This window comes from Peromyscus eremicus, chromosome X (genome assembly GCF_949786415.1).
Source record: "Peromyscus eremicus chromosome X, PerEre_H2_v1, whole genome shotgun sequence".
NCBI classification, from domain to species: domain Eukaryota; kingdom Metazoa; phylum Chordata; class Mammalia; order Rodentia; family Cricetidae; genus Peromyscus; species Peromyscus eremicus.
This window is the reverse complement of record NC_081439.1, coordinates 56,150,893-56,295,071: the sequence shown is the minus strand read 5'-3', so window position 1 is coordinate 56,295,071 and position 144,179 is coordinate 56,150,893. Positions and strand designations below refer to the sequence as shown.

At 43.1% G+C, this 144,179-nt stretch overlaps 1 protein-coding gene, 2 non-coding genes and 1 pseudogene across 6 annotated transcripts; 2 read left to right on the top strand and 2 right to left on the bottom strand.

Annotated features, from left to right (window-relative positions):
- Positions 1–13,032: 13,032 nt before the first annotated feature.
- Trnaa-agc (transfer RNA alanine (anticodon AGC)) lies at positions 13,033–13,106 on the top strand. The gene has a single exon. It is a non-coding gene; the product is annotated as a tRNA-Ala (tRNA).
- Positions 13,107–36,695: 23,589 nt separating this feature from the next.
- Taf1 (TATA-box binding protein associated factor 1) lies at positions 36,696–112,146 on the bottom strand. 4 transcript variants are annotated; one of them, XM_059250300.1, is made up of 39 exons: positions 111,951–112,146; positions 111,234–111,348; positions 110,980–111,096; positions 106,701–106,823; positions 104,850–105,091; positions 103,122–103,340; positions 102,340–102,558; positions 101,599–101,806; positions 98,586–98,762; positions 97,533–97,660; positions 97,332–97,439; positions 97,063–97,236; positions 96,004–96,177; positions 95,404–95,508; positions 89,075–89,275; positions 88,801–88,942; positions 88,318–88,448; positions 86,343–86,423; positions 84,470–84,619; positions 84,189–84,308; positions 83,767–83,942; positions 82,150–82,328; positions 80,390–80,603; positions 79,704–79,869; positions 78,336–78,547; positions 73,348–73,456; positions 71,955–72,053; positions 69,864–70,041; positions 64,849–64,916; positions 62,522–62,644; positions 60,682–60,774; positions 60,514–60,598; positions 48,259–48,326; positions 47,868–47,984; positions 44,481–44,606; positions 43,257–43,413; positions 42,513–42,690; positions 38,468–38,532; positions 36,696–37,311 (listed from the first exon to the last, which is right to left on the bottom strand). In XM_059250300.1, exons 1-39 carry the CDS (start codon positions 112,068–112,070, stop codon positions 37,295–37,297), a joined length of 5,484 nt encoding a protein of 1,827 aa, XP_059106283.1. In that variant the 5' UTR covers positions 112,071–112,146; the 3' UTR covers positions 36,696–37,294. The 4 variants fall into 4 exon arrangements, with proteins under 4 accessions (XP_059106283.1, XP_059106280.1, XP_059106281.1 ...); XM_059250297.1 differs by lacking the exon at positions 36,696–37,311 and having other exon boundaries at positions 37,648–38,532; XM_059250298.1 differs by lacking the exon at positions 36,696–37,311 and having other exon boundaries at positions 37,648–38,532; positions 80,390–80,600.
- On the top strand, positions 112,072–125,427 carry LOC131900043 (ATP synthase subunit ATP5MPL, mitochondrial-like; annotated as a pseudogene).
- Positions 125,428–128,596: 3,169 nt separating this feature from the next.
- On the bottom strand, positions 128,597–128,760 carry LOC131900319 (U1 spliceosomal RNA). Its single transcript, XR_009376217.1, has one exon. It is a non-coding gene; the product is annotated as a U1 spliceosomal RNA (small nuclear RNA).
- Between the last annotated feature and the right edge of the window lie 15,419 nt (positions 128,761–144,179).

The following is a 144,179-nucleotide window of genomic DNA, read 5'->3' as shown; positions in this document are numbered from 1 at the left end:
TCTTTTTTTTTTTTACATTTTATATCTTTATAGAATTTCTTTTTTCTTTTTTTTTTTTTTTGGTTTTTTCGAGACAGGGTTTCTCTGTGTAGCTTTGCGCCTCTCCTGGAACTCACTTGGTAGCCCAGGCTGGCCTCGAACTCACAGAGATCCGCCTGGCTCTGCCTCCCGAGTGCTGGGATTAAAGGCGTGCGCCACCACCGCCCGGCTCTTTTTTCTTTTAAATGCCGTTTATTGAAGGAGGGAGGAGGTCTTAAATACAGGCTTACAGCGCAATGGGAGAACCCCAGAGGGCAGAAGTTCACTACAGATGTTTTACAATCTTGCATCTAAGCTGTTAACACCCATTATGCAGGATACACAGACAAGGAACTTCCCTTAAGCATTCAGGAGGGTGGAACCCGGCAGGGAATTAGCATAGGGAGGATATCAAGGTCAAGGTCAGCAAGCAAGGCAACAGTTATCCAAAACGAGGGCCAGGGCCCTACAGGTCCCCCTTTTACTAGAAAATGAGCTTCTGAGTTAGGTTGCGTGGGATGTCAGCAGGTCACCTTACCCGTCATGGAGACGCCTGCCCAGGCCACACAGGCGCTCTGTCTTAGATTTGTGAGCGCCCCCCAGGCATTACCAGTCTTTGAATACTCATTATCATACAGGCTCAATCGTGTGTGAGCTGCAGAGTTAACTGCTGCCAAAGATCTCAAAGGGGCACTGGGCTTGCAATCTGTGTGTTCGACACAGAAAAGACCAACAGAAGTCCTAACCCACTCACAGCCAGTAGGCCAAAGGCAACTGAGCCATTCCCTTCCTTAACGAGCCTTACTGCAAATTTGAGTCCTTATAAGATGGTATCCCAAAAGCTAGCCAGCTTTTCTTAACTTTAAATTATCCCATCTACCTTTTGCCTCTCAGCTTTCATTTGTTTGTTTTGTGACAGGGTTTCTCTGTGTAGCTTTGGAGCCTTTGCTAGAACTCACTCTGTAGCTCAGGCTAGCCTCAAACTCAGAGATATGCCTGCCTCTGCCTCCCGAGTGCTGGGATTAAAGGTGTGTGCTACCAATGCCCAGCTTCAGTCTGTTTTCTTCCATCAATCGTCCTCTGGCTGCTAGATCTCCTTCTCCCAGATTTCTCCTATTTATTCTCTCTGCCTGCCAGCCCCGCCTATCCTTTCTCCTGCCTTGCCATTGGCCATTTAGTTCTTTATTAGACCATCAGGTGTTTTAGACAGGCACAGTAACACAGCTTCACAAAAGTTAAACAAATGCAACCTAAACAAAAAATAACACACCTTAAAATAATATTCTACTACAAGTTCAGGCTGATCAGCCTTTTTATTCCTCTTGCCTGGAAATTTGGGAATATACCCAAATAGAAACTGCCTAAATTTCATCCAAGCCTTTAGTCCCAGCACTTGGGAAGCAGAGGAAGCAGATCTCTAAATTTGAAGGCAGCCTGATCTACAGAGCGAGTTCCAGGCCAGCCAGGGTTACACAGAGAAACCCTGTCTCAGAAAGAAGGAAAGGAAGGAAAGAAGGAAGGAAGGAACTGCTTAAATGTCATTGCTAATAGGGCCAGGGAAATTTACTCACTCTGTTTAGAGATATGGAGTACTAATGGCCTGATGGAGGTCAGGGTTCCAAGAGTTCTGAGGTTGCTAAGTGCATTGTTTGGAAGGGTGTGCACATAATATGCACAGGTGAAGGAGCCAGACTGCCAAGTGCATTAGAAAAAAGCAGGCATGCAAAACAAAAACCAAACTGAGTTCCAAGATAAACTATCTCACTTGCTTGCCTGCCTCACCATCAACACACATACAGACACAACACAGTAATAAATAACAATTTTAAAAGTGTGTTAAATATGTTCATAATGTCATGCAACAGATCTCTAACCCGTTTAAAACCAGCTCCAAGGGATGAGACTGGAGCTCAGTTGGTAGAGAGCTTGCTGCATGCATGGAGTCCTGGTTCCCATTCACACACTTCATGAAACCAAGGCAGTGCCTGTAATTCCAGAACTCAGGAGATGGACAATGGAGCATCAGAATTTCAAGGTAGATCTGAAATTCAAGGTCATCTACTCTGCTTTTGGCTTTGTATCAGGTTCAAGGCCAGTCTGGGCTGTCAAAACAAAAAAACAAAACAAACAAACAAAAAAACCACCACCTTTCACCCTCCAAGCAGAGAAGGAGATTCTTTGGAAACCAGTTCAATGGCTTTTGCTGCTTATTCTTTTGTTTCAAACTCCACAAAGGCAAATCCCTTAGGATCCCCAGTAGACTTGTAATGTGGACTATTTATGTAAACCACATTGCTACATTTTCCAAATATTCTCTTTTGGTTTTTGGTTTTTCGAGGCAGAGTTTCTCTGTGTAACTTTGGAGCCTGTCCTGGAACTCTCTCTGTAGACCAGGCTGGCCTGGAACTCAGAGATCCTCCTGCCTCTGCCTCCCAAGTGCTGGGATTAAAGGCGTGCGCCGCCGCCGCCGCCGCCGCCGCCGCCGCCGCCGCCACCACCACCACCACCACCACCACCAGGTTTAGACATACACTCTTAACAACTGAGCTATCCCCAGCCACAGTATTTATACATTTATATTTTTACAGCCTCATCCTATGACTGATCCAAGTTGGAGCTGAGGAGATGACTTAACAGTTAAGAGCTCTGGCTGCTCTTCCAGAGGACCTAGGTTCAATCCCCAGCATCCACATGGCAGCTCACACCTGTCTGTAATTCTGCTTCCAGGAGATCTGACACCTTCTTCTGGCTTCAGCAGGTACCAGGCATGAAAGTAGTGCACAAATACATGCAGGCAAGATATCCCATATCAGATCCCTTGAAACTAGAGTTAGAGATGGTTGGGAGCCACCACGTGGGTGCTGGGAATTGAAGTAAAAAGCTTGTGCTTTTTAACCATTGAGCAGTCTCTCCAGCCCCCACATACGGAACTTTAGGTAATATAGCACTGAAAAAGATAAGAACCACCTGACTCCACAATGTTCAAGGCATCAAGTTCTTAACTCAAGGATTTAAAACAGGGAAACAAAAGCAAGTTCAGAAAACTAAATGACCTGACACCTGAAGATCTTTGATTACTTGTCCTTACACGAGTAGATCGGAGATATTTGTGCTAGAGACCCCATTCCCTAAGATCCTAACAGCTACTCCTGGGTGAAGAGCTGGACCATAAAATAGCATCAGTGGAAAAAACCCATAGCAGGCCTCATATTGCATGCTGAAAATAGGTGAAAGGGCGTGGAGCCAGAAGAACACATGTTAGGTATCAAAATAGCTCTGGAATTCAGCCTGCACCTCCATCTCAGCTTTCCCCCTTTGGTCTTTAACCAATTACAACTGCTCCGTCTCTGGGCACTAGTCCTGCCTGACTGGTCTTCCACATTTGACCTTAGGCTACCTAAAATGCAGGCCAGAGTGAAGTCAATACCCTGCATAAAAGCCCTCGGTGGTTGTCTATCATCCAGTTTCATGTGCAAGGCCCTCCATATGTCAGCTCCTCCTACTAATCCAGCCGCATCTGCTACCACATCTTGTACTCAAAGTACAATGCAGATTGCATTTCCCTAAAAAGATCTGGCTACTTCACATATCCAGCCATGCCTTTTCCCTGTGTTCCTCAAGCCAGAATGCCAATCCCCTCCATCCTAGACAAATCATTTTATTTCACTTTTTTTTTTTTTTTTTTTTTTTTGGTTTGTCGAGACAGGGTTTCTCTGTGTAGCTTTGCGCCTTTCCTGGAACTCACTTGGTAGCCCAGGCTGGCCTCGAACTCACAGAGATCCGCCTGGCTCTGCCTCCCGAGTGCTGGGATTAAAGGCGTGCGCCACCACCGCCCGGCCCACTTTTTTTTTTTTTTATAGTTTTTGAGACATAGTTTCATACACCCCAAACTAGCTTCAAATTTCATCGCTTTGAACTTCTGATTCCTCTGCCTCTACCTCCCTAGGTCTTGGATTATAGGTGTGGGCCACCACATCTAGTCTTTTTGTTGTTGTTTTCTTTCTATTAAGTTTTATTATCTTGTGTGTATGGGTGCATTGCCTGCATGTATATCTGTATACATGTGCATGCAATGCCCCTGGATGCCTGAAAAGGGACATTAGGTCCCCTGGAACTGGAGTTACAGACAGTTGTGAGCTGCCGTGTGGGTGCTGGGAATTGAACTCGTGTCCTCTGCAAGAGAAATAAGTGTTCTTTTGTTGTTGTCCTTGTTTTTGTTTTGTTTTTCGAGACAGGGTTTCTCTGTAGCTTTGGTGCCTGTCCTGGATCTCGCTCTGTAGCCCAGGCTGGCCTCAAACTCACAGTGATCCACCTGGCTCTGCCTCTGGAGTGCTGGGATTAAAGGCGTGTGCCACTGCCGCCACCACTGGGTACCACATCCTTGTCTTAACCGCTATCTGAACGCTAAGAACTTCAAATATCTTACTACCTGCTAGATATCTGCCTTAGTCCTCCAGACCCTGGAAAGAGTACACGCTTCAAATGGAACTACACACACACACACACACACACACACACACACACACACACACACACGCACGCACACTCACATACACCCACATACACACACCCACATACACACATATACACACACATCCTCCTCATCCTCCCCTTCCTTTTCTCTTCTTTTCAGACAGAGAATTTCCAATGTTCTCAAGGCTGACTCCGTGAAGCAACTGGAACATTTTCCTGCTGTCCTTTGTGTGGGTGAATGTGCGTCATTCATTCTGCCACTTCGGCAAAGCTTGGGGGCATTCTTCCTGGAAGCTGAGCCTCCAACATGGTTCTCCACATCTCCCTGCATTCCGGGAGCCCACTCACACTTTTGAAAAATGTCTTTTCTGCTTAGTCAGCCTTTATCTTTGTTGCTGTCAACAAATAGCTATGACAAATACAGATTTCATCACAAAACAGGAATCTGGACTCATTCTCGACTCTCCAGTGACACATGTAACCAGTCAGTCCTGGAACCCTGTTTTTTGTATCCTTCCTGTTTCTGCCAGTTGCTGCTTCCTGCCAGAGTTTTTGTTTTGTTTTGTTTTTGTTTTGTTTTTTGTTTTTTTTTTTTTAGTACTGGGGATGCAATGTAGGTCCTTGTACATGCTAAGAAAGCCCACTACCACTAAGATCTTTCCTTTTGTTATTTTATTATGTTTATTTGTGCTGTGTGTATGTGTGTGCTCGAATGTGCTTAGGTGTGAGTGTGCACATGCCATGATGCACATGTGTAAGTCAAAGGACAACTTGTAAGGGTTGGTTCTCTCCATCTTCCACGTGAGTCATCTTGGGGGAATGAAACTCAAATCATCAAGTATATTGATAACTTTTCTATAGCTTTGATAAAACAGCATGACTGAGGCCATTTAGAGAAGGAAGGGTTTATTTGGGGCTTACAGTTTCAGAAGGCTGGGGGCCATTACCATCACGGCAGGCAGCACGCAGCAGGCAAGGAGCACGCAGCAGGCAGGGATGGTACTAAAGCAGGCAGGGAGCATGCAGCAGGCAAGCAGAACACAGCAGGCAGGCAGGGAGCATGCAGCAGGCATGGCGCTGAAGCAGGCAGGGAGCACGCAGCAGGCAGGCAGGGAGCATGCAGCAGGCATGGCGCTGAAGCAGGCAGGGAGCATGCAGCAGGCAGGCAGGGAGCACGCAGCAGGCATGGCACTGAAGCAGGCAGGGAGCACACAGCAGGCAGGGAGCACACAGCAGGCAGGGAGCACACAGCAGGCAGGGAGCACACAGCAGGCAGGCATAGCACTGAAGCAGCAGCTGGGAGCTCGCATCCTGATTCAGAAGCAGGAATCAGAGAGCACACTGAAAATAGCTCATATCTTTTGAAATCTCAAATCCCCCTCCCAGAACTGCAATTACAAATGATTGTGAGCTATCATGTGGGTGCTAGGAATCCAAACCAGTTCCTCTGGAAAAGCAACCAGTGTTCTTAACTCCTGAGCCATCTCTCCAGCCCCTAGGCTTACAGATTCCTTTGCTACTGTCTGTGTCTGGCTTTCACATGCATTCTTTGAATTCTAACTCAGGTCATCAAACCCACGTGCCATTCACTCACTGACTTATCTCTCCAGTCCAGTGATTTGTTTCTTACCGTTTTTGCCCCCAAGGAACCTCCATACTGTTTTTTCTACAGCGGCCACATCAGCGTACATTCTCCGCAGTAAAGCATGAGGGCCTCCATTGCTCCACATCCTCCCCCGTAGCTTTGGTTGCTATGTAACCCAAGCCAGATTTGAACTCTTGCCTATTCTACTATCTCAGCCTCCTGAATGTTTCTTTTTTAAATTACATTTTAAAATTTACTTTGTGGTGGGAAAGCGGTGGCACACGCCTTTAATTCGGACACTCCGGGAGGCAGAGGCAGGTGGATCTCTGAGTTAGAGGCCAGCCGAGTTCCAGGACAGCCAGGACAAAGAAACCCTGTCTCTAAAAATAAACAAGTTTACTTTCTTCTCTCTCTCTCTCTCTCTCTCTCTCTCTCTCTCTCTCTCTCTCTCTCTCTCTCTCTCTCTGCATATGTAGGTCAGAGGACAGCAATCTAGGATCTGTTCTCTCTTTCCTTCTGAATTCTCTGCGAGAATAGCAAGTGCTCTTAACCCCTGAGCCATCTCTCCAGCTCCTTTGGATTTTTGTGGGGTTTGTTTGTTTGTTTGTTTTTTGGTGTTTTGTTTTACTGCTTTGGGGCCTAAATCATGATCCATGTGCTTGCTAAACATCTGCTCTACTACTGAGCTACACCAGCAGCCCTTGTTTCTGATTTTTGTTGTTTGTTTTGAGATTGGCATCTCACCGTGGTGCTCAATTGGCCTCAAATTCCTAGGCTCAAGTGGTCCTCCTGCCGTGTGCCCAGGTGTATTTTTTTCAGCCATTGTTTACTCCCATCAACCAAGCAGGAATACAGTGGTTCCAGGTGACAGAGCTGGCACACTGTTCTTGACACTGGGAAACCCTTCCCGGGACCTCCACAGAGCTTCCCCCTTGTCAGAGGCAATGACAGCTTAAGTGTCCCTAAGTACTCACTCAAACTGAGAGCAGATAAACTGAGCAGGTGCTGCCTATCAGGAGAATGAGCTGAGCTCCCAGGTTAGATGGAGCAAAGACTTTGAAAGATGTGTCAGGGCTCATTCAGAGAAAGAGAAGTAGCAGAAAACACACACACACACACACACACACACACACACACACGATCCATCCCCAAGAAATGGGTTCTTGGCTCACACAGCTACGGGCTAGCAGGGCAAGTAGAAAGTACACAGGGCAGAGTGTGAGAAGGGCAGGTGAGGAGGCTAGCCATTACAGGGAGACTCTCTCTTATAATGGAAGCCTCAGCTGGGGATAGTGGCTCAAATTTGTAATACCAGTATTTGGGAGGCTAAGGCAGGAGGATTGCCAGGAGTTTGAGGCTAGCCTGAGCTACAATGTTGATACCCTTGTCTCAAAAAGGAAGGGAGGGAAGGAAAGAAGGAAGGAGGGAGGGAGGACTGACTCTACTTTCCAAGTCTTTAACAGATTGAGTCAAACCCACCCATAGTCCCAGGTAATCTTATAATTAACTAGTTTAGACACTTCAATAACACCCGAAAAGCTACCTTCAGGTTTGGAGGTCTAGCTCAGTGACAGAGGACAGTACTGAATCGATAACAACCAACAATTTCAGTGATAGATAGTGAGACCCTGAATTAAAAACCCCAAACAAGCAAAGGACCATCATAGCAACACCTACATTCACTTGATTAAGTAGCCGCAACAAGCTGAAACCAAAAAGTATGGGGGGGTGGTGGTAAAGAGAAAGTGTGTAGTTGGAAGAAAAAAGGTAAAAAAAAAGAAAGCAAAGAGGAAGGTACCTGGTTGGTGGAGAATCAAGGTGAGGACTAGTACAAGAACAGCTGAACTTGAACATTACGCAATACGCACAAAGCATTCTCTGGTAAAGGATTCATACAGCCCCACTAGACAAACGACACTGCTGAGAAACAGAGCATGTTCTGCAAGTGGAAACGCTCGCCTTCTGCCGCCGCCGCCGCCGCCGCCGCCGCCGCCGCCGCCGCCGCCGCCGCCGCCGCCGCCGCCGCCGCCGCCGCCGCCGGGGAAGTGCAAGCTGCAAGCGGATGGCTTGTGACAATGTCTAAGAAATTACTGGAGGGGCTCAAGTGATGGCTCATCCTGTAAGAGCACTTGCTGCTCTTGTAGAGGAAACAGGCTAGGTTTCTAACACCCACGTATTGGCTCACATCTACCCAGAACTGCAGTTCCGGAAGATCCCATGCCTCCTTTTTACCTCTGCCAGCACCCAGCACAAACATGATACATAGATGATATATAAGCAGGCAAAACCACTCATTCATACAAAATTAAATTCAAAAAATTGAAAGGGGTGAGATTACTGGATACAGCTACCACGTGACCAATCAAAAGCGAATAGTGTGAGGGCTGGAGAAATGGCTCAGCAGTTATGATCTTTTTTTCTGCTCCTGCAGAGGACCCAAGTTTGGACCCTAGCATCCACAGTAGGCAATTTTCAACTAGCTGTAACTCCAGCTCCAGAGGATCTAATACCCTCTTCTGGATTCTATGGGCACCCGTACTTACATGTGCACACACTACACCCAAATAAAAGTAATGGTGTTATATTCTTGAATCTAGAAATTCTACATTAAGAAATGGATTTCCACTGGGCAAGCTTCAGTGAAACATTTCATTATTAGGATAAGAATTTGTACTATATCAAGCTGATAATAGAAAAAATAAAAATATAAAAAAAATTAGTTTTCTCCAAGGGAATCTCACTGGGAAACAAACTACTTTTTTTGGGAGGGGGTGGGTTTCGAGACAGGGTTTCTATGTGTAGTTTTGCGCCTGTCCTGGAACTCCCTTTGGAGACCAGGCTGGCCTTGAACAGAGATCCGCCTGCCTCTGCCTCCCGAGTGCTGGGACTAAAGGCGTGCGCCACCACCGCCCGGCCACCAACTACTCTTAAGGCTAGGCTGCATGCCCAGCAGTAGATGGTCAACAGAAAACAAATTCAACAGCATCATTGGCAGTTCCTTGTCTCATAACGTCATCTCAGGGCTTAATATTTTTTGCCTTTTTCTTTTTAATATATATATACATATATGGATATAAATATATATTTCTAAATGTATACTTATTTAAATGTGTTTCATTATATGTTATGCATATGTGTGTGTATATTTGTGTGTATATATATACATTTCTCTATTTTTACACCCCCCCCAAAAAAGAAATGGATTTCAGCTAGGCAGTGGTGATGCACCCCTTTAATCCCAGCACTCGGGAGGCAGAAGCAGGTGGACCTCTGTGTGTTTGAGGCCAGCGTGGTATACAGAGGAAGTTTCTGGGCAGCCAGGACTGTTATATAGAGAAACCCTGTCTCAGAAAACCAAAAAGGAAAAAAAAAATGGATTTTATGGGACTGGAGAGATGGCTTAGTGATTAAAAGCATTGGCTGCTCTTCCAAGAGGTCTTGGGTTCAATTCTCAGCACCCACATGGCAGTTCACAACTGTCTGTAACTCCAGTCCCAGGGGGCTCTGATGCCCTCTTTGGCCTCTGAGGGTCCTTCATGAACATGATGTACATGTAGGTAAAACATCCATACATATAAAATGAAATATTAAAAAATCATTAGTAATAAAGAAAACTCATAACCACAAGGAGGACTTTTGAAAGAGAGTAGTTTCTATGCCATATTTGAAAACAAAACACTGCCACCCTGGCATGGTGCCTCATGCCTGCACTCTTAGCACCAGAGAAACAGAGGCAGGAGGAGCTTCTGCAAGTTCGAGGCCAGCCCTGCTCTACATACTGAATTCCAGGTCAGTCAGAGCCACATAGTGAGACTTTGTCTCAAAAATCTCCTTCCCCCAAAAAACCAAATGTGTTTTACATCCATTCTATGTAGTCTATTCATCATTCTCTATACAGTTTGTAAATAAGTGCTTGGAATGGCACATATACAGAAGCATTCAGTGAACTACTGTCTTTGAGAGCAAAATGCGACATAATCTTAAAGTCCAGAGATGAAGAATTTGCTTGAATAAAAGCTGTTCAGCTAGCAGGACAATACTATGCAGTCACAAAACAATGAGTGACTGTCCCCAGAGACTGATCTTCAGGTGTGATGGTTGGTTTTAATCTTGGCCTGACACCTGAGCAGGGAGCCCCACCACCTGTGGAAGTGTCCTTGACTGGCTAATGTACGAAGACTCACCCTGATTGTGGGCAGCATCTTCCGGTAATGGCTCAGACTTTTAAAGAGGGGGAGGGGCTTGCAAGGAGAGAAGCCATTGTCCCTCTGCTCTCTTGACTTTCCTTCTCACCTTCAGAACAGACCCGAACACTCTGTCTGAGGCCAACCCAGGGCCCAGCTGCCGATCCTATGAAACCCAACAACTTGGAGGTGTTGGCGAGATTACCCTACTAAACAACCTGCTCAGCTGAGATCCATTCGGGAGAGGATTCAGAATCCTACAGTCTGCAGTCTGAGGAAACAAGATCAGCTGAGGAGTTGACGGATGAGCAAAACGTGACCTGAGAACACAAAAGAAGGCACCGCCCAGCCACCGAACCAGATCACCAGAATCATAAGCCTACTCTACACCGACTGGGAACAGGTAAGCTCCCATCTCCACACTGGCAGACCAGGTCTCTAGCCCCTAGGCCCTACCCATCGGAGTCCCAGGGACCAGACAGCTACCTTTCCCTGCTCCCCCACCAAACCACACCCCCACCCCCCCACCCCCAACCCCCCCAACCCTCGCCCACCTTCAAGTTGATTTGCCCTGTTGCTGCTGCTGCTGATCTGTCACCTAAGTCATTGACTAAGGACAAGGGGACTATCCAGGAACCTTCCAGGTTTTGGGCTCCAGGTTGGAACTGTTGAGGCAGCTAGCCTGGTGGACTGAGAAACTGTCAGTGTCTGTCTCTAGAGCAGTGGTTCTCAACCTTCCTAATGCTGTGACCCTTTAATACAGTTCCTCATGGTGTGGTGACCATAACCATAAAATTAATTTCGTTGCTACTTCATAACTGTAATTTTGCTACTGTTATGAATTGTAATATAAATATCTGTGTTTTCTGATGATTTAAGCCTACCCCATAAAAGGGTCATTTAACCAGAAAAAAAAAAAAAGGTCATGATCCATATGTTGAGAACCACTGATCTATGGTGAGAGCTAGCCACTGTGGCCTCCCATTGCTGAGGCACCCAGCCTCAAGGACCAAAACAACTACCATGTTCTCAGCCTGTCAGGTGTGATAAAAATGCTGAATCTACCAATTCTTTTAATACGTATTTTCATCTTATGAGTTCTGTTCCTCTAGCGAACCCTGCCTCATTATCAGGATATATGTATAGTGGAAAGAGCAAGGCACAATGCAGTGGACATTGTACCCTGCAGCTTACGTTCTGTGAAAGCATCTGTCAACATATAGAATCTTTCTAGAGGATATATTAGAAGGCCGCAACTGCAGCTGACTCTAGAGAGGAAAATGAGTTGAAGAATAGAGAAGGAAGGGGATTTTACTTATCCTTTGCAATGCACCTTCCTGCAGACTTTAATTTTTTGTGTGTGGTGTTAGGAATTAAATCTAGGCCTTGGATATACTGCACCACTGAGCTACATTCCTAGGCCCAGATTTTTTCTTTTTTAAGAAAATATTTACTATTTGGTGCTAGTAAAGTCCTGGTTATTGGCGGAGACCCTACAACCACTAATTTACTAAACCAGCATAATCCCTAGCAACAACCTATAAACATTTGTCCATATACCCGAAGATAAGTGTAGTCCTCATCCTTCATCAAGGAAACGTCTCTTTGCAATAGATGGAGACCACTACAGAAACCTACAACCAATCAGACTGCAGAGTTGTGGAGCCCAGTCCCAATGCACACATCTATCAAACAGTCCTGCACCTAAGGCCCAGGGAACATTGTGGAAGAGGGGGAGGAAAGACTGTAAGAGCCAGAGGATCTTGGAGTTTGCTGTGAGTCTATGTCTCACCAATGTAACTGCCCAAACACGCGCTGAACAAGGATGACACCAATGAACTTACCAAAGCAGATGGGCGAAAAAGCCCACGAGGCTGCAAGCTCCCCAGAGAACTGCGGGCAGCCAAGGCCAGCTGAGAGAGAGAGAGGCAGTCTTCCCCAGGGAAGAGCACACCACCTGATTGTCCAGTGCCAAACCATCAGCCCTGAAAACATACACACAAGTGACCTTATATGGACTGAACAGGTTATATTTAGGAATACACATGTATTCAATAATAATTAGTGGAAAAGGTGGCCACAAATGTGAAGGAGAGAAGAGGGGGTATGTGAAAAGTTTAGAGTAGTGGTTTTCAACTTTCTTTTTTTTTTTTTCTCCCGGAGCTGAGGACCGAACCCAGGGCCTTGCGCTTGCTAGGCAAGCACTCTACCACCGAGCTAAATCCCCAACCCCAGTTTTCAACTTTCAAATGCTGTGACCCTTCAATACAGTTCCTCATCTTGTGGTGACCCCCAACCATACAATTATTTTCAAGCTGCTTCACAACTGGCATTTTGCTAGTTATGAATCATAATGTATATATCTAATATGAAGATGTTCTTAGGCGACCTATGTGAAAAGGTTGTTCGACAACCCCCAAAGCAGTCACAACCCACCAGTTGAGAACCACTGTTTTTGGGGGAGAAGGGAAAAATATTGTAATTATAATCTCAAAAATAAAATGAAGCTGGGGGGCAGGAGAAGGGGAGGGAGGGGGAACTAGGGTTGGTGTGTAAAATGAAAAAAATTTAATAAAATTTAAATAAATTTCTCTCCGGGCGGTGGTGGCGCACACCTTTAATCCCAGCACTCGGGAGGCAGAGGCAGGTGGATCTCTGTGAGTTCGAGGCCATCCTGGTCTACAAAGAAAGTTCCAGGACACAGAGAAACCCTGTCTCAAAACAAAACAAAAACCAAAACAACAACAATAACAAAAAAGTAAGATCTTGGGGTTTGGGATTTAGCTCAGTGGTAGAGTGCTTGCCTAGCAAGCGCGAGGCCCTGGGTTCGATCCTCAGCTCCAAAAAAAAAATCTTGATTTAAAAAATGTTTATGACTTATCATCAGTAAACATTTGATCTATGTATGTATTTTATAGTTTTAAAAATTGTCTAGGGGTTGGGGATTTAGCTCAGTGGTAGAGTGCTTGCCTAGCAAGCACAAGGCCCTGGGTTCAGTCCTCAGCTCCGGGAAAAAAAAACAAACAACAACAAAAAACTGAATGAAAAATTGTCTAGCAGTGGTGGCACACTCTCTTTTTTTTAAGCTTCTTTTTTTTTTCATTTTACATACCAATCACAGTTCCTCCTCCCACCTCTCTCCCTACCCCACTGCCCATCCACTCCTCAGAGAGGGTAAGGCCTCCCTTGGGGAGTCAACAAAACCTGGTACATTCAGTTGAGGCAGGACCAAGCTCTCCCCCTGCACCCCCCTCCGCCCCCATGTCAAAGGTGAGCAAGGTGTCCCACCATAGGGAATGGGCTCCAAAAACCCAGTTGATGCACCAGGGATAGGTCCTGATTGTTAGTTATTTAGCGGCTCTTACTCTGTGAGGAAATGTCACGAAACACGACAGAATCCACTAACGAGAGTTTTATTAAGATAGGAAGAAAGGACAGACAAGTGCTCAGGCCTGCGGAAGAGACACGTGTGTGAAGAAGAAGGAAGCCGGGAATATGGCACCGGTTTATAAAGGCTGGGTGGCGCAGGCATACACAGGTCGATGTGGCTACTCCATGCATGCGTAGATCACATGGTTGCGTTGCATGCTCTTACGCAACCATGCAAAGCCACGGGGTCCTGGTCACTCGAGACGTCTTGACCCGGAAATGGCTATTTTGACCTGGAACTGGCTAAGCGGATGGTGTCTAGGTCTGCTGGGCATATATAAACATGCCCAACTGTGGGGGTGTATTGTGGGTCTATCATCCCTGACTCTTCTTTTTTAAAAAAGAAAAAAATTGTGGTTGAGTGGGTATGGGGTAACGTTTCTCTCAAAGACTGCTTCCGGCTGAATAGTGGGTGGTTGGTTCTTGGGGGAAATGGGGAGGGTAGCTTGCGAAGTCCTGGGATGATGGTGGGGGGGTCCTGGAATTAAGTTCTGCCATCCCCTTGTTCTGCAGCTGTCCATCCTTCGTGCTGTGGCTAGGAACCTTCTGTTTGACAAGATACTGTTGACATAGAAAAAGCTTAGAGAAAAAAGAATTATTATTATTTTATTTTTGGAGTTGGCATTTATCTGAGGTAGATCTGGCCTGCCCAGATGGAGACATGTGACATTTATCTGAGGTAGATCTGGCCTTAGTACTCTGCTTAATTTTTATCTGAGACAAGCCTTATTAGAGGTAGTTTATTTAAGGCACCTGTTTCCTTCATTAGTTTAGCATTTAGGAAACGCAGGTGATCAGTTGCTGAGTATTGAACAATGATAGACTGTTGTATTACATTTTTCCTTACTGCCTGGATATTGATGGTCCTTTTTGCCTCTGGCTCTGTGTGGCCCTGGTTGGGAAATGAAGGGGTGATGCCTTATTCCTCTGGAATTGGTGACAAGGCAGTGGATCCTGGTGTCCTCTGGAGCTTGAGAGTACAAGGCCCTGTTTGTTTCACTGTATATGAAGAGAGATTTTTCTGGGATGGAGCTGAGATAAAAGGTTTTAGATGAGACAGGTGGACCCAGTGAGGAAAGCCCTCGAGTTTAGCAGCTGTAGGAGTCACAAGAATTACCTTGAAGGGTCCCTGCCACTTAGGGGAAAGGGGTGAAGGGCGCTGGCCTGGAGGGAAGAGAAGAAGCTGATCCCCAATGTGTAATGGAGGTGGATAATTATTGTCACACGGCTGAGGTAATGAACAGTCTGCGAAGCTCCATAGGATAGACCTTAGGTGACATAAGAGGGGAGTTAACAGGCTATCTGGAACAGTTGGAGGGTTGGATAAAAGACCTGGTGTTATAACTGGTTTTCCAGGCTGGAGAGATGGCTCAGAGGTTAAGAGCACTGACTGCTCTTCCAGAGGACCTGAGTTCAATTCCCAGCAACCACATGGCGGCTCACAACCATCTGTAATGTGATCTGGCGCCATCTTCTGTATACATAATAAATAAATAAATCTTTAAAAAAAAAAGCCTTCCATACATTAGTTCAAACGGAGAGATTGAAAGAGGCTTTTTAGGGAGAGCCCTGAGCCTGAGAAGATCTAGAGGCAATAATCTTACCCAGTCGAGATGAAGTTCCTGTGACATCTTAGTAAGAATAGTTTTTAAAGACCGGTTGGTATGATCCACCTTTCCTGAGGATTGAGGACGGTATGGGATATAAAAATGCCAAGGAATGTTAAGAGCCTTAGCTAGTGTCTGGGAAATCTGAGAGGTGAACTCTGGGCCATTGTGAGACTGAAGAGAAGCAAGAACCCCAAACCGAGGAATAATTTCTCGGAGAAGGAGGTCTGCAACTGTCTGAGCCCGCTTATTAGAAACCGGATATGCCTCCACTACATTTGAAAATGAGTCTACCATCACAAGGAGATATTTAACTTTCCTGACAGTGGGCATATGGGTAAAATAGAGCTGCCAGTCAGTCCCTGGAAGGGAACCTCTAGCCTGGTCAGTGGGAAAAAAGGCTGACTCCTGTACTTGGTATTGGGATCTGTTTTTTGGCAGTAATAGTTCTTAAGAACTGTAAGTCCTTAGAGGTGAGCTGTAGGTGAGCTTTTACGAATTGAGACAGAGCAAGATTATTAGGATGAAAGAGCTGGTGTAGATAGGAAAGAATTTGTCTAGTGTCTGGAGTTCCCTGTGAGGGTGTAGGCTGTACTGAATGGATTCCCTGTGGTGGGTGAGGTGAGACTTGGCCCTGGAGGGCCGCTGTCCTGGCTGCCTGGTCAGCCCGGTTGTTTCCCCTAGAGATGATGGAGCTATCGGTCTGATGAGACCGGCAGTGGACAATTCCTATAGCCCTGGGGAGGTGGGAAGCCTCCAGCATGGCCATTATTTGGCCTGAGTTAGATATGGATCCCCATTTTGCTGTGAGAAGGCCACGCTCCCTCCACATAGCAGTGTGGGACAGGAGGATATGAAAAGCATATTTGGAGTCTGTGTAAACATTTAGGGATTGTCCCTATGCCAATTGGAAGGCACGGGTGAGAGCTATCAGCTCAGCCTGTTGGTTAGTGGTGTGTGTGGGTAATGCCTGTGCTTCTATTATCTCAGTATCTGACACTGTGACATAACCTGCTTACAGGTCCCCTCATGTAAATAGGAGCTAGCATCTGTGTACCAGGTATAAGTGACCTGAGGCAATGTGCCCTCTTGTATGTGTGAAGGGTGAGGTAACAGTTCCTCTAAGGTTTCAGTGCAGGGATGAGAAGGAGAATAGTCAGCATTAGGTTGAGGGAGGAGGCTTGAAATATTAAGAGGTGGACAAGTCCGGAAAGTAAGTGTGGCATCCTCTAGTAATGCCTGGAGAGAAAGAACTCGGGAAGGAGGTAAAGTTTGTAAGTCTTTATTTTATTTTATTTTTTGGTTTTTCAAGACAGGGTTTCTCTGTGTAGCGTTGCGCCTTTCCTGGAACTCGCTTTGGAGACCAGGCTGGCCTTAAACTCACAGAGATCCGCCTGCCTCTGCCTCCCGAGTGCTGGGATTAAAGGCGTGCGCCACCACCGCCCGGCAAAGTTTGTAAGCCTTTATAAGGTAAAAGATGGGACAGATTATGATGAGAAAACACAATAATGGGTGACCCAAAGCTTAGCTTTTTTGATTCCCGAGTAAGGAGCTCTGTAGCTGTTAAGGCACGGATGCAAGGTGCCCAGCCCTGACTGGTAAGGTCTAACTTCTTTGACAGATAGGCTACAGGTACAAAGGAGTGTCCCAGCTGATGCCCTTGAGTTCCCAGGGCAAATCCCTCCTTTTCTGCTACATAGAGGGGGAAGGGACGGGTTAAGTCTGGGAGATGAAGTGCTGGGGCCTAAAGAAGGGCCTGTTGGAGCTTTTGGAAAGGTTTAGTGACAGGATGGAAGAGGGGCTCACGTGGCGAGCCCTGAGCTGCCTCGTATAAGGGGCGAGCAAGGAGAGAAAATGATGGAACCCAAGACCGTAGGAAGCCAGCTATTCCTAGGAAAGACAGAATCTCCTGTTTAGTAGAAGTGACTGTAAGAGAATGGATCAGATGCTTTCTGTCTACAGTAATAGCTTTGTGAGTTGGAGTAATGGATAGACCCAAATAGGTGACCTGGGGAGTTGACAGCTAAACTTTAGAAGGAGATACCCTGTAACCACGGCTGGATAAGAAATTTAGGAGAGCAGAGGTGTTAGTTTGGCTAACCTGTAAGAATGGGCTACAGAGTAAAATATCATCTACATACTATATTAGTTTAGAGCCAGGGAGAGGTAGAGAAAGCAGGTCAGAGGCCAGAGCCTGACCAAATAGTTGTGGACTGTCTCTGAATCCCTATGGCAGAACAGTCCAGGTCAACTGTGTGGACCGGTGAATGTCAGGGTCAGTCCATGTGAAAGCAAAGATATCTTGAGACTGAGGACTGAGAGGAATAGAAAAGAAGGCATCTTTGAGATCTAGAACTGAGAAGTGAGAGGTTCCCGAAGGGATAGTGGACAGGAGAGTATAAGGGTTAGGCACTACAGGATGGAGAGGGACCACTGCAGAATTAATGAGCCGGAGGTCTTGAACCAGGTGGTAGGTTCCATTAGACTTTTTAACTGCAAGTATGGGGGTGTTAAAAGGTGAAGAGGTTAGGCGGAGCAGCTTTTTCCTGAGAAGGTCAGAAATGATAGGCTTAAGTCCTCTTAGGCTCTGGAGTGAGAGAGCTTGGGTGATATATCTGGCAGGATTTTGTGGCTGGATAATAATAGTCTGATGGTGTCTAGCAATAGAAAGATTCTGGGCATCCCAGACTTTTGGGTCTACCTGAGAGGCTGGCAAAGGAAAAGAATTGTTAGAGTCAGTAGAGTGAGTGGCTAGGAGGAGGAGGAGGGGAGCTGCTGGTGCGTCTGGGATGAGGCGAATGTGTGGAGCGAAAGAAATGGACGCTCCTACCTTAGCTAGAAGATCCCTCCCCATTAAAGGTACAGGGCAGCTTGGCACCACTAAGAATGTGTGTGTGAGAGGGATGCCTCTAAAAATGCAATTAAGTGGTGGTGTCTGGTGAGGTAGATAAGGCTGTCCCCCAACCCCGACAATAGGGAGACGAGCAGGAGAGGTGGGCCCCCAAAACTCTCTCAGGACAGAGTAGGTAGCTCCGGTGTCCAAAAGGAACGAGATGGGGCTCCCATTTACTTTTATTATTACCCTTGGTTCCCTGTGTGAGATGGGAGTGGCCGGGGCGGAAACCGGGCAGCATCAGTCCTCGCTGTAGGCCAAGCCTAGAAAGTCAGCTGGAGGGTAGCCTTCGTCTGGCGTTCCTATGTCCCTTGGGACATTAGGACAGTCAGCTGACCAGTGACCCTTTTGGCAACATTTTGGACAAGGCCTTGTCAGTGCTCTTTGTGGGCCGGTGGTGCAAGCCCGGGCCCAATGGCCTTCTCTCCCACACTTGAAACAGGGACCAGACGGCTTTCGGGGAGCTGGTCGGATGGTGTTTGCCAGCATCTGGCAGCTCCTTTTCTGGGCCCTCTCATCTCTCCCATGGTACACCTCAAATGCTATCACCAGCACATCTGCCTGTGGAGTCAGAGGGCCGTTCTCCAAAGGTTTAAGTTTATCCCTAATGTCGGGGAAGCTCTGTGAGACAAAGTGGGTCATTAGGAGTTGCCTGCCCTCAGGGCTCTCTGAGTCTAAGCTAGTGACCTGAAGTAGAGCCTTGGTGAACCGCTATAAGAAGTGAGACAGATTTTCGTCCTTATCCTGAATTACCATTTTTAGTTTTTCATAGTTTACTGGTTTCAGGGCAGCCTTACATGGGCCTGTCAGGAGACAGGTAATAAACCTATCTCTGGCTAGACAGTCACCCTGGGTGTTATAGTCCCGGTGTGGTTCTTGGTCAGGAACTGCCTCAGCTCCTGGGGGGTGTGAAAGGTTAGTCTGGTGAATTTCGTCTGCATGGGTCCTAGCCTGCTCCCATACCCGCCTGCGCTCCTTAATCCGTCCATCCACACCAGCCACCTCTCACAAAGGGAGAACAGTGGAAGAGTTTGGATGGCTAGAATCAGGCATTTTAGCAGTTTGGGAACGGGTGGTAGGGGGAGAAAAATAAAAAAAACCAAACATGATCCGGAGCCAAGGCCCCAGGCGTCCCCAAGGCCAAGGACAGATACTGGGCACAGGCCGCTAATCAGCTCGTCAGCCAAGAAGTGGGGCCCCGCCACGTGAGGAAAGGATTCCCCAGGAATCTGGACAGCATCTACCGCTTCCTCAAGCCGGAAGAACATGTCACCCTCACACAGCTCCCAGGACGCACCAATGGCGGTGGTCCTGCTGCGAGGAATATCTCAGGCTGCAGACATGGGAGATAGCTAGAAATTTAGGCCTGCGATAGGGGCCGACCGTAGCCAATAAAGACCGTGGCCGGGGGTTCCCCCAGTCTCAAGAATACTTGATGAGGCGCCGGATGCTCAACGGTCATTCTCACAGATTCAGGAAACTGTTTACGCTGGCCGAAAAGTGGGGGACTCACCAATTGGAGAAGCAGTGTTAGATATAGTTTGGTGCGGCGAATGGAGAGTGGTCTGTTGCGTATGGAGCAGAGTCCCCGGTTTGTGTGCAGCAGTCCCCGGTTTATGGGTTTCCAGGCACAGGGCACCCAGAAGCGCCCGCTTGGTCTCGGCACCAGATGTTAGTTATTTAGCGGCGCTCTTACTCTGCAAGGAAATGTCACGAAACACGAGAGAATCCACTAACGAGAGTTTTATTAAGATAGGAAGAAAGGACAGACAAGTGCTCAGGCCTGCGGAAGACACGTGTGTGGAGAAGAAGAAGAAGAAGAAGAAGAAGAAGAAGAAGAAGAAGAAGAAGAAGAAGAAGAAGAAGAAGAAGAAGAAGGAGAAGAAGAAGGAGAAGAAGAAGGAGAAGAAGAAGGAGAAGAAGAAGGAGAAGAAGAAGGAGAAGAAGAAGGAGAAGAAGAAGAAGGAAGCCGGGAATATGGTATGGTACCGGCTTATAAAGGCTGGGTGGCACATGGGTACACAGGTCGATGTGGCTATTCCATGCATGTGCAGATCACATGGTTGCATTGCATGCTCTTACGCAACCATGCAAACCCACGGGGTCCTGGTCACTCGAGACATCTTGACCCGGAAATGGCTATTTTGACCTGGAACTGGCTAGGCGGAAGTGTCTAGGTCCGCTGGGCATGCGCAAACATGCCCAACCGTGGGGGCATGTTCTGGGTCTATCACTGATCCTACTGCTAGAGGCCCCACAAACAGATCAAGCCACACAACTGTCACCCACATTCAGAGGGCCTAGTTTGTCCCATGCAGGCTCCCAGCTGTCAGTCCAGAGTCCTCGAGCTCCCACTAGCTCCTATCGGTTGTCTCTGTAGATTTCCTCATCATGATCTTGACCCCCCCCCCTTGCTCATATAATCCCACTTCTCTCTCTTCGACTGGACTCCTGGAGCTCAGCCTGGTGCTTGGTTGTGGATCTCTGCATCTGCTTCCATCAGTTACTGGATGAAGGCTCTATGATGACAAGGTATTCACCAATCTGATTACCAGGGTAGGCCAGTTCAGGCACCTTCTCCACTATTGCTAGGAATCTAAGTTGGGGTCATCCTTGTGGATTCCTGGGATTTTCCCTAGCATCATGTCTCCCTCTGACAAAATATCTCTTTCATTGCTCTCCCTCTCCATCCCTCCCCCAACTCGACCATTTGGTTCCCTCATGTTCTCATTCCCCCATCCCCTTCCCTCTCCTCCTCCAGTTTACCCGGGAGATCTTATCTATTTCCCCTTCCTAGGGCAAACCTTGCATCCCTCTTAGGATCCTCCTTATTACCTAGCTTCTCTGGAGCTGTGGGTTGTAGTCTGGTTATCCTTTGCTTTATATCTAGTATCCACTTATGAGTGAGTACATACTGTGTTTGTGTTTCTGGGTCTGGGTTACACTCAGGTTGATATTTTCTAGCTCCATCCATTTGGGTGACACACTCCTTTAATCCCAGCACTGGGGAGGCAAAGGCAGGTATATCTCCAGGTTCCAGGCCAGCCTGGTTTACAGAGTGAGTTCCAGGACAGCTAGGGCTACACAGAGAAACCCTGCTTGAAAAAAAAAAAAAAAAAAAGGACTGCACAACAATGGAACTTTTAGCTTCGAGGTGAAGGCACACGCCTTTGATCTCAGCACTCAGGAGACAGAGGCAGGTGGATCTCTGAGTTTGAGGCCAGCCTGGTCTACAGAGTGGGTTCCAGGACAGCTCAGACTATACTAAGAAAGCCTGTCTCAAAAACAACAACAAAAAGTTGTTTATTTAAAATTTTCAATTTGCTTTATTTTTATGCTGCATGAGTGTTTTTCGTGCACATATGTGTGTGCACTACATGGATTCTTGGTGTCCATGGAGGTCAGAAGAGGGTACTGAAAAAAAAAAAGAAGAGGGTACTGGATCCCCTGGAACTGAAGTTATAAATGTTTGTGAGCCACCATGTGGGTACTGGGAATTGAACCTGGGTCATTTGCAAAAGCAACAGGTGTTCTTAACCACTGAGCAATCTTTCTAGCACTACCTCATTATTTCTTGTGTCTCAATAACAATTAGTCATCGAATGTGTGCAAATCTACCTCCTAAAATCTCCTAAAGCCATCCCATCCCCTGCACCCCAGTGCGATCACTTCGGTGACGTCCATCTTCATCCGGACTAACCCAACAGGCCTAGGGACACATTTTCTTCCCTCAAGGCTGATTTCTTTTCTGTATCACCAATTCAACATATACTCTAAAGCCAGAGTTAATCTCTCTAAACCTGACTAAGCCTAATGGCAGCCTACATCTGTTTACAATTCTGCATAATCCAGCAAGATCAAGATAAATTCCAGACTCCTCACCATGGCCTCTGGGGCTTTGTGGCATGCTGTGCCTCTGCATTCCTTCCCAGCCCTCTCTGCCCTTCCTTATTCAAGTGTTCAACACTCTAGCTACACTGGGGCACTTGCACTGTGCACACGCTCCATGCTGGGTCCTGGCTCTGAGTTTTGTACGTGCGTTATCTGTCTGGCTTTAGACATGTGTGCTGGGGTTAAACCCATTGCTTCTGACTTGCTAAATACAAGCTTAACCACTGAAAGTATGTGCTCAGGCCTGTACAGTCAACCTGACAGAAATAAAAACTACAGGACTAAGACAGCTACATTCTTGGAAGTCATTACTGTATTATCTAAAATTGAAAGCTCAGTATGATGGCTCATAACCCGTAATGCTAATCCCTTTTAAAGGAGGATGAGGCAGAATTCCCATGATTTTGAGGCTAGCTGGAGTTACATAGTGAGTTTCATATTTACACGGTGAGTTTTGTATTTATTATGGTGTGTGCATGGCGTGAACATGTGGCAGTTAGAGGACAAGGTTATGGTGTTAGTTCCAAGGATTGGATTCAGGTCATCAGGCTTGCATGGCAAGTGCCCTTACCCACTGAGCCATCCCGTCTCACCAGCCTTTAAGCAACTGTGAAAAGTGACCATTTGGAGACAGGAGAGATGGTTCAGCAGTTAAGAGAATGGCTTCTCGTGCACAGGATCAGGGTTTTATTCCTACCACAAACATGGCGGCTCACAACCATCTGTAACTCCAGTTCTAGGGGATCAGAAGCCCTTTTCTGGCCTCCTTGGGCACTGCACTCATGTGGTACATTCAGGAGTAACACTCATGTGTAACTTTTGAGCTGGGGCAGGTGAGGGTGACAGGGGTGTCACTGTGTAGCCTTGGTTAGCCTGGAGCTTGCAATATGGAACAGGCTGGACTTGAAGGCACAGAGATCCATCTGCCTCTGCTCCTCAAGTAAGTGCCTGGTGCCTGGTTGGAGGAGGTTGTTTGTTTGCTTGTTTTAAGAGCAGGTATGTAGTGCAGGCTGTCTGTGAACTCAAAGTAGTCCTCCTGCCTTAGCCTTAAGAGTGTTGGGGCCAGGCAGTGGTGGCTCACGACTTTAATCCCAGCACTCGGGAGGCAGAGGCAGGTGGATATTGGTGAGTTTGAGGCCAGCCTGGTCTATAGAGTGAGATCCAGGACAGCTAGGGCTACATAGCGAAACCCTGTCTCAAAAAACAAACAAAAAAGACTGTTGGGGTTACACATGTGCACCGTAACATCTGGGTCACTTGGGAAGCTTTTAATACTAGTTTCTGGGCAGGTGAGATGTCTCACCAGGTAAAGGTGCTTGCTGCCAAAGCCTGATGACCTGAGTCCAATCCCCAGAACTGACTTTGCAGAAGGAGGGAACCAATTCCCCAAATCCTTCCTTTGACCTCCACGAGTGTGCCACTGAATGCATGTACGCACACCCACATGCAAGTCAGTAATTGTGAAAAGTTCCCAAGATCACATGCCAGACACACTAAACAACCATGGCGGTTTGTTTTCTTAAGATTTACTTTTATGTGTATTGGCGTTTTGCCTGCATGTATGTGTATTGCATGCATACAGTGCCAGCAGAGACCAGAAGAGGGCATTGGATCTCCTGGAGCTTGAGTCACAGATGGTTGTAAGCTGCCATGTGGGTGCTAGGAACCAAACCTGGGTCCTTTCAGCCACTGCTCTTAACTATTGTACCATTTCTCCAGCCCTACCATGTTTGGTTTAACATATGTCTAACACTTCTTCTCCTTTTAGGAGGCAGAAGTTAATTTTGCTTCTTAAATGTGACCTGGACTTAGTCAAGAGCTTCTAAAGAACTGAGGATTCTGGGCTGGGCATGTAGCTTAGTCAGTGGCAGGGCACTAAAGCTAGCACATGCAAGCTCTTAGTTTAATCATCAGCATTGCTTTCATGTGCGCATGTGTGAAGCAATGGGAACCAGCCTTCAGTTCTGATAGTCTCTAAAAGGGATAACTCCAGTCTAAGAATGAGGACAATCTACAAAACACTTGAAACAGACTCTTCGAAAATAAACTAGTTATGAAGGACACAATATCTAAATGTAACTGAATGTCATGTGGGATCTCAGATTGGATCCTGCAGCAGCAAAGAAGACATTAGTAGAACAAAGAGAAACCGCTCACGGGACTGGAGCCCTGCTCACTTCCTAGTACATGTATCACATGGATGCTCCTGTGACAGGAAGGCAAGAAAGGGGCTACACAGCAACTCTCTACTGTGCACACCTATGATCCTGGCACTTGGGAGGTAGAGGTAGGAAGATCAGGATTTTAAACCTACCCTGAGCTAGATAGGAGTTTGAAGCCAGCCTTGACTACCTGAAATCCTCTATCAAATGAACAAGAAAAGAAAAATTTCCTTGTGAATCTGAAATTCATTAAAAGTAAAATTACTTTTTTTTTCTTTTTTTGGATTTTTCTGAGACAGGGTTTCTCTATGTAGCCCTGGCTGTCCTGGAACTTGCTTTGCAGACCAGGCTGGCCTTGAACTCACAAAGATCCACCTGCCTCTGCTTCCGGAGCTGGGATTAAAGGTATTTGACACTAGCTGGGGTGGTGGTGCATGCCTTTAATACCAGCACTTAGGAGGCAGAGGCAGGTAGATCTCTGGAGTTTGAGGCCAGCCTGGGCTACAGAGTGAGTTCCAGGACAGGCTCCAAAGCTACACAGAGAAACCCTGTCTCAAAAAACCAAAAAAAAAGTATTTGACACCACACCCAGTTTAAAATTACTTTTCTTTCAATAAAACTATCGAAGAAAAAGAATTTCTAAAAACTAGGTGGTAAGTACGCATCCATTTGTGGTGGTACATGCCTTTAATCCCAGGGCAGCTAGGGCTATTACACAGAGAAACCCTGTCTTGAAAAACCAAAAAAAAAAAAAAAAGGCCCTAGGCTCAATCTCCAGACAAAAGTCAGAACTACATGAAAGGTCTGTCCATACTGGGGATAGGTCAGAGGTAGAGCACATACTTAGTGTGCAGGAGGTCCTGGGCTCTGTATCCAAGCATGCATATGTTCAAGCATGCACACACACAAATCTTTACTGTGAACCAAACATTATTCTAAGCACTATACAACGCACTTTTTCTTACTTTCCTTTTTTTGAGATCAGGTCTCCCTTGCTGCCTAGGCTGACCTCAACACCACCGCCACCGCCTAAGTCAATCATTCATGACTCAGCCTTCCAAGAAGCTAGAACTACAGATACTCATCAAAGTGCCTTGGATGTTCATGTTTACAATGATCTTATCATCTTACGTTTACAAATGATAAACTAAAGCCCTGGGGAATTTACCAGAAGGTCAGAGTGTGAGCAGAGGAGCTTCCTTCCAGGGACATAGCCTCCAGCACAGCAAGGTCCAGGGCTTTTAAAAGGTGGTTTGTTTTTTTATTTTAAAAGACAGGCTCACTCCTGCCTGTCCCGGGACTCGATTTTAGACAAGGCTGGCCTGGAACTCATAGAGATCGGCCAGCCTCTGCCTCCCCCAAAACTCCTATTAAAATAAGGAATGCGGCAGGAGTGCTAAGATTATCGGCATGCACCACTACACCAGGCTGTATTTTCTATGCGTAAGTGTTTTGCTTGCATGCATGTATATGCACTGTATTCCTATCTGATGCATGTGGAGGCAAGAGGGTGTCAGGTCCCCTGGAACTAGAATTAGAGACAGCTGGAAGCTGCCATGTGGGTGCTGGGAACCAAACCTAAGTCCTCTAACAGGAGCAGCAAGTGCTCCTAACCTCCTTAGCTTCCTTCCTTCCTTCCTTTTTTTCTATTTTGTTTTTGAGACAAGGTCTCTACATAGCCCTGGCTGTCCTGAAACTCACTGTGCAGACCAGGCTGGCCTTGAACTCAGAGTCCACCTGCCTCTGCTTCTGAGTGCTGGGTGTGCCACCACACTGGACTTAAAATAAATAAACCTTAAAGATTTCATGGCCACACAGTGGTGGCACAAATCCCAGCACTCGGGAGGCAGAGGCAGGATTTCATGTTGAGACTAGACTAACTCCAAGGCAGATATTGTGGTATTCAGCTGTCATCACAGTACTTGGAAGGTGAAAGCAGGAGTTAGGAGGTCAAGGCCAGCTTCAGCTACATGAACTCCTCTCTCCAAGAAAACAAAACATGGAAAAACAAGAACAGAATAACTCCAACTGCTCTAAGTGTATGAACTTCTGCTCATTCTGAAGAGATGGAACAGTTGACAATTACTAGGCACTTACTATGGGTTAGTGTATTCATCAATTGGCTATCGCTCAAAATGTACAAAGCTCAAGGAGTTCTCAAGGAGAACCAGTTTATGTAGCTGATAATTTTGGAAGAAAGCTCAAGCTTGGGTAACCATATCAACTCAGCCTCTGGTGAGGATCTCCTAGGCTGTGTCGCATTGTAGAGGATGGCATCATGGTGACAGCTCATGCGAGAGGTGGAAATCATATGGTAAGACAGGAAATCTGAGGGTGGGGAGGGGTTAGTCTTAGGCTTCTATAAAATTCACCTTCTCAAGAACTGCCTGGAGTTCCAGGTACTATTTGAATCTCCTTTCAGGGCAGTGCCCTAATGAACTGGTAAGCCTCAGTCAAGATACCACCACTTCCAATCATGCCACCCTTGAGAAGCAAGCTTACAACATGTGACCCTATTAGGGACACGTTGAAGTCACATGCAATCACAGAAGCCGTATACACTTTACTGACAAACCCACCTATGAAACTCTAACCGTGTCAGATAGCTGAGGAAATGGAACCTGAGCAAACTGCTCAAGGTCACCAACAGTCTACTCAGTATGACAAAGACTGCAATCTCACAAAGGCGCACATTACAATTCCAAGGCCCTTGGATCTGAAATGTGGATTCTTGCTAAAATGTTTTCTTCCTTCCGGTCCAGGAAGCACTTCAGCTGGAATCTGGAGTCCCAGCTGGCATTTCACTTAGAAGGTTGGAGTGGGTGGAAAGAATAGAAAGTTTACTTCAAGCAAGGAAAATGTGTTGGCCTAAATCGTCTATTATAAATTGGCAAACCCAGTTTGCAAATCGTTTATGATTCTTTTTTTTGTTTTTTGTTTTTTGTTTTTTGTTTTTGGAGGCAGGGTTTCTCTGTGTAGTTTTGGTGCCTGTCCTGGAACTCACTCTGTAGACCAGGCTGGCCTCAAACTCACAGAGATCCACCTGCCTCTGCCTCCCAAGTGCTGAGATTAAAGGCGTGCGCCACCACTGCCTGGCCGTTTATGATTCTTAATCTTAAAATATAGGACTATTTAACTATAGATGTGTGTTTCTGTTACCATGGTCACCTAGTGCTTCTGTTTTCATAGTCGCCTAGAACATTTGTTCTTTTTGTTTTGTTTTCTAAGACAGGATTTCTCTGTGTATCCCTGGCTGTCCTGGAACTCGCTCTATAGACCAGGCTGGCCTCAAACTCACAGAGATCCACCTGCCTCTGCCTCCCAAATGTCACCACTGCCTGGCCTTGTTTTGTTTTTTGAGATAGGGTTTCTCTGTGTGGTCCTGGCTGTTCTGGAACTCGCTCTGTAGGCCAGGCTGACCTCAGACTCACAGAGATCCACTTACCTCTGCCTCCTGAATGCTGGGATTAAAAGCATGCAACACTACGTCTAGCAATTTCTCTACTTTTGACCATGTATTTGCTTCTACTTTCCCAACATAGCCATTTCCTTCTCTTAGGTAGTCCTTATTTCATAAGAAAACAATAAAGCAAGCCATTTTGCCATCATCTATGAGACATCTCTCTATCTACTAAAATGTAAATAAATTCCACTTTGCTATTTGACTGCTTCTGACATGTTACAGAATTACTGTAAGTAATTACATGTGAGTCAAGTTGGGCTATGTTGTTTTTTTCTTTTTTGAGACAAGATCTAACTATAGCCTTGGCTGGCCACACACGCACGCACATAGAGCATACATTCATACAGACACACAAATAAAAGTACTAAATCTATTTAAGAAATCTTGACTATTGCTGGGCAGTGGTGGCACACACCTTTACAGGAGGCAGAGGCAAGCAGATCTCTGTGAGTTCGAGGCCAGCCTGGTCTAGTTTCAGGGCTACACAAAGAAACCCTGTCTTAGCGGGGCAGTGGTGGTGCATGCCTTTAATCCCAGCACTCGGGAGGCAGAGGCAGGCGGATCTCTGTGAGTTCCAGGCCAGCCTGGTCTACAGAGTGAGATCCAGGACAGGCTCCAAAGCTACACAGAGAAACCCTGTGGGGGGGGGGAGAAAAAAAGAAAAGAAACCCTGTATCAGAAACAAACAACAACAAATACTTTGACTATTATGAACAAGGCACAAAGGCTCAATCTGCAATAAAATGCATCTTACAATTTCAAAGTATGATTCTCTGGTACTAGAGAAACGGCTCAGTGGTTAAATGTGCACCCTGCTCTTCTGAAGATCTCAATTCAATTTCTTACACCCTCATCAGGCAGCTTACAGCTTATACCTCTAACTCCAGTTCCAGGTACATCCAACACCCCCGTCCACACACACACAGACACATACATGTAATTAAAAATAAACTAAAAAGTAAGTAACATTATGATCATATATTTTGTTTATTTACCACAGGAACATCTGTCAGGATGTTACTACCATGCTCTAGGGGCTATCTGCGTCAGAGTAACAGGTATGCATATACCAAGCCCAAGAACCGAATTTTACAAAGACCAAACTTGGCCCGTTGGGATACCTACTAGTGCAAGAGCAGCTTCTCTGGAATTTCTAGATGGTGCTCATTTGGGAATACTGCTAAGTCAATTCTCCAAAGCTCTCCAATCACAATCACCTGGAAGCACAGAGGTAGTATGCTTGCCTAGCACATGGAAGCTTCTGGGCCTGGAACACAGTCACCATGGTTCTCCCACAGATTTTCTGACTCAGGGGCTCCACTGGTGCCTAGCAGTCTGTGTGTGTGTGTGTGTGTGTGTTTCTTGAGACAGGGTCTTGTGTAGTCCAGGCTAGACTCAAACTCATTGTTCTGCCTCAGCCTCCCCAGTGCTGGGATTCCAGGCAGAATCAGTGCTTTTTAAAGCACAAAGAAGATGAGGGCCTTAAAAAACAAAAACCACGTACAAGTCTTTCACTTGCTGGGTTAGTTACCCTAAGGTATTTTATATTATTTGAGGCTATTCTGAAGGGTGTGGTTTCCCTGATTTCTTTCTCAGTCTGCTTGTCATTTGTATATAAGAGGGCTACTGATTTTGTGAGTTAATTTTTTATCTGACTACTTTGTGAAAGTGTTTATCAGTTGTAGAGTTCCCTAGTGGAATTTTCAGGGTTACTTGTGTATACTATAGTATCATCTGCAAATAACAATACTTTGACTTCTTCCTTTATTTTATTTATTTATTTTTTTTGAGACAGGGTTTCTCTGTGTAGTTTTGGTGCCTGTCATGGATCTCACTCTGTAGACCAGGCTGGCCTCGAGTTCACGGAGATCCACCTGCTTCTGCCTCCTGAGTGCTGGGATCAAAGGCGTGCACCACAGCCTTCCGGCCAACTTCTTCCCTTCCTATTTGTATCCCCTTGATCTCCTGCAGTTGTCTTACTGCTCTAGCTAAGACTTCAAGTACTATATTGAATAGGTATGGAGAGAGTGGACAGCCTTGTCTTGTTCCCGATGTTAGTGGTGTTGCAGCAGGTGGGAACAAATACAGAGATCCACAGCCAGAATCACACACAGAGAGACCTTGGAACATAGAGAGACCCTGGGACACACAGCTCTAAATGGGATGTCTCCATCAAATCCCTCCCCTCAGAACTCAGGGAACCCAGAGAAAAAGGAGGCAGAAGGAGAGGGGAAGACAGAGGGGATGGAAGACATCAAGAAAACAAGGCCCTCTAAAACAACATGAGCAAAGCCCATATGAACTCAGAGACTGAAGCAGCATGCAATGCACAGGGCCTACATGAGTCTGCACCAGGTCCTCTGTGTACATATACTATAGCTTTCAGCTTAGTACTTTTATGGGACTCCTAAACGTGTGAACAAGTATGTCTCTGATTTTGTTTGGTTTTGTTTTGTTTTTTGAGACAGGTTTTCCCTGTGTAGTTTTGGTGCCTGTCCTGGATCTCAATCTGTAGACCAGGCTGGCCTCGAACTCACAGAGATCTGTCTGCCTCTGCCTCCCGAGTGCTGGGGATAAAGGCGTGTGCCACCTGGCCAGGTCTCTGATTCTTGTGCCTTCTCTTGGGGCTCTTTTACTTTTATGTTGGCTTGGCTTATCCAACTCTGATATAATGATTTTTGTTTTATCTTGTTATACTTAAAAAAATAAAGTTAAAAAAATAAAAAAAAAATAAAGTTTACTGAACACCTAGTCATGGAAAAAAAAGCTATTTTCATTAAAGCGTTCAGGATAAGCTGGGTGTGGTAGCATATGCTTTTAATCCCCTCTGTATCCACCCTTCACCCTTGTTGTATCCTCCAAAAGGAAAACTTAAAAAGAAATAAGAATAAAATACAAATAAGAAATAAAGAAAATATAAATAAGAATATTAATTTTAAGAGCTTTTGGTTTTGGTTTTGGTTTTTCAAAAAAGGTTCTTATGTAACTCGGATTGCCCTAGAACTCAATCTGTCGACCAGGCTGGGTTCAAACTCAGAGATCCGCCTGCCTCTGACTCCCAAGTGCTGGGATTAAAGACGTGCACCACCACCGCCCGGCTCTGGCCAATTTTAAAAGTTGTTTTTGTTTTTTGTTGTTGTTGTTGAGTCAGGGCTACACAGAGAAACCCTGTCTTAAAAAAAAAAAAACACAACCAGTTTCATGGCTAAAATTTTTATAAAAAGCCTCAAGGTAGACAGCAAGGACATACACCATTGGCTATCCATAGACTGTCACACTCAGAAGAAGTTTTGAACACAGGAACTAAGAACTAATGTTTTAGTTAGCATACAAAATAGTGGGTTTTGGGCGGCAGCAGAGGCCGGCTGAGCAGCAGCAGAGGCAGGCAGGCAGGCAGAGCAGAGCGGCGGCAGAGGCAGGCAGGCAGAGCAGAGCGGCGGCAGAGGCAGGCAGGCAGAGCAGAGCGGCGGCAGAGGCAGGCAGGCAGAGCAGAGCGGCGGCAGAGGCAGGCAGGCAGAGCAGAGCGGCGGCAGAGGCAGGCAGGCAGGCAGAGCAGAGCGGCGGCAGAGGCAGGCAGGCAGGCGGAGCGGCGGCAGAGGCAGGCAGGCAGGCAGAGCAGAGCGGCGGCAGAGGCAGGCAGGCAGGCAGGCGGAGCGGCGGCAGAGGCAGGCAGGCAGGCAGGCGGAGCGGCGGCAGAGGCAGGCAGGCAGAGCAGAGCGGCGGCAGAGGCAGGCAGGCAGGCAGAGCACAGCCAGGCAGGCAGGCAGGCGGAGCGGCGGCAGAGGCAGGCAGAGCGGCGGCAGAGGCAGGCAGGCAGGCAGAGCAGAGCGGCGGCAGAGGCAGGCAGGCAGGCAGGCGGAGTGGCGGCAGAGGCAGGCAGGCAGGCAGGCGGAGCGGCGGCAGAGGCAGGCAGGCAGGCAGAGCACAGAGGCAGGCAGGCAGGCAGAGCAGAGCGGCGGCAGAGGCAGGCAGGCAGGCAGGCGGAGCGGCGGCAGAGGCAGGCAGGCAGGCAGGCGGAGCGGCGGCAGAGGCAGGCAGGCAGGCAGGCGGAGCGGCGGCAGAGGCAGGCGGAGCGGCGGCAGAGGCAGGCAGGCAGGCAGGCAGAGCACAGCGGCGGCAGAGGCAGGCAGGCAGGCAGGCGGAGCGGCGGCAGAGGCAGGCGGAGCGGCGGCAGAGGCAGGCAGGCAGAGCAGAGCAGCGGCAGAGGCAGGCAGGCAGGCAGAGTGGCGGCAGAGGCAGGCAGGCAGGCAGGCAGGCGGAGCGGCGGCAGCAGAGGCCGGCTGAGCGGCGGCAGAGGCAGGCAGGCAGGCGGAGCGGCGGCAGAGGCAGGCAGGCAGGCAGGCGGAGTGGCGGCAGAGGCAGGCAGGCAGGCAGGCGGAGCGGCGGCAGAGGCAGGCAGGCAGGCAGAGCACAGAGGCAGGCAGGCAGGCAGAGCAGAGCGGCGGCAGAGGCAGGCAGGCAGGCAGGCGGAGCGGCGGCAGAGGCAGGCAGGCAGGCAGGCGGAGCGGCGGCAGAGGCAGGCAGGCAGGCAGGCGGAGCGGCGGCAGAGGCAGGCGGAGCGGCGGCAGAGGCAGGCAGGCAGGCAGGCAGAGCACAGCGGCGGCAGAGGCAGGCAGGCAGGCAGGCGGAGCGGCGGCAGAGGCAGGCGGAGCGGCGGCAGAGGCAGGCAGGCAGAGCAGAGCAGCGGCAGAGGCAGGCAGGCAGGCAGAGTGGCGGCAGAGGCAGGCAGGCAGGCAGGCAGGCGGAGCGGCGGCAGCAGAGGCCGGCTGAGCGGCGGCAGAGGCAGGCAGGCAGGCGGAGCGGCGGCAGAGGCAGGCAGGCAGGCAGAGCAGAGCAGCGGCAGAGGCAGGCAGGCAGGCAGAGTGGCGGCAGAGGCAGGCAGGCAGAGCAGAGCGGCGGCAGAGGCAGGCAGGCAGGCAGAGCGGCAGCCGAGACGTGGTTGTAATAAAGACCAGAAACTAAGCTATTACCCGCTGAGGAGTTAGTGAAAACAAGGAGATTAAGAGCTTGGAACAGGGACGCCTTTAATCCCAGCACCCCGGGAGGGAGCCATCTCCGTGGGACGCAACCATAACAGACCTGAACACTCTGTCTGAGGCCAACCCAGGGCCCAGCTGCCGATTCTACGAAACCCAACAACTTGGAGGTGTTGGCGAGATTACCCTACTAAACAACCTGCTCAGCTGAGATCCATTCGGGAGAGGATTCAGAATCCTACAGTCTGCAGTCTGAGGAAACAAGATCAGCTGAGGAGTTGACAGATGAGCAAAACGTGACCGGAGAACACAAAAGAAGGCGCCACCCAGCCACCAAACCAGATCACCAGAATCATAAGCCTACTCTACACCGACTGGGAACAGGTAAGCCCCCATCTCTGGACCGGCAGATCAGGTCGCTAGCCCCTAGGCCCTACCCATCGGAGTCCCAGGGACTAGACAGCTATCTTTTCCTGCTCCCCCACCAAAAAAAAAAAACCACCAAAAAAACAAAAACTCCTATGAACTTAACAACCACTAAAACCATAACCACACTCTGCACCAACTGGGAACAACTGCTCCCTGAGACAGAGTGGACCAAGACTAACAATTAGAACAAGAGAGGCACCTTCAGACACAGACAACGCCTACACCGAGCAGAGGAAGAGATGAGTGGACACCAGTGCAAAAATACAGGCAACAACATAAAGACCTATGACATCAGAACCTAGTGATTCTACACTTGCAAGACCTGAACATACCAAGGCAGATGAAGTAGAAGAAATCAATCCTAAAAATGACTTTAAGAAGATGATAGAGGCCCTTAAAGAAGAAATGAAAAACTCCATTAAAAGAGGAAATAAAAGTTTTTTTTTTTTTCATTGCTTATCATAGTTTCAAAAGTTGTTTTCTCAGTGCTGGAGATGGGATGCAGGGCTTCACATGTACTAGGGCAAGTACTCTACGGCTGACCACTGTGCTACCACAGCCATACATCTTCTCATTGTAAAAAGTGTTTTAATCTTGTCCAAGTTAATGCATACAGGCCAATGACAGCTGTACAGCAAAGCTTTCTCTGACCATTAACTAGCTCCTTCATCCCCCACTTTTTCACAAGCTACATAGCGAAACCCTGTCTCAAAAAACAAACAAACCAAAATTGTTAGAGCCCTGCCAGGGAACCAAATCAATGCATTTTTATTTTTTTGGTTTTTCAAGACCGGGTTTCTTTGTGTAACAATCCTGGCTGTCCTAGAACTCACTCTGTAGACCAGGCTGGTGTCGAACTCCCTGAGCTCCACTTGCCTCTGCCTCCCAAGCACTGAGATTAAATGCATGCACCACCACCACCTGGTTCGGTGCCTTTTTCAGCCATCATCAGAGAAACTTCCTCCTACAGTGGATGGGAACAGAGACCCACAGCCAGACATTTCTCTCTCTCTCTCTCTCTCTCTCTCTCTCTCTCTCTCTCTCTCTCTCTCTCTCTCTCTCTCTCTCTCTCACACACACACACACACACACACACACACACAAGAGAGAGAGAGAGAGAGAGAGAGAGAGAGAGAGAGAGAGAGAGAGAGAGAGAGATCGGAACACACAGCTCTAAATGGGATGTCTCCATCAAATTCCTCCCCTCAGAGCTCAGGGAACCCCAAGAAAGAGGAGGTGGAAAGAGTGTAAGAGCCAGAGGGTATGGAGGACCCCAGGAGAACAAGGCCCTCTGAAACAACTGAGCGAAGTTCATATGAACTCCCAGAGACTGAAGCAGCATGCACAGGGCATATAACAGGTCAGCACCAGGTCCTCTCTGTATACTGTAGCTTTCACTTCAGTATTTTTGTGGGACTCCAGAGTGTGAATGAGTGGGTTTGATTCTTGTGCCTTCTCCTGGGGCTCTTTTCCTTCTGTTGTTTTGCCTTGCCCAACGTTGATGTGATGGTTTTTGTTTTATATCTTATTTTTAGGTTTTGTTATTACCTCTTAGAAGTCTGTTCTTTTCTAGTGAAAGACACAAAGGGAGTGGATCCAGATGGGAGGGGAGGTAGGAAGGAACTGAGAGGAGTAGAGGGAGGGAGGGGAAACTGTAATCAGGATATATTGTTTGAGAAAACAATCTATTTTTAATAAAATGGGGACATTTTTCTAAAAATAAAAAAGAAATAAAGAAGCCATTTTTCTTTAAAAATTTATTTTTAGGGCTGGAGAGATGGCTCAGAGGTTAAGAGCACTGCCTGCTCTTCCAGAGGACCTGGGTTCTGGCGCCCTCTTCTGGCTTGCAGGCACACATGAAGGCAGAACACTGTATACATAATAAATACATTTAAAAAATTTATTTTTAATTATGTGTAAGTCTGTGTATATGGGTGTGCACATGAGTGCAGGTGCTCAAAGCTTCAGCTGGGAGCCAGGAATCAAACCTGGGTCCTTTTCAAGAGCAGCGCACACTCTTCACTGATTCTATCTATGCTTCCTAGGCAATGTTGTCTATCATCTAGGTTGCACAAATCCTAAGCCTTATACAAGCATATGTGAAATTCACATACTTCTAACTGAAGTGACTAAAAATTCCTAAGTCAGAAACACAGGTTCCACTCTCTTTATTTCCCATTATCTAGTCATTAAGACAGAAGTCTCATTTCATCCCTGCTACCAGTGATTCAGTTATGGTTTATGTCTCAATCATCTACCATCTGGCACCCTTCCTTTCTATCCAAAATCATACTGCTACCAGAATGATTGTTCTAAAATAACCATCTGATCCTGAAGCTGGAAATCTTATCATCTACAGCTATGTTCTCTGTATCCCAACTCAAGTGGAACTACCTATAGTTGGAACATGTTGTTTCATGTCTCCAAGCATTCCTTCTGCCTACAGTGTTCTCCCACTCATGGCCCCTACAGCTAATGGCTAAACTCTGTTCATCAACTGTTGTTTTTTCGTAAGTTAGGGTCTTGTAACCCAGGATGACCTAACTCCAAAGCATTCTTTGCCTCAGCCTCCCAAGCGCTGGGATTACAGGTATAACCACCATACCTGCCTTCATGATCTAGCTTTTTAAGTTTTCTCTGTGGAGTATCCCTATGCTTTCTTGGCAGAGTTCAGTCTTCTCATTGTAAATATTCTTTTTTTGTTGTTGTTATTTTTTTTTGTTTGTTTGTTTTTTGAGACAGGGTTTCTCTGTGTAACATTTCTGGCTGTCCTGGAATTCATTTTGTAGACCAGGCTGGCCTAGAACTCACAGAGAACCACCTGCCTCAAGGATCACTTTTTAATACACTGGTATTTTACAAGTCTCTCATTCTAGATCTTAAGATCCTTGCAGGGCTGGAGAAATGGCTCAGAGGTTAAAAGCACTGACTGTTCTTCCAGAGGTCCTGAATTCAATTCCCAGCAACCACATAGTGGCTAATAACCATCTGGTAATGAGATCTGGTGCCCTCTTCTGGTGTGCAAACATACATGTAGGCAGAACACTGTTTACATAGTAAATCTTAAAAAAAATTTGAGAGAGTGGGGGGCTATGGGAAGGGTTGGTGGGAGGAGGTGGAGAGAAATTATGTAACTATATTTTAATAAAAGTAAAAATAAATTTAAGCCCAGCAGTGGTGGTACATGCCTTTGATCCTAGCACTACGGAGGCAGAGGCAGGCAGATCTGAGTTCAAGGACAGACTGGTCTACAGAGCGAGTTATAGGACAGCCAGAGTTGTTACATAGAGAAATCCTGTCTTGAACCTCCTTCCAATAAATAAATTTAAAAATGGGCAATATAAATTGAATACCATGTACCTGTCTAATCTCCCAAGTCAAAATTCTAGAAACCTTTTCCAGTCTTCCTTTTTCATCCCAAGTGCCAATATGTTATGAAGTCCTGTTGATCACACCTCTTTCTGAAGAGGTCTCAATGTCACTCTTTTCCCCATTCCAGTGCCACCACCACCCTACTTTAGGCTCCACTCCTCTTAGCCTGAACTACATTTTCTCTCCCCTCCAAACCACTCTCCACACTGCCAGTAAATTAAAAAAAATTTATTACAAAAATAATACACACTAAAAACTCAAATGATACAGAAATAAAAGCAGAATACTCATTCAGTATACATAAACCAAGTGAACCACCTCCTCTCCATTCCCATCCCCAGAGGTTCACTGTGAACAATTTAACAGTTTCACATCTTTCCCTTTGCACATACAAGTATATACAAACATATCATATACACCTGGTTTTTTACTCTTACACAAATGGGATCATACATGTCTATTATTTGACTCAAATTCTGTCTTCATTCAATATCCAGAAAATTTCTGAAACAAATCTAATGCACTTCTCTAGACTTTATTTCCTTAAATAAAAAATTCACTCACTGGTATCAAATGCAAATATCTCTCTCTCTCTCTCTCTTTCTTTTTTTGGTTTTTCAAGACAGGGTTTCTCTGTGTAGCTCTGGCTGTCCTGGAACTCACTTTGTAGACCAGGATGGCTTTGAACTCACAGAGATCCACCTGCCTCTGCCTCCCAAGTGCTGGGATTAAAGGCGTGCGCCACCATCGCCCGGCTCAAATGCAAAGCTCTTGAAGATATGCTTCCTGTTGTCTTTCAGTGTCATGTCTAGTCATTCCAGCATCCTTTCTGAAACAAGGCAGGTATAAACACATTCTGTCATATCTAGACTTTCAACTTTTCCCTTCATGTTAACACCCTGCCTGGACTTTTTGAGCTGCTACACTCCTACCAATGACTTCTTCAACACTCAGTTTTCAGCTGGCCTCTGGAAGACTTCTTTGCTTTTTCACACATGATCTCTTCTCAATTTTTCTTTGTACTTTACAGCTAAGCTTCTTGATTGTATTTGTCTTACAGTTCTAATGATTTATAAACATGGTTTGACCTCTACTCTCCCTCCCCCAACTTGATGCCAAGCTCTTATTTAACCTTTGCACTCCAAGGATCTGATAAAGTGCTTAGCATGGAACAGATACACCATAACATATCTGTTGGGATTTAATGATTTTAAGAACATTTACTGAGTACCTACTTTGCATAGAACCATGCCCTAAGCATAAAAAGCAACAAAAGATAGTCTTGGCCATAAGAAACTTACCATTTTTCCTATAATTTTTCCTATGGCGAGGGAGAGCACATTTACATGGCCATCTATTATTTTGGATACACAGCCTGTTTCAAAGATTTATAGCTATGTTCCTGTAATCTATTTAGGAACAAGGCACTGTATATCCTCGAAACTAATACATGAACAAACAGTTTGTCCAATATGTTTGTATCTTAAGCGTGGCACAGAGCCAGCCCATCAGTACCTAATTCTCTATTCCAGCAGATGGGTTTTCATCTATTCCAGCCTGCAAATTATAAGTGAAATGGTGCCATGTTTCTACACCAAGAACAATAAATGCCATTAAAGGCGTGTAATGGGGAAGAGTGAGTCTGCTCTCTCTTCTTGGTAGTGGTTAGGGGAAAGAACTTGCTACTCCAGGATCTGGAGACATGATTACTATTTACTTATTACTAAACCTAGGGTGGTAATCTGGTGATATCACTATCAGCCACTATACACATATAAATAAGCTGGGGGAAAGGTAATCGACCAGGCTGATTGAAGAGGCTTAAAGGAAGCCTCATTCATCAGAGTCCAAGTCACTGTCTCCAGCAATGGAGTGGAAATCCTCACTGTCCTCCTCGTCCTCAGACAGGTGGACCTGGCTTAGTACGCTGGGCCCAGAGCGCTGCTCTTCCTCATCTTCTTCCTCCTCTGATACCTCATACCCACCGATGCTGCTGAAGCTTGTATCCTGGGTGTTCGACTTGGGGTCGGGTTCCTCATAGCTCCCATAACTGAGAAGAGAAACAAAATCTCTCAAGCTTGGGAACCACCCACTGGCTGACCATTCCCATGCTTTGTACTGCCAAGGGATCAACTCATCTCAACCTCCCCTGGACACTAAATAATGGGTTCTTGACTGTTCCACCTCCCCTAAGAAGAAAATGACCCTGTTAAAAACATTAACTTGTTAACGTTATACATGTGAGAACCTGAAATAAACTTCCTGACACTGACCAACCATCACACACTACCAGCTAACATGACCACAAATGCTGAGGAGCCCCACTGTTTCTCCTGCTACTTAGTTTCACTCATCTTTATATCCAAAATTGGGCAGCGGTCCTGAATAATCTAACACCTTGTCTCTATTACCTCCTCTCTATTCCTGCCCTGTCTGCTGTCGCTTAGTCCTGTGTTAACTTCCCTGGCCTGCACTACTGAAATAAGTCTTCATGGCCCTAGTATTGAGCTCCTTCAACTAATTCTTCACGCTTCTGCCACAGTGTTCTATTTTCTGTTTGTTTATTCTAATTTTAGTCTGAAAAAAATCACAAATGCACATTTACTGTTTAAAAAAAATTAGAACAGGGCTGGAGAGACGGCTCAGAGGTTAAGAGCACTGACTGCTCTTCCAGAGGTCCTGAGTTCAATTCCCAGCAACCACATGGTGGCTTGCCACCATCTGTAATGAAATTTGGTGCCCTCTTTTGGCCTGTAGGCATACATGTAGGTATACATGCAGGTAGAACACTGCATACATAATAAATAAACAAATAAATAAACAAATAAATAAATCTTTAAAAATAAAATGCTTGCCAGGAGTAGTGGTGCATACTTTAATCCCAGCCCTTGGGAGGCAGAGGCAGGCAGATCTCTGAATTGAGACTAGCCTGGTCTACACAGTGAATTCTAGGACAGCCAGGGTTATACAGAAACCTTGTCTTGGAATAAATAAATAGCTAACTGATTAAAAATAAGATGCTCATCCCTCGGAAATTTGTTTTTCAATGATAATAATGAACATCCTTCTGTGTCAATAAATTCAGCTCTACTGTTGTGGAATATTAGTTTAAGATGTGTTACATTCGTTTATGCTGTGGAATATTTGTTTAATGATGCAAAGATGTGTTGCATTCTTTTATGTTGCATTTGTTTAACTCTGCAAAGTGGTGTTACTGTGCCTGTTTAAGACACTTGATGGGTCTAATAAAGAGCTGAATGGCCAACAGCTAGGCAGGAGAGAGAAATGGGTGGGGCTGCCAGGCAGAAAGAATAAATAGAAGAGAGAAGAGCAAGGAGCGAAAAAAGGAGGAGAGGAGGACACCAGAGGCCACCCAGCCATATAACCAGCCATGGAGTAAGAAGGAAAGAAAAATAGAATAGAGAAAGGTAAAAAGCCCAGAGGCAAAATGTAGAAGAAGAAAGATGGGATAATTTAAGAAAAGCTGGTTAGAAATAAGCCAAGCTAAGGCCAGGCATTCACAAGGAAGAATAAGTCTCCATATATTTATTTGGGAGCTGGGTGGCAGGCCCCCAAGGAGTTAAAAAAAAAAAACAAAAACCCAAAACCAACTACACTCTACAGCATAATTTTTTGGGTGGATTTTTGAGACTGAGTCTTACTATTCAGTTCTATCTAGCCTCAAATTTGTGATTCTCCTGTCTCAACCTTCTAAGCATAGGGATTAGAGTGTGCCAGACTTAACAGCTGCATGGTATTCTGCTATATGGCTATAACATGATTTATTTAACAGTCTTTCAGTGGTAACATTTAGCTGTTCCCGATTTATTTCACCATTAGACACAATGGGCTCTAATAAAATCTTTGCACATCTTTTTTGTTTGTTTGAGACAGGATCTCACAATGTAGCCTTAACTGTCCTGGAACTGGCTATGTAGACCAGGCTGCCCTAGAACCCATAGTGCTCTGACTCCTAGAGTGTTGGGATAAAGAGTGCGTATCATCATGTCTGGCTATAAACACCTCAATGAAAGTGTTCTCATAGGACAATTTCCTAGAACTTTAGAATTTTAGAACCAAAGGGGGTATACATTTAAATATTTTTATTTAAAGTAATAAAATTGTCATAGTTCTCTCCCACTCACCCTATCTATTTACATATTATTGCCAGCCATTTGGGAATGTCTTTTTCTTCACACCCTTTCCAAAAAATCATCACCAATCTGACAGGTAAGAAGCTACATTACATTGTTATCATACTTATTTGATTATTAGAGAAGCTATAAAATATAGTTATTGGTCATTTGAATTTGTGAATTTCTTAGCTCACGTCTTTTATCCTTTGTTCTTTAGAGCATAGAGCAAGCTTTCTAAAACACAAAGCAGATCATACACTGTTCTCACTCAATGCCTGCCCACATTTGGGTCCTTCACAATTTGGTTCTTACCTATCTCTTTTAAAAAATAATTTTTATTTATTCTTAACTACCTCTTTGAATCATTTCTATTACATGGATCAATTAAAAGCTCTGGCCTACTTGTATTCTTTCAAAATGCCTCATGACTCTGGGTTTTCACATTGCCATTCCAAGTCTCTGGGATATCTTATGCGTCTTACCCTATAAACTACTACTCATATTTGGCTCAGTTTCCTTCTCTAATCAGCTTCGCTCCCCATCCTTCTCCATGCCCCAGAAAAACCCTGTGGTTGCCTTTTATGTTACACTGCCATTGCCTGTTAACCTGTTTCATAATTCCTAATAGGCAGAACTCCTTAAAGGAGGGAATCCCAAAGCTTATTTTTGTTTTTACTTATAGTCAATAAAATGTTTTATCTACTTGCTGGCAAGATGGATCACATATGCAGTAAATCCAACATGTTTGAAGCAAAAATCATTTTCACATCCTCTCTGTTTTTCTTTCCTCAATGAAATTTTCATTATTTATCAGACTCAACTCCCAAATTCAACTGAATACTGCTATTTTCTATCCCATACTACCCTTAAAAGTTACTTAACATACAAATTTGATGTTACTTTCTCTTCCTCCTTTTTCGTTTTTTGAGACAGTGTCTCATGTAACCCTGCCTAGCTTTGAACTCATCCTGTAGCTGAGGATTACCTTTAACACCTGACCTTCCCACCTTGAAAGTGTGCATAGGTCAGCATCACCACACAGAGCTGTTTTGTTTGTTTTTAGACAGAGCCTCAATACACAGCCCAGGTTTGTGGAGTTTCTGTTGTTTTGGTTTTTTGTTTGTTTGTTTTTTGTTTTTGTTTGTGTTTTTGGATACAGGGTTTTACTGGCCTGGACCTCACTATACAGATCAGACTGGTCTTGAATTCAGAGATCCACCTGCCTCTTCTTAGGCATGCACCACCACACTTGGCTAGCCTTGAATTTAGGATCTTCCTGTCTCATACCCTAAGTATTGAGATTACAGAAGTATGCTAGCATAGCTGACAACTTCCTTTCCCTGAAAGTATGTACTCCTAACAGAACAAAATCCAAATGCCTTAGGATTCTACTTATGATCCTCTACAATATAGGCTCTTGCTATTTCAAAAGTCTTAATTTCCCAACCACCTCCATTTACTCTTGAACACACTTCGTGTTGGATTTCTATGCCTCTGACATACTATTTCATCTGTAAAGATCTATCCCCCTTTGCTGCCATTGTATATGCTTAGCAGACTCCGATCCATCCTTTAAGACATAGTTCAAATGCTTCTACGTGAAATTTACCGATTACTTAAAAGCACAATAAGACACTCCCTTTTTAGGGATACGTCAGCACTCTGCACTTATTTGTGCTTAAGTACTTATAACATTATGTCAGATGATTCCACTAGACGAGCTCCTCAAGGACAGGCTATGTCTTATTTATGTATTCCCAGGGTCTAGACAATGCTTGGCGCAAGCAGAGGTGCTCAGGGAATGTGTGACAGATGGAAGCCATCTGATGCTAGGCCCTTGTCACCATAGGTGGGAAATGATGCCAGAGCCCAGTAGCATCTTACTGCCCATTACCTGATGTTGCTATCCTCCAAACCACGGGAAGCTTCCCCACCATCTCCCTCATAGGACATCATGCTTTCTTCATTTTCCATGCCCATCCTCGTATTCTCTTGAAGCACACGAGGATGTTTGGGTCTTATACTGCCAGATCCCACATCAGAGTCACTCCCACTTTCACTTAGCTGAATAGCTGTAAAAAGACAGATTGTGGTTCATTAACAGACAAGCTTGATGGACTAGGGGTATGGCTCAGTGCTAGAGTGTTTGCCTCGCATGTATGAGATAGACTTTCTGCCTAAAGTCCTTACCTCTCAGGCCTCTCTTGAACTACCAAATGTCAATAGTAGCAAGATCTATAGTTTAGAAACTGAATCCAAGTAACTCATTTCTTCTATCTCAGTCTAATCTACCCGTTTTCTATCATCTCCAATACCTTTACCTTACCATTGCGATTATTTTTCTTAATTTTCCTTTCCTGTTCCCAAACACAACCCTTCAAAGCTGCTACTTGGGCACTACCTTTTCCACTGTTCCCTTTATGTCTCCTGTGTCTGCTCATCTTCACTTCCCCTCAGGCTAATGGACATGATCATCCTCTGAGTGTGTGTTCAGTACTCTCAGGTCTACTAATGGGACTTCAATAAAAAGACAGGTTTTTTTATACTAGCACATAGCAAGTAGCAAAATGGTTTCTATTCAGTCCTGAGGGCACAACAGTGAGCTACACAGAAACAGAAGCGAAAGAGTAAGACTCACCAGAAAAAGGGTTATCTCCTTCTTCATCACTCCCAGCATCTTCCTCATCATCTTCTCCTTCAGACATAAGCAAGTCCTCATACAAAACACTGGCTTGAGTCTGTTGTACAGTTCCTTCCTCTTCATCTGCAAGATCACCATCTCCATCTTCACCTTCCTAAAAAAGTCCAGGTGGCGCCCCACCAGTGACTAAGAGACCAGAATACCTTCCTTCCCCTGCATCCCATTTGCTGCCTCACAAGAAGTTAAGTAACTGTAGTGGATGGATTTGTCTAATTTATTCTAAGGATTAAAGTCAGACTGAGGCTCGCTATGGAGAAAATCTATGATTCTCATCTTGGGATTTGGCCTGCCCTATACTATATACAGGGGTTCCTGTCATATAAGTGTATAACGTAACCATAAGCTTTCTGTAAGCATACTCACTGGGGCTGGAGTCTTAGGCTTCTCCTCCTCCTCCTCCTCCTCCTCCCCTTCAATATCTACAGAGTCTTCCTGGCCCAGCCTACCTTGGCCCTGGCAAATGTGAGTAAGGAACACAAATAGCACATCATTGAGGGATGTGCCTGTGGGAGTTAACCAAGGGTTCTTTACCTAGGCCAGATGCTCTTTCCTGATATCCCAGCCAACACCACGGCTAGTGGAGGCTGTTTACACAGCTCAAGGCATGTGCACTTCCTCCCAGTCATTCTTTGGAAATAATAGACAGGGCAAGAAAAACACAAAGAACAGGAAAGTTTTTGGTCCACTCCTAACTGTCATCAGAAGGGAATGTTTCCTTTCTAAGGCAAGCTTTTGAGATAGAAAATCCTTCTGGGTTTTGTATTCTTTCGTGGAACCTTGAGAATAGGTATAGCTTCAGATGCAAAGTATGTTTTGATACCTCTGGTAAAAGCCAGTTTAAAAAAATTATATATAATTTTAATTTGGTTTATAACTTATAAGATGCACAAAATAGTATGCCAATTGTTGTGAACACTATCTCTGAATGCAGCTGGTCTTTCTAGTTAGCCACCTATTAGGCTGCTCTGATGCTTCAACTACTTTCTCTGAAGTTCTGTTGTGCTTAATTCTGCCAACCATGCCCCAGAAATCAAATTTCAAAGCCTTGTTTTCAGGGCCAAAGGATCTAGTCACCCTTCATGTATGCATGGTATCAGTCCATCCCTCCATGTTCACCCACCGGGCAGACCACCAACCTCACAAAAAGAAATAGTCTCCTACCTGTGTTAGCTGCTTTTCTGAAGTAGCACTGGGAATATCCAAGACAGACATATTGCTCTCATCTTGATATACAGAGGCATCTCGAGAAACACTGAGGGATGTGCTGTTATCATACAAATCAGGAGGCTGTGACATAAAATATACAATTTACCTTCTACCAAGGGAACAGCTAGAAGAAATACAAAGAATCCTCCTTTATAACATTCACTAAAGAAAAAGGACATGCAAGACGACCCAGTTAAAGAGGAAACACAGCCTGGTACAGCTTTGTAGACAAATTTTTAGAATCCTATGAATAACATCCACTCTAGCAGACTGGCATCTAATGTACGTGTTCAGAAACTAAAGCAGAAATGCATAAAGCTTAGGGACAAGTTTATGTATTAACGGCCTCTCTGGTCAGTAACCTACTTTCTTCTTCTAAGCCTTGCCTTACTGTTTTTAAGCTCAGAGATTCATATTAGTTATAGTTTTATTGACTTAGAGGCATATAAGAAGAAATTGGATAAAGGAATTTAAGTTTCAACAAGAGTATGGGATGGTTTGACAGTTCACGAGCTTGCGGACGATGCTTCAAAGCAAAATGATATGTTAAAAACAAAACAAAACATGGGCTTTGGAGTAAACAGCCCTGGGATTGAGTCTTGGCTCTACCACTGTTAATCATCCTGTTTTCTTCAACTGTAAAGCATGGATGATAATATCTACCTCACAGGGTTGTCATGTGTACCAATTAAGAGGTATGTACCAACACTTGGTACTTAATAAATGATAGATCTCTTCCTTATTGTCCCTGAAAGGAACAGGGATTTAGCAAATAGATTCTAGTCAATGATAAGAGGGACTAGATAAAATATTCATGAAGTGCATAGAATAAGAAAAATAATATTCATCAATTTTAAAGTATGTTTATAGACATAAACACATATACCACAGATATGAAGAAACTCAAAATATTCAGTGATTGGTGTTATGAAAGATGGAATTGTTAAGTAACACCTCTTTGTATCTTCCAATTTTCTTTTTAAAAAAAACTTCATTCATTTTTTAAAATTATGTATATACCTGTATGTTTGAGTGTGGGTTTGTGCATGTGAGTACAGTGTCTATGAAGGCCAGAAGAGGTGTCAAAACTTCTGGAGGTGGAGTTAAAACAGCAAGCCACATAACATGGGTGCTAGGAACAAAACTCAGGTCCTCTGAAAGAGCAGCAAGCACTCTTAACTGCCAAGCCATCTCTCCAGCCCCATCTTCTAATTTTCCCCAATCATCATGTTACTTTGAGCAATACAAAAACTGCTTATGAGCAAGGAATAAAGCCTATAGTTCCAGCACAAATTGGAGGCCAGTCTGGATTATACAGCCAGACCCTGTCTCAAAGAAACAAATGCACACCTACAAGTGTTGCTCTGTAAACAAGTAAGCAAACAACATTGACTGAGAAGATCTGAGTTTCCAAAATAGAGGCAAAACAGGTTTCAAAACGTTAGTGCACAAATAAACTGGTATGCAACGGAAGGGAAAAAAATCAGGAAATTTCTGCAAAATTTGAAAGTGTAGTATGAAAATAAAGAGAATTATGGGAAACTGTAAAATGAGTAATTCCAAGGTATTGAGCTCAATGCAAGCTCAGTATAAATATCCAGATGCAAATACATTATTAACCGCCACCATTTGGAAGTTGAAAATAACATGATTACTGCCATGCTTCTATACAATCACAACTGTATTATGACAGTTACATAGACATAGACACTTTGTAATAATCTTTTGATTTTATATAGTAATGAGTAAGGGTGGTCACACATGAGGCTCTTCCTTGAGTTAACAGGCAATGACTGGGCTATCTTACAATGTATACACATAAATGAAGGGAATGATGAGAGCATGAACAGATAAGAATGAAGCAGTACTATCCATACCATACTCTCCATAGGAAACTCACTAAGAATACCAAAACAGCTATTGCTCAGGAAGGACAAGGCTTTGATTCACCAATGGTCTAGGCTTATGACTGTCCAAGACTTGAGAAAAGCACATGCCACTTGGTGGTTAGATTCTTCTGGAGAATAATGGCTAGTACTCAAGCTTTAACTTACCAGAAAGTACCTTGTGGAAACTGTGAGCCTATTAGCAAACAAGGCCTTCCTGGGCAACATCACTCACCCAAGCCCCCTTGACCCAATCTGCCCATACAACTCCAAGAGCCTTTCCTTGTTCTGGACCTTGAAGAAGTATCTGAGGGTTCTTTATACCTGGCCCCTCAGTAACCTAAGTTTTGGGATGAAAGAGAGAGTAAAAGAAAGATAGAGAAAGTGTACGAATGAGACACAGAGACAGCAAAAATCCAATAGAGATCATGTATGCTGCATTTAAACTCAGAGTGAAACCTGGGTAGAATGAAAAATAATCCTATGGGAATAGGAAGAAATTCTGCATTTAAAGTATTTGGTTAAATTTGAAAGAGCCTCTGGGAACTTTACAAAAAACGAAACAAAATAAAAACCCTTCACACAAAGAAGGAAAGAAATATTTACCAAATGCCTATCATGTGCCATACAAACTAATCACTTAACGTTAGAAAGCACATCTTAGAGAAATGGGAATAGAAATGTTAATTTCCCAGTATCACAAAACTAGACAGTAGCAGAGTTAAGACTCATACCGAGGCCTGTTTTACACCAAACCTCATGTCCTTTCCACTCTACCACTGTATCTCCAATAAAGAAACTAAGGACCTGTTAATATTCCATTTAAAGTCTATTCTTCAAATATGCCAACTTTCTCAGAATGTAATATAGAGGAAATATTCAAAAGGTTCCTTCAGACCAGAAAAACTAAAAAATTTCTTATTTACCCTGCTTTCTAGTCTTCTAATATATAAACTTAAAATACAAATATAAACAGTCTTCATTTAGTAGGAAAGGGAATTAACCCTGGAAATTGAGTGATGTGAGTTACAATGACATACCTCTAAGGTAATGGGTAATCAGACACCTAGAAGGTACAAGAACAATATGGCCCACATCCGTAACTGAGCAACCTACATTCTAAGGACATTCTAGAACCCCAGAATTTGCTGACAAGAGAACTGGACCTAGAGGATAGCTCTGGCTATAGTAGTCAGGAATCTGGTATTCTCACACACTGTCTATAAACAACCACCCCACTCATTCATCCCATAGTTGCCTCTTCTGGATTTAACAAGGCCACAAAGATACACGGCCCTCACTCACCTTAGCCTTTGAGAAGACAAGAAAGCACACGAAAGGCATATGAAGAGGAAGGACAGAGAAGAACGGTATCTCAGTAAACACATCCGTTAACATGCTCCCAATTTCCCAAACCATAAGAAAACTGTAAGAAATTCCTAATCCTTTGGCTCACCTGAGGTGTGTAAGGTCCTGGAGTCATTGGGTCCAAGCTTTCTAATTCTGCTTCCTCCAAAGCCGCTTCTTTAGCTGTACAAATATCTTTCTCAAGTTGAGTCAAATGTTCATCATACTGAGAAACAAAGAAAATTAATGAATTCATTCAACATTAAGGTACTGGGCAGGCAAAAATAAACAACACACACACACAGAAAAACACTGTCTTCATAGTGCTTCTATTCTAACAGCAGAACACAGCTGATAACCTAAACAAAGCAGAGAAAGAAATGACAGAATGAGGGTAGAAGATGGAATATTACATTTGAAAGAAAACAGGGTAGTCAGGAAAGCTTCAAACTCAAGGACACAACAGAAAGGCTTCATGGAGCTAGAGCTTAACCACCTACCTCAGTTAATGTCTGGTAACAAACATTCACAATCTCCTGAGCAGTCTTAGTATACTGACTCTCAGGCCCTAGGAAAGAAGTAAAATGCCATTACCTTTGTAACTTCAAGAATTTTATATTTCTTCAACACAGATTTAATATATATTGCTATTTATTCATTTATTTAAATAACCACTAAAATTTGTTTTTTTTTTTATTTTTCAAGGCAGAATTTCTTTGTGTAACACTGGCTGTCCTAGAACTCGCTCTGTACACCAGGCTGGCCTTGAATTCAGAGATCCTCCTGCCTCTGCCTCCTGAGTACTGGGACTAAAGGCATGCACTACTACCACCCAGCTAAAATGTATTTTTTCTGTTATATATGTGGGTGTTTTGCTTACGTGTATCTCTGCACACTATATGCATGCCTGGTACACAAGGAAGCCCAAAGAGTCTGTTGGACTGGAGTCACAGATGGTTTGGGGTTGCTATATATGTGCTGGGAATTGAACCCAGGTCCTCTGGAAAAGGAGTCAGTGCTCTTAATCACTGAACAATCTCTCTAACCTCATACATTGCAATTTAAAAACAAGAATTTTACACTTTGTTATCCAATAGTATATCATTATTTAAGATTCAGAAAAACTTATGTTTAATCCTTACCTTGGACCTCTCCTCTACTTTTATAAATGAAAATTTTTATTTGATTTTTGGATTTTTGTTTTGTTTTTTGAGGCAGGGTCTCACTATATAGTTCTGGCTCTCTTGGAACTCATTATGTAGATCAGGCTGGCCTCAAACTCACAGAGATTCACCTGCCTCTGCCTCCACATCTAGCTATTAGTGGGAAAACTTTAAGCATACAAAATCAGACTAATTAGTACCCTAATTAGCCAGCTTTAACAATGATCAACACAGCCGGGTGGTGGCGGTGCAAGCCTTTAATCCCAGCACTCGGGAGGCAGAGCCAGGTAGATCTCTGTGAGTTCGAGGCCAGTCTGGTCTACAGAATGAGATCCAGGACAGGCATGAAAACAACAGAAAAACCTTGTCTTGAAAAACCAAAACAAACAAACAAACACATGGCTAATCTTGTTTTATCTATATTTCATTTTCTAGACTCTTCTCAAAATATTTTGGATACAAGATCTCATTGTGTGCTCTAGACTCGTCTCCTTGCCTCTATCTCTAAGCTACCTTGAGATGTAAGGATGTAAGGATGTTGATAATGGGAGTAGGGAGTATACTGGACCTCTGTAACTTCTACCAATTTTGCTATGAACCTAGAACTACTCTAAAATATAAAGACTTCTTGAAAAACAAGAACTACTTTCTAAGCCAAACTGTATCATATCTAAAATAATAATCCCTTGGCACGTGTCTTTAATTCCAGCACTCCAGAGGCAGAAGCAGGTGGATCTCTGTAAGTTCAAGGCCAGTTTGACTTACATAGTTCCAGACCAGCCAGGGCTACATAGTGAGACTCTGTCACAATAAACAAATAATTCTTTTTTTATTAATTAATTAATTTTACATCTTGATCACAGCCTCCTCTCCCTCCTCTCCTCTGAACTGGCCACCCCCTGTGACTGGATTGGTGACTACCCCAGTTGTCATCAGATAGCCTTCATCCAGTGACTGATGGAGGCAGATTCAGAGACCCACAGCCAAACATGGGGCCATGTTCGGGGAGTCCTGCTGAGGAGAGGGAAGAGGGATTGTAGGAAAAAAGGGGGGCGGGGGTCAAGAACATCGCAGGAAAAACCACGGAAATCACTAGCCTGGCTCATGGGAACTCAAAGAGTCTGAACCAACAACCAGGGAGCCTGAATGGGACAGACCTAGGCCCTCTGCATATTCTTTAAGATAAATGAATAGCTAATCAATGTTCAAATTATAGGCCTGCACCACCATACCCAGTTGATCAAACTCAGAGCTTTATGTATACTAGGCAAACACTCTATCAACTAAGATATATCTCCAGCTCCTATAATGTATTTTTTTATGGTAAATTAAACTTCAATGAAAACTTAAAAAAACTAATTAATACAAAACATTTACTATAAAATTTCAGATAAAAACCTAATGGTTGATATTTCTTAAAAATTAAAAGATAGGGCAATGGCCAGGCACTGTGACACATGTTTTTAATCTAAGCACTCAGGAGGCAGAGGCAGGAGGATCTACAGTGAGTTCCAGGACAGCCAGGGCTACATGGTGAGACCCTTTCTAAAAAACCAAAAAATTAAAAGATAGGGCAACAGAGGACCAACATCTTCTAGGACACAAATGGCCTGGGACTGAGTAGCAGCTCCTCTTTTTATGTTCCTAGGATGGCCTTGGAACACATAGAGAGTTACCTACCATTTCCTCCTGAGTGCTGAGATTACCAGCATGTGCTACCATATCCAGTTTATGTGATGCTGGGGATTGATCCCAAGTTTTCTGGCATTCTAGAAAAACTTTTTGAAATATAGCCCCAACCCAATAAGGAAAGCTTTCACAGATGTGATCCTTGAAATACATCTACTGCTTACCATTATATAAAGAATAAAAAGTATACCACATGGGGGAGTAGAGATATAGCTTAACAGGATAGTTTACCTACCATGCACAAGGCCCTGGGTTTGGCCCACAGCACCACGGAAAGTATACTATATATACATATACTATGATTATTACAAGCCATTATAGGAATAAGGAAGTCCTTTTCAGGGGCTGGAGAGAAGGCTTAGTAGGTTCAGAGCACTTGTTTTAGATTGTTAGTTTTTCAGACAGGGTTTCTCTGTGTAATAGCTCTGGCTGTTCTGGAACTTACTTTGTAGACAAGACTGGCCTTGAACTCACAGATCCACCTGCCTCTGCCTCCTAAGCGATTAAAGGCATGGGCCACCACCTCCTGGATAACAGCATTTGTTCTTACAGAGAATCCCTGTACATTTTTCAACACTCACATGGTGGTTCACAACCAATTGTTAACTCCAGTTCCAGAGGATCCAATATCCTCTTCTGAATTCCTTGGGTACCAAGGCATGCATGCGGTGCTGAGAAATACATTCAAGCAAAATATTCATACACATAAAATAAACCTAAAAAAATATGTCCTTTTCAGGTAAAAACATCTCCCAAGTATACACTATCTACTCTTTTGTGAAATGGAGTCAGGCATGATAGTGCATGCATGCCTGTATCCCAGTGATGGAGAGGTTAAGGCAGTAGATTATGAACTCAAGGCTAGCCTGGATTACAGTAAATTTAAGGTTGACACGAAAAACTTAAAGATCATGTATCATATATCCAAAATCTAGTGGCTGGAGATGGCTCAGCAGTTAAGAATGCTTTCTGCTCTTGAAGAGGACTCCAGTTCTGATCTAAGCACCCTCATCATGTAGCTCACAGTTACCTGTTCCAGGAGATTCAATGTAATTTTTGGCCCCCGAGGCACTCATATTCATTCTATTTCTCTGTCTGTGTCACACACACACACACACACACACACACACACACACACACACACACACAAAATGAACAAAAATATTTTTTATTTTTCCAGACAGGGTCTGTCTAAGTAGCCATGGATAGCCTGGAACTTGCTATATAGATCAGGCTGGCCTCCAATTCATAGGAGATCCTCCTGCCTCTGCCTCTCAAGTACTGCCTCTCAAGTACTTGGGTATCACCACATACACAGCAAGATCTTTTTTTTTTAAAAGATATATTTATTTATTACGTATACAGTGTTCTGTCTGCATGTATGCCTGCGGGCCAGAAGAGGGCACCAGATCTCATTACAGATGGTTGTGAGCCACCATGTGGTTGCTGGGAATTGAACTCAGGACCTCTGGAAGAGTAGTCGGTACTCTTAACCTCTGAGCCATCTCTCCAGCCCACACAGCAAGATCTTTAGAAAAAAAATCAGATTGGGCTAGGGATATAGTTTGGTGGTAGAGTACTTTCCCAGCATTTGCAAGGTTCTGGGTTTAATCTTTAGCACACAAAAAAGATGCAAAATAAAATAAATTTGTATCCTTATGCCAGACACAAATAAATCAGAAAGAAAACTTAAGCCAATCATCAAGATATTAAGAATAGCCGGGCGGTGGTGGCGCACGCCTTTAATCCCAGCACTCGGGAGGCAGAGCCAGGCGGATCTCTGTGAGTTCGAGGCCAGCCTGGTCTCCAAAGTGAGTTCCAGGAAAGGCGCAAAGCTACACAGAGAAACCCTGTCTCGAAAAACCAAAAAAAAAAAAAAAAAAAAAAAAAAAAAAAAGATATTAAGAATACAAATAATTAAGAACAGTGTAGTGGCATTGGCCTTTTTTGTCCATTTTGTTTTTTCAGACAGGGTTTCTCTGTGTAACAGCTCTGGCTGTCCTGGAACTTTGTAGACCAGGCTGGCCTCGAAACTCACGAGATCTGTCTGCCTCTGCCTCCTGAGTGCTGAGATTAAAGGTGCTTGCCGCCGCCACCACCAGGCTAAGGATTTGTTTCTTTTCAGACAGGGTTTCTCTGTTTAGTCCTGGCTGTCCTCAAACTCACAGAGATCCACCTACCTTTGCCTCCCAAGTGCTGGGACTAGGTGTGCGCCAACACCTCTCGGCTGGCATTGGCCTTTTATCCAAGTACTACAAAGGCTGAGGCAGGAGGCCAGTGCAACCTATAATAGCAAGCAAGATACTATCTCATCTACCCTTCCCTCCAACACACACCAAGAAAAGAGCAGCTACTGCTTGTTTCTGCATTTTTTTCATCTCTTAGTTCTAATCAATCAGTAGTTTGATACTCAAAATACTGATGGAAAGGAGACTACTAAAGTTCTCAGACAAGCCAGGCACTGGGAGGTTGAGGCAGGAGGATTGCTACAAGTTCCTAGCTAGACTGTAGAGTGAGATTTCCCCCTGACCTCCAGACAGGGTTTCTCTGTATAGTCCTGGCTATCCTGGAACTTGCTCTATAGACCAGCCTGGCCTCCAATTCACAGAGATCTGACTGCCCCTGCCTCCCAAGTGCTGGGATTAAAGGCGTGCACTACCACCACCCGGTGACTCTGTCTTAATGAAAAGTTAGTGCAGGCCCAGAGTGATGGCTCAGTGGTTAAGAGCATTTACTCTGCAATCATGAAGACTAGTCAGATCCCAGCCCAGCAAATACAAAACAAACTGAGCATCCCCCAAATACCTGTAACCCCAGATCTGAGAAGAACAGAGACAGGAAGATTGCTGGGGCTTGCTCTCTTCCAGTCTAGTGAGACTAAGCTTCAGGTTCAGGAAGAGAACCTGCCTCAAAGGAATATGCAGAATGAGAGAAGAGGATATCCAATGCTTTCTAGTCTTGGTGTCTGCACATAGGTACATGAACACATACACATACACACACACTTTTTAAAAGTCAGATTTTATATGTGAACTTAAAACAATCAAGCTTTCATGTGATGGTTATGTAATGATAGAGAAAAATCAAGGCTGCATATAGGCCTCCTTAAATTGAACTAATAATAATATTAACACCAGCTTCTATATACTGGCTCTTATGCCTATAAGGACATAGATTAGAAATTCAGCCTTTAATCAGTTTTGACATGTAAACACAGATCAACCTCTCAGCATGTCAATTATAATAATACAAGGACAATTAGTTTTATGTGTTTCTCTCTGGAAATCATTTTGAAAAGATCTCTTCCCTTCCCACTTCCTTTGAAACAAATGCCTCTAAAGAAATACTCACTAATAAGTGCCTCTAGAATATACAAAATAATATCCAAATGCTATCCCTTTTTATTACTAGTTCCTTATAGCTATTGCTGGTTTTAGAGAGCCCATGTTCAAGAGTTACATGGGTTCAGCTATTTAATTCCATTACGCTACTATAAGAAAAGCAGCAGTGAAGTCTTTATAACAAAGCATGCTAGAATTGGTAAATCACTGTTGAGATATATGGAGAAAAATACCCAGACATTTTCTTACTCTTAACTATAGCAGCACTTCTTGAATGAAGAATTAATGAAGCAAAGACTCACAGATTCCCTGTACAAAATTCTGTATGTAATATATCTTTTTCTGGGTAGAATAAAATTATCAAAAGGTCCATATCCACCTCCGTAAAGCTAAAAATACTATTCTATATCTTGAAAAACATCAGGAGCTTACTAAAAGTAGGATGATCAGCTGTAGGTTTTACACCTTTGGGGGGAAAAAATAAAAAGACATGCAAAGGTAATAAGGCCTCTCTGGGAACAATAAAAGTGTTGGGGCTACTGGGAAGGAGAATTAAACAGAAATTGAATTACAATTTCCCAGACCCTAAAAGGAAACACACACACACACACACACACACACACACACACACACACACACACACACAGTTGTTTCCAGAATGGTGCCATAATTACCATAAAAGATAAGATAAATTATCACTCTACCCAACAGATTAGGTCACCCACTAACAAAAAAATTGTTTGAGTATATTTTACCTTTTTATTAAATCATGGCCAAAGAAATTAAAAATGTCTTACTGAAAACATTTACTTACTTAGATTTTACCCTTTAATTAAATAAGGATTTGCAGAGAATCACATGCAGTTCATACCCACATGTTCTTAAATAGTGGTAATTTCAATGATTGCTTCAGAAAAGCAACATGTCACCAAGATAAAAAGACCATTATTTTCCCCATGCTCACAGTAATGAAGGAGAAGCAGACAAAGCAAGGAGAGGGAAAGCAAGCCTTACTGCTGCTAGAGCGCTGGCAAGTTCCGAAGAAAACCCCTGCCCAGCAGGTAAGCAGCTTTGGGATTACTTCCAGGCTCACAGTTCCCAATGTTCCATCTCAAGAGGCAGAAGCAGGCAGGTCTCTGTGAGTTCAGGGTCAGCCAAGACTACAAAGTGACATCCTGTTTCCAACAAACAAACTTGGTCATTTCTTAAAAAGAAGCTATTACTACTGAGGTTTTTTGTTTTTATATTTTGAGACAGGGTCTTGTTAGGTAGCTCTGGCTGGCCTGGAACTTACTATGTAGACCAAGATCTTCCTGCCTTTTTTTAACCTTTTAAATGAACCATATCAATCTTCTTCTCACTTCAAATCTCTAAAATTATAAAAATAGCAATATGGAGACCCCAAAATACATTTTGTGGTTTACTTTATTTGAGACAGGTCCTTACTATGTTGTCCAGGCTTATCCCCAACTCCAAAGTTCAAAGTACCTTAATAGTTAGGACTCTATGGGCATGCACTATCATGCCTTGCTTTAAATATTCTTTCCTTTTTTTTGTTTTTTGGTTTTTCGAAACAGGGTTTCTCTGGGTAGAACTTGAACTCACAGAGATCCACCTGCCTCTGCCTCCCGAGTGCTGGGATTGAAGGTGTGTGCCACCATCACCCAGCTCTTAAATATTCCTTTTTAAGCACTTAGTTTAAGACAGATGTAGTAGTATACATAGGACATTCCAGGCTAGCCAGGGTTAGACAGTCTCAAAAAAAAAAAAAAAAAGGCAGCACAATCTTTAAGGTTTTTGTTTTGTTTTGTTTGAGACAGAATCTCACAATGTAACTCTAGCTGGCCTGGCCTAGACTCACCACCTAGCTGGCCTCAAACTCTCAAAGATCTGCCTGCCTCTGTTTATAGAGTGCTGAGATTAAAGACACGCTGCCACTATACCCAGCCCAAATTTCAAATTTCAAAAAAGCACACAGTACTACAAAAGTATAGGGAAAGGAACCACCGATAAAGAGTGACAAGGAACACTTCACTCAACTTTTGATTCAATTGGTGATGAAACACTAACTGCCAAACCCAACTCCCCAGACTTGGTCTTAGAAGCCCTCTTACACTTGGAATCGATACTTCTGTCACTCTACAACACCACCTCACTTTTCAGGCACTGTGCCGCCTCCATCTTTGGCCCTTTGGTCTTTCTTTCTAACATTTATTTTATGATGCCAGAGAGGTGGCTCCGTGGTCAAGAGCACTGGCTGCTCTTGCAGACGACCAGTACCCACATGGCAGCTCCTAACTCTCTCTCCAGTCCCAAAGAATCTGATGTCCTCTTCTGGTCTTTGTAGAAACTACATGCATGGTGCATAGACATGTAGGCATTAATTTTTTATTTTAAAAAGAACATTTTTAGCAGGTGGTTGAGGACATAGATCTTTGTCTAGAATAGAGTCATCAAGAAAGAGATGGTAGTTAAAGTGTATGAGTAAGAATATTCAGAAAAAAGACTGAAAAGGTTTAAGAAGAAGGAGGACAATTGTCATCACAATACAGTTTCAAGAAAGTGATTCTAACTCTTGGAGCAAGATCAAGATAGGTACTGTAAAGTACTTATCACCTAGGGCAATTATGTGACCTTGTTCACTTAGTAGATATACTTAGCGTTGTAGAAGCCATATTGCAGGGGGCTGGAGAGATGGCTCAGCGGTTAAGAGCACTGGCTGCTCTTCCAGAGGACCCGAGTTTATTTCCCAGCACCCACATGGTGGCTCACAACCATCTATAGAAGGATCTGATGCCCTCTTCTGACACAAATGTGTACATGCAGATAGAGCACTCATATACATAAGATAAATAAATCAATCTTTAAAAAAGCCATAGTGGAGTAAAAAGCTGGGTGCAGTAGCATACAACTGTACAATCCTAGCACTGGGGAAGTTAAGGGAGGAAGATGGCCAAGTTTGAGGCCAGCTCAAGCAACATAGCAAAATCATCTCAAAAACAAAACAAAACTAAAAGTTCTAAGTGAAACATGAATGGGAAATAAAAAGATGGAGATTTCAAAGAAATCTGGCTATCATAAAAAAGAATGAAAAATCGAAATTCTATGGAAATAGTTTTGTATATAACGTGGTATTATACACAGGAAAGCTCCACCTACATGAAGGACTTAAATGAAAAATTAAAATAAGAGTATGGCTGTGTGTACCTGTGGACTCAGCTATTGGGAAACAGAAGCAGAAGGACCACACAAGTCAGGAGTTGGAGGCTAGTCCAGGCAATACAGTAAGAACCTTCCCTCATCTCAAAAAAAAAAAAAAAAAAAAAAAAAAAAACAGTTTTAAAACATAAGCCCTAAAATAAAAGTCACTGCAAACTTCATGTCAGTTTATACCTCCCAGTCTAGCCAAACATATCCTAGCTTATAATCCATGATACTGTCTTTTTGTTGTTGCTTGCTTTTGAGAGAGAGAGAGTCTCACTATGTAATCCTGGCTGGCCTAGAACTCTCTATGTAGAATTCAAAGAAACCCGTGATCTGTCTCTGCTTCCTGAGTGCTAGAAATAAAGGTGTGAGTCACCACAATTGGCTCACAAGGCTTTCCTTAATGAGGCAGTTCAACTCTAATGTCCCACTTAAACCAACCAACCAACCACACACACACACACACACACACACACACACACACACACACACACACACGGCTGGAGAGATGGCTCAGAGGTTAAGAGCGCCGACTGCTCTTCCAGAGGTCCTGAGTTCAATTCCCAGCAACCACATGGTGGCTCACAACCACCTGTAATGAGATCTGGCACCCTCTTCTGTATACATAATAAATAAATAAATATAAAAAAAAAAACGGGCGGTGGTGGAACATGCCTTTAATCCCAGCACTTGGGAGGCAGAGCCAGGCGGATCTCTGTGAGTTCGAGGCCAGCCTGGTCTACAGAGCGAGATCCAGGACAGGCACCAAAACTACACAGAGAAACCCTGTCTCGAAAAAACAAAACAAAACAAACAAAACAAAAAACAACACACACACACACACACACACACACACACACACACACACACACACACACAGAGAACATTCTATCTGGTCCAAGTATTAAGGTATCAATGTATCAATTCTACTTTCTTAATACCTATATAATCTGTTTAACCTTTCCATTACAGGTGGTTGTGAGCCACCATGTATTGCTTCTTTTTGTGTTGTCTTTTTGTTTTTTGAGACAGGGTCTCTTGGTGTAGTTTTGGTGCCTGTCCTGGATCTCGCTCTGTAGACTAGGCTGGCCCTGAACTCACAGAGATATGCCTGGCTCTGCCTCCTGAGTGCTGGGATTAAAGGCATGCTCCACCACTGCCCGGCTTATTTTGCTTTTTTGAGACAGGGTCTCTCTTCAGAGCTCTGGCTATCCTGGAACTTACCATGTAGACCAGGCTATCCTTTAACTCACAGAGATCTGGCTGCTACTGCCTCCTAGGTGCTAGGATTAAAGGCCTATGCAAGCATGCCAGGTCTCTTCTTCCTGCTTCAAATTGTTAGGTTTTATTTGTTTTTCAACATGGCTATTGTTAAGAGTTTCTTTACTGGTCTCCAAATCTCATTCATCTCTACTTCATTATTTGGATAACTTCTTAAATGGTATTTACTAAAACTATACCTCTCTCCTCTCTTACTGGTTTAGTGTGACTTACTGGGCCTTTCACAATTTGGGCCTAAACCCCACCCCCCCAATCTTATTTTATAATCAAACCTAGCCACCACCCTATATTCAAGTCAAACTTATTTGCACTTCCCCATCCAAAGCACTTTCATGTATTTTTGCATTTGGTTCTCTATCTGGAACTTCATCATCCTTCTTTTCTTGATTATCTGTTCAGCATAGTAGGTGCTCGGTAATGAACCACAATAGTCAATATCCCTTAAGACTCAGTTCAAAAATAAGTTCCTGAGGCTGGAAAGATGACTCAAGTGGTTAAGAGCTTCCTTTTGCTGTTCTTACAGAAGACCTGAGTTCAGTTCTCAGCACCCATGTTGGACAACTCACAACCATTTATAACTCCAGTTCCAGGGGATCTCACATTCCCCTCTGGCCTCTACAGACACATCCACACATACATATAATTAAAAAAATAAATCTTAAAAAGGGTTTTAAATTTTTTTTTTTGGTTGAGCACGGTGGCACATTCTTTAATCCTAGCAGAGACAGGTTAGTCTCTGTGAGCTCTACATAGTGAGTTCTAGGCCAGCCATGGCTACATAGCGAGACACTGTCTCAAAAAAATAAAAAAAAATAAATCACTGAGCCATACTTGGTGCTACACAAAATTGGGAGGTAGGAGCAGGAAGCTGAATCCAAGGTCATCCTCAGGTATACATCAGGTTCAAGGCCAGCCTGGGATACATGAAACCATGTTTCAAAAACAAAAATCCTTTAACTTTTACTAGTTTATGAAGCCTTTCCTAACACTCAGATTACAGTATTTTTTTTCTCTAACGTACTTTGTATATCCTTCTATTATAGCTTTGTCGAGCTGTATTTTATTTGTTTATATCAACCCAAGTATGAACTGCTGGAATACAGACCATCCTTCCTGTCAGTAGATTAAGCAGCTAGCAAAGAGTCTAGTACATATTATTCCATCAATTCAGGTACTGAGCAAAATTCCACATACCAAAGTTTGCCATGGTCTACAGCTAGCTATACATTTCAGCCTCAGCTCCATGAAGAGTTGGAATGTAACTTTTCAAATCTTATAGAAACACAGCAATGACTCAAAGGACAAGGAACATCCATTTGATTTTTATTCACACCTCATTTTTCTATGCTTTACACAATTTCAAAAGTAAGGATCAACTGCTTTTCATGAAGTTTAATAGTGATTCTTACAAAACACACACTAAAATATGCACCTACTTAAATGAGTAAACCGGGCAGTGATGGCTCATGCCAGCACTTGGGAGACAGAGGCAGGTGGATCTCTGAGTTTGAGGCCATCCTGGTCTACAGAGTGAGTTCCATGACAGCTAGGGCTGTTACACAGAGAAACCCTGACTCTAAAAACAAAAACAAAATCAAACTAAGCAGACTAAATGGTTCAGTGCCAACCAAGCCTGGCAACTTAGGTTCAGCCCTGGAACCCATATGATGGAAGTAGAGAACCAACTCTCCAAGTTGTCCTCCAACCTCCAAAAGCATACCAGAATAGCACTCCCACTCTTTTTTTTTTTTTTTTGGTTTTTCGAGACAGGGTTTCTCTGTGTAGCTTTGCGCCTTTCCTGGGACTCACTTGGTAGTCCAGGCTGGCCTCGAACTCACAGAGATCCGCCTGGCTCTGCCTCCCGAGTGCTGGGATTAAAGGCGTGCGCCACCACCGCCCGGCCAGCACTCCCACTCTTACAACATACATATAGATATAAAAACAAAATTTTAAAAAGTAAACTGAGTTATTTGATTTAGCTATCACTGCTCAAAGCTGCTTAAGCCCTTAAAAAAATCTCAATAATGTAAATTAATGCTGAACAGACTGCTGAAAGAGGAAAAAAAGAAATACCCACCATTGTACTTAACACTGTTGGCCAGAATAAGGTTTACATCATCTAGAAAGCTCTCTCGACTCTGGTATTTGTGCTTGGAGATATTCTATGATAAAAACAATCAGACACTCAGCTATATATACAAAAACATTTGACTATAAAAAGACACTAATTATAAAAATCACTCACCTTACGTATAGTCTCCAAATCCATTGGACTGACAATCACTTTGTAATAATCTGGAACAAACTTCTTATTAACTGGGTGATGAAATGGCCAAGACTAATAAAAAGAAAGCATGGGCAGTTAAATGAAAATCACTATTTATAGCACAGAGTCCCAATTTTCATTGAGTTACAAATATTTCTGATAAAAACTATAGACTCTTTCCACAGAAATATACAAGCTCACACAAAATTCTCTGTAATTTAAGAGTCTTATTAAGGATTCTCACACCCTGATTTTAAAATGAGAATCACTCCTCTATTCTATGAGCAAATGCATCAGGATCATGATGGGGAAATCTGCAGAGACGACCAAAGCAAACTAGTGGGAACTCATGAAAGTTGGGGCAATGGCTGTGGAGCCTGCAAGGGACTGGACTAGGCTCTCTGCATAAGTGAGACAGCTGTGTAGCTTGATCTGCTTGGAGGGCCCCCTGGCAGTAGAATCAGAATCCATCCCTGGTGCATGAGCAGGCTTTTTGAAGCCCACTACCTATGATGGGACACCTCATGCAGCCTTAAGGCAGGGGGAAGGGTTTGGACTTGCCTCTACTAGATGTGCCTCCCCATGGGAGGCCTTGCCTTCTTGTTGGGGGGAGAGGTGGGAGGGGTTGGGAAGGGTGGAGGAGGGAAGAGGGGGATCTTTGGTGTTTAAAATGAATGAAAAAATTTTCTTAACTAAAAAAAAAAATCAGAAAAAGAAATACCTAGGATCACTATAGGAAAAAAAAAAGAATCCTTCCTCTAAACTTAGAACTAAAATCTTATTTCTGCATTAAAGACCAAGTTCTGTAAAAATAGAATAAAATTCCTTATTCCATAGTTCCATCTAGAAATTTTATAACACTCTACACATAGAACATTATGATGACATGCAACAGAAAATTTAATTCTGAATTTCGGGGCAGGGGAGGGGACCAATATAATAAAATGGTCTGCAGAACTAATATGATAGCTTTGACATAAAAAGTTGAACAAAAGGGAAAAAGAAAGAAAACAAAAAAGGAAAACAAACATTGAGTAATTATTGAAGAGTTTTTTATGGACAGGCAAAATGGGTCAGTGGGTAGAGGTGCTTACCAATAAGCCCAATGACCTGAGTTTAATTCCTGGAACCCACAGGATAGAAAGGAGTTCAAATTCTCTGAGGGGTTTGTTTGTTTGTTTTTGTTTTTTGAGATAGGGTTTCTCTGTTTAAAGCTCTGGCTACCCTGGAACTCGCTCTGTAGCCCAGGCTGGCCTCAAACTCACAGAGATCCGACTGTCTCTGCCTCTCAAATGCTTTGCTTTATTTTTTAAAAGACAGGGTCCTACTGTGTAGCCCCGGCTGGCCTTGAATTCACAAAGATCCACTTGTTTTCTGCCTCCCAAGTGCTAGGATGAAAGGTTGTACTACCACACCCAGTCAAGTTGTTTTGACCACACACAAACCACAGTTTATACCTTCCTCTCCACATGCACAAATAAATAAATGTAATAAAAAATGTTGTGTTATTTGTATAGGAGCATTTCTAAATCAAGAACCTACTATTAGTTGACAGTTCTTCTCTCCCAGGCTATTCAAGAGCTTACAAATACCAAGTGCTGACAACAGGAAGAACCTCTTAATAGTCAAAGATACTAGGTATCATTGCTTTCAATGATAATGAATTCATAGAACAAAAGGTTACTATTTAAAATTACATCCTAGTTCCTATGGACATACATCACTACATAGAATTTCTTAATACACACATGCTTACCCTATATACTTCTCTCCATCCCCTAGTACTATCTTGACAACATTTGGCATGAAAATTACTTACGTCTGGAACTGCCATCATTTTCTGAGTGACAATGTTATCCAGAATAAAAGAAAACGCTACTTGGTCATCATCATCAAGCAAGGGGTTGATAGCTTTCTCTAAACGTGCCAACTTATCCTCTTTCTGAAATAAAGCAAAGCAAAAAGAAGGCAGTTTTCCTGAATTGTGATCACTACAAAAAAGCTAAAGATATTTAAATTTCAGCTAGCTATGACTTTAATCCCCCCAAATTTACCTCTGAATTATCTACTGTTCAGTTTCAGGCCAATCTAGAAAAATGATATGTTAGCTAAAGGAACAACACAAAGAGACATGCCAGCAAATCCCTTAAGTTTTTTTTTTTTTTTTTTTTAAAAGACGGGGTTTTTCTGGGTAACAGCTCTGGCTGTCCTGGGACTCACTTTGTAGACCAGGCTGGCCTCAAACTCAGAGATCCAACTGCCTCTCTCTGCCTCCCAAGTGCTGGGGTTAAAGGCATGCACCACCACACCTGGCTTAAGCATTCTACATCCCATCCTTGTATAGCACCAAGACCAGAAAGGTCAACACATCACGAGTTTAGCTACAACAACAAAAACCATCTTTGGCAAATTAGGCTTTAATAACATTGTCTTTTCTATAAAATGAATGCTGAGGATACAGAACAACATCACCATTAGTTAATGACTCTTTTTTTATTTGTTTATCTAATAGGGTATGTATCCTATGTATCCTAGGCTGGCTTCACATTCAGTATACAACCTCAGCTTGACTAGTGACTTGTACAAATAAAACTTAATCCAACAAATTCATTTTGGTCTGTGTACTAGGAAAATCTCTGTGTTCTCACTGTCTGTATCCTCAATCCTTAGTCTCATTAGCCCTTTTTTGGGGGGGGGCAGGGTCTCCTAAGTCACAGGCTAACCTTGAACTTGATATGTTGCCACAAATTACCTTGAATTTCTCATCCTCTTACCTCCACCTCCCCTGTGTACCATTATTGAATCTCCACATTGGATACAGGACTTTAGCCTTCTAACAGATACAAAGAGGAATCTAATTGGTGGGTGTTTTTGTTTTAATTTTGAGACAGGGTCTCAACATATAGCCCAGGCTGGCCTGGAACTTGTGTTCATCTTAACTCTGACTCCCAAGTGCTGCCATTACAGGTATGTATTACTATGCTCAGCTAACTGTGGCTTAAACATGCAATTTATGTCAATCAAGTTGAGAAAATCTTCCATGTTTATCAATCATGTTCTCTTATGAAATATCTATGTCAGTATCAACTTTATTATCTGTGCTTTTATAAACTTATAAGATAAAAACCACAATCTTCTTTGGTAAGAACAGGAGTTTATGGGGCTAGAGAGATGGCTCAGTAGTTAAGAGCACTGACTGCTCTCTCAGAGGACCCGGGTTCAATTCCCAGCAACCACAAGCAGCTCACAACTGTCTCTAACTCCAGTTCCAGTGGACCTAACAACCTTACACAGACATACATGTAGGCAAAACACCAACGAACATAAAAAAAAAAAAAGAATAGGGGTTTACAGAAGGCCTAAGGCTGTAATTTAGTGGTAGAGTGGCAAGACCCTGGGTTCAGTTTCCAGCACACAAAAGAAAGAAAGAAAAAAAAAACAGCTCAAAAGATACAGATTATCCTTTAATTTTTTTAAATTACTTTTTAAAAATTCAACTGTCTATAGGCCCAGTGGCTCAGGAGGCTGAGGTGAAAGGAGCACTATGAATTTAAGGTCAACCTATTAGACACAGTGAGCTCCAAGGCAGCCTGAGTTAGATAAGGCACTATCTCAAAAAATGGTTTTTCAATATGCCTCCCTGGTACAGCAATGAATTGTAATGTGGGCCACAGGAGCTCTCCTGGAAAGTCATTTTCTGCCACCCTTTCTAAAGTCATATAGGTTTGAGATCTGAATCCTAGCATGACTCCAGAGCAAGTAATTTTCTTCTTTGGACTTGGCTTTCCGGTCTACAGAAGATAGCGTCTATATGATTTCTAAGTTCCTATCCATCAAATGTACCAAAGATTTGCTATCCCCTCAGCTACTGGTCCTTCTGTTAAATACTTTAGTTCCTAAAGTCCACTATTTTCCACCTTCATATACCACAGCATTTCTCTTGGTTTGTTTTAATCTATTTTTATTTTTGAGTCAGATTCTCATGTTGCTCAAGCTGCTCTAGAACTCAGTATATAGCTGAGGATGACTTTCTTTAAGCTCCTGATCCTCCTGTCTTCAACTCTCAAGTGCTAGGACTATAGGTGTATGTCACTATGTCTACTACTTTCTCTTATCATTAATTCTTTTTTTATCATTAATTCTTACCTCTTTCAGTTTTTCATCACAGAGATCCAGCATGGATTGAGAAATCTGAGTCAGTGAGTGTTTTGGCCCTACAAAGGAATAAGAAATGGCCATTATAAATGGGAGCCCAAAGTTTCCACGCTTCCCACACTTAACAAATCTACTAAAGAACGTAAAAGGTCCCAGGCACCAGCCTAGTAACTGAGTTAGGTAGATATACCAGTATTTTTCCTTTTTATTGTTTTAAGACAGAGTCTCTTGTATCCCAGACTGGTCTAGAACTCACTATTGCAGCTGAGAATGACCTTCAACTTCAGATCCTCCTGTCTTCACCTCCTTGGGATTACAGGTATGTGTTACTATACCAGGCACACCAGTCTTTACTCCATTTTTCAGTGTCTAACATATAATGGGTAAACTATGAATGAAATTTAATTGTTTTGCATTTGTGTCCACATATACTTGTATTACAACTGCTTTTTGTTTTGTTTTTTGAGACAGGGTCTCATTATGTAGCTCTGGCTGGCTCGGAATTCTCTACGTAGACAAGGGTAGGCCCGAACTCAGAGATCCATTTGCCTCTGTCTCCCTAGTGCTGGGAGTAAAGGCGTGAGCAACCTTTATTGGGGCTTTTAATACCTTAAAAATCATTCTGTAGACGGAGAATGTGTTTAAGAATGATAATGTTCATTGAAACATTTAAAATTTTTCTGCTTAGTAGACAGATTCTCCAGCACACAGTTTTATTTCAGTTTCCCAGAAATCCTTAAAAAGAACTTCAGAAAATTCTTGAACTATCTGACCTCTCTTGTACATTCTCTGCTTAAAGCTGTTCCATTTAAGCTCATCTTCGGAATAATTAAAACATTTTTAAGCTAGGATTCATGGACACACACCTGTAATCACAGCACTTGAGATGCTTCAATCAGAGGACTAACAGATCTGGGGTATCCTAGACTACATAATGAGACCATCTCAAACCCAAAAAAGAACTCTCTCCCCCCAAAAAACCCAAAATATTTCCATATAACTAGCATTTCTTTTTTGTGTTTTTAAGACAGGGTTTCTCTGTGTAGCTCTGGCCATCCTGAAACTCACTCTGTCAACCAGGCTGGCCTCGAACTCAGCAATCCTCCTGCCTCTGCCTTCCAAGTGCTGGGATTAAAGGTGCGTGCACCACCACTAAGCCTAACTTGTATTTCTAACCACTTCTTTTGAGTATCATTTACTAGATTACCTTCCTCCATTGAACTGTTGTTAGTGTCCCCCCAGAGCCTTAACCTCAGCCCTACTATTTATTTCAGCGTTTGATTTTTCATTCAAACATTTTATGTCTTGTCTAGAAAATGGTCAATGATGGGAATATAAGGATAATTATAAGTTCCTATTACAGAGCATTCTTGGACTAGTCAAAGAAAATAACTTGAAAACAAATCATTGCAGAACAGTATAATCCTATCAAAAATCTATGGATAAAATGATACACTGTCAGAAAATACATAATAAACAAGACTTGCCACAAACTGACAAATTGTTAAATTCAGTGACGGGTACACTAAAATTTATTCCTCTTAAATTTCCATAAGCTGGGTGGTAGTGGCATACCCCTTTAATCCCAGCACTCCGGAGGCAGAGTCAGGTAGATCTCTGTGAGTTTGAGGCCAGCCTGGGCTACAGAGTGAGTTCCAGGAAAGGCGCCAAAGCTACACAGAAAAACCCTGTCTCAAAAAACCAAGAAAAAAATTTACATAACAAAGTGGAAAAAACTATCAGTATAGATGAAATACATTGGTTGCACATAAATTATATTCTATATCACTGGACATCAAATCTGCTAATTTGAAATATGGTGAAGCAGGCTGGTAATTTTAGCTGCTCAGGGGGCTGAGGCATAGGTTGCAAGTTTAAAAGCAGGCTAGGCTACAAGAAAAGTTCAGGGCTAGCCTGTGCAACTTCGCAAGACTTCATTTCAAAATAAAAAGTAAAAGGGGAGCTGGGATATAGCTAAGAGGTAGAGTACTTGCTGGAGGCTCTGGATTCAATCTTTAGTAGAATAAAAAGAAAGGAAGAAAATCTGCATTGGGGGAGTAGGGAAGGCTTGTTCTGACTCACATTTAGGTAGTTATTAAAGAACACAAGTCCAACAGGCAAACAATAGGAAAGGACATTCCAAAGAGAAGGAAAAGTACACAAAGACACAGCACTAATTAGTCAAATTCATAGAAACACGCTATAGTACATTTCATCAGGGTCCCAAGTAGTTTTGATACCATTATAACAAAGGTGTGTGTGTGTGTGTGTGTGTTTGTGTGTGTAGGATGTATGTATGTCTGTATGTATTTGCATGTATATAGGAAAAACAGGTAATGAACTTAGAAAGTCAGAAAGAACCACATTAGAAAGATCTTAAAGGCACTAGAAAGCAACTTTAAACTGGTTAATGATGCTTCTTTTCTTTGTTCCCCTTTTTTATGGAGCTTGGACATCAAACATGTTAGCCAAGTGCTCCACCTCTGAGCTATAACTATCATCAGTCTAAGGCAGTCATTTCCTACATTTGGGTTCTAGTGGAGAACTGCCACCCGGTCAACAATAGGAAGAATTAAGGCAAAAATGTTTGGAAGCTGTTGCAAGAGGTTAAACAAGAGCTAACAAGGGCTTCAATTAATGTAGCAATGGTAACAAAAAGGAAAGGGACAAGTTCCAAAAAATGTAGACAGTATACTTTGTCGGACTTAGTTTTAAGTGTGAGGAGGAGAACATGGGATCAATTATGACTAAAATTTCTACGTTGTACAACTAGGCAGCCAGCAAAACCATTCATCTACACAGGCAATCAGATAATAAACTGCCAGTAGGACATGAGAACTGGTCATGTCTAGCAGACAACTGGAAGCAAGGGTTTGAAGCCTTGGAAAGATGTAGAGACAGAAGAAAGGGGCATCAGTAGACATTTAGTAGCCAAAGTAGTAATGAAAAAGAGTAAGGGGCTAAAGAGATAGCTCAGTGATTAAAAGTGTGTACTGCTCTTGCAGTTCAGTTCCCATCACCCACATCAACTCACTACTGCGTATAACCTCAGTTCTACGGTGGTCATAAGCCTCTGGTCTCTGTAGATACTTGCAATCACATGCATATACCCAAACACATACACATAACTAAAAACAATAAAGTAATGCCATGCAGTGGTGGCACACACCCTAAGTCCCAGCACCCAGGAGGCAGAAGCAGGTAGATCTCTGAGTTCTAGGCCAGTCTGGTCTTTCCAGTGAGTTTCAGAATAGCCAGGGCTACACAAAGAAACACTGTCTCAGAAGAAAGAAAACAATAAACCTTTTTTTAAAAAAAAAAAGACAGGGTTTCTCTGTTTAACAGCCCTGTCCTGGAACTTGTTTTTATAGACCAAGTTGACCTCACAGAGATCCACCTGCCCCAACCTCCAGAGTGCTGGGATTAAAGGCATTGCACTACCACCACCCAGTAAATCTTTTGTTAAAGCAAAAGTAGAAAGTGCTACACAAAATACTCCCGGAAAGGAAAGGAGAGTATTAAGAAGAAAAGGTGGGCAACATCCTAAGTACATGCAAAGATTCTCAGTGCCATTAAGGAGACATAAACACACATGATGTGCCACTTGACATGCACTAGAATGACCAGAATAAAAAAGACTAATAAGTGTTGGTGAGGATGAGGAGAAAGTGGAATGTGTATAAAATATATGCTACATTTCTGGCAGAACTGCAAAATGAAATAGCTATTCTAGAAACTGGGAAAGTATCAGGTTTTCAGAATGCTAGTCAAAGCTACCCTATAAACTCAGAATTCTTGTCCTATGCATATACCAAGAGAAATGAAAGCAAATGTCTACACAAACGTTTGAACATACATGTTCACAGATGCACTGTTTATATTAGTTTAAAAGTGGGTAAATTAGGACTGGAGAGATGGCTCAGTGAACATGGAAGCCAGTCATTGGAGATGAAATTTGGTAAGTTGGACTGGCTTGTGGAAGGCTTCAGAATGTAGAAATTGTTATTGTCCTGTTTATACATGAGAAACAGAAGAGATTATGAGATGTTAAATAATATATCCATCATAGCTCTATTGGTTTTATCTACTCTGGATGCCAATACAAGTTTGAGGCTGGAGAGATGGCTCAGTGGTTATAATCGCACATTATACTCTTCCAGAGGACCTAAGTTCAGTTCCCAGCTCCCATGTCTGGGGACTCACAACCTCCTATAACTTTGGTTCCAGGTGATCAAATGTCTCTGGCCTCCAAGGGAATTTGCATATGCATACACAGACACACACATATATGTACATATAATTTTAAAAAATGATTCTTGCTACTTCCAATACTCAGAAAGTTGAATTCACATACCCATCACAAAAAGAAAATTGAACTGAAACTAGAAAAAAATGAATTAATGCAAACTGATTTCTTCCTCCTTGCCTTTCCTGTTTGTTTTTTATAAGAAAATGGGTATCTAGCCCCTGTAACAAAAATGCAAACCGATTTAAAACACATAAAACAAATATGGCTGCAAGACTATCCTTTGTAGAGTTCACTCATACCCAAGGACTCTCCAACCTACCTAGGTTTACTTTTTTATCTCACTACTTACCCCAACTGTTTCAACACATAAGACTTAAAATTCACCAGAGAATACATTAAAAAGTAAATAGTACGAGGCTGGGTATGGTAAAACATGGCTTTAATCCCAGCACTCATTTGGGAGGCAGAGGCCAAAGGATTTCTGTGATTTTGAGGCCAGTCTGGTCTACATAGTTAGTTTCAGGCCAGTCAGGGTTACATAGTGAGACCATGTCTTAAAAAAAGGATTAAATAGAGGAACTAAAAAGAAGCAATACTTATTACATGACTGAAATGTATACTACCTGATGTTCATACCCAAGAATGCACATTATAGTCTTTTCATTCATTCTAATCTATTGAATTTAGAATTAGCAAGGGGATAGGAATCTGAAAAGTGACCTTTGCAGGCAAGGAACAAAAAACAAGGGACTGTTACCATTATAGGTTGCACTATTTTTCACAATTAGTTCCAAATGCTCTCTGAATTCTTCGCGAGATGGATAGAGGCGTTTGCGCACATTTTCACGGAGTGTCTGTAGATCCATCGGCCGAGTGATGATTTTATAGTAGTCCTTTACAACCTTTGCATTAACTGGAGTATGGAAAGGGTAGGTCTGTGGAAATAAGAGCCAGCACCATCTATGAGCAAAGAACACTTGACAGAGATGTAGCTGGAGTTTTCTCTCTGGGTCCGCCAAGCCCCGCCAAGCCCCGCCAAGCCCCGCCAAGCCCCGGCAGTCCAACAGCCCGCTTATAAAATAAACACACAGACGCTTATATTATTTAAACTGTTTGGCCTAATAGCTCAGGCTTCTTGTTAGCTGTTCTTATATCTTAAATTAACCCATTTCTATTAGTCAATAAGTTGCCACGTGGCTCGTGGCTTACCGGTACCTTACATCTCGCTTGTCATGGCGGAGGCTGGCAGCGTGTCCCTGCTTCTTGTTGGCTGTTCTTATATCTTAAATTAACCCATTTCTATTAGTCGGTAAGTTGCCACGTGGCTCGTGGCTTACCGGTACCTTACATCTCGCTTGTCATGGCGGCGGCTGGCAGCGTTTCCCTGCCTCAGCCTTCCACTTCCCAGAATTCTTCTCCTCCTTGTCCCGCCTACCCTATCCTTCCTGCCTGGCTACTGGCCAATCAGTTTTATGTATCAACCAATCATCCACAATACATAGCGACACATAGATTAACAGAAATGGGTTAATTTAAGATAAAAGAACTAGATAACAAGAAACCTGCCACGGCCATACAGTTTGTTAAACAGTATAAGTCTCTGTGTGTTTACTCGGTTGGGTCTGAGCTGCTGCGGGACTGGTGGGTGAGAGACATTTGTCCTGACCGTGGGCCAGGCAGGACTGGAAAAAACTCCAGCTACACAGAGACAATTACATTTTCCCAGTTTACCAACTCTCAAAGGGATTTTTCAGAATCTGTTTTTTGCATTAAGCTATTTTTTTTTCTTTTGTAATTTTTATTTATTTATTTATATTTTATGTATGAGTGCTCTGCATGTATACCTGTACACCAGAAGAGGGCATCAGATCCCACCATAGATGGTTGTGAGCCATCATGTAGTTGCTGGGAATTGAACTCAGGACCTCTGGAAGAGCAGTTAGTGCTCTTAACTGCTGAGCCATCTCTCCAGCCCCCTAAGCTATTTTCTTTCTTTTTTTCTTTTTTCTTTTTGATTTCTCAGGACAGGGTATCTTTGTATACAGCCTTGGCTGTCCTGGAACTAACTCTGTAGACCAGGCTGGCCTCAAATTCAGAGATCCATCTGCCTCTGCCTCTGCCTCCTGAGTGTTGGGATTAAAGGCACGTGTCACCACGATTGGCAAGGCATTGAATTCTTTGGAGCTACAGTTAGAGTTGTCTGTGAGCTACCCACCATGACTGCTGGGAACCAAACATAGTCCTCTGCAAGAGCAGTATGTATTCCTAACCACTGAGTTGTCTTTCTAGCTCCATATATGCTAGACATTTATGGAATGCAAAAATGGTTCTTATAAGACATACAAATTTGAGGCTGGAGAGATGGCTCAGTGGTTATAATCGCACATTATGCTCTTCCAGAGGACTTAAGTTTGGTTCCCAGCTCCCATGTCTGGGGACTCACAACCTCCTGTAACTTTGATTCCGGGTGATTCAGTGTCTCTGGCCTCCAAGGGAATTTGTATATGCATACACAGACACACATATATGTACATATAATTTTAAAAAATGATTCTTGCTACTTCCAATACTCAGAAAGTTGAATTCACATATGCCCCCACAAAAAGAGAAAATTGAATTGAAACTAGAAAAAATTAGCTTTATATCCTCTTATAACTCATGTGTCCTTTTGCCTATATTCTGTCCTTCATCACCTAATATTCTATTAAACAATTTAAAACTAGACAAAACCCCAAGGAATTAGGAGTTCCAGATACATAGGTGTACACACTACTGCCATCTAGCGGAAGTAACAGAAAACAAAGAGTCTTGGTTTTCCTATTCTATACATCTAATGTAATGAACTCACATTTGGAAGATCTCGCATGTCATTGATGATAGACTCCAAAATAGATGACAGTGTCACCATAGGGTCTGTCCGGCGCCGATGGATGGATTTATGAGGTCTCTAAAACAAAACAAAACAAAAACAAGAAATCAGAATTCTTTAGCTTAAAAACAACAACAACAAAAAAACCACCCTGGAAAATTTTCAAATATACTGATACATTTTAGAAATCGTCAATAAAGCCAGACTTTGAGGGCTTAAGCCTATAATCCCAGCAATTGGGAGGATTGCTGCAAGTTCAAGTTCATAGAACGCTCAGTAAATTCCAGGCCATCCTGGGCTAGAGGGAAACTCAATCTTAAAAGCAAAGTTTGGAGGGGGGACAAGCTGAAGAGATGGCTCAGTGGTTAAGAACCCTTGCTGCTTTTGCAGAGCACCGGGGTTCAGATCCCAGCACCCACATAGTGACTTACAACTAAAACCATAGTGCACTCTCTTTTGGACTCTGTTGGCACCAGGCATGCACACAGTGCACTTATATACATGCAGGCAAAAAACTCTTGCACATCAAAAAGAAGGGGGGGGCAGTGAGATGGCTCAGTGGGTAATGGCACTTGCCATACAAGAGAGTGACCATAATTTGATGTCCACACTCCATGTAAAGGTAGGAGAGAACTAAGTCCTCTGACTTCCATGTGTGCATCATGACACATGCACAGATGTAGGCACACACACACAAAATAAATAAGTTTTAAAGCTGGATAAAGGCACACACCTTTATCTCAGCACTTGAGAGGCAGAGGCAGGCAGATCTTTGAGTTCAAGATCAGCCTGATCTATAGAGTGAGTTCCAAGAAAGCCCCAGAGCTACAGAGAAACCCTGTCTCAAAAAAACAAAAATAGCCAGGCAGCGGTAGTATACGCCTTCAATCCCAGCACTTGAGAGGCAGAGGCAGGAGGATCTCTGTGTTCGAGGCCAGCCTAGTCTACAGAGCAAGTTCCAGGACAGGCTCCAAAACTACACAGAGAAACCCTGTCTCACGCCCCCCCCCAAAAAAACCCAAAATAATAAATGAACTGTAATAAATCATCTAATGAATAGTACACATAATTCTCTCTCTTTTTTTTTTTTTTTTGGTTTTTCGAGACAGGGTTTCTCTGTGTAGCTTTGCGCCTTTTCCTGGAACTCACTTGGTAGCCCAGGCTGGCCTCGAACTCACAGAGATCCGCCTGGCTCTGCCTCCCGAGTGCTGGGATTAAAGGCGTGCGCTACCACCACCCGGCGAGCTACCGGGAACCTATATAATTCTCAAGGAACAGACATAAGAACATCTAACACCGACAGAGCCATATCACAGAAGGCTGGAGGAATCAATCAGAACCCATTTGATATGAAGACAATGTGGATACTCACATTCAAATAGTCACAGTGAACAGTGGTTCCAACCCGCCGTTTTTTCTTGGGAGGAAGTTGTTGTTTAGGAAACTTCAGGACCAGAGATTTTCTGCGAACTTCATCCGCACTGCAATCAGTAACATTGCCAGTATGTTATTTATAGTTCCAACAAATAGGGGTGAAGAGATGGCTTAGTGATTAAGAGTACTTGCTACTCTTACAGAGAGGACCCTGGTTCAGCTCCTAGCACCTATGTAGTAGCTCACACCCAGACAGTAACTCCAGTTTCACAGGATCGGATACTCACTTCTGACCTCTGTGAGTACCAGGCATACACAGTGGTGCACTTACATACATGCAGGCAAAACACTCATACACACAAAATAAATCCTATAACTCCAAATAGATCTTTATAGTTCCCAGAAATAAAATAACTACAATGAAAAGGTCCAAAGTACCTAAGTGGGAAAAGTAAAAAAAGCCAAAGGTCAAAGAGTCATCTTCTAAGCTTCAGAGTAGGCAGGAGGACCTGAGGACCTCCAAATTAGTAAAGAACTAAGCAAATCAAATTTTTTCTCAGTTCCTATTTAGAAAGTGAGGGGACTGGCTAAAGGCATTTTAAGACTCCTCCCAGTTCTAACATTCTATCCTGGGGTTCAAAAGGTAGAACACTTGACTCATTCAGAATATAAATGAGTCTGGACATGACGGCACACCGGGGAAGCAGAGGTAGGGAGATCCCTATGAGTTCAAGGCCAGCCTGACCTACAAAGAAGCTCCAGGCCAGTCAGGACTACACAGTGAGATCTTGTTCAAAACAAAACAACATAAACAAAAACAAAATATAAATGAAGAAGCAGGTGTGATTACACATGCCTGTAATCCAAGGAAGGAAAAAAAAAAGGAATGAAAGAAAGGGAGAGGAGGAGAAAGGGAGGCAAAGAAGGAAACAGAAAGACTAAAAGCAAAAAAAAAAAAAAATTAAAAACCAGTATAGGGGAAAAAGGGGAAGGAAGGGTTCCTACAATTAAAACCAGTCCACCTTCTCCCCTCCACTGTAAGGGCTCAAGATGTCACATTTTCCCTTTCTAAGGTACTTTTAAGATATGATGCCGGGCGTGGTAGCGCATGCTTTTAATCCCAGCACCCAGGAGGCAGAGGCAGAGGCAGGGAGATCTCTGTGAGTTCAAGGCCAGCCTGGTCTACAGAGTGAGTTCCAGGACAGCCACAGCTACACAGAGAAACTCTGTCTCAAAAAAACAAAACAAAACAAAACAAAAAAACCCCACCAAAACAGGGCTGGAGAGATGGCTCAGTGGTTAAGAGCACTGACTGCTCTTCCAGAGGTCCTGAGTTCAATTCCCAGCAACCATATGGTGGCTCACAACCACTTGTAATGAGATCTGGTGCCCTCTTCTGGCCTGCAGGGACACATGCAAGCAGAATACTGTATACATAATAAATAAATCTTTTTTTTTTTTTTTATTTTTTTTTTTTATTTTTTTTTTAGATTTATTTATTTATTATGTATACAGTGTTCTGCCTGCATGTACACCTGCAGACCAGAAGAGAGCACCAGATCTCATTACAGATGGTTGTGAACCACCATGTGGTTGCTGGGAATTGAACTCAGGACCTCTGGAAGAGCAGTCAGTGCTCTTGACCTCTGAGCCATCTCTCCAGCCCCAATAAATAAATCTTTTAAAAAAATAACAAAAATGATGACTTACATATGTTGATAAATCAATAAGGATAGAAGAATGTAAATTGAATACAAAAAGAAATAGAGTAATTGCACCAAACTGATGTTTAAAATTATATAGAGAAAGATTGAATCTAGGGTTTTGCATATACTAAACAAGAGATCCACAAATTAGCTATTAATGCATTCCTATCCCTCTTTTCACTTAAAAAAGAATATGTGTGCATGGTACCTGAAAGGCCAGAGAGGGTGTAGGATACCCTCTATAGAGGTGGAGTTACAAATAGTTGTGAGCTGCTATGTAGGTGCTGGAAACTGAATCCAGGTCTTGGCCAAGAGCAGCGAGTGCTCTTAACCAATGAACCCTCAGCCCTTATGCTTTTTTTTTTTTTAATTTTTGTTGAGACAGGGTTTTCCTGTGTAACAGCCCTGGCCACCCTGGAACTCGATCTGTAGACCAGGCTGGCCTCTGCCTCCTGAGTGCTGGGATTAAAGTCAAGTGCCACCACCACCTGGCTTGTTTTGGTTTTTTGAGACAGAGTCTCACCATAGAGCCCAAGCTGTCTTCACATTTGTAATCCTTTTGCCTCTGCCTCCTAAGTGGTAGGATTACAGGCATGTACCACAATGCCCAGCAAGATATTGATTTCTAAATACCATTTGCTAATAAAAGGAGCCTGGACACCTCAGATAAATGGTCAATTCTAAGTCTGAGACAAGGAAAACTTTTAACATCTTGTACCAGGAAGCAAATGATTTCTCAAAGATTTATAGAATCATTTCAAAACCACAGATCTGAGGGGGCTGAGAGATGGCTCAGCAGTTAAGAGTGTTTATGGCTCTTTCAAAGAACCTGAGTTTAGTTCCTAGCACCTCTATGGCAGCTCTCATAACACTATAATTCTAATTACAGGGGATCCAACTCTCTCTTCTGGTCTCCGTGGACATCAGGCATTTGTGTGATGCACATACATACATGCAGGCAAAATATTCATAAAATGAAAATACTTTTAAAATCACCACAGGATCTGGCTTAAATGAGTCAAATTGGGATATAATGCATTAAATTTATAAAGAAAGAATTTTGGAATCCACAGTAATATATTAAAATGGAAAGGATGAAGTTTTCCTTACCAAAAAAAAAAAAAAAAATACCAGATAGAATAGAGGAATTCTAGAATTAGAAAAAAAATCACCACTTTACAAGTGCCAATAAAATAACTTGGCAATGACCATTAATAGCTCTAAAACCAGTAAAGCTGTTAAGGTTGAAACAGGATATCCATCCTCACGTTAATCGAAAAAGAAAACTATATCTTTCCTACCATATCTGGGTATTGCTACTTTAAGAAAATGATCCAAGAGTTCTGGAGACACAGGTCAATGGTAGAGTACTTGCCTAGCAACCTCAAGGAACTAGGTTCAATCCTCAGTCCTAGAAAGAAAGATGATCAAAATAGTGGGAAAAACTGACACTGTGTGCTTGATAATGTGGTGATAAATGATATCAACTAGGTAGTCTATTAAATGTCTAGCCAAAAATATTTAATATGAGTTCAATCAGTAGAAAACAAAGCAGGTATTTCTCCCTTGGAGTCTCTCATACTCCTGAGCATTTTCATTTTTAAAATAAATCTCTGTTCTTCTCAAAACAAAATCCAGAAAGTGGGGTATTTTGTGAGACAATTGATGGGTATGCTGCAAAAAAAAAAAAAAAAAAATCAATGTCATAAAAAGTACAAAAATAGGCTAGGTGGTAGTGGAGCACGCCTTTAATCTCAGCATTTGGGAGGCAGAGGCAGGCAGATCTCCGTGAGTTTGAGGCCAGCCTGGTCTACAGAGTGAGTTCCAGGACAGCTAGGACTGTTACACAGAGAAATCCTGTCTTGAAAAATCAAAAAAAAAAAAAAGTACAAAAATAAATAGTAAGGACAGTTTTAGATTAAGACAAACTCAAAATACACTTATGTTTAAACTGGGATTGTATCCAAAATTCGGAAATGAGCCACCAAAGACAATGAGATGACTTGGGTAATTTGAGTAAAATGCCGGAGTATTGTATATTACTAAATTCATGCTATTTCTTAGTTATGATAATAGTACTGTAACAAGTGTTGCAACTCTGGGGGAAAGGTATCCTTACTGTTCAAGGAGTCAGGTGACACCTTGACACCTTGAGTTTCTAGGACAGCTCTGACAGCTGGAGCTGCAATGGGACAGCTCAGCTCTGGAGATGTGTGTGTTTGCAGTGAACTGTCATGATACCTGCAATTTACTTCTCAATGGTTCAAACTATAAACATTTTAGGTATACAAAGAAAGATTAAGCAAATGTGGCAAAAGGTGATCAGGTGAGTTTAGAATACTTTAATTGTGAACTTTCAGCTAATCAATAGGTTTATAATTTTTGTTTGTTTTTTCAAGACAGGGTTTCTCTCTGTAGCCCTGGCTGTCCTGGAACTCACTCTGTAGACCAGGCTGGCCTGGAATTTTGAGATTCACCTGCCTCTCTGCCTCCTGAGTGCTGGCAGGAATGCTCCACACCACCTGGCTCAGTTTATAATTTTTAAAATGGGAAAAATTTTAACATCTCCATTTTTAATCTATTAAATGCTCTAAGGGCAAGAAGATTGGATGTAAGTATAGTCTGCTTTATTTATTTTATCTTAACTGCCCACATGTCAGGTGTGGTGCTCCAAGCCTGTAATCCTAGCTACATGGGAGACTGAGACAGAAAGATTGAAAGTTTGAGACCAATCTAGGTAATTTAGCAAAACCTTCAAAAATTTGTACAAGGGTTAGAGGACATATGGCTCAGTGACAGAACACTTGTCACTGTGCCTACCAGTACCCCCTCCAAAACAAACAAACAAACAAACAAACAAAAAACAAGCACAACAAAACAGAAGAAAAACACTACTGTGGTAAGGGTACTTGTGTAAACACTAAGACTTAGCCTGGATTGGGTGGCACACACTTTTAATCCAGCACTCAGGAGGCAGAGGGAGGCAGATCTCTGTGAGTTCCAGGCCAGCCTGGTCTATAGTTAGCTCCAGAAGAGCCAGGGCTAGGTAGAGACTCTGTATTGAAAAACCAACTCCCCCGCCCCCAGAAAACACCTAAGACTCAATACATAGCATGTACAAAGGCAAGTAGTACTAGCAAATATTACCAATTATAATCCAAAGTTCCTGTAACCCTAGTTCCACTTCAGAGAACAATCACATCACATTTACCCCTGCCAACCATCATAATAACCCTTCAACAGCTCTCTGCTATAGCACTCTCTGCCTGATATCCCTTACCTCTCAATTAGCTGTTTTCCCAAAACGATCTTGGTCCCTTCAACCTTGATAAGTTCTTCATTATCATTATGAATGACTGTCTTTTCCAGCTCCTCTTCCTGTTCCTCTGTCATGGCAACAGGATTAGAAGGTGGAGCGTTTGTTTGATAATAAAGGGGACAGAATTTGTTTGTCCTCATATGCCCGATGGCACCACAGGCTCCACATTTCAGCTGAAACAGAAAACAAAACAAAACAAAAAACCCCACAACATGTTAGAGGTAAACAGGCTGAACAGCACGTCAAAAGTAGAAATGAATATGGAGCAGGGGAGCAACAAAGACAGACACCATTACATAGAAAACTGGTTTGGAAAGGTTAAGGTCACAGAGCTAAGTGGCAAAAACCAGAACCAGATATGCTGTATCCAAGTTCACAATTCTCTCCACTGAAGCAGTTACCTTATCTTATGTTGTACATGCAATCTTTAACCTAAGTGATGCAAAACAACCTGGAGGCTATGTATTCTTGTCTTTTTCTGATTTCTTAAGACTTTTTTGTGTATCTGTATTGGTGTGTATAGGTATATGTGCAAGTGTGTGCACAGGTACCTACTGAGGCCAGAAGGGAGGTGTTAGATCCCTTGAAGCTGGAGTTACAGGTATTTTTGAACCATCCAATATAAGTGCTAAGATCTAAACCCCAGTCCTTTGATACAGTAAGCACTCTTACTACTGAGCAATCTCTCTAGCCCCTTCTTTTAATAAGTTACCATTTTTAAAAAGGATTATGAGGTTAGGGAAGTAGCTCATCAGTGGAGTGCTTGCCTAATACACATCAGGTCCTGAATCTGATGCTCAGTAACAAAGGTATACAAATATAAATAAATGTACCAAACCTACTCAATTCCTAAAGAAAAATGTGTGTGTGTGTGTGTGTGTGTGTGTGTGTGTGTGTGTGTGTGTGTGAGAGAGAGAGAGAGAGAGAGAGAGAGAGAGAGTGTGTGTGTATGTGTGTGTGTTCTTTCTGAGGGCCTCATGTAGCCCAGGGGAGCCTGAATTCACTATGTAGATTTGTTCCTGGTCCTCCTGTTTCAGCTTCCCTAGTACAGGGACTGCAGGTGTTGTTACAGGTATATTAGAAACAATATAAGCTAGCGTTCCACGATATTGCTTTCATTTCCAGTAACCCAAGAAGACAAAAGCTGAGGGAAAAGGTATGCTATCTTCCTTTGCTTTGTTAGCAGTGATAACATCATTAAACAATTTTTTTTCTTTTTCTTTCCAAGACAGGGTCTCTCTGTGTTTCAAGCTCACAATCCTGTCTTAGCCCATCAAGTGCTAGGACTGCACTGTGTCCCCCAACACCTGCCTACTGTTCTAGACTTACTTTTAGGTCAGGGCGTTCCTTCATTTTTTTGGGCTTTTTCTCAGGAGGACCCTTCAGCTTCTCTTTTTCCTGGTTTCGTTTAAGTCTTCTCAATTGCTCTTGAATCCTCCGCCGTTCTTTTCGCATCTCTTCTCGATGCTGCTCATCAAAAAGGGCAAATTTTCGACTGAAGAACAGGAGAAAAAAATATGACAGGACCATAAGCAACCTAAATCAAGGTGACTACCCGGAAAGCTACCATCTCAGAATATAAGTAATTCATCCAGGCTGAAGTGAAAAAACTGTCTGCCACCTCCACCTTCCTTGACAGTCAGTCTTCCACATGCAGAGTAACATCTCTCAATCGAAGTCGTGAATAATCATTAAGATTTTGCTTTTGATTTTTGAGACAATGTTTTACAGCCCAGACTGGTTTAGACCTGTGTTCCTCCTGCTGAGTCCTCCCAAGTGCTGGTATTACAGCAGTGATTTTTGCAAAGCCAAACCACCATAATCCAAACAGCAAACAGTTATTTTCCCAGTGATTTGGCTCTGTTCAAATCCAAAGCTCTAAAGGCAAGACAGTTCTGAATGATAGCAGATTTCCAGGGATAACAATATATATTCTAATCACTACAACTCACGCATATACTTTGTCTCCATCATTATTTTCCCCGCCACACTCAAAAGTAGCACATCAAACTCACATGAATTCCTCATCTTTCGTGGTACGTATGCGCACATAAGCATCAATAACAGCTGGTTTTCGGACTGTCTCACAACGAACATACTCCTTCCCCTCTTCATCTCGAAATGTTCGGTAAATTTTGAGACAGCGGCCAGTGGCAGAAGAGTTAAGGCTAGTCACCGAAGCCGTGTCATCATCTCTGTGATTATTTCCTGCTGCTGCTGAGCCTGCTGCTGCAAGATAGAAAACAATTTTCAAACATTCCCTCCTAAAACCCAAATGGCCACTTTCTTGGGGTTGAACGGAGACGTTCATCATACCACAAAACCCTAGTTCTACTAAAAACAGAGTTGTTACTAGCCACAAGAACACCCTGGTTTGCCCTTTCCTGACTTCTTTTTAACCACTGCCAATTTCCATTTTTATAAATATAAACATTCTAGAAATACCTCAAAGTATTATTTGCTACTGGAGACAGAAAAGCAATAATTATACTGTTATTCCTCTGAATAGCAGAGTGACAAAAAACTCTTAGCAGCAAATAGTTGAAAACATCCAAGCAAGGACTCAGGAGGAAGAAATAAGCCCAGTCTTAAGACCTAGCATGCCAGGCGGTGGTGGTGCACGCCTTTAATCCCAGCACTCGGCAGGCAGAGCCAGACAGATCTTTGTGAGTTCGAGGCCAGCCTGGTCTCCAAAGCGAGTTCCAGGACAGGCACCAAAACTACACAGAGAAACCCTGTCTCGAAAAACCAAAAAAGAAAAAAGAAAAAAAGAAAAGACCTAGTGCATGCTTCTCAAACTTTAATACGAATAGAAAATACCTGGGGATCTTGTAAAAATGTAGACTAAACTCAGTAAGTACGGAGAGACGATTCAAGGTGATCCTACCTTTCTAACACATTTCCATCAATGTAGATACTGTGGTTCAGAACTACATTAGTAAAGAACTGGAGGACCACAATGGTGTAAGAGCCATATATCTACTAAGTAGGCAGAAAAACAAACTTATACAAACTTTACAGAGATGGGCAAACAAAGGTAAGACAGTAGGAATGAAAATGCTCACTCTAATCTTCATCCTCAGACTTCATCCTCTCAGTATCTACATTCACTGCTTGATAGCTATTATAATCAGAAGAATCACAGGGACCTTGTTATCCATCATCCTCATCATTAGCTTCTGCAATTATTGGATGAGTTTTAGCTCTTTTTTGGATCTAAGCTTCCTTTAAGAATCTTCTGAAAACTATGAATCTTCTCAGAAAATTGCCTATCTGCATAAAATTTTAAATATAAATTCAAAGACAACCTGGCAAATTCCTCTAGAGATTCTCTATTTTATTTATGTTTTTGAAGACAGGGTCTCATTAGGTGCCCCAGGTAGGCCTTCAAATCAAGAGCCTCCTGCTTCAGCTTCCCAAGTGCTGGGATTCCAGGTATGTGCCACCACATCTAGCCAGACACTCCTGGTACTTTTTAAAACTGTTTCTCTGGGGATGAATTCCCAGAAAGCTGATTTGATTTTAAGCACACCACTGGTGGCCCTGGCTTGGCCAGGTTCCTGACACAGAAAGAGGATGCAGAAGGCTGGCAGCATCTCTTCGATTTTTTTCCCCCACAGACTAGAGTCCAGTTTGTAGAACTCTCTCGACCTCATCTACAGGTTTCTCTATACTTATTCCTTATTTTGTCTCTGGCTTGGACTCAGTTATAGTCTGCACTTATCCAAGCTCCGTTTCTGATCCCTTTCTTTGCTTGTGTGAGAAGCCCCCTCACCCAGTAGCATCCGCTGGAGTTCCTTCCGCTCCTGCTCCTCCCGTTCCCGAGATAGCTGAGAGCTCGTTTTCTTGTTCTGCAGCATGTTCTCAATGTTCTTTCCCATTTCTTCAAAGTCACTGTCTTCAGCTGAGCTGCTGTCTGTGTCAGTTGATAAGACTTCAGTTGATGACAAAACCCTAGCAAGAGAGAAAAAGTTAAAGACCAGGGGAAATACAAGTGTAGCAAGAAGGAGGATTGGAGAAATAGAAAACGGAGAAATCGCAGGGCGGTGGTGACGCACGCCTTTAATCCCAGCACTTGTGAGGCAGAGGCAGGCGGATCTCTGTGAGTTCGAGGCCAGCCTGGGCTACAGAGTGAGTCTCAGGAAAGGCGCAAAGCTACACAGAGAAACCCTGTCTCAACCCCACCCCACCCCCCCCGCCCCGCCCCCCCCCCCAAAAAAAAAAGAAAATTGAGAAATCAACCTTAAAAAGATATACTCAGAATCCACAAAGTCATGAAACCCCTAACAGAAAAACTACATATTCCTAGACATTTCACAAATCTGTAGTAATTCTTTCAGAATCACTGGGGGAAAAAAGCTAAGAAAGCAGCACACAGGCCATTTTTTTTAAATTTTCTTGAAAGAGATTCTCACTGTTTCCTCTCTCCACCCCGCCACCCCTCCACCCCACCCCCGCCTCAGGTATGCCTTGAATTCCTTATGCTTCTTGCCTTAGCCTCCCAAGTGCTGCTCAGCTCCCCAGTACAATTAGATTCATAGATCCTTTTTAATAGCAAATTACTATTCTTTCATAATTAAGCCATTAGAGGAAAAAAACATAACCACTTAAAAGTGCCAGACCCAGGCAAAGTAGGCCACACAAACTGTCACCAAACCAAAAGAGATCAAGCTTAGCATTTCATGACATTCAAAGCTTTTGCTAAATTACTCTGAAAACAGTAGGTTCAGCAGGCATGGTGGCACATGCTTATAATCCCAGTACTCAGGAGGCAAAAGCTAGAGGACTGCCAAAGGCTTGAAACCAATATGGGCTACATGGTAAGACCCTGTCTCAAAAAAAAAGAAAGCTTTAGAAAAGTTGTGCATGGTGATAGATGCTTTTAATCCCAGCACTCAGGAGGCAAAAAGGTAGGTGATGGGTTCAGGGCTGACTGGGTCTCCATAGTAAGTTCCAGGTCAGCCAGAGTTACATAGTGAAATCTTGTCTTTAAAAACAGGAATAGGTACTCCGGCAGTATTATTACAGACGGTGCCTGGTATTTCAGATACCTAACCACCTAGTTACATTTTTTTTCAGGTGACATCCTCTTCATGATACAACAATTTCTGGTAGAGCATGGTGGAGAACACCTGTGGCCCAAAATTTAGGAGACAGGTACAGGAGGATCATCAAAAGTTCAAGGCCAGCCTATCCTACATAGCAAGTTCCAGATCAGCAGGGCTATATAATATCTCATCCTAAAATAGAAAAATAGTATGTAGGAGCTGAAGGCACAGTTTATTGATAAAGTATGTGTCTTGCATGTACAAGGCCATTAGTTCAAAACAAAACATGTCTAGGACACTTCCCCTTTCCAGCTTAAACTTTCCACAGTACTGAATTAACATACTTGTTCTGTAGGTCAAAGATACGCTGACATTCCTCTTTGTAACGCTCTTGATGCTCAGCCACAGAAAACCTTGATCCACGGGCAAATTTACTCATGGGCCCCTCTCCAGAACGAGCCTGTTCTGTTGACATTGTGCGTACCACATCAATAACTTCCCATCGGGACAACTTTTTAATCTGTAAGAGAAACACAGAACTACATATATACCTCATTTAGGGATGTAAAAGGACAAACCAGGGCCATTATTAGAAATATAGACAAGAAAACAAACTTCTGAAAGAAGTTTAGAAAGTTTGGGTAAAGTATTTAGGACCTATTATGATCTACATCACATTAAAAACCCCAGATAGTTCTTTATACCTTCCTACCTTTCTATCTGTATACAAAGCCTCTTACTCAGAGTTTTCCTCTTCTACACCTACCTCTTCCTCAGGCACACCAAATTTACGAAGAAGTTGTTTGGCATTTTTCAGAGACAGGCGACGAAGGTCTGCATCTGTTCCCGTGACTGTCTTCTTCACTGGCTGAGGCTCCTTATCATCCTATCTCAAACAAAAACAAGTGAGAATCTGAAGCTGAACTCCTAACAGTAAGCATCTATGCCGTTCTGGCAAATGCACCATTTCCAGGTCTTCTACTCTATTTCTACTGCTCAAACCTCACTCCTTCCTCTTTTCATTTCTAGAAATCTAAAGACTCTCACCTTCTGCTGTGTAGGTTTGTTTGGAATCTTCACATAGGAGAAACCTTCACCACAGCCTGTGGGATCTGCTACTCCAGTCACCTCCAGGAGACATTTGCCCTTCATGGCAGCAATGAAAGCTCTTGTAGTATTCCAAGGAGCAGTACGAACCTAAGATAAAGAAAAGGAGTCAGGGTTGTGGGAAACATTGTTCCACGTCTAACCACTACCTAAAAGGGTAGAATAATTACTCTGAATGTTTCCACGGTTTCTTAAATTATCTAAATATCAAGTTAAATAGAGCAGTTATCCAATGCTCAGGTCTCTTCTATGAGACTTAAATCACAGTGTTTAGAGAGAGTGCAATCGGGATAAAAAAATGTTTATCAATGGTGTTCTTCAGTCCATTATCTCTAGGATTTCAGTAGGTAGTGTTGTACCCACATTCATGATGATCATAGAAGGACAACTGCATTTTATTGTCCAATTTTTCAAATGGCTTTCTTATTCTGATTTTTTTTTTTTATAGTAGGGTCTCTAGTCTAGGTTGGCCTGGAACTCTCTATGTATTAGAGCATACTGATCTTGAACAACTGATCTTCCAAAGTGATGGGATTACAGATGTGTGCCATCTCACCAGCCAAAAACCTTCTTTTTAAAAGAGATAATGAGCAGGGCAGTGGTGGTGTGTGCCTTTAATCCCAGCACTCGAGAGGCAGAGGCAGGCAGATCTCAGTGAGTTCAAGGCCAGCCTGGTCTACAGAGCGAGATCCAGGACAGGCTCCAAAGCTACACAGAGAAACCCTGTCTTGAAAAACAAAAACAAAAACAAAATAAATAAATAAATAAATAAATAAACTACACAGAGAAACCCTGCCTTGAAAAACAATAAATAAATAAACAAATAGATAGATAGATAGATAGATAGATAGATAGATAGATAGATAGATAAAAGAGATGATGAGGGCTGGAGAGATGGCTTGGTGGTTAAAGCACTGACTGCTCTTCCAGAGGACCCAGGATCAATTCCCGGCACCCACATGGCAGCTCACAGCTGTCTGTAATTCCAGTTTCAGGGGACCCAACACCCATGGCAAAACACCAATGCATATAAAACAAAAATAAATTAATTTTAAAAGAGATAATGAGAAGCACTGATTTAAAAAAAAATGAGTGTTGTGGGCCAGAAAAATGGCTCAGTGATTAAAAGCATTGCTATACAACCTTAGGGACTGGAATTTGGATCCAAGCACTCAGATAACAAGCCCCAGCCACAAATGCCTATAACTCCAGCTCTGAGGGATATAATCCCCTCTTCCGGACTCTGTACACACACATACATGAATAATAAATCTTTAAATTAAGAAAAACTACAGAGCCAGGAGGAGTGGCACATGCCTTTAATCTCAGCACTCAGGAGGCAGAGGCAGGCAGTTCAGCCTGGTCTACATAGTGAGTTCCAGGACAGCCAGGACAACATAGAAAGACCCTGTCTCCAAAAAAAAAAAAAAAAAAAAAGAGAAAGAAAGAAAGAAAGAAAGAAAGAAAGAAAGAAAGAAAAAAAGGGCTTGCTGCTCTTTCAGAGGACCTGGGTTCAGTTCCCAAGAGCCATGTCAGGTAACTTATAAATAAGCACCTGTAACTCCACCTACAGAGAGATCCAATGTCTCTGGTCCTCCAGGCACCTACACTCACTCACTTATGTGCACATATCCACACAGAGACACACATATATATAATCAAAGATAAAAATATACAAATGTTGCTGGACATGTTGGTATGTGTCTGTATTCTCAAGAGTTGGGAGACAAGGGAGGAAGATTTAAAGTTTCCAGGCCAGACTGGGTTACAGAGCAAGATTCTGTCTCAAAAAAAATAGTTTGTAAAACCTTACTTCATCATCAATCTTCATCTGGAAATCTTCTTCATTTTCTTCCTCAGGGGCAAAAAAGGACTTCTCTCCATAGCCAGCATCCTGAAAGAGGACAACTCTATGTATAAATAATGTCAATGGAAAAAAGTTTTTTTCCCTGAAAACCCAGTTTTATTGAATACCAAAATACCAATCGTATCAGCATAGAAAATGAATTCTGTAGTTTTCAATGTATGTATTACTATTGTGCATTCTTGAGCTACTAGAAGATATGCCAAATTCCAAGGAATCTGCTCTAGGGATGTAGTTCAGTGGCAGAATGCTTGCCTAGCATGTGCAAAGGTCCTGTGTTCACACAAAAAGTTTTTTTTCTAGAATCATTTTTAAAATAATTGATTTTTATTTTATGTGAATTGGTATTTTGCCTGCATGTATATCTGTGTGAGAGTGTCAGATCTCCTGGAACTGGAGTTACAAACAGTTGTGAGCTGCCATGTGGGTGCTGGGGATCGAACCCAGGTCCTCTGGAAGTGCTCATAATTGTTCAGCCACTTCTCTAGCTTCCACACAAAAACTTTTCAAGGAATGTATGTGCACATGTGAATAGCTAGGGCCTATTTAAAAGGCAAACTAGGGGCTGGAGAGATGGCTCAGAGGTTAAGAGCACCGACTGCTCTTCCAGAGGTCCTGAGTTCAATTCCCAGCAACCACATGGTAGCTCACAACTATCTGTAATGACATCTGGTGCCCTCTTCTGGTCTGCGGGTGTACATACACACAGAACACTGTATACATAATAAAATAAATAGATCTTTAAAAAAAATAAAAGGCAAACTAAACTAAAGAGAGATTCTAACTACAGAATTTCTCAGTTGGACTTTTTCTGTTCTAGCCTTTGTAGTGTTTTGAATGAAAATGGGCCATAAAGGCTCACAGGGAGTGCACTATTGCGAGGTGTGGCCTTGTTGGAAGAAGTTTGTCACTGGGGGTGGGCTTTGAGGTTTCAAATGCTCAAGCCAGGCCCAGTGTCACTCTCTCTTCCTGCAGCCTATACATAGAACTTCTGGCTACCTCTCCAGCACCATGTCTGCCTGCATGCTGCCATGCTTTCTGCCATGATGATAATGGACTAAACCTCTGAACTGTAAGCCAGCCCAATTTGAAATGTTTTCCTTTGTAAGAGTAGCTACTGTCATGGTGTCTCTTCAGAGCAATAGAAACCCTAACTAATGGCGCTGGAGAGATGGCTCAATGGTAAAGTGTAGCTAGAAGGTTTCTCCAGCCCTGCCCGGTTCCACCTGGTTCCACTTGGCCCGCGGTCCTGCAGCTGCTTATAAAATAATCATTCAGAGGCTTAGTATTATTTACAAACTGTATGGCCTATGGCAGGCCTCTTGCTAGTTAGCTCTTATAGTTTAACTCAACCCATAACTATTAATCTATGTATCACCATGTGTTCCATGGCTTTACCTGCATCCCATTCCAGCTATCATCTTTGCCTACCCGGGAATCTGAAAAGTCCTTTTCCTGCTTGTTTTACAAAAGAGTCACCACCCAAATGAATGATCTATCGGGGTTTTTTTGGTGTGTTTTTTTTTTTTTTTTTTTTTTTTTGGTTTTTCGAGACAGGGTTTCTCTGTGTAGCTTTGCGCCTTTCCTGGAACTCACTTGGTAGTCCAGGCTGGCCTCGAACTCACAGAGATCCGCCTGCCTCTGCCTCACAAGTGCTGGGATTAAAGGCGTACGCCACCACCGCCCGGCTGATCTATCGTTTTTAAAGCAAGGCAATAGGACTTACGTCCCTCACAGAGCCTCACATTGACATTTAGCTACACTATAACTTCCCCTAGAATCCATATACACTGAAAGTACCTCATGCAGTTTAAATTGTTGAATAACTGGTAATAATCTAGTAACTATCATCTCCAGAGTATTCTCTTGTATGTCTCTGAAAAGAAAAATAGACATAAGCAGTGCTTAACAAGAAGAGGCTCACCTTTAGTCTCTGCTCTGCAGCTATCATGCTATAATAAGCACAGCACTGTTCTGGCGATACCATAGCTCTGATCTCCTCTTCAGTTGGTAAACGAAAATCAGACTTCAGCACCCACCAGTTTGAATCCATCCCTGGAAAAGATACAGAGAAACTGCTCTGACTTCTAAAGACCCCAAAGTAATAGTATAGCAAACTGACATTGAACCAAATAATGTCTAGATAGGACTAGTCAACAAAACCCCACTGCCAGGCTTCCTACATCTTAAGTAAGACATGCAAATACTCACATGGACTCTCCTAGTAACCAATTATTATCAAATTATCAAAAAAGCAATCAAAGCCTCTAGTTACAAGATTTGGTACCTTCTCCTTTTGACAGACATCAATTTCTATTCTATTAGCTATGATTTCTTTTAACTGAAAGTCATAACTGTTTGGGATTATGAGAGTATCACAGAAAAGACAAGTAGTCACACTGATGACCTGTACGTTTGAAGTCAGCACAGAGCTTCAGCCTCTTCCGGATGCTGCTTTCTGAATGTGACGGAAAGGCTTTCTTTATATCTTCCATCCGGATCCGCCGTGGCCTATCTTTACTCTTCCAAAACAGGCGGTAAATAAAAACCTGTCCAGTAAGTCAAATACACTTTATTAGATAAAGGATAAAAGTCCTCACCAGGGTCCCTTCCCCAACTAAGCTCAGCCATGTTTCCATCTTTTGATTAGCATGTGCATCTTAGCCCAACTCCCATCTTACCTGCAGAAAGTCTCGGATGTGTGTATTGGCCCTTTTGGAGTTAGGACCAGGAACTTCAAACAAGGGACACTGCTGGCCCACCACAAAAATGTCCACTAATTCTCGAATATAGTAACCCTGCCTTGTTCGAATCATCAAGAAGTCAGTCTCTGGCATCTTATGAAGATAAATTGGAGCACGAAAAAGATTGTTCTCAAATGCCTAATGAAAGTAAACCACAAAGGTTATTTACAAAGAAACCCTAGAAAATTCAGCCAACGATTGAAAAAGGAAAATAAAACTTACCACTATCTATATTCATTAGATCTAATATCTATACAATAAAATAAGCAAATGATATGGAATAGACAGGGTTTCTCTTTGTAGCCTTAGCTGTCCTAGAACTCGCTCTATAGACCAGGCTGGCCTCCAATTAAAAAATCTGCCTGCCATTGACGCCTGAGTGCTGGGATTAAAGGCATGTACCACCACCACTGCCTGGCTAATATTATTTTTTTTTACCCACTATCTTTTAGAATTTAACAGACAAAAAGAAATAAAAACTTTAAAAATAGAGCCAGGAATGGCAGAGAATGCTTATAATCTAAGCATTCAGGAGACTGAAGCAGGAAGATCAATAGCCTGAGCTATGGCATGAGATTGACACTCAAATAAAAAACTGAGGGGGGGGTGCTGGAGAGATGGCTCAGCAGTTAAGAGCACGGGCTGTTCTTCCAGCAACCACATGGTGGCTCACAACCATCTGTAATGAGATCTGGTGCCCTCTTCTGGCCTGCAAGCATGCATGTAGGCAGAACACTATACATAATAGATAGATAGATAGATAGATAGATAGATAGATAGATAGATAGATAGATAGATAGATAGATAGATAAATAAATAAATAAATAAATAAATCTTTTTAAAAAAATGAGTCAGAGCAAGACATAGTGGCATATTCCCTTAATCCCAGCCTTTGTTAGGAAAGCAGGAAGATTAGGAATTAAAGGTCAGCCTTGACTACATAGTGAATTTGAGGCCAATCTGGCCGCATGAGGACCCCATCCCTCAAAAATGAATAGAATGAGGCTGGGAGATGGTTCAGCAGGTAAAGTGCTTGTTGTATAAGCATGAGAACCTGAGTCTGGATCCCCAGCACTCACATAAAAAGCTGAACACAGAGGCATCTGTCTATAATCCTAGTGGTGACAGGGAGAGGAACAGTGAAGATAAGATCCTAGAAAACCACTAGCCAACCAGTCCAGGCAAAACTGTAAACTCCAGGATCTGAGAGATGCTATCTCAAAAATATAAGGTAGTGAGTAACAGAGAAAGACAACCAATATTGACCTCTGGCTCTGAGTTCCACACATGCATATAATCCCCACATATACACACAAATAAAGAAATTAAATAACAGTATTGGAAGAAAAGGTGTTATAACCCATACCTATAATCTCTCAGCACTTGGAAAGTAAAGGCAAGAGGATCAGGGGTTCAAGGCCATCCTTGGCCACATAGCAAGTTTGAAGGCAACACAGGCTATATGAGAGACACTTGACTCAAAAAAATAAAAAGAAATGAAAGTATATGGTTTAGATTCAGAAGAAAGAGCCTATGGTAGTCACTGTATGAAGTCACTCAAGTCAAAGTTTCTGAGCTTAAGTTTCCTCAGCTACAAAATACAGGGTACTTAAAACACCTCTACTTCACAGGACTACTATGAAGAGCTTTATACATTAATCCAGTAACATACTCCTACCCTCCAGTCTCATACACAAGAGGTGAAGACAAAACAATTTAGCGGGACGCGGTCTCACAGAAGCCCACGGAGGTCTCAAAAACAAGGCAGTTCTCCTGTATCACTAGACTGTTGAGTACTAGGGTCCCAGGCATCGTGCCTGGCTTCACAACAGTTTTGAATACATTAGGTAATTAATTAAAAATTAAACAAAACAATGAAGGAAAGTCTGCTAAGAGGACAGAATGAACAAAAGCAGAAGAGCAGTTAGATAGAAATATCGGAGATATAAGTAGAAGCCAGGGAGGCTGGAGAGATGTTCAGAGGTTAAGAGCATTGGCTTGCTCTCCCAGAGGACCCGAATTCAATTCCCAGCACCCACATGGCAGCTCACAGCTGTCTGTACCTCCAATTCCAAGGGATCTGATACCCTCACACATGCATGAAGGCAAAACACCAACGCACATAAAATATAAATAAATTTTTTTAAAAAAGCAATTTAAAAAAAGTAGAAACAAGATAGGGATCAACTATTAAAAACTCTGAATCTAAAGAAAAGTATCCCCCACCACCAAAAAAATCCTAAGAGAGCTGGGGAGATGGCTAAGCAGTTAAAGGCACTTGCTACTCGATTAGAGGCCTGGAGTTCTAATTTTAGTATCCACATCTGACAGCTAAGAAATACCTAAAACTTTAGATACAAGTAATCAGACACACCCTCTTCTGGCTCAACATGTGTGCACAAACAAATAATAAAAATAATTGTTTAAAAGTCCTAATAGGGGTTGGGGATTTAGCTCAGTGGTAGAGTGCTTGCCTAGCAAGCACAAGGCCCTGGGTTCGGTCCTCAGCTCTGAAAAAAAAAAGACAAAAAAAAAGTCCTAATAATGGGGGCTGGAGAGATGGCTTAGTGGTTAAGAGCACTGGCTGCTCTTCCAGAGGACCCGAATTCAATTCCCGCACCCACATGGTGGCTCACAATTGTCTGTACCTCCAGTTCCAGGGGATCTGACACCCTCACAGAGACACAACAATGCATAGAAAAAATAAAAATAAAAATAAATAAATCATTTTTTAAAAATCCTGATAATGCCAGGCAGTGCTGGCACATGCTTTTAATCTCAGCACTCAGGAGGCAAAGGCAGGCAGATCTCTGAGTTCCGGCCTAGCCAGGGCTATGCAGTGAAACCCTCTCTTGAAAAACAAAAACAAAAACAAATCCTACTAATGAGCATTAAAAAGGAAGACTTTCATCATACTGGTGGAGAAATTAAATTCTTTGGGGGGGGGGGAGGGAGATGGATATGATTAGAGACAGGGTCCTAGAACCTGGCTGTCCTAGAACTCGCTCTGTAGACCAAGCCAGTCTTGAACTCAGAGATCCGCCTGCCTCTGCCTCCTGAGTGCTGGGATTAAAGGTGTGTGCCACCAAAACCCAGCTGAGAAAATAAATTCTTAATGTTCACTATAGAGAGACTTACAGAAGATAGTAAATAATCTTTAAGTTTTAGTTATATTTCTCATTTATTGTGTGTGTGTGTGTGTGTGTGTGTGTGTGTGTGTACAAATATGGGCACATGTGTGTCATGAAGTACATGTAGAAGACAAGAAGACAACTTGCATGAGTCAATTCTTTCTTTCCCCCATGTAAATCCTGGTGTGTCATGGTGCTTTATCACAGCAATAGAAATCCTCAGACAGAAAAATTGGTACCAGGATCATGGATATTGCTGTGACACACATGACTATGTGGTTTTTTGGGGAGGATTTTTAAAGGAGTTTGGAACATTGGGCTGGAAAAGCCACTGAGTGTTCAGAGTTTAATCGTCTGTTCTATGGAAACTTATAAGATAATGCTGAGAACAGTGCAGATGATGGAAACATGGCTTATGAAGTTTTAGACAGAAGTCTGAGAGTCCCTCAAAGACTATCAGGGCCATTCAAGTGATAGTTTGAAGAAGCACAAAAGTGAAATATCCTGCTCTGACCTCTGCATGTACATGTACCCACACACTCATGTGATCACACACACATGCATGCACGCACACACATGCCCTACAAACAATTGGGCAAGGTGGTAGTACACACCTATAATCCTAGCACTTGGGAAGCCTGTGTTACCTAAGACTCCCATCTCGAAGGAAAAAAAAAAACACAAAAACAAACCCAGAGTCATCTAGATGTCTTGGCAGGTAAGAATGTTAGCCACCAAACTTAAACCTGAGTTCAATCCCCAAGACTCACATGTAGAGCAAGAATTGACTCCTGCAATTGTCCTTCAACCTCCCTAACACACACACACACACACACACACACACACACACACACACACACACACACACAGAGTGTTAAAAAAACTATAAAAGTAGTCACAAGAGAATAAGATGGATTACTTAAAAACCACCAACAAGAAACCTCAAAGAAAATTACAAGAACAGGAAAGCAATCAATAATCAGAGGTGAGAGGGGCTAAGGGTGTGTGACTCAGTTTACCAGACTAATCTCAGACTTGCATACACAAGGCCCCAGGTTTAATTCTCCAGTACTACCTGCCCTGACAAACCTAGAAGGAATGATTAAAGAACTTGCAGGTGCAGAAAAACTAGCAATAGTGACAGTGGAATAAATAAATAAGATACAAGAATAAAGGAATGTTTAAGATTGCTATGGACACTGTGTCACACACCTGGAATCCTAGTACTTGGGAGGCAGAGCCAGGAAGGTTGCTACAAGTTCAAGGGCAAACTTGTCTATATACCAAGTTCCAGGCCATTTCTAGACTACAGAGTAAGTTCCTGTCTAAAAAAGAAAGAGAAAAAAAGGAAAAGATTAGCTTGAGAAATGAAATGGGAGAAAAAAAAAAGGAAGTAGGCAGTTCTGGAGATTGTTCTGTATCATTTGTGGACCTCCATAGTTCTTTTTAAAAGCTACTGCCAGAGGACCTCACTATAACCTTCAGAAGAAAGCACAAAAAGCAGCACTTCACTCTGGCGAGACAGTATATGATTCAAGTATGATTCAGTATTCACAATGGCCACAACTAATTACCATCAAAATGTACCACTTTTTTTTTGCAGTGCCAGACACAAAGCCAGAGCATTCAACATGCTAGGTAAGCATTCTACCACTGAGCTGACATTTCTAGTTCCTCAAACATACTAATTTCACACAAAAAATTTAAAACACTCATAACCTACATTAATTCTACGTAGACTTCCCAGTGTTTTGTTTTTGCTTTTTTATTTTTGAGACAAGGTCTCGCTCTATAGTCCAGGCTAGCCTCAAATTTGCGCCTTCTAGTACTGGGATTGCAAGCAGGTACCACCCACACCGAGCTACCAGAGTGTATTTTTATATATTTTTTTCCTTCTTTCCATTTTTTTTTTTATTGAAACCAGGTATCACTATGTAGCTCTGGCTGTCCTGGAACTCACTATGTAGACCAGGCTGGCCACAAATTCATAGAGATCCACCTGCCTTTGCCTCCCTAGCGTTGGGATTAATGTGTGCATCACCACCACCACCAGCAGCCAGTGTATATTTTCAAAAAGCTGTTTTATTTTTTATTTGCAATCCCAGTACTCATAAGGCTATAGACTGACCCAAAGTTTGAGGCCAATCTAGGCTACATAGTAAGTTTCAGGTCAGTCTGTGCTATAGAGTAAGGTCCTAGCTCAAAAAATACACATACACACAAAAAACAACAACAAAAAAAACACAAATCAAACAATAAAAAAATACCCCACTATTCTATATTTAGCCTAAAGAAAAAATCTGAAAAATAACTGAGAGTTATTTTTAAGAAAAAAAAGTTTGACACCTGGCAGTGGTGGCACATGCCTTTAATCCCAGCACTTGGGAGGCAGAGGCAGGCAGATCTCTGTGAGTTCAGGGCCAGCCTGGGCTACAGAGTGAGTTCCAGGAAAGCTACACAGAGAAACCCTGTCTCGAAAAACCAAAAAAAAGAAAGAAAAAGAAAAAAAAGTTTATCTTAAATTTTAAATTATACTGATTTTTTGCTGGTTTACCAGACTGGCCTCAAACTTGCAACATAGCCAAGGATGACCCTGAAATCCTGATCCTCCTGCCCTCCATGTCCAGTAGATTATATTAATTTTTTTACTTTTAATTCTTTAATTTTTATTTCTTAAAAATGTATATGAGTGTTTTGTCTTCATCTATGTCTGTGTACCACACAGATGAAGTGACCAAGGAAACTAAAAGAGGGTTCAGATCCCCTGGAAGTAGAGCTACAGATATTTCTGAGCTGCCATCTAGGTGCTGGGGAATCAAACTCAGTCCTCTGGAAGAGCAGCCAGTGTTCTTAGATGCTGAGCCATCTCTCCAGACTCCTCCTTTTTTGAGATAGGGTCTTACTACATAGCCCTGGCTGCCTAGAACTAAGTATGTAGACCAAGCTGATCTCAAATTCTGCCTCCCAAGTGCTGAGATTAATGGTGTGCACCACCACACCCACCATCACTTATACTACATTATACCTATACATGAACAGTACCTCAACCAATCAGAATTGTTTCTTTCTGGGCAAACTTGCTCCTTATCTGTCAATTTCCTTAGGAGAGAATAAAGACAGGAAAGAATTCTTCACCTGTAGTAACTGGCCAGGATGGAGAGAGCCCAGGAAAGGAGATGTATGGCAATAAACAGTTTCTCCGTATTTGCAATCTGGGGCTCCAGGATCTTTTCCAGGTTTCTAAGAGAAACATAGCAAACTCAGTTAGACTCACAGAATAAAACCAATAAACACACATGTAATCTTCCATAAGCATAGCATTTGCTATTAACAAAAGACACCACTCCTTTCTCCCAAGAAATGTATATGACAAAATACATGTTCACAGATTATCACTACATACCTAATTACAGTTATATTGATAACAAACATTTCAGGGACTGGAGAGATGGCTTCATGGTTAAGAGCACTTGTTGCTCTTACAAAGGACCCAGGATTGGTTCTCAGCACTCATATAGTGGATTACAACCATCCAAACTTCCAGTTCCAGAGGATCCGACACACTTTTCTGGCCCCCTCAGGCACCCGGCATACATGTAGTACACATACATGTATGTGTACATGTATGCAACAAAACACTCATACACATAAAATAAATGTAAATGAGTTTTTTAAACACACACACACACACACACACACACACACACAGCACAGCACAGCACAGCACAGACTCACCCGTTTATAGTAGTTTTTTATTTTGGTTGCCATGCCAACTTGCATCATTAATGGTCCATTTTCCTCACTGTATTCTGCAAGAATAAGGTCTCCATCTTTGCCTGTAAGGTCCTGAGGTGTGCGCATAAAAAACATCTCTCCACCACCTGAGGCTTGCCTCTCCTGTTCTCTCATCTGTCCAGAATAAAGACAATACAGCCTATTTCCAACAGGAAGATAAACTACACACATTGACATCATCCAATTTAAGAGAATACCAATGTCTTTACCATGTTATATTGTTTGAATCTTAGTTGTCTTTTAATAAAAAAAACAGAGCCAGATATCAAGGTGAAAGCTGAAAAATCAGAGAAGTAGAACAGCCAGCCACTAGTTCTTAAATGTGGTGATATATTGTGTACCCTAATAAACTTGCCTGAGGATCAGAACAGAGCCAGCCACTAGATTAGACATAGAGGTCAGGCAGTGGTGGCACACACCTGTAATCCCAGGACTTGAGATCTCATGTCTTTGCTTGGGAAGCACACATGCCTTTAATCCCAGGAAGTAATATGGCAGGGCAGAGAAAGGTATATAAGGCTTGAGGAAACAGGAACTCACTCTCTTTAGGCTGAGGATTTTGTAGAGGTAAGAACTAGTGGCTGGCTAATCTGCTTCTCTGATCTTTCAGCTTTCACTCTGGGTTTTTTTTATTAAAAGACCATCTAAGATTCGAACAACAATGTTATTCTTTTTTCATTTCATTGTGAAAACTTTCAAACATACCACTAAAATTGGAAGAACATCCTTTATTTCACTACTTAAACATTTTCACTATTTATCTGTAAATTTTCTACAGATTTTAGTAAACCAGTTTTGAAAGCTGCAATATTTTAGCCTTAAGTATATTCATATATATCTTCTAAGAATAAGGATATCTTTCTAGATAACCAAAATAGAACTGTATCACATCTGAGAAAATAAACAATTCTCTAATATAACCTAATAACCAGTACAGTATCCCAATTTGTACCCCAATTATCTTATAGAACATTTTTTCTAACGAGGATGCAATTATACCTTTGCCTTCTTTTTGATGTGCTTCAGCAAAGGCTGGACTGAGTGTGGACCTGGCTGAGATAGTGTCCCAAAGGAGTACTTTTTTAGAGGTGGTCGATGGAACTGCCGGAGTTTGATGGGTCCCATGTGGGTAGGAAAGAAGGGTTGCCGTAATTCTACTGCTGGAATTGAATGCTAAACAGAAAATAGAAGAGTTATAAGTAAACACTAACTCCTCCCTAGGCAAGATTTACCCATATCCTCCATCAAAACAAAGCAGCTATTTGTACCTGGATAATATTCCCTCCGAAAGTACCACGAAGACCCTGTTGCTTGGGATAGTAATACTCATCATTGGAGAGATTCCATGGATCTTTCACTTCTGGCTGAGACATGTTCTAATGATAGATCAAATAAGCCTCGGTCAGACAACCCTTTCCTAATACTTTTCTTTGTTCTTCTAAATACCAAGTTCTTTTCTTTTCACAAACCTGCTGTGGTTCTTCCTTGATGACTCCTGTTTTTCCTAAGAGAATTCGACTCTTCTTCAGAGATGATTCTTTCTTATTCTCCTTGGAAGGAGAATTAGAAGTAGCTTCTTCCTTCTCATCGGGGATCTCTGAGGATGGAACCAGAAAACTTCCAAATTGCTATCCCTAAATGCTCATTTTCTTTCTTTCCTCCTCCTCTTCTTCCCTTCCTCTTTCCTTTCACCTCTCTCCCACCCTTTCCCACACCCCTCTATGCAGTACTAAGGACTAAAACTAAGGTCTTACACAAGCTAGGCAAGGACTCTACCACTGAGCGACATCTCCAGTCCTCTTGACCTCCTTTTGCATTATTTTTAGGTAGGATCTCACTAAGTTGACAAAGCTGCCCTGGAACATACTCTGTTGCCTAGATAATCCTTGAACTTACAGTTTTCCTGCCTTGGCCTCCCAAATACCTGGGACACATGCCACCAGGTCCAACGAAAATTCACATTTCCCATTGATATTTTGAGTTTCAAAGTAGATCTCTCACTCCACTTTCAGACTACTTTTAGTTGGTAATTCACTCAACTACAAGCCTGATTTTTTTTGTTTGTTTTTTGTTTTTTGAGACAGATTTTCTCTGTGTACCAGCCCTGGCTGTCCTGGAACTCTCTTTGTAGACCAGGCTGGCCTTGAACTCAGAGAGATCTGCTTGCCTCTGCCTCCCAAGTGCTGGGATTAATGGCATGTGCCACCATGCCTGGCTTACATGTTTGATCTTAAAGTTAAAATTTTCAACATTCTTACATGAGTTTTTTCTAAACACTCAAACACTAGAAACTAGCAGCTACATCTCTTTTTAAAAATCATTTCCTAAACGTTTTTAGTTTTGGGGGGAGGGAATGGGAGGAAAGAAAGGAGGGGAAAGAAAGCAGTCAGTATGTAAAATATATGAATAAATTTAATTAATAAAAACAGTTTCTAGTTTTGTTCTTTGGAATTCCTTTTGCCCTTGGACATTAATAGTAAGATGTCAAAGATAAAGAACACTGGCTTCTGCCATCACCATACCCAAAATCAAGTTCTCATCATTGGGATCAAGTGTCAATACAGGAGGCTCCAAAATCCGGGGCATTGCCTGAGCATCCCAAATGATATTGTCCTCCCAACGTCCATATACCAGATCTTCATTATCAATGGGGAAAATGGAATACCAAGGTTTATCATCATCTAGTGTGGCTGCAAAACCTGGCCAAAACAAGAGGAGAAAACAGTAACAAAAAAAAAAAAAACACATTAGTGCTCCTTTCAGTCATGATTCTAGCAAACATAAAAACAATGAATACTAGTGTAGGTATTCATAGCTATCCAAAAGGAACCTACTTGACATCATGTATATCTCACTTTGACAGAAACCACTGATAACAAAATGTTCACTGCAATATTATTTATAACAGTTAAAACTTAAACAGCCTACTTACTAAGGGACTAACTAAATAATTATGGTGAAGGGCGGGAGAGATGGCTCAAAGAGCACTGGCTGTTCTTCCAGAGGACCTAGGTTCAATTATCAGCCCCCACATGGTAGCTTACCACTGTAACTCCAGTTCCAGGGGATCTAACATCCCCACACAGACATAACTGCAGGCAAAACACCAATACACATAAAATAAAAATAAATTAAATAAAAAATTATGGTGAGCCAGGAGGTCGTGGCACACGTCTTTAATACCAGCATTCTGGAGGCAGAGGCAGGTGGATTTCTTTGAGTTCACGGCCAGTCTAGTCTACCAAGTGAATTCTAGGACAGCCACAGCTACACAGTGAAACCCCATCTCGATAAACAATATATATAACAATATCAAACAAAATATATATATATATATATATATATGGTGATAAACATTGGTATTTAACTATATTAACAAATAAAGCAATTACTGGTAAGTAAGAAAAACAAACTTCTAAGAACATTATGTATAAAGTAAGAATACTATACACTTGGGAAGCTAAGAGAAAGATTGTAAACTTGAGGCCTGACTGGCTACCCACCAAGATCTTGTATGTACTGTGTAACTATGTAACTGAGTTGGGTATGGTGGTACTTTCCTTTAATCCTAGCACTTGGAAGGCAGAGACAAGTGGAGACCAGTCAGGGCTACACAGTAAGACTTTGTCCCCCCCAAAACCCAAAAATTCAAAAGAAAAACTATTCAACTAATAAAGTACTTAACTAGAACTGAAGAGAAAAACCTTTTTACAAGATTTTAAAAATTAAGGTATTTTTAGTCAGATGGTGGTGCATGCCTTTAATCTCAGCATTTACAGGGCAGAGGCAAGAGGATCTCTGAGTTTAAGTCCAGCCTGGTCTAGTTTTAAGATAGCCAAGGCTACACAGAGAAACCCTGTCTTGAAAAAGCAAAAAAAAAAAAAAAAGACATTTTTGAGTTGGGTGTGGTGGTACATATGTATAACCCCAGCAATCAAGAGGTAGGGGCTGAAAATACTGAGTTCTAGGACAGCCTGAGCTATATATTGTAAGACTGTCTCAAAAAAAAAAATCAATGGTAGGGTAGTGGTGGTGGTGTATGGCTTAAACTGTACAATGAATCCAGGGTAACTGAGAAAATTTGGATAACACAGAATGGCATAAAGAGAAAAAAAGAAACTAGAAATAATTACTGCCAATACTTTAGTAGATTTTCTCTTACTCATATTTTTTGTTTACACAGTTGTATTTTTCATTTTTACAAATGAAATATACCAAATATGCTGTTTCATATGTTGTTTTCTTTCCATTTTAAATGTTTCCTGGCATTTACCTCCAATCACAGTACTCAAAAGGCTAAGGCAGAAGGATTACTTCAAGTTCAAGGCAAGCCTAGACTACATACATGGCAAGTAGTAGACCAGCCAGAGCTATGGCATGAAATCCTGTCTCAAAAATCCAATAAATCAATGTGACTTTTTAATATGACCCTCTGTCCTCAGTGTTGGTTAAAGGGTTATCAAGATCATCAAGAATAATTTAGAGATCGTCAAGGACTTGTTTAAAGGTGCTTTCAAGTCTAACTGATAGCTCTGACACAAACAGATAAGATGGAGGTATTTAAAACCATTTTTCATTTAAAAATTCAATAAATAATTAATAGTTTCCACGTCTTTAAACATTTATATGACCAACTTTAAAAACTTACATATAAAAATTATGTTAAGAAAAAAATCAACAAGGTGTGGTGGCACACACCTTTAATCCCAGCACTTGGGAGGCAATGACAGGCAGATCTCTGTAAATACAGGCCAGTCTGTTCTACATATATAAAGTTCCAGGCCAGCCAGGACTACACAGTGAGAACCTGTCTCAAAAAACAAAAAAGCAAAAGCAAAACCACAGTATAGCATGGGTGAAGTGGCTTATACATCTAATCCCAGCTCTTGTGAGACTGAGGCAGGAAGACTGCAGCAAATCTGAGGCCAGCCTGGGATACAAGATAGGCAGGACCTTGTCTCCAAAAAGAACACCACTACCACAGTACTCAGAAGACAGAGGCAGGTGGATCTCTGTGAGTTCAAGGCCAGCTTGATCTACATCGCAACACTAACTTAAAAAAAAAACAAAAACAAAAAGATCAACAAAAACAGTATGTATGACACTGAACTCAAATCATATATGGCAAGAAATACTTATAATAATAGTACTTGGGAAGCTTGAATTAGGAAGATGGTGAGTTTAAGGATAGCCTGGGCTATAGAGTGAGTTCCAGCCTTAGGTACAGAGCAAGACCTTGTCTCAACATTAAAAATTAACTAAGCTCAACCATATACATGCAGAAAACACATTAAAAAGTTAATAACTGATAATCGCTAGAATATCAGAATTTTTCTTTTTGACACTGTTTTCATGGTTGAGAAAAAAAATTATAAAATGATCAAGTGCCTTTATAAATAAAAAATGAAAATAAATCAGGGATTAGATTTACAGCATTTTACTCTGCCTGAACAGCCTAAAAGACTGTAACTCGGATTCCTTATGATGACTGAGATGAAGAACTGTGTGAGCAACAGTGTTAGAAGAGAAGCACACCTTGCTGGACATTGTAGGCCATGGCATTCCTAGTCATACTGGACGGAAGCCAGCCTGCCAAACTTGCACGCTGAGGTTTTGTTCCTTTGTGTTTGACATCCTCCCCATCCCAGATGATGTCATCTTCCCAATGCAGTTGTGTCACCATTAGGAAGTTTTCATCTGCCAGAAGATCAATGCCATTGCCCTCCTCAAGATTCCTTAGTTTCTGTACGAGTAGAAAGAATAATAAGTCAGTCACTGGTCAAAGTTCCCAATCCAGACAGTAAAGGATTCATGTGGTACCACAAGTGGTGCTGTGTCAGACTTAGTGTCCAATACCTGCAATCCTAGCACCTGGGAGGCAGAAAGGAGAATTCCAAGTTTGAGGTCCGTCTGGGATACAAAGTGAGACCCTGCCTTAAAGAGCCAAGGGTTGAGAATGTAGCCCAGTGGCAGAGTGCTTGCCCCGCATGTGCAAGACCCTGGGATCAATCTCTAGCACAGAAAAAAGTGATGTTCTACTTATGCAAAGTGCCTGATAAGAAAAAAAAAATCTGCCTCTTTTCCAACTCTTACTTTGGAACAGCACCCATTTCAAAAACAGAATCCTTAGAATAAAGTTTAGTTACATGATGATATACCCCACTATGCAAATCTCCTACTACAGATTCTACCCAAGAACTTCCCAGCTGAGAAGTTAGTAAAAATGATAGAACCCTAAGTACACTGATCCCTCTCTTATATACCAGAATTGCTTACCGTCATCATATTGCATTGTACTGTGGGCTCATGTTCAGTCTTCCTCATTTTGAAGCCATAGTCAAACCCACTACCATCTTCGGGGACACCGAGCATATCGTACCACAGCCGGGCAGGTCCATAACGCCATTCTGCCACTCTTGGTTTGGTATCCATCACTTTATCTGTGTCTCCAGTGGACTGGGAAAACTTGGACTCCACAGGAGCCATCATTGTGATCTGTAACAGAGTCAAGTATGGAGAGGTGGGGCTTCGCTATTCCAGACGACCTAAGGCTACAAGAAAATTAACAATCATAAGGTGACTTAGAGGAACCACAAGTATGATTCCTGAATAGGAATTTTTACCTGGAGTTAGAATATAAAAAAATGGAGTTATATCATCGCATGCTCTGTCCACGAGTCACAGCCTTATATTTAGCAATGTATCACCATCTACCCTGCCCTGCCCCACCAAATATTTTTCTGTTACAACAGGAAAGGTGAGACACTGCATTTAACTCATAATTATTATTGGTAAGTAGCAAAGAACTCTTTTTTTTGTTTGTTTGTTTTTCGAGACAAGATTTCTCTATGTTGTCCTGGCTGTCCTGGAACTTGCTTTGATGACCAGGCTGGCCCTGACCTCACAGAGATCCACCTGCCTCTGCCTGCCAAGTGCTGGGATTAAAGGCATGCACCACCAAGCCCGGCTAGCAAAGAACTCTTAATGCTGAAGTGTTAGTTCCCACTTGGACACAAGCTAGAGAGCTTTCTGCATGCCCCCATGTCTCCTTTGCCTACTTCATCATCAGAGAGACACTGCTCTGGAGGTGGAGGTGGAGCATAGTCATAGTTCCACAGCGATTTCTGGTTGGCTTCTAGTTCTCCTGAGCACTCTTCCTCCAGCGTCGGCTCTTCCTGTACAAGCTCACGGTGCTTCTTTTTCCTCTTTCTCCGAGCACTCCTCCAAACCGATGGGACATTCTTTCCTGGTCCAAAAAGACGTAGAAAGCGTAACACCTAGAACATATAACATACTATTATGTCAGAGATTTGGTGTCTGAAAAACTCTCAAGTTATCTATTCAATTGCAGGGGAGAGAAAATGAAGGAATGCTAAGTTCAGACCATGAAAGTACTGTCCCTTAGAAAGACAATTTCTTTTTTTCTCCCTTTTTCTTTTTCATGTGGTACTGGACTTTGAACTTAGGGACTTACATGCTATCAATGAGCTACATTCCCAGTCCTTAGCTTTGTTTTATTTTTGTTTTCTGAGACAGAGTCTCACTATGTAGCCTTGGCCTAGAATTCTCTATGTAGAACAGGCTGGCCTCAAACTCAAGAGATCCACTTGCCTCTGCCTGGGTTTAAAGGCACGCACCACCATGCCTGGCTAACCCTCAGCTTTTACGACAGGGTCTCATTAAGATGCTCAGGTTGTTCTTGAACTCACTCTTTGAAGCCCAGGAAGTCTTGAACTTATGGTCCTCCTTCCTTAGTCTCCCTAGTAGCTGGGGTCATAGGTCTATACTATGTCTGATATGGTAGTTTGAAAGAGAATGGCCCCCATAGACTCATATATTTGAATGCTGTGTTCCCAGTTAATAGAACCATTTGGGAAGGATTAAGGTGTGTGGCCTTATTGGAGGTGTGTCACTGGGGATGGGCTTTGAGGTTACAAAAGCCCAGGCCAGGCCCAGTCTCACCTGCTCTCTGCCTGCGGATCTGGATTTAAGCTCTCTGTTAATGCTTAGGTGCCATACCCGTCACGTGCTCCCTGTCATGATGTGCATGGATTAACCCTCTTAAACTTTAAGCAAGCCCCAATTAAATGCCTTCCTTTAAGTTGTACTGGTCATGGTGTCTCTTCATAGCAATAGAACAGTAACTAACCCTTGGTTTACTTTTTATTCTAACAGAAAGCCTGTCTCAAAAAACCAAAAAAAAAAAAAGAAAGTTATTTTATTTAGTCATGTATTTATGTGTGTGTATATTTGTGCATGTGCATGTGCAAAAATAAAAGTACTGTTCTTCCCTTGTGTACATGCCATAATACATGTGTGGAGGTCAAAGGACAAGTCTCAGGAGTTGGTTTTCTCCAATCAATTTGTGGGATCTGGGGAGCAAACTCAGATCCTGAGGCATGCATGCAAGTGCCTCTATCCAATGAGCCATCTCACCAGCCACTAACAGGACAATTTTGTTGATGGTTTTTGAGACAGGGTTCTCTGCATAGCCTTGGCTGTCCTGGAACTCACTATGTAGACCAAGCTGGCCTTGAACTCACAGCAATCCATGCCTGGCATCTGGACAACTTTTACTGCAAACATTCTAAGCCACATTTCCTATGAATACATACAACTTCAAAATATGATCTAATACAGTATGGAAAGTTCCTATACAAACAATTATCTGTCACTGAATAAGGACATCATTAAATCTCATGCACTGTATATTCAGCATTATAACAACAGAATTTGGAATCTGGAAGAAGTCAGTTTTCATTATGGACATTCTCTATACAAAGTACCTTTCCAGGCCTAAATTCTGGAAAAAGTTCTGTGACACTTGGCAACAGCTTGGTGGCATCATGCTGCATAATCCCAGCCAATGGTAGAGTCAGCTTTCCATCCTTAGATTCTGCCTGTGTTGCTTCCTGAGGTCCCATCTCAGATTCTGAGTCAGAGGAACTACTGAAGTCCACTTTCTCTGAGGCCAAAGAGGAAGGGGCAATGATGGAGGGCAAGATGATGCCTTCTCCATCTTCAGACACTGCAACAAGGAAGAGAAACCCCTTTGGCATGTAACTGTGAACACATTTCCTCAAATTCAGCCAACATCCCCTTCTAAGCTAATATGCATGGCTCTGTGGCAGGGGATATAGTCCCAAGCACCCAGATTACTAGTATGCAGCCCAAAAAACTCATCCAACTTATTATTTCCCACCATCCCCAACTCACCTTGGACCTGGTACCCTAGGGTTGTGATGAGAGAAAACAAACACTATTACTACATTTACTACTTTCCATAAATGACCAATACTGTGCCCAATATTGTGATTAGTAACAAAATTATATTAGTACTTCACATTAATCAGGCCCTGTTATGTTCAGTTCAGGTATCTATAAGATGGAGAATTGTTAAGCCCACAGAATAGCAAAAAATAAAATTCCACACACCAAGTTAAATAACATTTATCTTGCAAACTAAAGGAAATGGTCAGAGCACCAACTGAGGAATTTAGGTTAATGTAAGCCTCAAATTACAGAAGACCAAGGCATGGTGGCATACACCTTTGATCCCAGCACTCAGGAAGCAGAGGCCAGCAAATCTCTGTGAATTCAAGGCCAACCTGATTTACATGGAGTTCCAGGCCAGCCAGAGATACACAGTGAGGCCCTGTTTCAAAAATAAAGGTACTGTTCTTCCCTTGTTGTCTGACCTCTGACAGCATTATTACTGCTACAGGGATAAGAACAACTCAAGACCTTATCAATCTTTGAAATCTCTGAAGGTAAGTGATGCTACATTCTAGAAGGTTGTTTGATTCTTGAAACAGGGTTCTGTTACATAACCTCAGCTAGCCTCAAACTAGAAGTCATCCTCCTGCCTTCAGAGTATTGGGAATATAGGCATATACTACCATGCCCAAATTAAAAGTTTTTTTAAAAAACGGATAATTTCCAAATAAGTATATAAATTAGTAGCATCAGAAAGTCTTGGGGAAGCTGGGTGGTGGTAGTACATGCCTTTAATCTCAGGAAGCAGAGGCAGGCAGATCCCTGTGAGTTTAAGGCCAGCCTGATCTACAAAGTGAGTTCCAGGATAGCCAGGGCTACACAGAGAAACCCTGTCTCGAGGGGTGCGGGGAGAAGGTCCTGGGGGAACAAAAAATGTGGTAGTTCATGCAAGTAATCCCAGCACTAAGAAAGCAGAAACAGAAGGATTGCTACAGGTTTGAAGGTCGCCTAGCATATTATACAGAGTTCCAGGGAGGGGCTTCATAGTAAGACCCTGTCTCAAAAAAAAATTCTTGGGAAACTCTTAACAAAAATTACTGGGCTCTATTCCAGATCTTCTGAATCAAACACTCCAAAATAACCAGGTATCTGTATTTTTTTTTTACAAGACTCTAGGTAAATGTGATGGGCAGCTTAATTTGAGAAGCACTTTGTTAAATTATTATTTCTTGACTGTGTGGTATTAAACATTTTAAAAGGAAAATTTCTATTCAATAGCAGTATTTGACACTACATGATTTTTTTCTAAAAGTGCCATCCTTTTCTAAGAGATTTTTTTTTAAGTCCCTTAAGCATACCAAAAGCCTGGTTTGATGAATAGAAACTCATTTCTAAAAGGAAAGTAGACAGTTTTTACTTACCACCAGTAATACCATCTTGGTCTTTCTCTTTCTTCACTGGTCCTGGTGGTGGTGGAGGAGGAGGCATCAACTTGCAATCAATATCTTCACAATCAGCATCATAGTCATCTTCATCATAATCTCCTAAAACCAAGGTAATCTCCTCAATATGAAGAATTCCATATAATATCTTTGAGCATCCTTCAAATCTCAAGATTTAAAGCACCACAGAAGTACTATGCATCCTTTAAGAACATACAGAAGTCGTGTGTGTGTGTGTGTGTGTGTGTGTGTGTGTGTGTGTGTGTGTAAAACACTCCTTTAATCTCAACACTCAGAAGGCAGAAGTAGGTAGCTCTCTGAGTTTGAGGTCAGCCATGGCTGCAGAGTTAAGAAACTATCTCAAAAAACAAACAAAACATAAAAAAAATACACAGAATATGTAGCTTCTGCCTTCAGAAAGATATGGTATAGTCAAATGTTCAGCTCTCACATGGAGTATGAGAGCTTCCAGGAACTGTGTGAAACCTTTTGATTAACTGCTCCTTTCCCTGATCATACTGGGTTTTGTTTTCCACCTTGTTCAATTTCCTAATTGAATAGTCTTCCCTAGTTTCTAAAATTAAAAAAATAAAAAACAAAACAAAAGCGCACAGTTCCCAAGTCTTTGATACACTTTTCCTGTCTATATTTTGGCAGTAGATCATTCTTCTCAGTGCTTTTTAACTATTGGCAGTACTCACTAGTTGGTCCTGACAACATATTTTGTTTTGGTTTTGTTTTTTCCAGACAGGATTTCTCTGTATAGCCCTGGGTGACCTGGAACTCACTTCGTAAACCAGGCTGGCCTCAAACTCAGAAATTCACCTGCCTGTGCCTCACAAGTGCTGGGACTAAAGGTGTGTGCTACCACACTTGACTAAAGATTTGTTATGTTTTTTTATGTATATGTGTGCTTTGTCTGCATGTACACCTGCACACCAGAAGAAAGCATTGGATCCCACTACGAAGGTTGTAAGCTGCCATGTGGTTGCTGGGAACTGCAGGACCTCTGGAAGAGCTAGTCCTCTTAATCACTGAGTTATCTCTCCAGCCCCATATTTTTGTTTTCAATGTTTTGACACAAGGTCTCATGCAACCTAAGTATTGAGATTACAGGCATATATACTACCTTGCTGGCTCAAATAGTCTTTTGCTCTACATATTTCCCTTTTCAACAATCATCCTTACCAGTCAGCATGGTGGAACATGCCTGTAATCCCAACATTTGGGAAGGAGAGGCTGTATGATTAGGTGTTCAAGGCCAGTCTGTATTACATGACATCCTGCCTCAAGATAGTAACTAAAAAGCCCCCAAGGGAGCTAGCAGGATGGCTCAGTGGGTAAAGGCACCTACCACAAATCATAACAACCTGAGTTTGATACCCAGGGCCCATATGGTAGGGCAGAACTGATTCCTTCAGGCTCCCCTCTGACTTATGTGTTGGAACATAGGCTTCCACATGCAAAATAAATAAATGTAATTTTAAAAATAAACAAAAAATAGAGGCTGAACCAATGGCTCAGCAGAAAAAAAAGCAATTATTGTTCTTGTTCTTGCAGAAGACCCAAGGCAGCTCACAATCTTCCATAACTCTAGTTCCAGGGGATAGGACAGGTTCTTATGACCTCCAAGGGAACCAGGCACACACGTGGTGAACACACACACAAACAGGCAAAACACCCACATCCACAAAAATAAAAAAAACATCTTTTTTTTTTTTTTGGTTTTTTGAGACAAGGTTTCTCTGTGTAGCTTTGCACCTTTCCTGGATCTCGCTCTGTAGACCAGGCTGGCCTCGAACTCACAGAGATCCGCCTGGCTCTGCCTCCCGAGTGCTGGGATTAAAGGCGTGCGCCACCACCGCCCGGCTAAAAAAACATCTTTTAAAAATAGAATAAAGACATGACTCTTTTAAAGAGGGGAACTCCTTTAGAGCAAGCTCGCATGCATGGGGGGGGGCAGGGGAGGACACGACACGGGACTGGAGAGATGGCTCAGTGGTTAAGAGCACTGGCTACTCTTCCAGACAGCCTGAATGTGATTCCCAGCACCCACATAGTGGCTCACAACCATCTGTAACTTCAGTTTCAGCATATCCAATTGGCATCTGTGGGCAATGCATACACATACATGCGGCAAAAACACCACTACACATAAAATTAAATAAATCTAAATAAACAAGCCCCCAAGAGTCAATGAGACAGCCCATTGGACAAAGGAATTTGCTGCACGTCTGGCGACCTGAGTTCAATCCCTAGGACCCACATAGAGATGGAAGGAAATAGCCAACTCCACAAAGCTGTCCTCTGACCTCTACACATGTGCTATGGTGCACATACAAAATAATAATTACCTTTATTAATCCTGTGGGGTTTTTTTGAGACCAGGTTTATGTATCTCTGACTGTTCTGGAAATTTGTTTTTTTGTTTGTTTGTTTGGTTTTGGTTTTTCGAGGCAGGATTTCTCTGTGTAGCTTTGTGCCTTTCCTGGATCTCGCTCTGTAGCCCAGGCTGGCCTTGAACTCACAGAGATCCACCTGGCTCTGCCTCCCGAGTGTTGGGATTAAAGGCGTGCGCCACCACCGCCTGGCGGAAATTTGTATATAGACAAAGCTAGCCTCAAATTCAGAAATCCACCTACCTCCTCTGCCTCCCACCCTAATTTAAATCCAAATTTTCGTGTTTTGCCCTGATTTACCGTATTTCTACAATTCTACCACATCTTGGCTGCCTAAAGGAAACTTTCCAGTTAGATTATCAACTCTTTTTTGTGTGTTTAGTAGATGATCTCCCATCATGTGACCACAAATTTAAATTCCCAAAGAGCATTACTCATTTTCTTGACTATAGAAGAAAACTGGGAGATTACTACAAATGACAAATTCAAGTGTCAGATAATAAATGGAATATGGAATTAGGATTTCAACCTTTAGTATTCTGACCCAGAAGTCTATTCTTTCCATTCTATCACACTATTTAACAATCATGTTGGCCAGAAACTCTTTATGGCATCAAATCTCAAATAACATATACATAAAGAAACTACAAAATTTGTCTTATCTTTGGTTTTTGCTATTTAGCAGTATTTTTCCCATGGCTTAAAAAAAATGGCTGAGGCCTAATATCACATGCCTTTAATCCTAGCACATAGGAGGCAGAGGCAAGTAGATCTCTATGAGTTCCAGGCCAGACAGTTACACAGTGAGACCCTGTCTCAAAACAAATACCACTGGCTAATTCATTTCCCCATTCCTTTCTTACTTTTTTCTTTGTTTTTGTTTTGAGCCAAGGCTTCACTATGTAGCTCTGAATATCCTGGAACTCACTATGTACATCAGGCTGGTGTTGAACTTAAAAGATCTGCCTGGCTCTGCCTCTCGGGTGCTAGTCAGAGCCAGTACACCTGGATTCCCCATTACTTTCTTATTTCTCATTTTCTCAAATCTCTAGACAAGTCTTTGACCCCAGCACTCAGGAAGGGAGAGGCAGGTGGATCTCTATGAGTTAGAGGTGAGAGTTCCAGGACAGCCAGGGCTATACGGTGAGACCCTGTCTCAGTGTGTGTGTGTGTGTGTATGTGTGTGTGTGTGTGTGTGTGTGTGCATATAAATGGATATATATACTTTTTGCTAGACATGGTGATGTATGCCTTTAATCTTAACACTTTTGCAGGATACAGGACAATCAGGAGTTCAAGGTCATCCTTGGATATAGAATTTAACCCACCTAGGACACATGACATCCTATTTTTAAAAAGAAACACAACACTGGGCATGGCAGCACACACATTTTTCTTCATCTATAAATTCTTTAAGGGCAAAGACTGGATTTGTTTTAATCTCAAACCTACAGGCACTTAAAAAAGATCAAATGACAAGAAATCATTATCACCCTTGTCATTAGCCAACAATTTGAGACTGAACATTATGAGAATAAAAGCCTGAGCTTGGTAAAAGAGGATGCCTACCTCTTGGAACTGAATTGACAATAGGACTAGCAGACAGAGGAAATTCACAGACAGTAAAGAACAACGTCAGAGATCAAAATAGAAGTCAGAGCCCCAAACACATTTATCCAGGAAGAAAATGCACTATACTACCAATTTTATAACATTAAAGAATGCCAGGCATAGTGGGGCACATCTCTAATCCCAGCACTTAGGAAGCAGAAGCAGGTGGATCTCTATGAGTTCTAGATCATCCTGGTGTACACAGTGAGTTCCAGGACAGGCAGGGCTACTAAAAAAACAAAAATCACCTGAGTGACAAAGGGGTTGCAAGCTCCCCATTGTCTGCTGATATCTTCGGCTTTCATCTTCTGCCACCTCGTTGATGTCTGAATAGTCCACAGCATCTTCTCTACTCCTAATCCAACCTATGGACCAAAAGGAGATATCTCAAGAAAAAGCAAGTAATTCTCACTTCCATAGATAATTCCCACTTAAAAGTACGTAGACGATAGCTAGGCTCCTCCCCTGACCCACACTGTACTCCCCATGGCCCACACTTCACCTTCGTCGTTTAACAAGGCACCATCAGTCTCTGCCAAGTCTTCATTTGCTGTGAGTTCAGTGATCAGGCTGCCCAGACCCAAAGCCCCCAAGCCTGCAAGATGCTTCTTACATTCCTGAAAAAGGGACAGCATGAGAGTCGAAAGTAACAACCAAACCTGAAAGTCCTGCACAAGGTTTATTTGCCTCGCTCATGACAAAGTCACAAATCCATTTGAAAAAAATGATTCCACAATGTGCTCAAAGGAACTTCACATGCAAGAACTGTACAGGAAATCTAAACTCCATACAGATCAGATGCAAACAACACAGGTTCCATCCATACTCCTGGCTTTGAAGCCATTCCAGATCAACGAAAACCTGACAAGCAGGGTTCCAACAATCTTCAAGAAGGATCTCACACAGTAACGGTTCTGATAACTTTGCTAGGTTTAACTATTATTTTTTCCCAGCAAACAAGTAGACTGTTACCTTCAAACCAAACACCTCTGCGTCAGTGATTGGCACTTAACCGTTTTCCTCTTTTCTCCCCATCCTTCCTCAGAGTTGAGCGCGCGCGCTCCCGCTCTCCACTCTTCCTCAAACCCAAGAGAAGGGGCTCCTCTGAGCCCCCCAATGGACTATAACACCCTCTGTCGCCGATTCCTAAACAGTCTCCACTCCACCCGTCCTCCCTAGCCACACCACCCTCCGCCTCAGGCCCACGCCCATGCCTCACATCATCCAAGACGCTTTCGCCCTCCAGCTGCCCTGCTCCATTGATGTTTCCGAACAGGAACCCGGTTAAAGAAAACGGGCCTCCTCCGGCGGAATCTTCATCGCTGTCTGTGTCTGACATGATGGCGGCACGTCTGCCCGCACCGCTTGCGGACAGCACCACAGCCCAGCCCGGCCCCTTCGGCCGGAAACAAATACGTCAGTCGCACGGTAATGACTCGTGCTCCCTGACCCTACCAGATTCTACCGGAACTTGGAAAGAAAAACCGGAAAGACCAGGCTGTCGCTCAAGAACCGACACTCCGGAATACTACTTCACTAACTGTTTTTGATTGGTCCACCCAGGATCAGGAGGCTGGGTAAATGGAAAGTGGTTGGTCAAAGAAAACGTTCAGTTCCGCCCAGCGACTGCGCGGGAACCTTCTGGTTGCTAGGGTAGGAGAGGCAGATTTTTCCTCCAATAAGAAAGAAACCTCGGGTCACAGGCTACAATGCACGGAAGTAAAGATTTGAACCGGTTTTTCCGGTTTGTGCCGGTCCCCAAAGGAACGTTGCTATGAATTGTGCCAGAGGTAGGGATGCTACTTACTTATTTTTAATCGGCATTTCCCCATAGCAAAATGTGAAGCTTAGTCCAGCACTCGGGAGGCAGAAGCAAACGGATCTCTGGGAGTTCGAGACCGGCCCGTTCTGCATAGTTCCAGGACAGCCAAGGCTACACGGAGAAATCCTGTTTGAAAAAAATAAAACAACAACAATAAAAAAAATGAAGCTTAGTAAAACAAGCAACCGAAACTTCAAGATTCACAATCGCTAACATTTTCATAGTTTTTTAAAAAGCTATTTATGCCAGGCGGTGGTGGCGCAAACCTTAATCCCAGCTCTCGGGAGGCAGAGCCAGGTGGATCTCTGTGAGTTCGAGGCCAGCCTGGTCTACAGAGCTAGTACAGGACAGACTCCAAAGCTACAGAGAAACCCTGTCTCGAAAAAACCACAAAAAAATAAATAAATAAATAAAAATAAATAAAAAGCTATTTATTCTGATTTTATGTGCATTGGTGTTTTGCCTGCATGTATGTCTGTATAAACATGTGAGATCTTGGAGCTACAGACAGTTGTGAGCTACCGTGTTGGTGCTGGGAATTGAACCCAGGTTCGATCTGGAAGAGCAGAAAGTGCTCTTAACCACTGAGCCATCTCTCCAGCCCCGTGGTTTGTTTAGTAGAGTGCTTGTGGGCAAAACCCTAGGTTTGAGCTCCAGCACCAAATTAAATATTTAAAAGCTGGGAGAGAGGGAAGAGAAACAAAGAGGGAGAGAAAGTAAGTATACAGGACTGGTGATACAGCCCACTGGCCGTGTACTTGCCAGCATTCGTGAGTTCGAAGACCTAGGTTCAATTCCCAGTACTTAAAAAAATGACTTTATTTTTCCGGGTGTAGGTAGCTGAGGTGGGTGTGTCTCTGAAGTCAAGACCAGCCTATTTTTTGTTTGTTTGTTTGTTTGTTTGTTTTTTCGAGACAGGGTTTCTCTGTGTAGCTTTGCGCCTTTCCTAGAACTCGCTTTTGGAGACCAGGCTGGCCTCGAACTCACAGAGATCCGCCTGGCTCTGCCTCCCAAGTGCTGGGATTAAAGGCGTGCGCCACGGCCGCCCGGCAAGACCAGCCTATTATACATAAGTTCCAGGCTACACAGCGAGACTCTGTTGAAAAAAAAATATTAAAATATTTAAGTACTTTACATATTTATTCTTTATTTCCAAAAATAGACATCTTAAACCAGCAAGATGCCTCAGTGGGTAAAAGACACCTGCCACCACCCTAACCTGAGTTCCATCCCCAGGACCCACTGTTACTGTGGCACATTCGAGACACACAAAAGTAGACATTTTTTTTCAGCCCACCATGGTGGTTCATACCTCAGCCTCCAAAAATAGCCCTGCTCTGTGTGTGTGTGTGTGTGTGTGTGTGTGTGTGTGTGTGTTAATTATCATACCACTCTTGTGACTTTAAAAAGTTAATGTCTCATGCCTTCAATCCCAGCACTCGGGAGGCAGAGCTAGGAGGATCTCTGTGAGTTCGAGGCCAGCCTGGTCTACAAAGTGAGTTCCAGGACAGGCTCCAAAGCTACAGAGAAACCCTGTCTTGAAAAACAACAACAACATTAAATCAATGAATTTGACATACAGGTAAAATTTAAGTGTCTAGTTGTTGGAATTGAAGCATCTATGTTTCCAAATCTAGGATTTATTCAAGGTTCCTACTTTGCATTTTTTGTGCATCTTTCCTTGTTTGTTTTGTTTGTATTTCTGTTTTGAGACAGTCTCACTTCATAGGCCTGGCCTTGAACTTTCCATTCTCTTGCCCCAGCTTCCCAAGTAACTGAGTTTACCAGTCTTTGTCACCAAGTTCAGCCCTGCAATTACATTTTATCACTTCCCTTTAGTCTAGACACAGGGAAGTTTTCTTTATTTTTTTAAAAGGTTTTATCTATCTAGAAGTTTTCTTTATTTTTAAAAGGTTTTATCTATCTATCTATCTATTTATTTATTTATTTTGGTTTTTTGAGACAAGGTTTCTCTGTGTAACAGTCCTGGCTATCCTGGAATTTGCTTTGTAGACCAGGCTGGCCTCGTATTCATAGAGATCTGCCTGCTTCTGCCTCCCAGATGCTGGCATTAAAGGTGTGTGTTACCACCACTGCCCCATGAGATTTTTTTCTTTTATATTATGTGTATGTGTCTGTGTATGGGTACATGCACTGGAGTGCAGTTGTTCATGAAGGACAGAGCTGTTGACTGCCTGTTGGAGTTACAGATAGTTGTGAGCTACCTGATATGAGTACTGAGAACTGAATTCAGATCCTCTGGAAGAACAGCAACCACTCATTCGTAACCATGAACTATCTAGCCAGCCCTGGTAAAGTTTTACTGAAAAATGTTTGCTATTCTGAATATGCCTGATTGTTTCTTCAAATTGATCTGGGTTTCATATTTTACTGGCCATTAAGAAGGCAGAGTATGCCGGGCGGTGGTGGCACACGCCTTTAATCCCAGCACTCGGGAGGCAGAGCCAGGCGGATCTCTGTGAGTTCGAGGCCAGCCTGGTCTAAAAAGTGAGTTCCAGGAAAGGCGCAAAGCTACACAGAGAAACCCTGTCTCGAAACCCCCCCCCAAAAAAAAGGAAGGCAGAGCATCAGATTGTCCCAATATTGATAATGCTAATTTGATCGATTATGTAGGGTGACGGCCAGATGCCCTGTTGAAGTAATACATCTCCTTTATAATCTAATAAATCACTTATGGGTAATCCTTTGACATTATGTAAATATTCCATATATCGTCACACTTTCATTGTTTTGGTGTGATATTTTGTTTGTACTCTAACAAGTAAAACTTGCCTGATGATCAGAGGACAGAGCCAGCCACTAGATTAAACATAGAGGTCAGGCAGTGGTGGCACACACCTTTAATCCCAGCACTTGGGAGTCACATGCCTTTAATCCCAGCACTAGGAAGGTTGAGACAGGAAGTGATATGGCTGGGCAGAGAAAGGAATATAAGGCAGGAAGAGACATTCTTGACCCCCTCCATTTTGCTGGGAATGTAACCTGGGTCCTCTAGAAGAGTAGCCAGTGCTTTTAAGCACTGAGCCATTTCTCCAGTCCCTTATTTATTTTTTGCAGTGCTATGGATAGAACACAGAGCCTATACATACTAGGGAAATTCTCTCCCACTGAGCTACAACCCTTTTTTAAAATTTGTGTTGAAACAGGATCTCTCTAAGCTGCCCACACTGACTGGAACTCAGGGTCCTATCTCAGCTCCCCAGGTAGCTGGGATTACAGATATACAGTGACACACTTGGCTCCCTATTTGATTTGGTTTTGATTTTGCTTTGGTTTTTGAGATAGGGTCTCCTATAACTCAGGCTAGTCACAAACTCTAATATAGCTGAGGATGCTTGAACTTCTGATTCTCGCACTCCATTTCCTGAGTGCTAGGATGTTGAGCATGCACCACACGTCAGGTATATGCAGGACTGCAGATCAAACCCTGAGCTCTGTGCAGGCTAGGAAAGCACTCTACCAACTTAGCTACATTCTTGATGCCCTCGATTTTGTTTTTAGCTGGTGATGGTGGCACAGGCCTTTAATCCTAGCACTCCTAAGGCAGAAGCAGGCAGATCTCTGAGTGTGAAGCCAGCCATTATACCATTATACAAAGTGAGTTCCCAGACAGCGAGGGCTATGCAGAGAAACTCTGTCTTGAAAAAAAAGGTTTGCTTATTTTTATTTTATGTGTGTTTAAGTGTTTTGTCTAAATTTATACATGAGCACTGTGTGAATGCTTGGTGCCTACAGAGGCAACCATCTGTTTAGCATCCTTCATTTGTTTTCTACTGAGACATTAATTTTTTTTTTCTTTTTGTTTTTTCCAGACAGGGTTTCTTTGTGTAGTCCTGGCTGTCCTAGAACTCACTCTGTAGACCAGTCCAGCCTCAAACTCAAAAAGATCCACCTGCCTCTGCCTCCCAAGTTCTGGAATTAAAGGTGTATGCCACCACTGCCCAGCTTTTAAATTAAATATTTTAACAGTAGTTAAAAATTTTAGGCCACAAGCCAGGTGGTGGCGCACGCCTTTAATCCCAGCACTTGGGAGGCAGAAGCAGCTGGATCTCTGACTCAGGTCCTCTACAGAGCTAGTTCCAGGACAGCTAGGGCTGTCGTGTTACACAGAGAAACCATGTCTCAAGAAACAAACAAACAAACAAAAATTTTAGGCCAGACAACTTTGGCAGGGCAAAGGTTCCCAGTCTTGTCTCAACTGGAGCCATCTTTGGTTTAACCCGAAACTGACCACCCCCACCCTTCTACTCACACTGTGAAAAGTCCCGTGGGAAAGCACCTAACCTTGTTCTAGAAACTCAAGGTCAAAGTGCCCTGGCTAAGTGCATGATTTTGGCTTCTGTTAAACTGCACGCTTACTTTACTTTCTCCTGCAACTGCAAACCAGGATGTAGTTTTGCTGTGTTCTTTGCCTTTAAAAGTTCTGTGTGAGGGGCTGGAGAGATGGCTCAGTGTTAGGAGCACTGGCTGCTCTTCCAGAGTACCAAGGTTCAAGTCCCAGCACCCACATGGCAGCTCACAACTGTTTGCAACTCCAGTTTCAGGGGACCCAAAACTTCCCATGGCAAAACACATAGAATTAAAAAAAAAACACATTAAAAAAAGTGTAGCCGGGCGGTGGTGGCGCACGCCTTTAATCCCAGCACTCGGGAGGCAGAGCCAAGCGGATCTCTGTGAGTTCGAGGCCAGCCTGGGCTACCAAGTGAGTTCCAGGAGAGGCGCAAAGCTACACAGAGAAACCCTGTCTTGAAAAAACAAAACAAAACAAAACAAAAAAAAGTGTAGTGGGTAGCCATTCCAGCTTTGATCTGGAAGTTCCAACCCCCATTGAGGCTTCCGTAACTGTCACGCCTACAAGGCGGGGCCAAGAGAGGACCCTGAAGACCCAAGATCTGGATGCGCCACCTCTCTTGGTTCCTGGACCCTGGATGCTAGAGGTAGACTGAGCAGAGTTCTCCAGAGAACACCGCTGGACTGCGCTACGTCTTCCCCAGACCCTGCAACCTACCTGTCCCTTCATTTGTAAGTTACGCCACTAATAAACCTCCCTTTTAACTACGTGGAGTGGCCTTAATAATTTCACCAATAAAAATGTTCTGTGTGTTGCCGGGCGGTGGTGGCGCACGCCTTTAATCCCAGCACTCAGGAGGCAGAGCCAGGCAGATCTCTGTGAGTTCGAGGCCAGCCTGGGCTACCAAGTGAGTCCCAGGAAAGGCGCAAAGCTACACAGAGAAACCCTGTCTCGAAAAAAAAAAAAAATTCTGTGTGAAATTCATTTGAGGCTGCTCTATGAAAAGTGTTTCTCTCCAGGCAGAGAAACACTGAATATAGATTCAATTTGGACTTTGGTTGAGCTGAGTGGTCTTTGGGTCTCTACCCTACAAGGCAAGTCTGCCTAAGCCTTCATAGGTAACTGAAATGCTGCATTTTAGTGTTGAAAAGTCAATGGGATAGTATTGCTATACTAATATTTAAAAAAAATACTAGGGTGTGGTGGTAGACACTCTTTTTTTTTTTGGTTTTTCGAGACAAGGTTTCTCTGTGTAGCTTTGCGCCTTTCCTGGAACTCACTTGGTAGCCCAGGCTGGCCTCGAACTCACAGAGATCCGCCTGGCTCTGCCTCCCGAGTGCTGGGATTAAAGGCGTGCGCCACCACCGCCCGGCTGGTAGACACTCTTAGTCTCAGAATTTAGGAGGTAGAGGAAGGAGGATCAGGAGTTCAAAACTGATTTTGGCTGCATAAGACTATCTAAAAAATCTAATTATAAAAAATAAAGCCAGGCAGTGGTTGCGCACGCCTTTAATCCTAGAACTCGGGAGGCAGAGCCAGGTGGATCTCTGTGAGTTTGAGGCCAGCCTGGGTTACAGAGTGAGATCCAGGACAGGCACCAAAACTACACAGAGAAACCCTGCCTCAAAAAATAAATAAATAAATAAATAAATAAATAAATAAATAAATAAATAAATAAATAAATAAATAGGAAAACAAAGCACCAAGATATAGTCTCTCTCTGTGTTTTTATTTAATAAGACTAATTAGGATCACACATCATGCATGTGTGTGATTTATTTATAGTATTGAGGATTGAACCCAGGGCCTTGCATATGCTAGACAAGTGCTCCAGATTTCCATTACTTTTTAAACATTTACTTGTGTGTGTGTATATGTATGTATGATGTGTGGATGTGAGTGCAGGCACTCAACATGCCACAATGCATGTGGAGGTCAGAGGAAAGTTTTCAAGACTCAGTTCTCGCCTTCTGCCATGGTTCTGGGAATGCAACTGGGGTCATCAGGCTTGGACAGCAAGTGCTTTTATACATTTTTCCATCTCACTGGCTGGCCTTCCATCACATTTTAAAATTTGGGGGGTGAGGGTATTGCTTCTTTTTCATCATTATTTTTTTTTCAAGACGGGCTTTCTCTGTGTAGCCCTGGATATCCTGGAACTCACTCTGTATCCTGGAACTGCCTCTGTTGTGGGATATCTGTACACTGTGATTGGTGTAATAAAAAGCTGAAAGGTCAATAGCTAGGCAGGAGGTTTAGGTGGGATTTCCTCGGAGAGAGAGGAAGAGGTGGAGGAATCTAGGCTCTTGAGGGATGCCAGGAGAGGAAACAGGAAGTGCAAAATGGAAGAGAGGTAACACCACGTGACAGAACGTAGATTAATATAAATGAGTTAGTGTAAGTTATAAGAGCTAGTTGAGACAAGCCTAAGCTAAAGGCCAAGCTTTCATAGTAAGTTTCTGTATTGTTATTTGTGAGCTGGCAGCCAAGGAAAAGGTACTACTTCACTTAGACTCCAAGATCCACCTGCCTCTGCCTCTGGGACTAAAGATGTGTGCCACCACTACCTGGCTTACATTTTTAATTTTTTAAAATATTTATCACATACACAGTGTTCTGCATGCAGGTATGCTTGCAGGCCAGAAGAGGGCACCAGATCTCATTATACATGGTTGTGAGCCACCATGTAGTGGCTGGGAATTGAACTCAGGACCTCTGGAAAAGCAGGCAGCACTCCTAACCTCTGAGCCATCTCTCCATCCCATATTTTTAATTTTTAAGATAGGATTTTCCTAGGTTTCCTAGGCTAGTCTCGAACTCACTGTGTATGTAGCTGAGGCTGGCTCCCCTGGAGCTGGAGTCACAGATGGTTGTGAGCCACCTAGTGTGGATGCTAATAACCAAATTCAGGTCCTCTGAAGAGCAGCAAGTACTCTTAACTACTGAGTTACCTCTCCAGCCCCCAGGATGATCTTTTCAACATATCTTCTAGTAGTTATTCAACATAGTTATACCATACTGCCTCTTGGTGGTTGTACTGGAGGAAAAGCAGATCCATTGAGAGGTAGATAGAGGCTTAGTATGGCAAGTGGGGGGAAATGAGTGCAGCGAACTGGCAGGAGGTGTGAGTGAAGAAGCGTTCGGTTAGCTATCATCGTGGAGACCTCAGGCGTCTGTTCCTTGAGGGAGCTGAGTGGACAGGTTGCAGCAGTGGTGTTCCAGGAGCTTGGGGGAACGGCAGCCAAATCAGGAGGACAGGAGCCGTCGCCTCTGCTGTTTCTCTGGAGGTGGAAATGCCTCCATTCAGCCTGTAGAAAGTGTCAATGAATTAGGAGATAACAGAGTTGATGAGTGGGCATGTGGGTGAAGTTAACCTGTCAGTATTCACCCAGTTGGTGGCCTCGGTTGGTGGTTGGTATCCTCAGAGCTGGTGCAGGGGCTGGTGGTATATCTGAAGAGCCTCTGAGGGTTGGTCTTGGCACAAGTCTGGCAGGAGGGGTTGTGGTGGCCCACAGAGGCTTCCTAGTGAGACCTTACTCAGGATCAGAGAATCTGAGCTTGCTTTACCCAGCAGGGCTGCATAGTGGGATGATTTGGCGGGGGGTGGGGTGTTTACCAGGTGTTTGGAAAGGTCTGCACTTGGCTTATGGTGTGCTTTGATCTTGCAAGGGGGAGGTCTTTTGCCTCTCCCCTTGGCATAAAAAGCCTTTTTGAGCCGGGCGGTGGTAGTGGTAGCGCACGCCTTTAATCCCAGCACTTGGGAGGCAGAGCCTCTGTGAGTTCGAAGCCAGCCTGGTCTACAGAGCAAGATCCAGGAAAGGTGCAAAGCTACACAGAGAAACCCTGTCTCGAAAAACAAAAACAAAAACAAAAAAGCCCTTTTGAATAAAGCTCTGGGCAACTGGGTATTGACCTAGAGCCCTCCCAAAGCTATCCTGTGTCTCTGTCTTTCTTATTGTCTCTTTCTATCTTTCTACCTAATATTTCCTCATTCTTCTCTCCTCCACCTAAGAACCCTTCCATAGGTCAGAGCTGGACTCCAGTGGACTCTGGTCCCCAACCAAAAGGTATCTATAAAAACTAGCAGGTATTTTTATCCTCCTCCACAGGCTGGATCTTGGTGAAGTCAGTTTTCCCAGAGTTTGTTGGCCTGTTGGTCTCTCATTTGGACCCCTGCCTGGGTAAGGGCTCTCTGTTTTATATTTACTTGAGCACAAACCTGGCATTTAGCTGAGACATCCCATGCTAGGCTCTCGAATCTAGATATAACATACCTTGGTCTGAGCAACTGAGAAAGTTTTGTGGACCCCAGATGAGTAGGCTGGTGAAGGCCAGTTACCAGAGTCCTGCCAGTTGTTTCTGGAAGAATCATCTTTCCCTCTGGTGTCCTCCATCAACCTGTGGGTTTGAGCTGTCCATTCTTTCTTTTGGCATACCCTGTTTCTTCTCGGTTGTATCATGAAGTCTCAGGCAGCACTGGGTCATGGTATGTCACGAAAATATCAATAGCCCCACTGGCCTTAGGGCTGTTTGTCTTGGCCAGGACAGCAGCCTGGCAGTGGAGGACAGCAGTTCATAGGGGAAACCAGATACCCTCTAGAAGAACCAAGACTTTTTTCCTGAGAAGCCCTCTTTCTCTATAGATCATACCATGGACATGGCCGGTAGTAAAAGGACACTGACTCATGGTCCGTGTATGTTGGTAGACATCTTTTCCCCATCTGAGAGCCTGGGTCAGATCAATCAGTTCTCTCCAAGCTGAGGTACCTGGCTTGGGCCCAGATCATTTCAGTTAAAGTAACTATTGCAGCTCCTACGAACCTGTCTTTAATCCTTCTACACAGTACCTAGGGAAATTGTTGAAAGTCTCCTTGGTCAGTGTTGCACAGAAGGGAAAATTCGTTCTGTTCAGGATGTGTTGTCTGGCAGTGATCCCCCTGCCCAGCCCAGCCCAGGGGCGATTTTTCTACTTTTTTTCAGAGAATGGTGGCTTTTACGGGTCATTGGTTGAGAAAGTGACATAAATCATGAAAAAGGAAGGAGTGGAGCTTTCTCTTTTCCTTCAGGCTCAGCCCTGGGGAACTTATCCCCTTCCCTGGGGCTGCTTAGAGCAGGCAGGAGCAGAGGGAATGTTCACCTGGGGGACTATTTCCCCCTCCCTGTGTGCATTCCACTTAGACGTCGGGGGCCCTGGATGAGAGGCCTGGCCCCTCCCCACCTCCACCTCCACACAGGGACCAACCCTGACTGAGCAGGAGTCAAGCAACAAAACACGCAGGCGCAGGCGCTCCTGCTCCCAGAGTGGGACAGGTGGGTGGGGTGTTGTTTGTTTTATTTTGTTTCTCTGGGTGACCTGGCAGAGCCAAAAGGATTTGAGTCCCCAGCAGGAGGGGACACAGATCCGAAGCTGAGTAGGGGGAGGGTCTCACACCAGAGAAAGCCACTGGTCAATACAAGGAAACAAAGCTGTCAGAAAGAGAGAGAGAGAGAGAGAGAGAGAGAGAGAGAGAGAGAGAGAGAGAGAGAGAGAACAGCTGGGGCAGCCACCACACAATCACACACCTGACCAGACAGAGATCCAGTGATCCTCCCATGGATCCAGACACTGGATCAGCAGCTATGTCCCACCTCTCCTACGGGTCCAAACAGAAGTCCCCTTAACCAGACTCCCCTCTGGAGGTGACAGACCAGGTGACTTTCTAATCTGTTTCCTTTTGGGGTGGAGGTGTCAGCTCCCTCTGGAACGTTAGGCAGCAGTTGATCAAAGGGAACCCTGGGGACCTGGAACATCTCATGTTGCACACCCCCTAAGAGTCCTCTGACCATCACACTCTTCCTCACTCAAGGGGCTCTGAGAGCCCCCGTGTCTCGAGGTCTGTTCTCTGGGGTCTGGGTGGGACCTCCAGAAATGTTGTGGGGGTTCCACCAGAGAAGACTACTTGCACGTGGTTTAAGCCTATAGGAAGTCTTTATTAGCTGGCCGGCAATTACACTTGGTGTTTGGGATCCCAGTGTAGCCCTGAGCCTTTCTCAGGGTGAGCTTTTAAGCACAAAAACCATGTCCCAGGTTGACATACTTCAGTTAACAAGAAGAAGTTAGCCAGAAGCAGAACTACAGATGCCAGAAAGCCAGGTTAGACATTAAGAGACTTTCCCAGAACTATGGACATTGATGGATTAGGCCTTTGTTTTAGTTTTGGAAAGTGGTGCTTTCTGTGTGGTGAGTTGTTCTCCCCTGCCCCCAGTTGAGGACCGAACCCAGGGCCTTGCGCTTGCTAGGCAAGCGCTCTACCACTGAGCTAAATCCCCAACCCCTGCGTGGTGAGTTTTATAGTGTGATGTGGCACTTCCATCGTGAGGTCAGTTGGGCTAAGATCTGGGCTTTAGGGGCCTGTTACATGGGAGAATCTATAAAAGTCAACCAGATCACTGTGATCATTTCTACAGTATCCTTGCTAAATTTGTGCCTGTCTGTCCTATCCATTTTTTAAAAGGAGCATTGAAATCTATAGCTCGCACTCAGGAAACTGAGGCAGAAGTATTGCCATAAGTTCCAGGTCAGCCTGTGCTGCAGGGAAAGACCCTGTCTCCAAGAAATCCATGGCTCAATTGTGGATCTATCTGTTTTGTTTTTCATTTGTGCTCTGGATTTCTGTCATGGAATTCTATGCTAGAACCCAGAGATCTGCTTGCCCCTGCTTCCTGAGTGTTGGGGTTAAAGGTACAGGTACGCAGCCGGGCGGTGGTGGCGCACACCTTTAATCCCAGCACTGGGAGGCAGAGCCAGGCGGATCTCTGTGAGTTCAAGGCCAGCCTGGGCTACCAAGTGAGTTCCAGGAAAGGCGCAAAGCTACACAGAGAAACCCTGTCTCGAAAAACCAAAAAAAAAAAAAAAAAGGTACAGGTACGCACCGCCACACCTGGCCCTGGAACTCTTTGTTTATCTGGGTTACTGGAAATGGAACCCAGGTTCTCACACACATGTCAGGTGAGCACTCTGCCACTGAGCTCCTCTCCTTACTCAAGTTCCGAGTCTTTGTTATTTTACTGACTGCTTAAACGTTCTTAGGGTACACAGCCAGTTTCAAGAATTATTGTACAATTGGTGCACAACTTTAGTAGCAGCCCTTGGGAGGTAAAGGCAGAAGCAGGTAGATCAAGGCCTGCCTGGTTCACCCAGTGAGTTCCAGGCCAGTCAAGGCTACATAGTGAGACCCTGTTTCAACTACCTCCCGGCCCCCCAAAACAAATAAAAGTAAATAAACTTGGTAGGTAAGATGTGTGTGTGTATGTGTGTGTGTGTGTGTGTGTGTAAAACAACACTAAAGATAAAGAAGAAAACATGAATTTGCAGGGGGAGTTGGAGGGGGAAGAGGAAGGTGCCCAAGTGATTTAGATGCATGGCTCATGTATGAAATTTTTTTTTAAAGATTTATTTTATTTATTATGTATACAGTGTTCTGCCTGCATGTGTCTTTGCAGGCCAGAAGAGGGCACCAGATCTAATTGCAGGTGGTTGTGAGCCACCATATGGTTGCTGGGAATTGAACTCAAGACCTCTGGAAGAGCAGTCAGTGCTCTTAACCACTGAGCCATCTCTCCAGCCCTCATGTATGAAATTTTTAAGAAAAAGATAAAATTATTTTAAAAAATGAAGTTTATCTGAGTGTGGTAGAGCATGCCTTTAACCTCAGTACTAGAGAGGCAGAAGCAGGTGGATCTGTGCAAGTTTGAAGCCAGTCTGGTGTCTATAACAAGCTCTAGGCCAGCCAGGGCTACATAGAGACTTTGTCTCAAAAACAGTAAAGTTTATGGGGCTGCAGAGATGTCTCAGCAATTAAGAGCATTCATTGGTCTTGCAGAAGACCTGGGCTCCACTCCCAGCACCCTCATGGTGGCTTGCAACTGTCCATAATTCCAGTTCCAGAGGATACAACGCCCTCTTCTGACCTCCCTGGGCAACGGGCATCAAGTGGCGCACACAGCCTAAACACCCACACATAAAATAAGAATAAAAATAAAATTTTAGCCGGGTGGCGGTGGGGCACACCTTTAATCCCAGCACTTGGGAGGCACAGCCAGGTGGATCTCTAAGTTCGAGGCTAGCCTGGGCTACAGAGTGAGCTCCAGGAAAGGCGCAAAGCTACACAGAGAAACCCTGTCTCAAAAAAACCAAAATATATATATATAATAAAATTTTAAAAATCTGATCTTAGAACGCTTTCATCGCTGTCTAAAATTGACTGTTTTTAGTTGCTCCTTGTTCCTTCCTCCAGGTGCCAGCAACTATTTATGGTTCCTATAAATGTGGCTTTCCAGTGCTCAGTGACCTTTCCCTGTCTAGTGGATTCTGTTGTGGCCTGTGGCCTAGGTCTTGCTGAGATTCTTCAAAGCCTTATTAAGAATGTCTGGGTCCCCATGAAACCCTACTATACCCAGGTTTACCAGGAAATTTGGGTAGGAATGGGGCTAATGACCATGATCTAGAAAGTCAGGAGTGCTGATAAAAGAAGTAAAGCTTTGAAAGGCTTCAGTCCTGTACCTGCCCACGGCCATCATTAACTTAACCGCTCCGAGTCCACTCGCGATGAATCCTGTCGGCTAAACTTAAGCAAGCTGTGTTAGATGAGAACATGGAACATCGCTGTGCACTTACCTAAGTACCATTTACAGTGTGGCATTAATAAATGTATGTGAACAGCAAAAAAAAAAAAAAGTGACTTTCCTGAACACTTCAATTGGATCATACATGTAGTGAGACTAATGCTCTGGTCCTAGCTAGAGTAACTCCATCGTGGCCTTTTGGTTTGGTTTGGTTTGGTTTGGTTTGGTTTTTCAAGACAGAGTTTTTCTGTGTAGTCCTGGCTGTTCTGGAATTTGCTCTGTAGACCAGGCTGGCCTCGAACTCAGAGATCAACCTGCTTCTGCCTTCTGAATGCTGGATTAAAGGTGTGCACCACCGCTGCCTAGCAAGTAACTCCATCTTGTAACAAGCCACCAGGTAGCCATTCTATGTGCCAGACTTAGGTAAAACTGCTAAATCCAGAGAAGTCCCCCATAAGGACAAAAAGATAATGTTCCCAGAGTCTGGTTCAAGCCTGTAGTCACCTCTGCTAATGTAACACTAGGTGGCACTCTAAACTCAGGTTTGTTAAATGCTGCTGCAGCCTTAGAGCTGTAAACCACAGGAGCTTTGGAGCTAGGGGGTTGGCGACTTTGGGAGAATGAAACTGTCCACATTTGTCCTTCCCTCTGTAAGCAGCTTTCTAATAAACTTTTCCTGGGCTTTGCAATGCTAGGTAAGCACTCTACCAGTAAGTTACATTTCCAGGTTCATAGATTCTGTTATTGAAGATGTACTTACATACACCATCCTGTAAGCTGGTAGTGCCATCCCAATGCAGAGTCAGATGTAGGCTCTTAGGGCCTTTTGGCTAAAATAATGTGCAGAGTCAGATGTTAATTTACATCTCCTAGGGATAGTTTCACAAGAATATGTCATCTTTTGAGGCTAGTTTAAAGTGATGCATATTACAATGTACATCAGTACTTTCTCTCCTTTTATTCTGGTATGTTCCTCTGTGATGTGCTCCTTTCTATGCTTTTGGTCATTTATTTTTGTTTTGTTTTTGAGATGGTCTCACCACATAGCTCAGGCTACCCTCAAACTCACATTAACCTTCCTGCCTCGACATCCTGAGTGCTTGGATTGGATCGCAGACTTGAGCAACTACACCTGGCAACCTGGCATCGTCCTGGTTTTTGTCGTTGATCTCATGCTGCCTTTAGCGAGCCTAGAACTGGAAGTGTAGACCAGGCTGGCCTTGAACTTGTGGTAATCCTCTTCTTTCTGCCTCCGAAATGCTGAAATTATAGGTGCATACCACCATTCTCAGCTCCCTTTTAAAATGTTTGTTTCGTTTTTTGGTTTTGTTTAAAAATATCTAATTTTATTATTTTATTAGTAAAGCAATAAATCCACGGTAGGCTGTTTAAGAAGTATTAGGGAAATTTATTAAGGTAAATTGAGGAAATACACTCACAAATGCAGGACAGAGTGGACAGCTGAAGTCCTTTGATAGGACCAGGAGTCAATCCACCTGGCAGGCAGGGTACGGAGAAAGGGCATGTGACCCTTCTCCCTCTCCTTTTAAGAAGCACCACCTCCTTTGGGCCCAAGGTCATGGGCGGAGCAAATACCACTACATATGAGTATGGATGTATTACCTGCAAGTATGTCTATGCAGCACATTCGTTCAGTGGCTTGGAGGCCATAAGAGGATATCAGAGTCCCTGGACCTGGAGTTACAGCCTTTTTAAAGTCACCACGTGGGTGCTAGGAGTTGAATCTGGATCCTCTGGGATAGCAGCCAGTGTTCTTAACCACTGAGCTATCTCTCCAGCTCCCCACTTCCCAGTGTGTGTGTGTGTGTGTGTGTGTGTGTGTGTGTGTGTGTGTGTGTGTGTGTTTCTTTTTATTTATCTTTTCCTAGACAGGGTCTCACTATGTAGACCAGGTTGGCCTTGAACTCACAGAGATCCATCTTCTTCTGCCTCCCAAGTGCTGGGATTCAAGTTGTTTGCCCTCACTACCTGGCTTCCAGCCCCCTTTTAAAAGCTATCTGTTTTGAGATGGGATCTGACTCTGTTGCGTAAGCAGCAAGTGTTGTGCCGCCGGTCAGGTGGAGAGAAGTACAGCATGTGATGCTCTAGCCACTTCCCTTCGCCCTTCTGTTGGGCTGCCTTCTGAGTTTGTCATAAAATTCTTTGCATGTTCTCCATCCGAAGCCTTTGTTACAGACATATGTTTAGGTATTTTCTGTCAGTCTACACTTGCATTTCTTTTTCTTAAATAAAACTAGCAGACGTTTTTAACCTTGAAGTCTAATATTTTTCCTGCATTTTAATCCACTCTTGTGTAATCACTCTTTCTTTACCTATATTCTTTTTTTTTTCTTTCTTTTCCTCCTCTTTTTTTCAAAGATTTATTTTACTATGTACATAGGCCAGAAGAGGGCGCCAGATCTCATTATACCTGGGAATTGAACTCAGGACCTCTAGAAGAACAACAACCAGTGCTCTTAACCACTGAGTCATCTCTCCAGCCTCTGCCTATATTTCTTAAAATTATTTCTTTTATTTTTTGTTTGTTTGTTTTTTGAGACAGGGTTTCTCTGTGTAGCTTTGCACCTTTTTCTGGAACTCACTTGGTAGCCCAGGCTGGCCTCGAACTCCCAGAGATCCACCTGCCTCTGCCTCCCAAGTACTGGGATTAAGGCGTGCGCCACCATCGCCCGGCTTCTTTTATTTTTTTGAGATTACAATATGATGAAATAATTTCCCCCTTCCCTTCTCTCCCTCCAAACCCTCCCATATTCTCCTCCTTGGTCTCTTCGGCCTCTTCTTTCATTAGTTGTTACATTTATATCGTATATACATATATATTCCTAAATACAACCTGCTCAGTCTCTATAATGTTACTCTATGTATGTTCTCCGGGCTGACCATTAATACTGGAGAATCAGTTGGAGTGCTCTTCCCTGGGGAAGATGATTTCTTCCTCTCTCAGCATTCCTTAGTTACCTGCAGGTGTGCAGGGCTGAGGCCTCCTGGGCTTTCCCCGTCCATGTTACCATGTCTACTGTTTTTGTCCTTGTTTCCTCGCCTGTATCACTTTATATTTTTTGTTACTATTATGAATAGAACTTGTTTTCTTTTTTTAAAAAAAAAACAGGAGAGAGCGCGAACGCAGTCCCCCACTACCACAAATTTTGCAGTCGAGTTTCCCGCATTTGGGGAAATCGCAGGGGTCAGCACATCCAGAGTGCAATGGATAAGCCTCGCCCTGGGAAAACCACCTTCGTGATCATGGTATCTCCCCTGCCAGGTAAGTATTAGAACTTGTTTTCTATACATGCTCTTAACAGCTGACCATTTCTCTAGCCCTCATGATTCAGGTATAATTTTTAAGTGGTCATTTTGCATATAAAAGCTTCCTTTGTTTAATGAGTGGGGAGTTGGTTGTTTGGATTTCCACCTTGTTGTGAGGTATTCACCAGAGAAGACTGCTTGGACATGGATTTAAGCCAACAGAAAGTCTTTATTAGCCAGCTGGCAACTACACTGGGTGTTCAGGATCCCAGTGTAGCCGTGAGCCTACCTCAGGGTGAGCTTTTAAGTACAAAATACATGTCCTGGGTTGATGTACTTCAGTTAACAAGAACAGTTAGCCAGAAGCAGAACCACAGAAGCCAAAAAGGCGAGGTTAGTCCATTTAGAGACTCCCAGAACTATGGACTTGATAGATTAGGCCTTTGTTTTAGTTTTTGCTGGCTGTGCTGTCTATGCTGAGTTATACAGCTTGAATGGCACTTCTATCATGGAGTCAGTTGTGCCAATGTCTGGGGGCCTACTAAGGTCTGGGGCCCTTTTACAACCTCAACTAGGAATGCTGAACTTCATATTACCTTTCATTTTTCAACTGGAAGTGCTGAATTTCATATTACCTTTCATTTTGATTTCTCATCTCACTGCATTGGTTAAGATCACCAGAATACCTGGGGGTGTAGCTGAGGGCAGAACTCTTGCCTAGCACGCACAAGGTCCTGGCTCAAATTCCCAATATCATGGGAAAAAGGAAGCCATCATAAGCTTAAATGGTAGCTAAATTGTAATGACGGCACTTGGGAAGCAGAGGCAGGCAGATCTCTGAGTTCGAGGCCAATCTAGTCTACATAATGAGTTCTAGGACACTGAGGGCTACACAGAGAGACCCTGTCTCAAAAACAAAACAAAACAAAACAAAATATATAGATAGATCACGACATCCCCTGTACCCTCCCCACCAAAAGAAAAATACAGGCGGTGGTGGTGCACGTCTTTAATCCTAGCACTCTGGAGGCAGAGGCAGGTGGGTCTCTGAGTTTGAGGCCAGCCTGGGCTACACAGCAAGTTCCAGGGTATCCAGGGCTACACAGACAAACCCTGTCTCAAAAACAACAACAAACAAACAAACAAACAAATAAATAAATAAAATTTTTAAAAAGATCATGAACATGTGCTCACGTGTATCTGTATGCTGATACAATCTTCAGGAAGCTGGTAATATAACTTGTTTCCTGGAAAGAAAACTATGTGATTAGAGGGAGGTTTTTTTCTCTTCTCTCTCCAAAGTCTTGGTTTAGGAAGGACTTGTTTATTTTGCTCTTCAGAGGACCCAGATTCATTCCCCAGCACCACATTTTGGCTCACAAGCAGCTCTAACTCCAGTTCCAGGAGAGTTATTGCCTTCTGACCCCCGCAGGCACCAGGAACACACATGGCGCACAGACATACACGAAGGCAAAACACTCATAAATATAAAATAAATATTTTTTTGATCTTTCAAGACAGAGTCTCTCTACGTAGCCCTGGCTGTCCTGGAACTTGCTGTGTAGACCAGGCTGGCCTCAAACTTACAGAGATCGACCTGCCTTAGCCTCCTGAGTGCTGGGATTAAAGGCATCTGCTACCACCACCTGGAAAAATAAATATATATATTTTTTAATGTAAAAAGATTTCATCTGGAGCCGGGCAGTGGTGGCGCAAGCCTTAAATCCCAGCACTCGGGAGGCAGAGCCAGGTGGATCTCTATGAGTTCGAGGCTAGCCTAGTCTACAAAGTGAGTTCCAGGACAGCCAAGACTGTTACACTGAGAGACCCTGTCTCAAATAATTTTTTAAAAAATAGATTTCATCTGGGTCATGATGGCACACACTTTTAATCCTGGGACTCAGGAGACAGAGGCAGACAGATCTCTGCGAGTTCAAGACCAGCTTGTACAGAGTGAGACCCTATCTCAAAAAAAAAAAAAAACTAAAAAATAAATACATAGAAATAAAAAATTTCAAATATCAGGATGTTTATAAAAATAACCTATAGTAACAATTTTGAAAACAACTAAAAACTATTAAGACAGTCTGAGTGATTCCAGGACTCAGAAGGTAGGGAGGAGGAGGAGCAGGCAGGTGTTCAATTGAGAACAAGTGCAAACCACAAGCCAGCCTGGGATACATGAGACAACTCCCGGCCCTTTGCTTTCAAGAGAAAAAAGACCATGAGACCAACTCTTTTTCTTTTTTTAAGATTATTTATTATGTATGCAGTGTTCTGCCTGTATGCCTGCCCACCAGAAGAGGGCACCAGATCTCATTACAGACGGTTGTGAGCAGCCATGCAGCTGCTGGGACTTGAACTCAGGAACTCTGGAAGAGCAGCCAGTGCTCTTAACATCTGAGCCATCTCTCCAGCTCACCAATTCTTTTTTTTTAAAGATTTATTTGTTTATTTATTATGCATACAGTATCCTGCCCGCGTGTATGCCTACAGGCCAGAAGAGGGCGCCATGTCTCATTACAGATGGTTGTGAGCAGCCATGCAGCTGCTGGGAATTGAACTCAGGAACTCTGGAAGAGCAGCCAGTGCTCTAAACCTCTGAGCCATCTCTCCAGCTCACCAATTCTTTTTCTAAAGATACATCTAATGTGCCAATTTTCATTCACAAAAATACATTGCTGTATTTCTGTTGAACAGCCCCACACCTCACTCAAATGTGGGATGTACCACACGTAAGTGTATCTGGAAGTTCCCCTCAGGGACTCAGCTCAGTGAGATTGCCTTTGTAGTCACAACTGAGTCATACTCCTGGTTGCAAATTGAGCATATTTTTTTACATTTATTTATTTGTTTATTTATTTGTGTGTGTCTGTGCTCTCTCTCTCTCTCTCTCTCTCTCTCTCTCTCTCTCTCTCTCTGTCATAGGAGCATTTACCTCATGAATGTGACACAGGACAGTTTAGGGGAGTGAGTTCTCTCCTTCCACCATGTGAGTTCCAGGGATGTAACACAAGTCTGAGGGCTTGTTGGCAAGTACAGTGACCTTAGCTGAGCAATTTTTTCCTGGCCCTTTTGTATAACTGTTAATAAAAGATTATTAAACCATGTTTAGGAGAACACACCTGTGATCACGAGACTCTGGCAATGGAAGCAGGAGGATCACTGTCATGAGCAAGAAGGTCGATACACGTAGTTAGTATAACAAAAGTTATATTTTATTATGCTGAGGGTCATCACACTAGGTTCACACTCCTAAGCCTATCTCCCCAATACTGCTCACCTGTGCGACATCTTAGCTGAAGGTCAGGTCCGGTCTCAAACACACGCCTCTCATTCAAGGGTCAGGATCCTGGTGGAGACTGTCCAGCTGCAGGGTAGAACAAGGTGGCGTCTCTCCAGATGTGCAGAGCAGAACATTGCTCTTGGTCTCTGCTTAAATACTGTCCAGTGGGCATCATGGGGTCTAGGACTGTGTCTGGTTATCTTGAGCGAGTGATGTCACTGAGTTCTGGTTATCTGGTGCAGCCTTGGGTGTAGTGGGGCTCCTGACTAAGCCATTTTTACATATCTAAAAGGCATTTTTTACTATGCTCATTATGATCACCTATTTTTTTATTAATATATTTTTATTTGCCTTGGTATTTTGCCTGCATGTGTGTCTGTGTGAGGGTGTCAGATCTGGGAGTTAGAGACAGTTGTGAGCTGCCATGTGGGTGCTGAGAGTTGAACCCAGGTCCTCTGGAAGAGCTGTCAGCTCTCTTACCCACTGAGCCATCTCTCCAGTCCCATGATCACCTATTTGAAGCAAGCCTGACTTAAGTATTGAGACCTTGTCTCAAAAAACAACAGACAAACAGCAGGGCTAAGAATGAGTTCCATCCTCAGCAGTGCATAAACTAAGGGCATGGTGGCACATCCTTGTAATCCCAGCACTTGGGAGGTGGAGGTAGGAGAATCTTGAGTTCAAGGCCAACCTGGGTTATAAGAGAGCTTGTCTTACATACACAAAAAGATAAAATATAGCTAAGAATTTACACTTTAAACGTTTTCCATTGAAATAGAATTACATCACTTCCCCTCTCCCTTTCTTCCCTCCAGTTCCGCCAGGTAAGGTCCCTTCAATCCCTTCCACGTCCCCCTCAAATTGATAGCCTCTTTTTGATTCTTATTGTTACCTACACACATGAATGTGTGTGTCTGTACAAATATCTAAATACAACCTGCTTAGTCTGTTTTTGTTGTTTGTGGATATATTATTTCAGGGCTGACCCACTCTGCACTGGACAGCCAATAAGGCGACTCATCCCTGGGAGAGGCTCACTCTCCTCCCAGCAGTCATTAGCTGCCTGTAGGTCTTTGTCTAGGGGAGGAACCTGTGAAAAATCCCCTCCTTCCCTGTTAACATGTCCACTAATAGTGCCACTGTCCTGGTCTTTTTCATGTGGCCATTTCTAGGAGAGACTGTTTCACAGTGGATTTCCTGGTACTCTGGCTCTTACAATCTTTCTGTCCACTCTTCCATGCTGTTCCCTGAGCCATAGATGCAGGAGCTGTGATGCAGATGCATCTGTTAGGGCTGGGCTTCCCATGGTCTCTTGCTCTCTGCAGTGTGTCCAATTGTGGTTTTTCTGTGATCGTCTCCATTTGCTGTAAAGCAAGGCTTTTTTGATGTGGAGTGATAGCTACACTTCTCTGTGGTATAAGCATAAGATTTAGGATGTAGTAAGAATTATGCTGGTCTAGCAAAATGGCAGTAGTAGATTCTTTTCGAAGGCCCATGACCTCACTAGCCCCCCAAAACGAGCTAGGTTTCTAGTTCCAGCCCTGATCTCCCTCCTGTTGAGTGTGCCTATTAACCAGCTGTTGTTTCTCTCCAACATGTGAATGCCGCTTCCTGCACCTTTACAAATACCTTGCCATGCTGGTGACTGTCACGGTTCGTAGGTGTTACAGTCGGGGAGGACTATTTAATTGCTTCCCTCCATTGGCAGCTTGCATAATATTTTTCTGTCACCATGGAAACTAACTGCAGGAAAGAGGCTTTTAGGTGGGAGCCAGCTCTAATCATCCGAAGCCTGCGTCCTAAGTATGCAATGTCTTCAGCAGTGGGGGGGGGGGGGGGGGCTCGCCCTCAACCCAGGGCAACCAAGGCTACACTGACAGTCTAGCTTTGAAAGTCACTTGGACTACACTTAGCAACCATTCAAAAGGAGGCTCATTGTGTCTGGTACTAGGGGTTTTGTTATCTTTGTCAACTATATACCTGCCAGAGGATTAATATGAAGAATATACAAAAAACTGAAGAAAAAAGACAAAACCCCAAAACTCAAGGAAACAAATGACCCAACTAAAAAAATGGGGTAGGGATACAAACAGAGAGTTCTCAATAGAGGAAATCAAAATGGTGAAGAAATACCCCAAAAAGTATTCATAATGCGTAGCAATTATGGAAATACAAATTAAAACAACTTTGAGATTTTTTTTTTAACTTTGAGATTTTTATCTCACCCGAGTCATAATGGGTCAACAAAATACTTGTGAGGTTGTGGAGAAAGATGAACCCTCATTCACTCTTAGTGAGATTGTAAATTGGTGCAGCTACTCTGGAAATCGGCATGGAGAAGTCTGAAATAACTAAAACTAAACCTACCATATGACCCAGCTATACCACTCCTTGGCAAAAAAGGACTTGACATCTTACTCTGAAGGTACTTGCTCGGCCATGTTCATTGCTGCTCTATTCACAATAGCTAGGGAATGGATAATGAAAACGTGGTATGTATACACTATGGATACCATCCACATGTAAAGAAAAATGAAACTTGCTGGTGGACACAGAAAAGATCATATTGCGTGAGTTAACCTGGACCCAAGTACCACACGATCTCTCTCATTGTGGTTTTTGCTCCAATTCCTCAGATGTGAGTATACAACATGGAGTAACTACAGAAACCAGGAGAGCATAAAGGGACCATGGGTGGGTGTGTTGGGCTTGACTGGGGAATAACAAGATACAGGTGATATGAAATATGAAACAGAAAAACTTGTAGGAGGTGCCAACTGGGGAGAGAGGTCAACTGTAGTGGTATTCGCTCCGCCCATGACCTTGGACTATCCGGCCCAAAGGAGGCGGTGCTTCCTGCCATTGTAGGCAACCTCTTATAAGGAGTTGGAGAAGGGTCACATGCCCCTTCTCCCTGCTCCTGTCTGCGAGGTGGATTTGCTCCTGGTCAGATCAGAGGACGACTTCAGCTATCTACTCCGTTCTATATTCGTTAGTGTATTTCCTCAATTTATATCTTTTTTTTTTAAAGGTTTATTTATTATGCATACAGTGTTCTGCTTACATGTACACCTACATGCCAGAAGAGGGCACCAGAAGATCTTATTGTAGATGGTTGTGAGCCACCATGTGGTTGCTGGGGTTTGAACTCAGGACCTCTGGAAGAGCAGTCAGTGCTCTTAACCTCTGAGCCATCTCTCCAGTCCCCTCAATTTATATCTTAATAAATTCTGTTACCCATGTGGATTGATCATAATAGTCAATACAGAGAGGAAGGAGGGATGAGGGATAACAGCAAGGTTTTTTGATAAAGCCTCAATAAATCATAATTTTATATTTACCTAAAATTATACATAATACATATAAATATATATGCATATATGTATACATGTATGTGCAAGAGAGTAGAGAGTGGAGAGAGAGTATATCTTAAAGGAAGTTAAGTCACTTGAGCTGACAATATTTCCCACAATAGTTTATTTTAGGGGGGAGGGTTTGAGACAAGGTTTCTCTGTGTAGCTTTTGCTGTCCTGGAACTCGCTCTGTAGTCCAGGCTGGCCTCAAACTCACAGAGATCTGCCTGCCTGCTCCCTGGGTGCTGGGATTAAAGGTGTGCATCACCATTGCCTGGCTAAGAATTTAATTTTTAAAATATTTTTATCTCATTATTTGTAATTATGTATGTGGGTACGTGCACATGAGTACTGGTGCCTGCAGAAGCCAGAGGCATCAGGTCACCATGGAATTGGAGTTACAGATGGTTATGAGTCACCTGACATGGGTGCTGGGAACTGAACTCAGGTCCTCTGCAAGAGCAGTATGTGCTCTTAACCACTAAACCATCTCTCCAGCCCCAAGAATTTAAATTTATAAATATGTTTGTTTATCTTAGGTAGGGTTTCTATTGCTGCAGTGAAACACCATGATCAAAAAGCAAGTTGGGGAGGAGAGGGTTTATTTGGCTTATACTTCCACATCACTGTTCATCATCAAAGGAAGTCAGGACAGGAAATCAAGCAGGGCAGGAACCTGGGGGCAGGAGCTGATGCAGAGACCATGGAGGGGTGCTGCTTACTGGCTTGTTCCTCATGGCTTGCTCAGCCTGCTTTCTTGTACAACCCAGGACTACCAGCCCAGGGATGGCACCACCCACATCAATCACTAAATAAAAAAATGCCCACAGCTTGCCTACAGCCTGGTCTTATGGAGGCATTTTCTCAACTGAGGTTCCCTCCTCTCTGATAACTAATTTGTGTCAAGTTGACATAAAACTAGCCAGGACAATGTGTTTTTCTCTTTTTAAAGAAAGATATAAAGGTAGCAATTTGTTGCCTTAGAAGATTTGTCTAAAACTAGAGAGAAAAAGCAACAAAGACAATTTGATCAGTCAAGCAAAAGTCAGGGGGCAAATTTAAAAAGTCAGAGCATCATACACAGAAGACATGAGGCAGGGTGGTAATAAAAACCCAAACCGAGTCTGCAAGACAGTCCAGTAGGTAAAAGGCCTTGCTGCGCAGGTCTAATTGCCTCAATTCAGCTTCCAGCACTATATGGTGGAGAGATCTGACTCCTGCATACTGTCTTCGACACAAGCAAGCCATGGCATGAGCTCAAACACCCACCACACGCACCAAAATGAATTGTAAATGTAATATTTTTTCAATTAAAAATGCCAGTAGCAACGCACAACAAAGAATATAGATTGTAAAAGTAGCCTTGAGACACAGCCTGGCACTTCTGATGTCATGAAGAGGATTGCCAGAGAGCCTAGGATCTTGTTCACTGTCACTCTGCCTACCCCTTGGACAAGTCATCTGGAGGTTTTCAGGTGGGAAAAAAAGGTGTGTGGGGTGGGAGTATAACACAGGTAAATTGCTGCTGATAGACAGGCTTTCCTATTTTTAAGTTTCACTTAAGTTTTATAAATTTTGTGTTTGTGTTTGTGTGTTTCTACACATGTGAGTGTAGGTGCCTGCGGAAGCCAAAGGCATCGGATTCCCGGGAGCTGTCGGTAAGAACAGTATGCAGTTTGATTTGGAAATAAAGTCTCATTATATAGCCCTGGCTGTTCTGGAACATTAGACTGGCCTCTGACTCAGAAATCCACCTGCCTCTGCCTCTCAAGTGCTGGGAATAAAGGTGTACATCAATATGTTCTCTTAACTGCTGTGCACACAAATTTTATTTTAAAGATTTTTATTTATGCATATGAATGTGTGTCTATATGGGGGTAGGTGTATGTGAGTGTGGTACCTCAGGCCAGAAGAAAGCATCAGATCCCCTGAAGCTGGAGTTACAGGCTGCTGTGTACTCCCTAATGTGAATGCTGGGATTCAAACTCAGGTCCTCTGGAAGAGCAGTATGTGCTTTTAACCACTAAGCCAGCTCTCCAGCCCTAGGACTTTCATTTTTTAAATGTGACCCCAGAGACTGTATGGCTCTACTCTAGGACATATAGCAATCTCTTCAGAGACAAGACCACAGTTACCACCACCATACTGCAGCGTGGCAGTCATGCTCTGGGTGAGCCTTTATCTGTTATGAATGAGCGCTCACTCTTCTGCAGAACCTCCATGAGATTTCAGCTGAGAAGCTGCAAAATGTCTGGCACTGAAAGTCCACTTTAAGATGCCAGTGGATCATCTTGGAAACAGTTGTATTAAGAATAATCTAGAAGGGGGATGGAGAGATGGCTCAAAGGTTAAGAGCAGTGGCTGCTCTTCCAGAGGACCCAGGTTCAATTCCCAGCAACCACATGTTGGCTCAAAACCATCCGTAATGAGATCTGGCGCCCTCTTCTGGCCTGCAGGCATACATGCAGGCAGAACACTATATACATAAATAAATAAATCTGAAAAAAAAAAGAATAATCTAGAAGGGTAGAGGATGGGAAAAAAGGAATAAATTAGTCTCCTATAATGGTTTTGTGTAAGGTATTCTGAGAATCAGAACCCAGCCTATTCTCCTAGCCTATTTTCTTTCTTTCTCTTTCAGGGCAAGATGTCCTTTAGCCCAGGTTGGCCTCAAACACCCTTATGTAGCCAAGGATGGCCTTGAATTTTCCTTCTTGTGCTCCTGCTCCCAGTGCTGGGATTATGTACACCACTACACCCAATATATGAGGGCTGGGGATGGAGCCCAGGGCTTTGTGCATGCTAGGCAAGCACTCTACCAACAGAGTCCAATCCTTTTCTTTTCTTTCTTTTCTTTTTTAACACAGGGTTTCACCATGTAGCCCTGGATGGCTTTGAACTCACAGACATCTGTCTGCCTCTGCATCCTAAGAGTGCTGGGATTGAAGGTGTGTGCCATTATGCCCAGAAACCCTTTTTCTTCCTTTTCTTTTTTCCTTCTCTCCTCTCCTCTCTCTCTGCATATTAAGTGTTTTGTCTGCATGTATATATGTGCACTATGGTGTCTGTGGAGTCCAGAAGACAGTACTGGATCCCCTGGACCTGGAGTTACAGATAGTTGTGAGCCGCCATGTGGTTAGGCGCTGGGAACTGAACCTGAGTCTTCTACAAGAGTAATACATGCTTTTAACTGTTGAACCATCTCTCCAGCCCCATCCCTTTTTTTTTTTTTTTTTTTTTTTTGGTTTTTCGAGACAAGGTTTCTCTGTGTAGCTTTGCGCCTTTCCTGGCACTCGCTTTGTAGACCAGTCTGGCCTTGAACTCACAGAGATTCGCCTGGCTCTGCCTCCCGAGTGCTGGGATTAACGGTGTGCGCCACCACCGCCCGGCTCCCTTTTTTTTGAGATAGGGTCTCACCATGTAGACCAACCAGGCTGCCCTCAAATTCATAGAAATTCACCTGCTTCTACCTCCCGAGTGCTAGGTTTGAACGCATGTACCATCCAAGTCAGGCATGGTGGCACCCACCATTGTTTTGTGGGTGTGTGTGCATGTTTACCTGTTTGTATGTCTGTACACCATATGTGCCTGGTGCCCATGGGAGAGGTGTGAGAAGAGGGCGTCAGGCTGGACATGGTGGCACACACCTTTAATCCTAGTACTTGGGAGACAGAGGCAGGTGGATCTCTGTGAGTTCCAGGACAGCCAGGGCTACATCGTGAGACCCTGTCTTAAGAAGAAAAATGAAGAGGAAGGGGAAAAAGGAAGCAGCACGTGATGCTCTGAAACTGGAGTTATGTATGGAGGGCTATGAACCATCATTCAGGTGCTGGGAATTGAACCTGGCCCCTGTGCCAGAGCTACAAGTGCTCTTAACCACTGAGCCATCTCTCCAGCACCCCTTTCTTTTTGTCTGTTTTTTGAGACAGGGTTTCTCTGTGTAGCAGCCCTGGCTGTACTGGAACTCAGAGATTCACCTGTCTCTGCCTCCTGAGTGCTGGGATAGAAGGTGTGCACCACCACCGCCCAGCACCCCTTGTTTTCTTAAGACATGGTCTCACTATGTAGCTCATATTGGCCCCAAACTTGCTATGTCTCCCTGGCTGGCCTTAAACTCGCCTTTCTTCTGGTGAATTAATCACAATATATCTTCAAGAAAGAATTTTGTAACTTTGAACTTTATTTAGTAATTTAAAGATTTTCCAGCTGGACACGGGCTAAAAACATAATTTCTAAATAAAGGTATTTTCTGGGCCTGTTTAATAGAAATGAAATAGAATTACCTCATTGTCGTTCTCTGCCATTGGTCTCACAGATCCTCTTAGTTCTCTTAAGCGCTGCATTGCAGCGGGCTGACCACCAGAGGGAGCAGGAGCGGGCTCTCAGCCTGCCCGGACAGCTGGCCTCAGGCAGAATTTGGCAGGAGACAGACAGGCAGGAGGAAGGAAAAGCAGGGTATTCCTCCCTCCTTTTCTCTTCCTTCCCCCTCTCCAGCTGCAGACGGGATTGCTCTGCCGTGCCAGCTCTTTTGTTAGTCCTTGAGTTCATTCACAGGCCCCCACTGGGCTTCTCAGTACTTGTCACTGAGTCACTACTAAATTTTCTCTGTGGTTCCTATTTCCCAGATTGAAACCTAAGTGCTATATCATTCCAGAAACTCACTAGACATTATTTCTTTTGAAGTACATTGTATTGCTCATCTCTCTCTCTCTCTCTCTCTCTCTCTCTCTCTCTCTCTCTCTCTGTGTGTGTGTGTGTGTGTGTGTGTCAAAGGATAGCTCACAGGAGTCAGTTCACTACTACTTCTAGTGGGTTCCAGGGCTCAAACTTAGGTCATCAGGCGTGGCAGCAAATGAATTTTACCTACTAAGCCATCTCACCAGCTTTGTGCCTGTATTGTTTTTTGTTTTTAGAGACAGGGTTTCTCTGTGTAGTTTTGGAGCCTGTCCTGGATCTCGCTCTGTAGACCAGGCTGGCCTCGAACTCACAGAGATCCACCTGCCTCTGTCTCCCGAGTGCTGGGATTAAAGGCGTGTGCCACGGCCTCCCGGCCTCACTGTGCCCATATTTTATAAAGGAAAATGCTGAGAGGTAAGTTCTATTACTAGCAGGTGCTGTGGCATATGCCAGTAATTCCCACTACTTGGAAGGGCGAAGCAGAGGGATGGCAAGATCAAAGCAAGCTTAGGCAACGTGATAGACCACACATCTAAAAGACAGGGCTAAATCACTCACTCAAGAACAATAACTTAGCCGGGCGGTGGTGGCGCACGCCTTTAATCCCAGCACTCGGGAGGCAGAGCCAGGCGGATCTCTGTGAGTTCGAGGCCAGCCTGGGCTACCAAGTGAGTTCTAGGAAAGGCACAAAGCTACACAGAGAAACCCTGTCTTGAAAAACCAAAAAAAAAAAAAAAAAAAAAAAAAAGAACAATAACTTATTTAATCAACTCTAAGATGACTCAGACATGATGGCACATGCCTGTAAATTGATATAATGGTTCAAATCATCCAGAATTCCAGTTCCAGAGGATCCAATGCCCTCTTTTGACCTCTGAAGGCATCAAGGGCACATGTGGTGCACACACATATAGGCAAAACACTACACACAAAAAATAAATAAATAAATAAATAAATAAATAAATAAATAAATAAATAAATAAATAAAATGAGCCAGATGATGGTGGCACACACTTTTAATCCCAGCACTCAGGAGGCAGATATCTGAGGCCAGTCTGGTCTACGAAGTGAGTTCCAGGACAGCTAGGTCTGTTACACACAGAAACCCTGTCTCGAAAAACCAATAATAATACTAATAAACAAGATCTAATTTAAAAATTAAAAATAAACCAGGCAGCGGTGTAAATGTCTTAAATCCCAGCACTCGGGAGGCAGAGGCAGAGACAGAGGCAGGCAGATCTCTAAATTTAAGGCCAGCCTGGTCTACAGAGTGGGCTCCAGGACAGTCAGAGCTACACAGAGAAACCCTGTATCGAAAAACCAAAATAATAATAATAATAATAAAATTAAGTGAAAATTAAAAATAAATAAAACTTCTCTTTATCTGAGACAAGGTTTCACAGTAAAGCCCTGGCTGTCCTGGAACTCACTCTGTAGCCAAGTCTGGCCTTGAACTCGCAGAGATTCGCCTGCCTCTGCCTCCTGAGTGCTGGGGTTAATAAATCTTTAAAAGATCTTAAAAGAGAGAAGAGGGGCTGGAGAGATGGATCAGTGGTTAAGAGCACTGGCTTCTTTTCCAGAGGTCCCAAGTTTAATTCCCAGCACCTACATGGCAGCTAACAACTGTCTGTAACTCCAAGATCTGACCCCCCACACACAGACAGACATACATGCCGGCAAAATACCAATGTACATAAAATAAGAGTAATTAATTATTTTTTAAATTTTTTTTATGAGCATTAGTGTTTTGCCTGCATGTATGTCTGTGTGAGGGTGTCAGATCCCCTGGAATTGGAGTTACAGACAGTTGTGTGTTGCCATGTGGGGGCTGGGAATTGAACCCAGGTCTTCTGGAAGAGCAGTTAGGGCTCTTAACCGCTGAGCCATCTCTCCAACCCAGAGTAAATTGAGAGAGAGAGAGAGAGAGAGAGAGAGAGAGAGAGAGAGAGGGAGGGAGGGAGGGAGGGAGGGAGGGAGGGAGGGAGGGAGGGAGGGAGGGAGGGAGGGAGGGGTTCTATAGTGATGTCTTGGTAGTTAAAAGCATTTACCATTCTTACAGAGGACCCAGGTTTTGGTTCCCAGAACCCTGCTTCTGCCTCCCAAGTGTTGAGATTTACCACCATGCCCAGCAATTTTTCAATTTTTCCAAAACCTAGGTATGGTCACACCTGGAACCCCATCACTGGGGAGTGAAGTCAAGAGAATCACTGGAGCTTGCTGGCAGCCAGTCTAGCTCTAGGTTCAGTGAGAGACTTGTTTCAAGGGAGTGAGGGAAAAGTGGTAGAGTTGGACATCCAATGGTATCTACACATACATGGGTACATGCATACACACACACACACACACACACACACACACACACACACACACACACACACCAGCTTGGAGAGATGGCCCAGCAGTAAAGAGAATTGGCTGCTCTTCCAGAGGACCTGAGTTTGATTCCTAGCACCCATATGGTTGCTCACAACTACCTGTAATTTCAGTCTCAGGGGATCTGATACCCTCTTCTTACTTCTATAGACATACACATACATGGTACACAGATATACATGCAGGCAAAACACCTGAACACATAAAAATAAATTTAAAACATTTAAAACCTAGGTTAAATCCCCAGAACTGCAACAGGTATATGGCAGGTACATGCAACTGCAAGCCAGATGCAGTAGCATGTACCTGCCATATCCACTCAGGAGACTGAGGCAGGAGAATTGCAAGCTTGAGGCCAGACTGTATAACTTAGTGAGGATTTGTCTTGAAGTAAAAAAGGGACTGTTAATACAGCTCAGTGGTAGAGTGCTTACGTAGCATGCACAGTGCCTGGGTTCAGTTTCCAGTACTGAAAAAGATCAAATGCAGGCCAGGCAGCAGTGGTGCACACCTTTGGTCTTAGCATAGCGAGTTCCAGGACAGCTAGGGATACACAGAGAAACTGTCTGGAAAAAACAAAATGCAAACGAGGTGTGCACTCAGATATTCAGAAGGCTAAAGACAAAATTTCTCGGGCCAGTCTGGGCAATATAGCAAGATCCAATTTCTTTTTCTTCTTTCTTATCTTGTTTTGTTTTTTGAGACAAGGTCTCACTATGTAGCCTTGGCTGTCCTGGAACTCACTCTGTAGACCAGGCTGGCCTCCAACTCATAGATCCAGCTGCCTCTGCCTCCCAAGTGCTGGGATTAAAGGAGTGTGCCATCACCACCCATCTTCTCCTTTTCTTGTCTTTAAAATAAAATTTTAAACACTATTTTACAACAAAAATGTCTCACATTCATTTAGTGCATTGCGTGGGAGTGTGTTTGTGCACATGGCCACAGTGCACATGTTGAAGTTAGGGGACAACCTGGGGGTTCTGGGAATCAAACTCAGGTAGTCAGGCTTGGCAGAAAATGCCTTTATTCACTGAGCCATCTCACTGGCTCTCTATTTTGGTGTTGCTTTGTTTTGGTTTTGAGACACTGCTTTATACTATGTAGCTGTGGCTGGCCTTGTAGATAAGGCAATATTCCTGACTCAGCCTCCCAAGTGCTAGGATTAAAAGTATACAACCCTATGCCCACCTAGTTCAGACCCAGTTTCAAGGTACACATACATGTGGAGTCAAGATTACTATCAGGTGTTTCGTTTACATGTTTTTTTTTTATCTTTTTAAAAAAAGATTTATTTATTTATTATACAGTGTTCTGTTTGCATGTATCCCTGCAGGCCAGAAGAGGGAGCCAGATCTCATTACAGATGGTTGTGAGCCACCATATGGGTGCTGGGAATTGAACTCAGGACCTCTGGAAGAACAGCCAGTGTTCTTAACCTCTGAGCCATCTCTCCAGCCCCCTTTTTTATCTTTTTTGAGACTGGGTTTCTCACTAACCTTGACACTAACTGATTCAGCTAGACTGGCTGGCCCATGAGCCTCAGGGATCCATTAATCTCCACCTCCACCCCAGTAATGGGGTTATAGATACACGGTACTGTGACCAGCTTTTACACAGGTACACTTGACCCACTGAACCATCTCCCTAGATCCCAGATCCAGTTTCTTTCAAAAATGTGTTAATGTGCCAGATGGTGGTGGCATACGACTTTAATCCCAGCACTCGGGAGGCAGAGGCAGGCAGATAGCTGAGTT

Excerpts from the sequence above, each read along its gene's own strand:
- Taf1 (XM_059250297.1), bottom strand. The coding sequence starts at position 112,070 with ATGTCAGACACAGACAGCGATGAAGATTCCGCCGGAGGAGGCCCGTTT. Across the intron at positions 102,559-103,121 it reads AGTGTCTCTCTGATGATGAA|ATCACAATGATGGCTCCTGT; the intron begins GTAGGCAAAGGA and ends ACTCTGTTACAG. Across the intron at positions 64,917-69,863 it reads AAATAGTGCAACCTATAATG|GGCCAAAACACTCACTGACT; the intron begins GTAACAGTCCCT and ends ATTCCTTTGTAG.